General features: G+C 33.2%; 13 protein-coding genes across 40 annotated transcripts; 8 read left to right on the top strand and 5 right to left on the bottom strand.

Annotated features, from left to right (window-relative positions):
* Positions 1-13,152: 13,152 nt before the first annotated feature.
* On the bottom strand, positions 13,153-16,313 carry LOC18095062 (nuclear cap-binding protein subunit 1). Of its 3 annotated transcripts, none has more exons than XM_024594208.2 (5): positions 15,695-16,302; positions 15,158-15,283; positions 14,833-14,899; positions 13,936-14,135; positions 13,153-13,417 (listed from the first exon to the last, which is right to left on the bottom strand). In XM_024594208.2, the coding sequence occupies exons 1-4, from the start codon at positions 15,722-15,724 to the stop codon at positions 14,080-14,082; spliced, it is 279 nt and encodes a 92-aa protein (XP_024449976.1). In that variant the 5' UTR covers positions 15,725-16,302; the 3' UTR covers positions 13,153-13,417; positions 13,936-14,079. The 3 variants fall into 3 exon arrangements, with proteins under 3 accessions (XP_024449976.1, XP_024449969.1, XP_052303994.1); XM_024594201.2 differs by lacking the exon at positions 13,153-13,417 and adding an exon at positions 14,294-14,422 and having other exon boundaries at positions 13,441-14,135; positions 15,695-16,313; XM_052448034.1 differs by lacking the exon at positions 13,153-13,417 and having other exon boundaries at positions 13,442-14,135; positions 15,158-15,186; positions 15,695-16,310.
* A 3,536-nt stretch (positions 16,314-19,849) lies between these two features.
* Positions 19,850-20,865, top strand: LOC7478518 (protein GAST1). Its single transcript, XM_002298265.4, has 4 exons — positions 19,850-20,069; positions 20,164-20,220; positions 20,319-20,352; positions 20,460-20,865. The coding sequence occupies exons 1-4, from the start codon at positions 20,001-20,003 to the stop codon at positions 20,639-20,641; spliced, it is 342 nt and encodes a 113-aa protein (XP_002298301.3). The 5' UTR covers positions 19,850-20,000; the 3' UTR covers positions 20,642-20,865.
* A 2,015-nt stretch (positions 20,866-22,880) lies between these two features.
* Positions 22,881-27,909, bottom strand: LOC7467984 (pseudouridine-5'-phosphate glycosidase). 2 transcript variants are annotated; one of them, XM_052449996.1, is made up of 13 exons: positions 27,736-27,909; positions 27,572-27,668; positions 27,203-27,313; positions 26,316-26,386; positions 25,731-25,790; positions 25,564-25,624; positions 25,195-25,301; positions 25,038-25,115; positions 24,358-24,403; positions 24,134-24,254; positions 23,952-24,037; positions 23,715-23,798; positions 22,881-23,233 (listed from the first exon to the last, which is right to left on the bottom strand). In XM_052449996.1, the coding sequence occupies exons 1-13, from the start codon at positions 27,811-27,813 to the stop codon at positions 23,220-23,222; spliced, it is 1,014 nt and encodes a 337-aa protein (XP_052305956.1). In that variant the 5' UTR covers positions 27,814-27,909; the 3' UTR covers positions 22,881-23,219. The 2 variants fall into 2 exon arrangements, with proteins under 2 accessions (XP_052305956.1, XP_052305955.1); XM_052449995.1 differs by having other exon boundaries at positions 26,316-26,398; positions 27,736-27,907.
* A 4,351-nt stretch (positions 27,910-32,260) lies between these two features.
* Positions 32,261-39,154, top strand: LOC7478519 (sanguinarine reductase). Its single transcript, XM_002298266.4, has 9 exons — positions 32,261-32,689; positions 35,298-35,410; positions 35,569-35,622; positions 35,731-35,815; positions 35,953-36,058; positions 36,578-36,664; positions 36,781-36,878; positions 37,528-37,637; positions 38,879-39,154. Exons 1-9 carry the CDS (start codon positions 32,389-32,391, stop codon positions 38,942-38,944), a joined length of 1,020 nt encoding a protein of 339 aa, XP_002298302.3. The 5' UTR covers positions 32,261-32,388; the 3' UTR covers positions 38,945-39,154.
* Positions 39,155-39,341: 187 nt separating this feature from the next.
* On the bottom strand, positions 39,342-42,306 carry LOC7467985 (sugar transport protein 14). Its single transcript, XM_002299762.4, has 4 exons — positions 42,006-42,306; positions 40,810-41,132; positions 40,097-40,726; positions 39,342-40,006 (listed from the first exon to the last, which is right to left on the bottom strand). Exons 1-4 carry the CDS (start codon positions 42,145-42,147, stop codon positions 39,551-39,553), a joined length of 1,551 nt encoding a protein of 516 aa, XP_002299798.1. The 5' UTR covers positions 42,148-42,306; the 3' UTR covers positions 39,342-39,550.
* A 4,337-nt stretch (positions 42,307-46,643) lies between these two features.
* LOC7478520 (phytochromobilin:ferredoxin oxidoreductase, chloroplastic) lies at positions 46,644-51,290 on the top strand. 3 transcript variants are annotated; one of them, XM_052453736.1, is made up of 8 exons: positions 46,644-47,078; positions 48,044-48,160; positions 48,734-48,828; positions 49,286-49,379; positions 49,485-49,616; positions 49,791-49,895; positions 50,687-50,737; positions 50,822-51,290. In XM_052453736.1, the coding sequence occupies exons 1-8, from the start codon at positions 46,845-46,847 to the stop codon at positions 51,008-51,010; spliced, it is 1,017 nt and encodes a 338-aa protein (XP_052309696.1). In that variant the 5' UTR covers positions 46,644-46,844; the 3' UTR covers positions 51,011-51,290. The 3 variants fall into 3 exon arrangements, with proteins under 3 accessions (XP_052309696.1, XP_052309697.1, XP_052309699.1); XM_052453737.1 differs by having other exon boundaries at positions 46,941-47,078; positions 47,644-48,160; XM_052453739.1 differs by having other exon boundaries at positions 46,947-47,078; positions 47,749-48,160.
* Positions 51,291-52,256: 966 nt separating this feature from the next.
* Positions 52,257-56,723, bottom strand: LOC7467986 (signal recognition particle 54 kDa protein 2). Its single transcript, XM_002299763.4, has 9 exons — positions 56,302-56,723; positions 56,119-56,218; positions 55,862-56,015; positions 55,628-55,778; positions 55,393-55,541; positions 55,203-55,303; positions 54,932-55,089; positions 52,994-53,108; positions 52,257-52,863 (listed from the first exon to the last, which is right to left on the bottom strand). Exons 1-9 carry the CDS (start codon positions 56,530-56,532, stop codon positions 52,535-52,537), a joined length of 1,488 nt encoding a protein of 495 aa, XP_002299799.4. The 5' UTR covers positions 56,533-56,723; the 3' UTR covers positions 52,257-52,534.
* Positions 56,724-75,245: 18,522 nt separating this feature from the next.
* Positions 75,246-91,878, top strand: LOC7461648 (protein CHROMATIN REMODELING 5). 10 transcript variants are annotated; one of them, XR_002983642.2, is made up of 32 exons: positions 75,246-75,584; positions 76,423-77,245; positions 77,390-77,457; positions 77,798-78,241; positions 79,146-79,370; positions 79,577-79,660; positions 80,124-80,183; positions 80,296-80,399; positions 80,631-80,682; positions 80,787-80,850; positions 81,319-81,412; positions 81,506-81,593; positions 81,691-81,825; positions 82,984-83,175; positions 83,275-83,342; positions 83,922-84,015; positions 84,109-84,233; positions 84,325-84,388; positions 84,634-84,846; positions 85,568-85,810; positions 85,909-86,019; positions 86,198-86,284; positions 86,489-86,668; positions 87,366-87,446; positions 87,589-87,846; positions 88,433-88,588; positions 88,701-88,878; positions 88,967-89,148; positions 89,688-90,041; positions 90,128-90,221; positions 90,304-90,921; positions 91,639-91,878. XR_002983642.2 is itself a non-coding variant. In XM_052454664.1 (32 exons), exons 3-32 carry the CDS (start codon positions 76,627-76,629, stop codon positions 90,804-90,806), a joined length of 5,220 nt encoding a protein of 1,739 aa, XP_052310624.1. In that variant the 5' UTR covers positions 75,246-75,584; positions 76,001-76,054; positions 76,557-76,626; the 3' UTR covers positions 90,807-91,325. The 10 variants fall into 10 exon arrangements, 7 of the variants coding, with proteins under 7 accessions (XP_052310624.1, XP_052310609.1, XP_052310608.1 ...); XR_002983643.2 differs by having other exon boundaries at positions 91,567-91,878; XR_002983639.2 differs by having other exon boundaries at positions 91,518-91,878.
* A 1,439-nt stretch (positions 91,879-93,317) lies between these two features.
* LOC7467988 (serine--glyoxylate aminotransferase) lies at positions 93,318-97,949 on the top strand. Of its 2 annotated transcripts, XM_002298270.4 has the most exons (6): positions 93,318-93,486; positions 94,423-94,635; positions 94,887-95,171; positions 96,112-96,478; positions 96,588-96,798; positions 97,631-97,949. In XM_002298270.4, exons 2-6 carry the CDS (start codon positions 94,431-94,433, stop codon positions 97,766-97,768), a joined length of 1,206 nt encoding a protein of 401 aa, XP_002298306.1. In that variant the 5' UTR covers positions 93,318-93,486; positions 94,423-94,430; the 3' UTR covers positions 97,769-97,949. The 2 variants fall into 2 exon arrangements, with proteins under 2 accessions (XP_002298306.1, XP_006369570.1); XM_006369508.3 differs by lacking the exon at positions 93,318-93,486 and having other exon boundaries at positions 94,403-94,635.
* A 1,656-nt stretch (positions 97,950-99,605) lies between these two features.
* On the top strand, positions 99,606-106,668 carry LOC7467989 (exosome complex component RRP45B). Of its 10 annotated transcripts, none has more exons than XM_024604241.2 (11): positions 99,606-99,754; positions 99,948-100,118; positions 100,458-100,667; positions 100,960-101,055; positions 101,195-101,309; positions 102,583-102,663; positions 102,774-102,962; positions 103,172-103,464; positions 104,000-104,058; positions 104,903-105,148; positions 105,552-106,668. In XM_024604241.2, the coding sequence occupies exons 2-10, from the start codon at positions 99,982-99,984 to the stop codon at positions 105,112-105,114; spliced, it is 1,392 nt and encodes a 463-aa protein (XP_024460009.1). In that variant the 5' UTR covers positions 99,606-99,754; positions 99,948-99,981; the 3' UTR covers positions 105,115-105,148; positions 105,552-106,668. The 10 variants fall into 10 exon arrangements, 9 of the variants coding, with proteins under 9 accessions (XP_024460009.1, XP_024460019.1, XP_024460042.1 ...); XM_024604251.2 differs by having other exon boundaries at positions 99,619-99,750; XM_024604247.2 differs by having other exon boundaries at positions 99,676-99,801.
* A 1,754-nt stretch (positions 106,669-108,422) lies between these two features.
* On the top strand, positions 108,423-113,563 carry LOC7467990 (probable magnesium transporter NIPA6). Of its 4 annotated transcripts, none has more exons than XR_002982601.2 (9): positions 108,423-108,780; positions 108,865-108,921; positions 109,348-109,438; positions 109,549-109,709; positions 109,793-109,920; positions 110,409-110,546; positions 111,645-111,818; positions 111,971-112,063; positions 112,485-112,501. XR_002982601.2 is itself a non-coding variant. In XM_002298272.4 (9 exons), exons 1-9 carry the CDS (start codon positions 108,651-108,653, stop codon positions 112,855-112,857), a joined length of 1,047 nt encoding a protein of 348 aa, XP_002298308.2. In that variant the 5' UTR covers positions 108,428-108,650; the 3' UTR covers positions 112,858-113,563. The 4 variants fall into 4 exon arrangements, 2 of the variants coding, with proteins under 2 accessions (XP_024460058.1, XP_002298308.2); XM_002298272.4 differs by lacking the exon at positions 111,645-111,818 and adding an exon at positions 112,730-113,563 and having other exon boundaries at positions 108,428-108,780; positions 112,485-112,605; XR_008059724.1 differs by lacking the exon at positions 112,485-112,501 and having other exon boundaries at positions 111,645-111,847.
* A 3,647-nt stretch (positions 113,564-117,210) lies between these two features.
* Positions 117,211-119,122, bottom strand: LOC7467991 (selT-like protein). Its single transcript, XM_002299764.4, has 4 exons — positions 118,816-119,122; positions 118,652-118,722; positions 118,019-118,334; positions 117,211-117,563 (listed from the first exon to the last, which is right to left on the bottom strand). The coding sequence occupies exons 1-4, from the start codon at positions 119,023-119,025 to the stop codon at positions 117,459-117,461; spliced, it is 702 nt and encodes a 233-aa protein (XP_002299800.3). The 5' UTR covers positions 119,026-119,122; the 3' UTR covers positions 117,211-117,458.
* Positions 119,123-132,499: 13,377 nt separating this feature from the next.
* On the top strand, positions 132,500-134,917 carry LOC7478523 (acyl-lipid omega-3 desaturase (cytochrome b5), endoplasmic reticulum). Its single transcript, XM_002298273.4, has 8 exons — positions 132,500-132,992; positions 133,113-133,202; positions 133,299-133,365; positions 133,539-133,631; positions 133,809-133,994; positions 134,074-134,154; positions 134,263-134,400; positions 134,509-134,917. Exons 1-8 carry the CDS (start codon positions 132,679-132,681, stop codon positions 134,689-134,691), a joined length of 1,152 nt encoding a protein of 383 aa, XP_002298309.2. The 5' UTR covers positions 132,500-132,678; the 3' UTR covers positions 134,692-134,917.
* The last annotated feature ends 5,096 nt before the right edge of the window (positions 134,918-140,013 follow it).

The raw sequence follows: 140,013 nt of genomic DNA, 5'->3' as shown, positions 1-140,013 counted from the left end.
TTTGAGGTAATACTTGAAGGAATTTTGTTTTTTGAAATTAGTATTCTTTGTTTATTTACCTTTTTTTTTTCTATTGAGTTATCTTGGTATCGTGTCTTGAGTTATGGATTTAGCAGGTTCACTAGGTTTGGCTCGACCATTTTTTTCATTACTTTTTAATATTTTTAGATCTCGAGTCAATGATCATAATCTTGGATTTTGATTTTTTTTTTCTGATTTCATCCTTCTACATTTTTATTCTAGGGGATTGATGATCATTATTTTTTTAGCTCTCTTTCTATGGTGTCGAGTTATGGATTTTTTTATGTTCTTTAAAATCCAATAATAGCGTTTGGGTGTCGTTTTTTTACACTACAGAAAAAATTGGCTCGGCTATCTAGTGGCTTCCATAAATGCGCACATGCTTTATTTGATCCATTTTTCATTTAACATGGATCAGGTCGTGTGGTTAATTTGATCGCATGTGATGAAGTTTGTTTCTACCCCATGGATTTGAAGGTCAAGCTGAAGCCTGAAATAAGATTTGTTAATCTCCTGATTCTAGCAATTTGATATATCCTTCCTTGGAAGAGTGGCTAGTAGATCATGATTGTTACTTGTAAAAAATCTCTTTTTATATATTTGAAGACTCTTCGATGATTAAATTAATGCCAGTTCAGGTAGAGATCAATTATAATTTTGAGAAAATGGATTCTTAAGATAGATTTATCATTGTAAAAAAAAAATGAACCTGCCTGAAGGTTATCTTTTTCCTTTTTTATAGCCCCTAAGGTCCCTCCCTTCGTTCTAGGGAAAAGGGTAGCGTATTCACAAAAAATTTTCATCTTGTCAAGATAAAAAAAAGTCTCTTACATGTCAAGATAAGATATCTATGTCTTGTTAGGATAAAAATATCTCTGACTCGTCAAGATAAAATATCTCTGACCCATGGTCCCATCGGGAAGCTTAAGATCATTTTGGAGTTAGAGATAGAATATGCTTAGCGTCGGTGGGTCTGGTAGATTGTTTGACTCATAGATGTTAGATGATTATGGGTTTAACAGCTCATCAGACTCATACATGTTTAGGATTAGTGTTTGGCTGAGCCTAAATATATTTGGGTCATAACCCTCTCTTTGACCATACTTCTGAAAGACAGTCCCACAAAAAAAAAAAATTGTTGATCCGTCAAAAGTCCCCAAAATCTTTGGGTATCATACGCAAGGACTTTGAAAAGACCCTATCAGCAGCAAATGAGACCCTTTTTTATCTTCTCCATAATATTTTGTGTGCCTTTCATGATACTGTTAGGATCCTCAAGTTAATGTGTCTTCTTTTTTATGGGGAGAATGTTTGCCTCGGGGAATGAAAAGACGGCTAGCTTTCAATGTAATATTTGAGTAGTCTTCTCGAGATATGTGGTGATATGAAAAGTTATTCATCTGACGGTGGAGATGAAGGAATTTTTTCTTTATAAACCTAATTGTTCTTGCTTTTACCTTTATTTCAATTTTACTTCATATGATTTATGAAAGAAAAAAAAAATTTCACAAAAAAAAAAACCCTAAGTCACCTTTTATTTAATCAAAGAAAAACTCATATAGACATCCCTAAGACCTCTTTCCAAATCTTTCCTTTGAATCAGAACTAATGGAGCACAGAAACACTAGACCTATTTTAAAAACAGAAGTGCTTCATCCTCCAATGAGGAGTTCAGATTTCAACCAGAACTTGAAAAAAGTAATATGAGACATGGGTCAAATACCTCACCCTGATGAGCACATCATCCAATTGACCCTAGGCACCTCTTAGGGATCTTTCAAAATCACTACCCTCATCTGCATGTATGCAATGAAATACTGCTTTCCTCTCCAAATATTCGTAGGGGATGTGTTTAGCTACTATTAGCTGGGTCCAGGCCAACTGCATCCAAATGGGTGGACAATCGTGTCTTCCTTTAAAAAATTATGCAGAATGGTTGGGCTCAAGCCCATGGTAAATGTTTTAGAAGTTGCTACCAAATGGTCATCAACACTGATGGTGGCAAAGACATATGGTGGTTCTTTATCTTTGCTAATAGGAGCAATGACACTATGAAAAACATATTGGCTGGGAAGCCAACGCCTATTAAGATGTGGAGGGAGAGATGACTGGTCATAAGATATATTAGGATAACCAATCATTAAGAAGGATTGTAGTCAGTTTGAGGTTATTCCCATTACTAAAGTGTCCCTCCACGAATTAAACAGCAAAGCTCGTCTAAGCTTGGACAAAGAGAAGAACCATACTATGCTGGATTCGACCAGCACTAACTATGAAGTTGAAAAAATAGCCAGGGGATATTACTAGACCATATTTCAAGGTATAAGACCATCCTGCCATTTTTTTTTTCACCTCGTTTTAGAATCTAACCTTCATTTGTTCCTAAAAGGCTGATAGCTAAAAAAAAGATGCATCATAGAAACCTTCTATAAAGAGCTTTCTTAGAGGGTTTTTATCTTGTGCCACTGGTGGAGGAAGAGGTAAAACGGGGAAGAAAGACTCCCCCACTTTTATTAGGGAACTTTCTGCTCTTGAGGGCCCTGCCTCTATAAAGACAATAATGAAAGTTATAGCCCCTGTATAAGCTGGGGGTCATGATCTTTCCTTATTTAGGGAAGAAGTAAACTTGGCTCCTTGATTGCGAGTGCTACCACCCACTTCAAGAGAAAAAAAAATGTTTACTCCGGTGGCAACCCGCACTCTAGTCCTACTAATAGAGGCTCATGTAATGATATTTTCTTTGCCTCAACTTCCTACCTTACAGCTGAGGAAGCGACATTTAGGACCTTTACCAAGGCTGGCACCAAGGATTTTAAAGACATTTTCTTAGACTTGGCTCTAAGTTGTAATCCATTTAATTTCCCAACCCCAATGGACAAAGAGAGGCAACTTACAGAGGCTATATTTGGAAAGAGAATGGGCCCCGATGAGGCTAGCCTCGAGGTGGTGAGAACACTAGAAAGGGTCCTTACTATCCCATCAGATATCTTAGCAACGTCTAATGAAAGCTTTCATCTCCATCTAGCTTTAACTACCTAAATGGATTTTAATATAAGGAAAAAAATAAACTCATATTTCTTTTTGGCTTTAGTTTGATAATTACATCTTTTAACATTTACCATTGGTAAACTTTTATGATATACGCCCACTCCTGGAGGTGTTGGGCGATTAAAATGGGTTATGTAAGGGCGACTGCGAATAGGGATAATCAAACTACCTTCGTATGGATGTAAAATGATAAAACTGATATGAAGGCTAAACTATGGAGTATTGAGGTGGCCTATACCACGTTGAAAGACAAAACACAAGACATTTCCCTTGAGTTGCCTTTTAGAGAGAAAAAACGTTTGAGGCCTCCTGCTAATAGGTGGTTCCCCTGAGGCAAGAGCTCCTTGAAGATAGAGCCTCCCAAGTTAGTTTGCGGGTTAAGCTTGCTGTTACCAGGGAAGAAGCCTAGTGTTCCAAGGCAAAGTTAAAGGCCCTAAGAGACTCTTCTGAGGAATTTCAAGAATTTTTCAAGAGTTCGACAACTTTGACCGAGATAATGAGAAACAAGATTTTCTTGGCCATATCCAACTTATACTTCTTCAATCTCTTAAGGGGAATATAGATAGAACTTAGTGTGGCCTTCCATTTAGTCTATATCCCTGATTTTGCAGATGTATTCCCGGTCAGGATCGTTGCAGCCTAGTAAGGGAAGTATCTAGCTGAGAAGCCTAGAGTGGATTTTTAGATCCCTCTATACATGTATATATGTATTCATCTTTCATGTACATCATTTCTTTTATAATATAATTATTTTATCTTCATCTTTCTTTTCATAAGTTTAAAGTCCTTGTGTAGAGTTTTTGTTTGGGTCCAATGTCTTCATTTAGTTAAATATTTCTAGGTTCAATGCATATACTTAAAAGATCATTTTTAGGTCCAACGCTCATACTTAGGGGATCGTTTATGGGCCTAACGCCAATACTTAAGAGATTATTTCTAAGCCCAACACCTATACTTAAGAGATCATTTCTAGTGGTGGGCAGTGAATCATCTAACCTTAGCAGGGTTTAGGATGGTTCTACCTTTTAGGAACTGAGAAAGGATATCATTTGCAGGTGTTCACTTATTGATGATGTAGTGTTTATCTCATCCTTGTAGAAAGGTGTAATCACACTAGGGAGAACATATTGATCCATTTCAAGGTAAAATATGTGTAGCACTAAGGAGACATTCATTATTTTCAAAGTAAATATGTTATCATATTAGAAAGAGTAAATTCATCCTATCTTTGGAAGATTTGAGAGGCTTGCACCCTAGGAAGACCGTAGTAAATCCATCTCATCTTCGGAAGATTTAAGAGGCTTGCACCCTAGAAAAACCGTATCCATCCTTGTTTTTTATGCAATGTTTATCCCATCCTTAGAGAAAAGTGCAATCACACTAAGAAGAACATGTTGAGAACATGTTGATCTTTTATAAGGTAAAATATGGCGTATCACTAGGGAGACATTCATTACTTTCAAAGTAAATATGTTATTGCATAAGAAAGAGTAAATTCATCCTATTTTTAAAAGATTTGAAAGGTGTGCACCCTAAAAAGACTGTATCCATCCTTATTTCTGATGTAGTGTTTATCCTATCCTTGAAGAAAATTTGATCGTACTAAGAAGAACATGTTGATCCCTTCCAAGGTAAAATATGTTGTAGCATTAGGGAGATGTCCATTACTTCTAAAGTAAATATGTTATTGCACTAGGGAGAGTAAATCCATCCTATTTTTAGAAGATTTGAGACCTGGAAAGTAGAAAGCATTTGTTATTTTGAACAATATAATTCACATACAAAAAACTTATATTTCTAGTCATTGACCATAATATATTTCTATCCTGTTTTGGGGTGCAACCAATAAAAAAAAACATTTTTGTTACGATTATAGTCTTGGTCCTAAAGAAGAGAGGGAATGGCATTTCTTTGATGAAGGTTTTCTAGGTAGTCATCAAAATAACTCTTCCCAGATAAACATAGTTCCTTCAATTATTGTGAAAATATGATTGGCAAAAGAGAAGATAACCCCTCTATTTAGGGATCATTTACCATATCAGATCTGTAAACTTGGTAGGAGTCCTTGGTTAGTAATAACTCTTGAAGTTGCATGGATTGAACCAACATTCTATTGGTAACCATTAAAGACTTTCCAGAACCTTGAAGTTCTAGCTTCGATAGTAAATAGGGATTATAATGGAAATGAACCCTCTGGTTTGCAATAACTCCCAAAGTTACACGGATTGAACTAATATTTTGCAGGTACTTGTTGAAAATCTTCCAAAACCTCAAGGCTCCAAATCCAATGGTAATTAAGAATGATAATGGTCTGGCTTCTGAAAGAGCGATCAATGATTTTTAATTAGTTTCCTGCAGACGATGCCACTGATAAAATCTGTTTTTATCTCATGGGCTTGAAGGCCAAGCTAAGGCCTAGAATAAGATTGTTAATCTTTTGGTTCTGACAATTTGATCCATCATTCATTGGCAAAGTGGATAGTAAATTATACTTGTTACTTGCAAAAGGTCCTTTTTTATATACTTAAGTACTCTCTGATGATTAAATTAATGTTGGTTTAGAGGAAGATCAGTTATACTTTTGAGAAAATAGCTTTTAACGATATATCTGCCATTGTAAAATAGAGAGAAGAAAAAACTAAACATGTCTGAAGGTTATATTTTTCCTTTTTTATAGTCCTCGAGGTCCCTCCCTTTGTTCTAGGGAAAAGGGTTGTGTGTTCGTGAAATATCTCCATTTTATCAAGATAAAAAGTCTCTTATGTATCAGGACAAGAGATCTTTGTCTTGTCAGGATAAAAATATCTCTTACTCATTAGGGTAGAAATATCTCTAACTTATCACGATAAAATATCTTTGATCCACAGTCTCATCGATATTTGGCTCATAACCCTCTATTCGGCCATACTTCAGAAAGACAATCCCACACAAACAAAAACCAATAAATGTTAATCCATCAGAATATATATCCCAGATTCATGTAATGATTTTTGAATAATAAAGATGATATATATCCTAAATGATATAATATGTATTTTGTCACTCAAATGTGTGTTTAGTAATATGGTGAATGTTATTTTTGCAAAAGTATTTTTCAATTGAAAATACATATATTTCTTTAGATTTTAATATCAACATATTAAAATTATTGAAAAACACCTAAAATGACATCAATTAATGTTTTTTCAAAAAAAAAATAGTTGGAAAACATTAAAAAAAAACAGATTGAAGAAGAAAAAAGAACATTTTAAGAGGTGTATTGCATGTGTCGATAGTTAAGTCTTTGCAAGTTTAGAAATTTAAATGGTATGAGAGGGATGAGTCGGAAACACAGACACATCCAATACATACTTTTTCTTTTCTTTTCTTCTAAGATTGTAATCGAAAAAAATAAAATTGATGGAACTAGAAGAAGAAGAAGTTGCTGGATTGGGTTAGTTTAACGGATGCCTTTATGTTTTCACCTCATTTTTCTTAACAACCTCATTTTTTTTAACAACTTTGACAAATAGAAAAAGGGAACTTCCACCAACTGAGAGAACACACGTACATGCATTTGATGAGAACATGTCCTTTCAACATGTGTTCTATAATGAGTGGTTCGAAGTTCATCATTAATAGCACGCAACTTACAAAATTCAGAATGATGGAAGCTTTTACAGTATGTTATCACTTTAGACCTTTGTTTTCATGTAGTTCAAAACCATATAATATATATGACAAGTGTATTAATTATTTTATCCACGTGAGTTCAAAACTATAAAATAATATTGAATTCTAAGGTAAGTCATTCTTTTCCATACATGAAAACCTCCTTTCTTTTCTTTAACTCTAATATTGTTTACGATAAAATACTTACAATTTCATAAAGACTTTCTCCTAACCTAAAACTAATTGAAGTATAGATAGTCTCTAGAACCCATCAAATAAAACTTGTCTTGCTGGTATTACTGTAGTTTAAGTGTTTGTTTGGGATTGTGGCCCCAACGGAGGCTTGTCAAAATTCTTTATTTTTGCTTAAAATTAATTTTTTATATGTTTTCAGATCTTTTTGATATGTTGATATAAAAATAATTTTTTAAAAATAAAAAAATATATTATTTTGATGCATTTCTGAATAAAAAACATTTTGAAAAGAAACAGCTACCACACTTCCAAACAAATTCCAACATTCTTGATTTTCTAAATTCCTTTACTACAAAGGGTTTTCAGCAACCTCATCACTAGGACACTCAATAAAGCATGGTGTCATTACTCTTTCTTAGATAAAGCAATTCAAATGAATAACATATTTATCTTTAATTAAAATTTATATTATCATGTACTTTATATGGGAAATATACATAGTATAAATACACCCTTAACGAGTTTCCATGGGAGATTGTGAGGGTGATACAATTACTTAAAGAAAATGATCATAAATTTTATGACTCTTTCCCAAAAAAAACCAAATCGTTTGAGAACACAGTTCAACTCGCGTTTCTAAAAATTTGAATTTTTTATATTTAAAATTAATATTTTTTTAGTGTTTATGAATCGTTTTGATGCGTTGATATCAAAAATAATTTTTAAAAATTATAAAAATATATTATTTTAATGCATTTCTGAGTGAAAAGTACTTTAAAAAGCAACCACAACTATACTCTCAAATACCCTTTCTATCTAAAACCTAGTGTTGTGGCAATAAACAACCCAATTACATGGTAACAAAATTTCAAATACCTAACAACTCAGAGACAAAATTCATCAGTCATAAGTTTGTCCGTAAATAATTCTGCTAGAGTTGTATTATAACAAGATGGAGACATTCATCTAAAACTTTTAAAAACTCCTGAAACTAGTTCGAGAAACTTTTCTAGGTTCGAAGAAAAGACATTTATATGGTTTGAAGAGTTTAGGACTCCTCTAATGTTAAAAATTGTGGCCATAAAAAAGAAAAGACTATCGAGAGATGTAATGATAGTGGATGTCAAACTAGTTGTATTATATATATATATATATATATATATATATATATATAGGCATCGAAAGGAGATAATGATCTTTAAAAGGAGATTTTAGATTTTCTTTAAATTTAAGGATTGAACATTCGATATTCTCAAATTGAAACTATTAGACTACATGACTATGTTAGGGAGTGAAATTTGAATCCGAGAAATAATGTTTTCTTTTTTATATAGTCATGTTACTCTAGATAATGTTTAAGTTATGTATTTGTAAATTTTGATTTGCTTAAAATTAACAGTGATACTAATTGCAATTCTTTTTTTTTTTTTTTTTTAGCTTTAACCATTAAGGCATTTTTTAACTATCATATGTTAATGGAAATTAGTCCCCTAATTATCAATTAATGCATGTGAGCAATTAAATGGATATAGTATTAAGTTATATACACACATGCATGCATCTATGTATGTATATATTACATTGTCAGTTTCGATTGACAAGTACCATAATGGACAACACTTCGGTAGTATTTGGTATGCTGGATAATATTGATTAGACTGGATTGAATAGGACTGGATAAATAATTATCTTGTCCTGTATTTGGTGTGCTTTGAATCGGACTGTACAATTTATTTTATTTTATGTTTAGTAGATACTAGAAAAGCATCAATTGACCTGAGATTTAGACTAGTCTTGGTTTAAAAAAAAGTAGAGGAAGGATTAATCTGACCCAACCTGATCAAAAACTTAGATCAACCTACGACTCGGTTAATCTGAGATAAAACATAGGTAAAAAATCCATTATATATATTGGTCAAAACGAGGCTATTTTGATTTTTTTTAAAATTTAGGTTAATCTAGGTTGACCATCATGACCTATAACTTTGGCTTTGTCATAGGTCGATCTTTTAGCTGAGTTTTAAAATTATAATAATAATTATTTTTATTCTTATGTTGAATTGAGTCAATGGTTAACCCGAGTCTTGCCCTAGGTTGACCCCCAAGTAAGGCTTTAGAATTATGATAATAATTATTTTTATCATTATATTGACCCCAATCAATGGTCAATCAGGCACGTGACCAAGGTCTAGCCCTGGATAGACTCCCAAGTCGGGTTTTAAAACTATAATAATAATCATTTGTATCCTTATGTTGACTCGGGTTAATGGTCAACTTTACTCGTAACCCAGGTTTGGCACCGGGTTGATTCCCGAATTGAGTTTTAAAATTATGATAATAACCATTTTTATCTTTACGTTAACCCGAGTCAATGATCAACCCAACTCGTGACCCGAGACTGGCCTCAGGTCGACCCTTGAATAAAATTTTAAAACTATAATAATAACTATTTTTCTCTTTACATTGACTCGAGTCAATGGTCAACTCGACCCCTGAGTCGGGTTTTAAACTATGATAATAACCATTTTTATCGCTACATTAACTTGGGTCAATGATTAACTCGACTCGTGACCCAAGTTTGGCCCCGGGTTGATCCCCGGGTCGAGTTTTAAAACTATGATAATGATCTTTTTTATCCTTACATTGACCCAGTTCATTGATCAACTCGACCCGGGCCTGGTGTCGGGTCGACCTCAAATCAGATTTTAAAACTATGATAATAACCGTTTTTATCATTATGTTGACCTAGGTCAATGGTCAACCCGACCCGTGACTCAAGCCTTGCCCCGAGGCAGGCCCATTGTCAGGTTTTAAAATTATAATAATAATTATTTTTATTTTTATGTTGACCCGAATTAACTAGATTAACCTTTATATAGAGAATTTAACAAACTTATCCTACCTTTTATAGTGAGAAAAAATTTCTATATTATATCAACTTTGAACAGGACAAAAATTGGCGCAGCAAACAACTTCACAAAAAAATTATAATATATAATCTATCATTATCCAGCATAAAAAATACTACCATCATGTGCATCTTTCTTCCCCACCTTCCTTTCCCTTTCCCTAGCACACAATGTTTTGCTGAGGCACCGCCTTCACATTTGGTCTCGACTCTCAAGTGCTTTCTTTGAATCAAACGCACAACGACATTTTCGACCCGAATTCGATCAAATGTTAGGTGATTTACCACTGTCTAAGTGTAATAGAATATAATCATTATTGGCCACCATTCAGCTTGAACGAAAGCAAGGCTGAGAAGCCAATTTTGTTGTCCTTCGCATACAGCATGCGCGCAGCTCTCCCTGTTACTCGAAAGGATTTTATAGTATTTTTCCCTTGCAACTATGCGACCTGATACTGTACATCTCAAGACAAGAAAACGTAAAATCGTGATTGATTGTTTCACATTATTTGAAAACCTTTCATGCTTTCATTCAGTTGTAATGCACTACAAAAAATAATGTGGATAAAAAGGCTCATCATGCTTTCTGATACTACCACAGACCTGACACTTCACCCTTGACAACATGACAGAGGACACGTTAGTTAGGTAGGTTCCAAGAATTTGTCGTCACGGCAACTCATGATAAAATGACCCATAATGAATATATAACGAGGAGACATGTGAAATCAAACACAGAAACTGGCCTCAATCACGAAACCAGGCTGACAGCAATAAATTACAAGCAGTTAAACGACGAAAAGGCAGACAAGACGGCATCAGCTGAAAGTGAGCATTTCACTACAGTTTCAACAGGGTAAATACAGTAGAATGGATAACTGACCAAAACGAGAAGCGAGATGTTTGTTACCGGCGGAGATCGATTATCATAAGCATTAGAGTGCGAAAGGCCTTGGAGCAACCAACAATTGATAGATAGCATTCGCCGTGCAATAAGTTCATTGCGACCTGAGGGAGAGCTGTGCCAAAAACACAATGGAAGGAAACAAGCAACATGGACGATAAGACGATGTACGGATATAGGATACAATTTCAGAACGATAAAATTTTGCAATTCGAATCGATTTTTGCTTATTAAAAGCATGAAAAGACTCATTTGAATTCATGCAATACACTCCGTGTTTACCTCAATAAAATAATTATTAAACTCTTAAAGTTGCATATCAATTATGATATAGAATAACTCGGCTTAATAATAATATGCAAGTTTATTAGTCGTTTAGTATCACGCCTTGATCAACCATGAATAATAAATATATCATTTATTTTTAGAATATCAATGCTATGTCTTTCACAAAAGAAAAAAATCTCATCAACTATAGATTCTCATCTTTCATCCCTCGTTATTTGAAGTTGTTTCGAAACTTTAACCAAATCCATTACATTTATGATATTTTGATCTTTTCTTTACAATGTTTGAGATAATTCATATGTAATTCCTAGTATATTTTTCATCAAATGCAAATTAAAAAAAAAATCATAAGATTATATCGAGTCGAAGTGCACAAGCTTTGCCCCTTTACTCTAAATTTACACCTTCTTCAACAATGACCTTAAACACATCAATAACGGAAGCAAACAATACAATTAGATTTACCAAAAATCCATAATGTGAGTCCCAACATGTATCACGGCTCTTCAAAGCATAGTTTCTGATGTAAACCTCAACTATTTGAAATATCACCATTATTAAGTGCTTCAACTATCTTGTTATGTTGTTTCTCGCATAGAAGATCTCTTTTCTTGAATGAGACTCCCACAACATTTGTCAAACTAGAAATCACATTAAATAACAAAGCAATGTGAGCATGGTTTTTTGTCACACCATTAAGTGTTTGTTGCAATTGATAGGCAAAACAATGAATATAATATGCAAATGGATCCTCCTTCATTATCAAAGCTTTTAAGCCATTAAATTCACCTTGCATGTTACTAGCTCCATCATAACCTTCCTTTTCCATATAGATATGATATATTAAGCCCATGTATGGCAAACAATGTCTCAATTGCCTTCTTAAATGATAGAGCAATTGTGTTCTTAACATGCACAATATCAAAAAAGTATTTAATAACACATCCCTTTATATCTACATAGCATAGAATAACAATCATTTTCTTTTTAACTGATACATCACGAAACTTATCAATTAAAATAATGATGAACTCACAACCAAAATCATTCAAGATGATATTGGTGGTTTCTATTGCAACAACATGTACAATATCTTTTTGAATGCCATGAGCTATAATTTTTAGATTACCATGAGATTTTTCTAAAACAACATCTTTGATTCCTTGATTATGATTGACAAGAAACCATAGAAGCTTAAGAAAGTTTCCTTGATTCTTTGAATCCTTAAATTGAGCACAACCACGAAAAGCTAGTCCTTGACACAAAAGAAAATGAATACAATCAACAATTATATTCAATTGGATTCGATAATCTTTTCGAGCTTGATTTGAAATTCCAGCGTAAGCAACTTTAATGTGTTGCCTTTGATTAATCAAATCTTGGCATTTCCTCCTATCTTGGTTGTTAGTACTATTAGAACATCTAATATGAATCTCAAATCTTTTTTTACCCTTCAAATTCTTAAATCTCATGCCCACAAAATAATCTCCACTCACTTGATTTCTCATATTTGGCCTCTGAAGATAACAACATAAGCAAAATATCAAATCATTATCCTTATTATACTCTAATCAGATTGGAACAAATAGTCAAATATTTATTCTTGATCTTTCTTTAAGAAAAATTTATAATCATAAGATTGACAGAGATCTTTTTGCAAGTAGGCTCTTCAAGCTTTGTCTCTATCATGAGGATGATATTCAAAAAATTTCTTAATTAAGTTTCATATAACTTGTTTTTGATGAGGTGCCTCCCCTAACTCTTTTTTTACTTTTTTTAATGACAAACCTATTCGTGACTAAACAAATAATCTAATTAGAACATGATAAAAAAAAAATACACATCAATACAAAAAATAATTTGAACTATTAGATAATATTCATTTCCTAAAATATTTTTGATAAATCTCTACGGAAAAAAAAAACAGATTAACATAATATTCTTTTTTTTCTTTGTTGTTCAATGTCCATTCAATAAGGGAAGAGAATTTGAAAAGTAATTGGAAATTGTAAAGAGTAAATTCTAATTTTGAATTTTAAATAAAATAAATAAGAGATTATTAGAATATAAATTGAATTGACTCTTGATATTTTTATCCAATTTAAAATTCTACATCATTACCCAACATGATACCAAATGGGAGGAAGAAAGGATGATCATATTAATGAATTGTACACCATTATTCAATTTTGAATTCTACATCAAATAAATAAGGTAACTAGGGAAGAGAAATAAGAGATCAATTTGACATTAATTTAAGAAAGAAAATAAATAAATAGATTCACACATAATTTTCATTTTCTTTGTTGCTCAATATCCATTCAATAAACCATCCATTGAGGAACAAAAGCACATCCAGCAAGTGCTCTTCTACAATGAAGCGATCGAATTGGCTGCATATCCTGTTATCCAAATAAACAGGGAAATGCAGCTTAAATTGTTTTTACAAGAACAAGCAAAACTAAATGTAGCACAAAATAGACTACAATATTCTGGTTTCAATACATGCAGTCCCACTGTCAATTGTTATGTGATAATGGGAAAACCTCTGCTTGCATAACTCACATGAAATACAGGCAGGTTAAAAAGAAACTCATACAGTTTCCTTCCTCTTTTCTCTCCCATGTCCAAGACAGATTTGATGGAAAAGGTCAGGTGCAAAGTAAGGTACTGATGTAAAGCAGGGGTCAGATGCTAAAGGAAAACATTCAATTTGCGTCTGAAGGTCATCTTTATAATGCTTAAAAAAATCACAACAGTTATATATCCATCCCAGAAGAGAGTGTTTCTGTTGGTTGGAGGGGGGGGGGTGATTACCAGCTCCAGAACCAAAGCAAAACCGTACAGGATATATAGAGATCAAAGAATGAAAATGTTGATCTATCAAATACAAGCATCCACAATATGAATCATATGGTACCTCAGTTTTACTGGCAGGAAATATATTAAGCCTGCGTATCCTTTGAGGATACTTTAACTCTGCATTGTGCTTCTGTTTACCATAAAGTACCCCGGAAACTTCTGAAAGCGGCTCAGGTTGCTCTGGAGTGTTAATGGGCCCAAACTAACAAGTCTTCCCAGCAACCAGCTGAGCTTCAAACAAGAGATGAGGTCTGGGTACTGGAAAGTGTAATGTGGCTGGAGTTATAACCATGAAGAAAAATAAAGGACCGTATAGACACCTTTTGAATACAGAATACAAAATATTGCATTTAATGAAAGAAAATAGCCACATAATCTAATCGCAAATTTTCACAATACATTAAGAAGAAAATCACCATAAATGAAGTAGTCTTTCAATGTTATCAAGCTTTCAATGAAGGCCATCAGTTAGGAATTACTCCAATTCATTAACTGGTGTGAGAACATGAACCTGACAGTCATCCATTTTGAATCAAATTTTCTGTCTGCAATGAAATTTGTTATGAATAAAAATTCTCATAAATAAGCAAATTTCATAACAATAGGTTAAAACCAATTTCAACTGCATTGATCTTAACCGAAATTCTCTCAGGAGTTATTAAGCACCCTTTTTTCATATATTCTCAATGGCATAGAAAATGAGTAGAATTTAACCTCAACCACCCTCCCCTAGGTCCAGTAAAAAAGAACAAGAAACAAGGAAGCCATACTTTCCTTCCTATCTCATCATTTATACAGTTAAATATTCACCACCATCATGATCTGAAGAACAGTTATCTGAGGACAATAATAGCATTAACACAATAAAAAGAAAATATAGTTGCTGATATCAAAAAAGACAAATGCAAGAAAAGTTTGAGACACGAAATAAACCCAAAGAATACTGATAGCTTACCACTGTCAACTTTCCATCCATTGCCACATAGTACTTGAATCCGACCCCATAAATCTTCCAAGAAATCCTGAAGAAAACATAAACAATCAGTGTTGAGATAGGAAAGAAACAAGCACAATTCAAAGAATTAGAAAGAATATTGCATTAAATACATTGAAGAACATAAAGATCGATTCCTGCTTTTAATAAAAAAAAATCTGTAGAAAGGAGCCAATTTTTTCCATAAATGCATTTGTTATTTCTAAATGGTTAAGATGCACCTGTTTTTACTTTTGCAAATATGTGATAACAACATAAGAGAATACCAATAACAGAGAAACAATACCTTCTCGACAACATCACTCCCAGATTTATCTTCAAAAAAAGACAAACCGGTGTCAGAATTATGCCTTTTGATGCTCAAATATGCTTCTATACCAACCATGACACTCTCAATCTCTTCAGGAACTTGCTGCATGTAGATGTGGTGTTAGCAATTGGGAGAGAGAGGGAAGTATCACATGTGATATTGAGTGCCCTTAACCAAAGACTGGATGAGTATATACAAAATAGGGTAGGGAAATAAGTAAAATTACAACAGAGCACAGAGACATTCTGCAAACTAGTGCTGATATGCAGTGACACCAGAAAAAAAAAAAAAATTCCGTCTTCATAATATTTTGTGATAGTATCAGGCAACTGAAACTCTTATTTGAAGAAAGAACTGCACATGATGGACATTAATGGAACAATTAGTAAATGCATGCCAACAAACTTGCACAAACCCTAAAGAACATATAAGCATTTAGATCTGATCAGGTTACCAGGAGCACAACAAAATGAACTGGTATAATAACAGCCTATTCAGGCCAGGTATGCTCACCTGAAAATTATCTTGAGTTGTCTCCACCATTTTCTTCACGAAGTCCTCATTCTCAGAGTTCAGTAAGCCAACCTGTGAGAGAGAGAGAGAGAGAACAGAATAAGCAGGTGGATTCACTGTATTTGCAATAAAGCTTCACCTTAATAAGCATGTAAATCACAAGGGCACCCAATTCGACAAGGTACAAATCCAGACAGAATCAAAAGGAACTATGCAGAACAGAAAACAACGAGATCTATATTCTCTACAAGTAACATTGCATGTTGTGGATGTTCTTGACATTTATTGGGGCTTAGTGACCAAAGAGTCATCTCCACCACAGGGAAGAATAAGGACTTGGCATAGAAAACTCAGAAGACAATGAGTTTTATGCTAAACATGATCACAATACACCAAAATATCATTGTGGTACAAAGACAATGAGTTTTCTTCCCTTCACAGTTTTAAGTCTTGTTACAGTAGAATTTTGTGGTCTCTTTATCATCTTTTGATGTTATATCATGTTCGATTAATTAGGAAATATGGCTAATGTCACTAAGGTTACAGGAGACTAAATAGACCACTAAATGTTCTAAATAGAAATGGACTTCATGGTAGAAAAAGCATCAAGGTGATCTTTCAAAAAAAAAAAAAAGATGAGAAGATGATCTTTCTAAATAGAAATGGACTTCATGGTAGAAAAATGATTTACCCTTAACTCATTAATTATTTTTTTATTAAAAAAAAAACATTGTGTTTTGTTACAATTACCTTGTATTTATTTTTCCCTCGATTCTTTATCAGATCAGTTACCCAGGTTGTTCTAACAGGTGGCAACCACCATTCATGAGAAATTTATTGTTCGTTTTCCTTTTCTTTTTCCTAATCTGTGCACCTATATATTATGTTGATACCATTATAGCTAATTATTTTTAGATCAAACCACTACCGCCATGCATGGAGTTCTTACACGTTATATCTGTTTCTGGCATTTCTTTCCCTCATATAATATCCTCCTGCAATTGCCAAGATAGCAAGATTTGAGAAGTAAATTAATTTTCTTAAAATAAAATAGGACCACAAAACAAAGATTACATTGAAGCAATTGAGAGACAACAAACTGATAAAACAACCAAGCCAAGGAAGAATAACATCTAAAACCCTGAGAGGTGTATCTTAACTGATCAGATTCTAGATTTACTTTCTAGAGGTCACCAGTTCGAGTCCCACAAATTTCAGGGCCACTGAAAGCTTATATGATCGTTAACTTCAGGGCTTGTGAGATTAATTAGAGTAACATCCATATTAATAATAATAAAAAATAAAATAGCATCGATCTAAGTGGGAACTAGTTGCCGCCAGAACTTATGAACCAGTGTTTTAAATCTCAACTAGGAGTTTCCATTCGATTGTTGTATTATGTTCAACCCAGAAGAAAAGTCTACATGGAAACTTCTTTTTTATAATGAAAACAACCAAGAATCCATAGTTATTTCATCCAGGGTAAAGTTGAACTCGATCGGATGAGAATCATCGAATCAATAAGTTAGATATTAAGGTGGATATCAAATGCATGTTAATTAGCAAGAAGGAACATGAACTGCATGTACAATATTGCCACGGTATCCCATAAACAACAGTGAAGAAAGAGAGGTATTTTTGAAATAACATTTTTTATTTAGAGTTACTATAGCAAATCATAAAGTTTTTTGTTTTTTTCTCATTTGTTATTATTATCATTTGAATTCTATTTAGAATTGAAATCAATATCCTCAACTAGAAACCTCTTTTTTTCCAACAACTATCCAAGGTATTTGACATGTTAATTAACGTTTACGATTGAATTAAAATGCCATTAGAGCTTATGCACTGTCGTTAATTATGGATATTATATAGTGCTTCCCCTAAAAGACTAGGATCTCGTGCATCAATTTATCCAAGAGAACATGTGGGTTAATCATGTTAATGCGATTCTCGGGAGTTAATTAATCATATGAAAAGTTTGCAAGTTCAATTAAAAATATAGTATAAAAATCACTCAACCACACAAAGATAAACAAATTAAGTATATGATATACGACAATTTTAGAGAAAATTTCATAAAGTGAAAGATAAGTTTAACATAGTAGAAAGCTAACTCTAATTTGATTTAATGGACTCAAACTTGATAAATAGACCTTAACCCATTAAAAGTCTAAAATTATTAAAATATTAAAATAAAACATAACTCAAATAAACCCTTAAATAATGATACAGGCCTTAAAATAAACTAAAAGATATATAAATAATAGCTCAACTAATTAAAACAAGATCAAATTTGAATTACGTAATCTGCTGGCAAAATTGAAACCCAATTTCAAATAAATGGTTCTAACTTGTCTTGAAGAGTTAGAAGATCTACCATATATCACTAGAAAAATATGTATGTTTATTTTCTAATATAACTAGAATCGCATCAAAATTCATTTTGCAGCTTTAATTATGAACAAAACAATAATAAAAGGTAAAAATTAGCAGATTTAAATTTTTTTATTTTAATTTTTTTATAATATCTGGATGCTGTCCTACAAGTCTTTTTTTAAAATATATATGAATCAAAATAAGGAAGGTTTGTTTTATTCTTTGATATCTTCTTTTAAGTTCGCTTATGTATATTGAAGAAATTCATCTTTGAATCTTTGTCCTTTGTTTTAGGTCTTGTGATTTGACGTAATGAAACCTCAGTGAATGTGTCGGTGTTGAAGCTAGAATTGCATGATATACCTATCTACCTGTTTGACAAATCTTCTCTCCTATATATATATATATATATATAACTGCATTACTCATTGTCAGAGATCAGACAATGAACTCTTCAACTTGTGTTAATTCTTCTTCCGAGCTTTGGAAACAGAAATCAAAGTTTTTATACCATTCAGAGTATATGGTCTGCTATATTTGTCGTCTGTGACCAAAATGTATTCATGTGTTATATCAATTGATGTTCTTGATTGAGTCTTTCTTTGCTTGAAAATGATCATTTACAACTATCTTTTTTTTTTCTCCCTCTTTTACCTCGATCTGTTTATAAGATGTCATTATTTACCCCGCAGCGGAGTGCGGGTAACTGACAAGCATCAACTAAAACCAAAACTAAGTATATATTCTCTCCAGACAATCTTAAGGATCTAAAGGTGTTCGAAATCATTTAATTAAATTTTAATTTCAATATTATAACTCAAAAAAAAAATAAGAAAGAAAGACAAACGCCCTTAACCATCTAATCTATCCATAAGATTTCTGCAACAGACTGTTAAAACTGAATAAATTTGTCGGTAAAGGTTTTATTGAAACCAAATGAAGCGCAGGGTAAACTCTACAGTTCGTCGGCAGGAGTTTCAATTATTCTGTGTCTATAGCTCTACGTAAAAGAAGTTCTTTAACGTGGTGGAGCCAGCAACATGGCATTTAACGAGGGCGTGAGAGCTACCTCCGTACTAAGCCTTTAAATGCAGTTCTGGATGATGATGATGATGATAAATAAAGAGCCCTAAAACAACAGTAGCAGAAGAGAAGAGAAAGGATGACATCGATGACGATGAGTTCTGCGAGAGCAGCATTTTGTGGTTCATATAACTTTCTCATGGCGGGTCCCAAAGAAGAACAGGGGGCATGTTAAGGGCACATGCTTACCGGGCCTGTGGTGACCTAGTTGCTTGCAAATGCACATGGAATACGGATAACTATGACCCCACAGTGGCAACTGTGACTGGCCCATCTGTCTACCGTAAAGTTCATATATATCCTCTGCCCGCAATTTTTTTTTTTTCTTCTTTTTTCCGAAGTTCGGTTGGTTGTACATTGATTTTATTTTTATTTTTTGGCATATTCTTGGATGAAATTCTCGGATAGTAAGATTAAATTTCTTTCCAATGAAGGTCTGTGTGACTGCTGTGTAAATTGCAAGGGCGGCAAGTGATGAAGATAAGCTTCACGGTGGCAGCAAGATAAAGGTAAGAGAAAAATAGAAGCCCAACCACAATCCAACGTATCGCTCGGTGAACGAGAAGGGCTGTGTTTCTTTTTTATGAAGGGTACAGGTGTCATTTGCTAATAAAGGAAAGAAAACCATGGCAATGCTATCTTGCGATTCTCTCCTCTTCTGCTCCCACACAAAAAAAATCCTGAACGAGTTTATATATCCACTGAGCAATAAATTCAGCTAGCCAACAGGCCCGGCAGGCAACTGCCTATAAATGCCATTGCTTTCCATCATAGCTCGACACCAACACTCTCCCATCCCATCCCAACTCACTTGTTATACTGTTCATTTCTCCCCACCAAGAAAATGGGCAAATCAAGCATTGCCATTTTTTTATGCTCTCTGCTGGTGCTTGTTCTGCTAGGACAAAACCAGGTAAGGATCCACAACGCTATCTCTTTTGTCTTTCAAGAAATTCTTGCTTCAATTTGCGTTCATGCTAATGATCATATTGAACTGGATTGTCCAGGCTCTTAAAACACCAATCTCAGCTTCACAGACACAACGACAGGGCAACCATGCAATGGTGAGACTATATGTAGCACTTACAAAGTGCCCTTCTTCAATCCATGAAGTGCATGATATTGTATTATTTCAAAGCTAACTCCTTTCTGGGTATTGCAGTATGGGGCCACTCAAGGCAGTCTTCGTCCTCAGGGTGAGTTGCCTTTTCTCTTTGTTGCTTTCCAATTTTCTTGAGTTTAACCCAAGCGCGAGCTAGGTAGCTGGCAAAACTGCCGCTGATTCACGAATTGCTGTGGACAGAATGTGCACCAAGGTGCACCACCAGGTGCTCAGCCACAGCATACAAGAAGCCATGCTTGTTCTTCTGCCAAAAGTGCTGTGCAAAGTGCTTGTGTGTGCCTCCCGGCACGTATGGGAACAAACAGTCTTGCCCTTGCTACAACAACTGGAAGACCAAGAGAGGAGGGCCCAAATGCCCTTGAAAATTCATGTTTCTACTCGACCGTCCCCTTCCAGCAGCTACTTAATTTATTAGTAATCGCTATATATATATGTAACCAGTCAGCAAGTCAATATTTCCCTTTGTACCATATAACCTATTAACATGCACCTCTTATTATATGTCATTAGAATTAAAAATGTAGCCTGGTTGGAAATTTTATGAGGCCGGCATCGTCATATATATTTTTGTCCTTTTTTTTTTTAATCTATAGTAATTTATTGGGTTTTTTTTTAAGATAACAATATTAATTTCATAAGAAAAAAAAAATATAGATTGGATGTTCCTTGTGTTTGCAAGCTTGTTACACCAGAAGTGGAAAGGTTAGTTTATTATTATTTAGGGTAAATAAATCATTCAGCTCTTAAATAATTAGTGAGTTCTTCGATATATCAACTACGTCTTAATTTGTATAATATCAAGATTTTCATGATTTTCCTTAATAAAAAGAATTTCGTCTAAATTCCCAAAATTATATTTTCCACTTTCAAATCACCTCCCAGTTACATGAAGATATAATTAGAGAAAATTCAAAATTGATTATAATATTTTAAGAAATAAAAAAAATACTATAAATTAAATTATATTCTTCTATACTATAAAAAAATAAAATAAAAAAAAGCTTTAGAGTTTTGTATCGTATGCGTATGTCTTTACATAACTTAAAGAAGATGATCAAAGAGGAGATAATAACTTAGAATAAGATAAAAACGACGAAGACAAAGTTTTTACCTTCGAGTTTAATATTGTTTATATAAATCTTAAAGCTGTTTTTGTTCTGAGTTTTATGGACTGGATGTTATTTACAACAATAACATAACTAATCTTTAGAAAACATGTTGCCAAGGAATGCATTAATTACTAGGCTTTATGAACATCTCGCGTCTAATCTAGTGAGGTTTGTAGAGAACCAAATTTAATTTTCCTTGAAAATTAATCTCGAGCTGAAAACTGATAATCTTGAAAATCAATTTTGAGAAATTGAATTGCCATTTTCTACAATAATTATTGCGTCCAAAATAGAAAATACAACATAAAGCCCCGTTTATTTGCTGGAAAGTTGTTTCTTTTTGGAAAGTGAATTATTTTTAGATGTTTGGTAGTAAAATAAAAAATAAGTTGGAAAACATTTTCAAGTGTTTGGTTATGTCATGGAAAATGAGCTGGAAAATAACTTATTAATGTTTTATTTTTTTCAAGTTTATTAGAATAATGAGGAACAAATCTTACAAATTAAAAAGTTGAAAGATGAAGAAATTAAAATAATAATAATTAACATTTCATAAATTATTTCAAATAAAATAAGTAATAAAAAAAATAATGACCAAATTTAAAAGATAAAAAATTTCAATTAAAAAATAATAAGGGAAAAACAAATAACAATTATAAAAATGAGGACCAAAATTAATATAAAAATTAAATTCTAAGGGATGAAATTGAAAAACAAGTATTCAAAACAAAATATATATAGTAATCAAAGTTTAAGGACCAAATTTGATATAATCAGCAAATAACATGACATTTCTAAATTTTTCACAACTTCCGGAAAGTGTTTTCCGTCCAAAATAAAAGAAAAACACTTCCCTAAAAATCAAGCTAAATTTTTCTAATTAAAGGAGGTAATTAAGTTTACAATGGATAATATTTGGATTAGTTGAGTAATGAAAGCAAATTATAGTTTATATATATATATATAAAAGCACCCTCAGGGATTTGGAAAATTTTCTCTTTTAATATAGTTTGATGATGGGGAATTCGAATTCGCACAACGTAATGGTGAAACAAGTGGCATCCTGTCTATTAACTTCACATGTTTTATTAGTTTATGGGCTTCCCAAGAAAAAAAAGCTGCTAGTCCTCTGTTATTAAGGTTGCTGATAATGATGAAACCAACCTATTAGAGTTTAAAATTTATTTAATGTGGTTAAGGTTCCATGACAAGGGGCCTTGGTTTGATTTCTTAGCTGGATTCTCAGGGCATTTCTTTAGGGTCAGTCTCAAGGATCTGAGCTTTCAGGGGCAATTAAAAATAGATCTTCCCAAATATACATAAACAGATGATTAGGGTTCTAAATGAAACTGCCCTTTGAGTTGCAATCCTCAGCAACGTTAACTTTAGTCCGAAGTATGTGTGGTAGCGAAATCAATTAGACTTGAATTATATATATATATATATATATATATCAAGTAAAAATGTAAAAGAGAGAGAATGAGAGGGAAGGTAGAAAAGACAATAGATTCCTGCTTTCAGGAAAGCCCCAAGTAAATAATGCATTTTTCCTCAGGATTCCTATGAAAGGTACAAACCCCTCGTCCCTAAAAAACTTCCACCCCTCCCCCTCCAAGGTTAAATTTTAACCTCCTTAAACCCCCTACCAAAAGCATCCTGGGACTTAAATAGCAACTGACCTAAAAAGTCCTAGCTGTAAGTTCTCAATCAGCTTTCAACTTTGATCACCTGATGTGACACCATGTGCATGCGTTAGTGAAGGAGGAGTCCGACTTTCCAATTTGCAAAGATGATTGGTTGCCACATGAGGCCAATTTCGAGAGCATGGGGTTCACTCAGCATCTCCTGCAAAAAAATCAGACATCAATTAAAATTATCACAACTGGCAGCCAAACTAGGGTCTGGGCAAAGGGCCACCAAGGGAGATTGAGATTCCTACAAGTTCAGTAACGCATTGCAATTTTTTACTATGCCCCAGTCCTTGCCTCCAAAAGTTTTCAGCATTCTTTTTACTCGTAATCATTTCAAAATGGAACAGGTACTGTTGCCTATACCTACTGTTAGTCACTCTTTAGAGAATGTCTTGGCTAACAATCAGAATCAAGTAAAAGATTTGTGAACATTGCTCTACAAGCTCTGCTACTTGAAGAACTAAATGGCAATATGCAAGAAAAAAATGATAAAGGAAAGCACAAATAACAATGGCAACCTTACAGTCAAGCTGATCGAGAGAAAGACAAACAAGGTTATACAGACCCAGAAATGTTGGGTATTTCTTTCTTTTTTTGTACTTTTTACTAAGAAATCAACAAAACATCAAGATTACCTCTATTAGAATGTTCTTTTAGCTGAGCAAGGGCTACTGCAATCTTAGCACCAACAAGTGCATTATTCTTCACAAGTGCAATGTCTGAGCTTGAGTTAAGATCAACTTCACATCATCACAACAACAGTGAAATTATGAAAATGAGCAGAGCAAGATTATTTATATGTCAAGTTCGTGGCCACAAAATAAAACTTCCCAAATTTGAATATCAGGTGTTAAGAACAAGAGAAAGGATACTAGATGCCAGTGAGGCTCCTCCAGTGAGTTCGTTCACTTTTGCAAGCAAGAATGGAGTTTCAGCATTGCCAGTTATATTCTTGTCCCTAAGGATCCAATTCCATAAATGTAAAACTTAAAGCAAAATAGATAATAAATAGCAAAAAAAGTTGAAAACAAAATGGAGCCAAGAAGTTTCCAACCTAGCTTCTCTAAGGGCAATTTGTATAGAAGACTCGATTAAGCCTCCAGAAGCTGAGTGTTCCTTGGGGATTGGAACTGCAATTAGAATTCCAGATCCAAGCTTAAGTTTCAAGTTCGCATCTGCATTTAACAAAGAAAGGAAGCACAGTTACTCATGATTCTTCTCATTCTTACATGGGTTGAGGGTGGAATAAAGGTAAATTGACCAAACTTTTTCACTTGCCTATTAGCCGAGCACAGTCATCTGGGGTGTCAACACGACAATGTACCTGTATTATGTCATAAATCAACAAGAAAAATTCATTAGATCATATGCGATTGCATGTTAAAAAGAAAACTTGCACACACAATGTATTAATGCAGTGTAAAAGCAACATTTTTTATGGCCACAGGCTTTTTCACGAATGCAGTATTATTTTCAGATGCATGTGTCTTTTGTGTTTCTCTTGTATAAAGCCCATCACAAGACTTATCAATCTTTTTTGGGTTCATCTTGTGTATACCCCATGTCCTAGGTTCTGATCCTTGAAAATCTTGATAAACTTGGACTTAGGTAGACCAAAGTAGCCTAAAATACGGTAGACTGGACTCTGCTATTGTAACTGGTAGGTGCAGTGAGCACAACCAATATGGTTGATTTGGTCCACCTACACCAGTCTAGTACCTGTGTAAGCACACTTGAACCATTATTTGTATCTCAGATTGAAAGAAACAGTACAAATTCAAGGGACCATAACATGGTGGGGATTTTTTCCTCAGACAGATAATATTAGGGAAAGTCATCAGGGGGTGCAATCCTAGAAAGTGGGCATACATTGCAGCCAAACCTAACAGATTTAACGATACTTGCATTTTGCAAATTGCAGCTTCAAAAGAAGTATCAATTCATGAGAATGGGTGTACCTTGCAGCCACTTCTCTCTGTGAAAAATGCCGGAAACTCATTGGTCTTATAAGCAGCAACACAAACGCCCTGAGTCTCCTGTATTTTTAAAACTGATATGAGCATCTGAAATTGAATTGCTTCCAAAGTTATATGGGGTGAAAAAGGTGATGTGTACCAAATATTCTAGGGTTCTGGGAATATCTAATATAGATTTTACTCCAGCAGAGATTACTGCAACTGGAGTCCTGCCAAGCTCTGTAAGATCAGAAGATATATCCATTGCTGCCAAGAAAACATGAGAAAAATGTATGTCAATTCCAGCAATCAAATAAGGTTTCATGAAAATCACCCCTGTTCTTCCGGACCAGAAAGAAGTTCGCTTGTATGGTCAGCAATGGATTAGTAGTGGATGTGTGTTCCAAACATCACATGATCACAATGAACAAGTCATGAGCATTGGGTGCTCCCACTACACGACACGGCTACTAATGCTAGGCCAACCACATCACCAGGATATAGATGGAAGCTGAATTATGGAACTTACTTTGTTCACCATGTCTATGTACTCCCCCAATTCCCCCAGTTACGAAAACATGGATACCAACCTGTATGGGTTAATAAGTAAAACCCACATTAGGAACACATTTGAACCATACAACAATGCTGTTTATTTGCACCAAAAAGTATAAGAATTTGAAACAGAGAGATCACCATGGAAGCAAAAAACATGGTTGCGGAAACAGTAGTAGCACCATTCCCTCTGTTAGCCACCTAAAAAAAGTAAAAACAAGCATGTAAAGTTAGCTGCAACACTTAACAAGCAATCAAATATTACAGCGCTGGTTTAAGGATTCCATATGTCAAACATGTAAGGAATAACAGAGCAATGAGCACAGGAATTACCCAGGTTCCAAAATAATATTACTCCTACATGTGCTTAAAATCTCCGTAGGCAGTTGCTCCGAGATACATCTTTTTAGCTGACAAACTTATTACTGAACTAATTCTTAGCAATCAAAATTTACTATATAAAAATCAATGAGAAATTAATTTACACAACTGGTTGACTTCTTTGTCATGTCATGAGATCTACCTTGATCAACAAACAAGGTGCAACCAAAAGTTGCTTGCAGCATTATTGACCTAGCACATTGATACCAGATCAAAACACTCCCTCAAGTGCACAATAATAAAAAGAGAGAAACTACTCAAAGCTACATTGCAGTTCTTTTATAAACTCGTATTACAAGAGAAAAAACGCATTCACAAAAGTGAGTCATATTCAAAGCTACTCACAACATGTGCAATGTCTCTCCGAGCAGTCTTTTGTGCTTTAGTTCCAAGAGTAGCAAGTCTCTCTAGCTCTCCTGTACTCAAACCTAAAAACATAATGAGCTTAGAAACAAGAGAAAATCACATTAAAACATGAGTAATTATCTTATGGGCAAAGCAACTTCATATCTTCCACAATTGCAGCAGAAAGGCCAGTGGAGAGAAGAGCAAAAGGCAAATCCAACCCCCTTCAATCCCATCCCCAACCAATGCAAGCATAGCAAGGAGTCTAATACTGCTGGACAGAGTTCATTATATCTCCTTGTAAGTTAAACTAAATGAAGTGAATAAGCATGACGTGCAGTATTTAAAACATAGAGCAAGAAAGCATCAACATAACCACCAATTATCCTTTTCTTATTAATCCAGAAATTGAGAGTTCTTATTGATTCTGTGACAACAGTCTATTCATTTAAAGTCCAACCCTCTAACTTGCAAAGCCATTCTCTTATTTTACAGAATTGGTTAATATGCGCAGGCTCTAATTCCTAAAAGGTCTTAAATTTATTTAACATGCATCTTTAACAACTGGTCTGTAAGGATGTCTTCCTCAGGATCTAGCTAACATAATTGGCATGAAAAATACACAGAAAAAATGCCACTGGATTAATATAATTCCTAAATTATCTTCAGTCAATTTAATGATTTTACGTATTTGATGTATTGAATGAACATGTGGCGAGTTTGCCAAAGTATTAAAAAATATCAGGAGAGATCTCTCCATCAACCAATTCATATGCTGCGATCCATTTTACTTTTACCAAGTCAAGATCACTGCAGCACAGTGATGAAGGGAGCCTTCTCATTACCATGCACAGAAAATGAAAAGAGAGAATTTAGCATGAAAATACCTATGCAGGGTACACCATCCAAAATGGCAACGGTGGCAGGAACTGCTCCATTCTCCCTCACAATTGCCTCCACCTCCTTCGCTGTTTTCAAGTTTTTAGGATAAGGCATACCTGTCCATAACTTAAAACCATCAGAAGCCATAGCATGCAATAGCAATACCCAGAACGTATTTTACAAAATGTATGCGAAAAATTGAAAGAAAGCTGAGCACTTCTATATCTCATCTCACGCAATACTACTGCACTGTAAAACTATGGACTTGATACAGGAAAACGGGAAATCAAATGAAAATAAATTGCACACCCAGAATTAGAAAAAGGTTTAAAATTTAACAAAAATAATAAGTTGAGGAATATGAAAAGGGATACCGTGAGAAATAATAGTGGATTCTAAAGCAACAACAGGATGCCCAGATGAAAGAGCTTCAGCAACCTCTGGAGATAGCTTCAGCAACCCTTCTTGAATCTAATAATAATACCATTAAGTATATAAAACCAACTGATAAAAATAAAAAAGATTGTGAATATCTTGCCTTGGAGTTTGATTGTGGAGGGTGAAGGTGCCTATGTAAATTCGATAATCTTGACAGAGCTGATGACGAAGACTCCATTTTTTTTTTTTTTTTTTTTTTGTCCAAGAAAGTGAGCAGAAGGAAAGAAGAGGAGTTTGGTGCTGGTTGCGTCTACTGAAGGTCGGTCAAGATAATCCAAACGGCCAGATAGATAGGTCCTCTTTATGTTTGTTTTTTTCTTTTTTCGTCCTTTTTACCTCTCCATGTCCATGAATAAATAATTTTAATTTTTAGCTTTGTCTACTTTCAATTTTTTTTTCTTTTTGAAATATTTTTATCCTTCCTTTTTCTTTAATCTTATTTTATTTTTTAAATATTTCTATTCTATAAATTATAAAGGGAGTTTTTCTTTTTAATCAGAATCAAAGGAAGTGTTTTTTAATTTATTCTATCAAATATTTTTTTTATCATATTCTATCAAGTAATATAAAACAATTACTAATTAGATCGGAGCTCATGCTACGATGGAGTCCGTATTATTTTTAAGTTAAATATTTAGATATTGTTGGCGTGTTTTTTTTTTAATTTAATAACTTGAATTATAGTCCTAACCAACTAAATAAGCTGATTTTATTTTAATTATATAAGAAAGAAATAAAAAGACAATAATAGTAAAAAGAAAAACATATATGTATAAAATAACAAATCAATGAGGACAAAAATAAATAAAAAATAGCAAGCTATCAACTTGGATTGAATGATGAAATTAAAAACAATAAAACTTTTATAAAAGAGTTAAGGAAAAAAATAAAAAAATCATAAGAATAAGGATCAAATTAAAAACACCAATATATGATCATAAAAAATTGAACATGTAGATTTTTTTCAACTCGTTTTTTTACATAAAAATCATAAATGTAATTTGAAGAATTTATGCACAAATACAATTAATAAATCACAAACCATTGTGTAAATAAATAATAAAATAATAATTAATAATAAATAAAAACATGATTAGAAAATTAAGAGGCCAATATAAATCAAGATATTTAATATCATAACACAGGTCATTTATTTAGCTGTGCTTAATGAATTTGTTTATGAAAATCAATTTGTAATAAAGATTGACACATACACAAAATTTATTGAATAAAATAAAAGGAAAAAAAACATTATGCAAGGTTGCACATATTAAAAATATTATAAAAAAATATTTAATTTATATAAAATATATATAAAAAATTACAGATGAATCATATTAACCTATAAAAAAATTAAACTCATCCAATATAATTAAAAAATAATTGTTATTCAACAAAGGCTAAAAAACCCAAAAATATCATAGAGAAGAGATATTAATTAAAAAATTATTTTAAAAAACACATATAAAAAAGCCATTAATATAAAAAATAAAAAAAATTGAAAAAAAACAGCAATAAGGTTAGGCGTTACTGGGCATAGTAGGTCAGGCCTAGTGTGTGGGCTCATACGGCTTTTATTTTTTTTAGTTTAATGGGGCTGACAACATGTTGTCTAACATCCTAGAATCTGGCCACTGGTGTGCCTGGAAAAACATGGTTTTTTTTTACTAAAAAACACATTTTCAACCCATTTTTTACTTAAAACACCTAATAAATACCTTAAAAACCTCGATAAACTAATTCATTATCTCCAAAAAATGCAAAAAAAAAAAAAAAAACATCCCGAAACATGAAATCAACTCGAAACCAAAAATCTTCCCAAACTCATATATATTATTTTTTAAGTGTTTTCAATTAAAAAAAACTTAATATCAACCCCTCTTATCATTTGAAACATTTTGACACAAAAATCGACTGTTTTCGTGGTCAAATTTTTTCTCAATGATAACCTTTTCTCTCTAAGCTAGAATTCAATGACCCATTCTCTCTCCTCCATTCAAAATAGAAAAATAAAGTTTGGTGTCAAAATATATTTTTTAAAAAATATAGGGACTAATTAACCAAATAGCTTAAAAAATAGAGGATTAAAATGAATTTTTTAAATAAATTGTAAACTTACCACCTATTTTACTCGCTTTTATCACTTGAATTATATGATTTTCAATTCAACACTCTCCCTCGTAAAATATGCAATTTGGTTTTAATTCAAGTTCAAAATAGCTTAATTGTAAAAAAAAAAAAGATAAAATTGAGATTTTTTTTACATGCTTGGTGTTAATTCTTTAGGCTTACTCTCTTCTTCTTAAATTTTTTTTTTCCTTCTCACAATTGCTAAATTTTAGATATAAAAAGTTTCTTATTTTTTTCTCATTAAAAATATATTAAAACTGATCAGCCTTTCATTATAGCAATCCACAGTGAAAGGCTGAACTGTTTCTTTTTTTTATTTTTTAAGCTGTTTTTTAAGCTATTTTTCTTCATTTTTTTTTTCTTTTTTGATGCCTTTAGCTTTTTTTTTTTCTTTCTTTTTTTTTTCTTTTAATAAATTTTGTTTTGTTTAATTTAGTTTGTTAATGTTAATATTTTTTTAATTTAGTTATCAGACTTTTATGTCATTGATCCTGAATTTAACAGGTTAACTTGGTTTCACGAGTTAACCCGGATTTTTTTTAATTAATTTTTTTCGTTTACTTTAGTTTGTTAATGTTAAATTTCTTTTTATTTAGTTATTAGACTTTCATGACACATATCTCAAGTTTAACGGGTTAACTTGGTTTCACGGGTTAACCCAGTTAATTTTGGATTAACCCGTCTATTTTTTTTTGTTAATGTTAATTTTTTTTATTTAATTATCAGACTTTCATGATAAGGATCCTAGGTTTAACAGGTTAATCTGGTTTGACGAGTTAACCCGAAGTTTTTTTTTTTGTTTTTTTTCTTTTTAATTAATTTTTTTCGTTTACTTTAGTTTGTTAATGTTAAATTTCTTTCTATTTAGTTATCAGACTTTCATGACACATATCCCAGGTCTGACGGGTTAACCTGGTTTTACTGGTTAACCCAGTTAATTCTGGGTTAACCCGTCCATTTTTATTTGTTTTTTTTCTTTTGTTAATGTTAATTTTTTTTATTTAGTTATCAGACTTTTATGACATGGATCCCGGGTTTAACGGGTTAACCTGGTTCGACAAGGTAACCCAAAGTTTTTTTTTCTTTTTAATTAATTTTTTTTAATTTAGTTTGTTAATGTTAAATTTCTTTCTATTTAATTATCAGACTTTCATGACACATATCCCGGGTTTGACTGGTTAACCTGGTTTCACGAGTTAACTGAGTTAATTCTTGGTTAACCCATCAACTTTTTTTTTCTATTTAGTTATCAAACTTTCATGACATGAATCTCAAGTTTGATGGGTTAACCTGGTTTGAAGGGTTAACCCAGTTAATTCAGATTTTTTTTCTTTTTCTTCATTAATTTTTTTCTTCATGTTGGTTTTTTTTCTTTGTTTTTTTATTTTTAATTAATCTATTTAATTATCATACTTTTATGGCACGATCTTGCAGTCATACTCACATCCAAAGCTCTTGGATCTGGTGTTGCAGTCAGACTCACTTAAACTTGAGTCATGTAAGTTTAATATTGTTATTAATATTATAAATATTACTCTTAGGTCAAGCGTTGCAGTTAGACCCAAGGCTTTTGGGTATATATCTGCAGAAAGACTTAACACTCTTAGATCTTAGCATTTTTTATATTTTTTATGCAAGAAAAAAAAATTAACCCGTGGGTATGCCTTTGTTTTTTTCCCTTTTATTTTCCTTTTTAAGCCTTTTATTGTGGACTGCACAGTGCAGTCCATAGTGAAAAAGCTGATGCCTTTAGTTTTTTTTCTGGCTTTCTTGTTTTTTAATTATTTTTTTAATTTACTTTCTTAATATTAAATTTTTTCTATTTAATTATCAGATTTTTATGACACGGATCCCGGGTTTGACGGGTTAATTCTGGGGTAACTCGTCAATTTTTTTTTTCTATTTAGTTATCAAATTTTCACGACACAAATCCAATGTTTGATGGGTTAACCTGGTTTGAAGAGTTAACCCAGTTAATTCAGATTTTTTTTTCTTTTTCTTCATTAGTTATTTTCTTAATGTTGGTTTTTTTTTCTATATTTTTTTCTTTTTACTTAATCTATTTAATTATCACACTTTTATGATACGACCTTGCAGCCAAACCCACATCCAAGATTATTGGATCTGGTATTGCAGCCAAACCCACTTAAACTTGGATCATGCAAGTTTAATGTTATTATTAATATTATAAATATTACTCTTGGGTCAGACATTGCAGCAAAACCCAATACTCTTGGGTATAGTTTTGCAGAAAGACCTAACATTTTTAAATCTTAATTTTTTTTGATATTTTTTATGTAAAAAAAATTAACGGGTTATCTAACTAGTTAAAATCTAAAGAACATTAAGAAGAAAATTGAATAAATATTTGAAGAACTGAATTTATTGTTATCCAGACACCTACACGTGGCCTTTCGAGGTGAACAAGGAGCTTTTGTATTTCGGCCATTCAATATTTTTATACTGAAGAAAAGGAAAAGCTTTTTTTTATTGACATTTTAAAATTTAAACAACACAGAACACAGGAGGACATTCTTGTAAATGAAATCTCTGCTGGAAACTTAACCATCGCAAAATCCAACCGTTTTCAGTTTTTCCTGCGAGCTCTGCCACTTCGTTCTTCATGGCTTCCAACCTCTCCTTCACCGCCATCACTGACTTTCCACTTACACTTGGAAAATTCCCAAACCACCCTCAAAGAATCCATCCATTTCCTCTTCTACCTCTCAATACCTCTTCCGAGTATGGCTCTTTTAAGTGCTTTGCTAGCTCTAGAAGAAGGATGACATCACCATTAGTTGCTCATGCGGTGAAAGAAGAAGTGATTGATCAGTCACCAAATTCAGAGGCTACCCTTGGCTCTGAAACCACCCCTCCTTCTTCCTCCAAGCTTGTTCTCGTCGTTGGTGGCTCTGGTGGTGTTGGTACGCGCTTATAATACCCTGCCACTGATAATAATGCGTTCACGTGTAAACAATTTGTGGTCTAATGGTACTGTTATTTATGAATTAACAATTTGTGGTATTGTCTTTAGATAGTGGGGTGTGAGTAAACCTAGCTGTTATAGTACACTAATAATGATGTTCTAAAATCTCAATAATGAAGATATTTGTTGTTGATTAATTACACGTTCATGTGAATTTTAATCATATTTTCATGTCATTTTTTTCTTATCTAAAGCTTGGAAAGCATATGATTAACGATAGAAAGCTCAAAGCCTGCAAAAACAGTTTTTTCTTTTTATTTAGAGACTTTAAGATAATAAAAGTTAATCTTATCTTTAGATCGTGGGGTGTGAGTAAACCTAGTTGTTATAGTAGTTCTAAAATCTCAATAATGAAAATATTTGATGTTGATTAATCACATGTTTATGTCAATTTTAATCACATTTTCATTTCAATTTTCTCTTCATTAAAGCTTGGGAAGCATATGATTGGTGATAGAAAACTCAAAACCTACAAAACAGTTTTTTTATGAGATTTAGAGACTTTAAATGATAAAGTTAGTGATTTTTTAGTAAGAGATTGCATAGATAATAGAATGAGCTTTAAATTTAAAAAACAAGAGTGTTGTTTATGTTTTTGTAAGATAAATGCTATGAGAATTAAAGTATGAATACTTAGAAGAGAAAAATTGTGAACACTTTAATTGGTTGATTTAAGGAGTATTTATAACCCCTTAAACTTGTCATGTTATTTGAATAGAAAGATTTAAAATGTCATTTCTTCCTGATAGTATTAATAGATGATAAATATCTGTTACACAACATTAATGATGAATAAATACATTTACACAATATTAACGAGGAACAAACATCTCTTACACAATATTAATATTGATAGGAATACAGTAGGGCAGTAGGCTCTTAGAAGACTTTTATACACATAGAAGTGTTGAGATATAAGTATTCTTGATTTTAATATTTTACGTTAAAAGTTATAAAAATAAACAAATGAAGTCTTGTGACCCAACATGAGGCTTCTAATGATCGTCATGTTCATAGCTACTTGGACTTGGTATGATGCTAAGTCCATAGGCAATGGGTCTGGCAGCTTGTCAGGCCCATGTTCACTTGGACTAGGCGCGTAGCTAAATCCAATGATACTGGGTCCAGCAGCTCGTCAGACCCATGTCCACTTGGGCTCAACGCATAGTTGAATCCAAAAACGTTGGGTCAGCAGCTCGCCAAACCTATATTCATTTGGGCTCAACACATAGCTGAATCCAAGAATGTTGAGCCTGGAAGCAAGTTAGACCCATGTTATCTGGCCTAATATTTTGTCAAGTCTAAATATATTGAGTTATCACTCTATCTTTCACATTTTTAGATATGGTCTTAGGCTAAAATATTAAAATTAAAAATAAAAATACATCAACTAGTATTTTGTAATTTCATGAAATGATTGATACTTGTGGTTGATTGAATAGTTGCTGCTAGCTATTAGTGATAATGCTTGTGCTAAAAAGATATCAATCAGTCATAGAATTGGGAGGAAAAGAAAAGGAAGTGAAACTGAACTTCCTCATTAATTAAATTTCTCTTGTTTTGTTGCATGAATTGAAAAGAAAGGGCAAAGTTATAAATTGTATCTTTTACCGTATATTATTAATTTATTATACGGCTTTGTTATATCTGTTGACTTATGTTACAGATTTTGAAGCAAGATTTTGCATTTCTGTATTTTGATTTCCTCCAGCAAGTGAGAGGAAATTTTTGGTGACACAAAAGGAAATCTGGAACCTGACCTACTCCCATTTTCCTCCACTTCCTCCTTTCCCCTCCTCATTTTAGCTCCCAAACTAAAAATTAAACTTCCTTTATTTTGTATCCTATACTTTCCTTCCACTTGCGTTGATAAAAAAATCATGTTTTCCATGAAGGGTATCTGTTGTCTGCAGGACACTATTTTAACATGCAAGTTTTAGCACAGGTATTGAATTTGTGAGGGATTTTGTTGTGCATTTTTCGGAGGAATTTAACCTACTAGTTAACTGGTGCTATTGCAAATGCATGGTTGTGGCCAAGCCTTCGAACATTATATGATGAAATAAACGGGTAAAACATGCGTCACATTTGGAACTTATGAAGCTACATTGCGGGGCGTAAGTAACTATAAAGCTAGGGGAGGGGGAATGGTTGGATTTCAAGTCCCCTTACTACTTTAAGAACAGGGAACAACATAACTGTCACGCATTTCCCTATCTTTTATCAAGGCAGGATGATTTTAGTTCCTGTTAAACTCCGAATTATCAATAATGCAGTTCTTGTGACCGATTCTTTGTTTACATTTTACTGTTAGATAGTTTATTAAGTTAGTGTTTGGTTACTGTTTCAGAACAGAATAGACAGAGATAATGAGACATGTTTCATGTACTTCATGTTTTGAAAATATATAAATTTACTAAAAAATTATCCGAGAGACATTTATGTCTCTGTCTCTTCTATGTTTGTTTTTAATGACCCACAGTAACTAAATGCTACCTAAAGTTTTCTCTACTACATTAAATATTAGCATTTTGCTCCCTTTTCAGGGCAGCTTGTAGTGGCAGCATTGCTAAACCGGAATATTAAATCACGTTTGTTAATGCGAGATCCGGAGAAAGCAGTAGCACTGTTTGGCAAGCAAGATGAGGAGAAAATGCAGGTGCCTATTTTATCTGCTGATTGATCCTTCTTTCCTGATCATTATCACCTTATACCATTTTCCTTAGCATTCTGGTGCATACAAATTCCTCGCTTCAAACTTGTTTTCTTTCCTCAGGATGTAAAACTTGATCATAAAGAGCTGTTAAAACTTTCTAGGTATATAAAGGAGACACTCGGAACCCAGAGGATCTAGATCCATCTTTGTTTGAGGTTTGTGTTCATCTACCTATATATTTTTTCTCATATTTCTGGAGGATGCCAAAAATACTTGGCTAGTTTACAATCTAGTTATTAAAGTTTTGTAAATTTATATTGCAGGGAGTCACACATGTGATCTGCTGCACTGGGACAACAGCTTTTCCTTCAAGGCGATGGGATGGAGATAATACACCAGAAAGAACAGGTCAGAAGTTTACCAGCTGCATATTATGTTGAAAGTGTTTAACTTTCTTATCTCTTCAACACATGAAAATACATACACAAACACACTCCACCTGACAGAAGTTTATGCCTACATTGACTGTGTTGTTTTTTCTGAAGATTGGGAGGGTGTCAGGAATCTTGTTTCTGCATTGCCCTCAACACTTAAAAGAATTGTTCTTGTTTCATCAGTTGGTGTAACCAAATTCAACGAACTACCATGGAGGTGAGAATGAGTTGTATTTGCAGCGGGCCTATAGCTTGACTGTGTTTGAAATCAATAAATCAAAGAGTTGATTACATTAAGCAACAAATGAAGTAGTAACGTCCTTTCTGATTATCCATCTAGAAATACTTAGTTGTAGCAGGAACAGTTTAACAATAGTTTCAAGGTATTTGGCTAATTGAAGCTTACTCCATATAAAGTCAAACCTATCTGGGTGGTTGGGTTGGCACACGTTCATTAGAGTGAGAGATTTTGCACTTTAATTTGGCTTCCAGACTTCTACTTGACTAAATGCAGCCCTTTGTTTCTAACCTTGCAATGTCTTGGGTGCCTGTATAGGCTAGCATATTTGAATAAATGTAAGGATTCATCTATTCTTTAGTCTCTGGAAATATTTGAAATCCTGCTTAAAGCGGATATCAATCCCTGAGCTTCTTTTTTCTAACAGAACAAATGAAACATCTGCTACCATGTTTTGTCTTGGATTAGATTCATTTGTTTCATATGGTCTCCTTGCAGCATTATGAATCTTTTTGGCGTTCTCAAGTATAAGAAAATGGGGGAAGATTTTGTTCTCAAATCTGGTCTTCCATTTACTATAATCAGGTTTGGAAATACTTTACCCCCGCTTGATGTTGGAAACTTCGATATTTATTTTAGGAACTGCAGAAGAGTTTTAATTTTCAGCGCACGCCTATATGTTCTTACATGTATGTTTTCAGACCTGCTAGATTAACAGATGGGCCTTACACATCATATGATCTAAATACCTTGCTCAAAGCTACTGCTGGGAAAAGGCGTGCAGTTGTCATTGGTCAAGGTACACATTCTTGTTGTATTTTTAAGATGGTGATTCTATAATCCATTGGTCATTGACGCACATGTTTTACTTTCTGGTGAATAAGGTACTATCAGGAGGGGGATTGTGGTGTTCAGTGTTATTGCTATCTTGGGATTTTCTTTTCATTTTTCATTTGGGATCTGAAGTGTGCAGCTTGGAATTTAATACTACATCTTTTTGAGACAACGACTCTATCATGAACCTACATTCCTTAGGGTCAACTGAACATAATAAAATAATTTTTTATACGAGTTTAATGCATGATAATGATACTGGCTGATATGCATCAAAACTATCTTGTTGGGTTATTTCTCTACTGTTTTTTCTTGACCATTGCCCAATGATAAAATCCATTCTTTTCTCATCATACCATTTTGGTACTTTTTGAAAAAGGTTGGTGCCTTGGTTTTCTCAAGCTTCGTCATGAATTAGATAATAACATAATCCTTTTCTAATAAGGAATCCTTTTGTAATAAGATCTTTTGGGATACAATTACGTCAATCTTTCCATTGCTGAAAGTGGCAATACCTCTTATGTTTTGTATGCCTTGTTTGCATCCAACAGTTCTGATATCCCTTCTCTTTCACATGATTCTTCTTTTTATTGAATTTTTATCTGGGTTTGCAGGAGATAAGCTTGTTGGAGAAGTTAGCAGAATTGTGGTAGCTGAAGCTTGCATTCAGGCATTGGACATAGAATTTACCGAAGGTGAAATTTATGAAATCAACTCAGTTGAGGTATGTTTGTAATGAAAATTACTCCTTCACTTCTATGGAACAATAGAGTAATAGGTTGAAAAAAGTTTCAGTCCAAATTGTTTTCCCTTTTAGGTGCCCATAGAACTTGCTGTCGATTTATGATGTTGATAAGATGCATACCGGGTTGTTTTATTGCTACACGTTATGACTTCAAGGACCTATTTTTTTATATTTTTTCTCGCAACTGATGTGACCTTACTCCTGTGTGGTGAATGTATGAAGGTACATTCACCACTTTGACAACTAAATTACTAGCGTGTTTGTCTACGTTGTTGTATCTATATTTTGCTTAAAACGCAGATATAATAACATTTGGTTAAAAAAAACGTAAATTTCTATTCATGGATTCCACCAAGTTATGCGTTTGAAACGCATGGAAATCGAAAACAGGTCCTACCTGCTTCTCGCGGCTGCACCATGCAGCATCCCTCCAACAGTGCGAGTGAATTTTAATTCACTCGCACTGTTCACTTAAACAGTTTTTTTTTTTGAAAAATCAGTGCATATAATTGATTTCACTCGCATTGTTTGATAGTAATTTTTATTTTTAAATAAAAAAATTAGTTTAAGTTGAATTAAATTTATTCGTACTGTCATCTCAATTTTATTCCTGATAATATTTTATCTAATTTTATTGCACGCTCTAAAAATCATCGAAACTGTAGTTCTTGTCGGATGAATTTTGTATGTAATAAAATTGTAGATAGTTTAATGGAACAATAAATTTTTTTTATATAAAGTATAATTTATTTCACGATGTAATAGCAATAGTTAAATCTACAATATTTAAATTAAAAACCATTAATATATATATATATATATATGAAATTATTTTATAACCTCAATTTAAAAAGCATTTTTTTAACCAAACACATTAAAACTATTTTTTCTTCAACCTCAATTTCAACCACAGTTTTAACCAAACACCTATTTTTTCAAACCAACCTCAACTAAAAGTATTTTTTATAAAACAATTTTTTTCAAACCACAATCACAACAGCTACCGCAATACCAAACACACTCTTAGTCTATGATATGATTCAATCACTAAATTTAGACAAGGTATAATTTGTTTCCGCTCCATATGTGTGTATTCCTGCAGTCCTTTCCAAATCATCCGTGTTGCCATATTGTTGTCTGGTTATCTTTAGAACCATCTCTTGTGGACATATGATTTGAGGAATTGCTTCATTATTGAACCGAAGTTATTACTTGTGCAGGGAGAAGGTCCTGGATGTGATCCGCGAAAGTGGAAAGAGCTATTCAAAAATCCTCAATCACAATGATGTCCTACGATGAGAAATGTGGAGAGAAGTATACAAACTATATACACTGTCCAGTTGAATCTGATGACTTTCAGAGCTTGTATAGTATTCTTCTTTGTTTTAACAATTAAAGACAGGCATATGCACAATCCTGTGAACACAGAAGATTGCATCACTACTTTGTTGTTAATGTTAATGAAAAGCTAAAAGGGGGGGTCATTTTTTTTACAACTGGGGAAATATCTATGGTGTCGTATGCAAGAGTCATGGTCTAAGAAAGAGGAATCTCTATGGATACAAGAGACAAGTTCGAGAGGTCTCTTCTTTTCTTCCTTTCTCTGGTGTGGTTCTTTTTGAGTGTTGGATTTCGATTCAAAAGTAATGGAAACAACCCTTCCTTGGATATTAGTCATAGGAATATTCAATTTTAAAAATAACTTGATTCCACCAAAAAAATAAACAGAGAGAGGAAATGCTTGGCTAAAAAAGTACTGCCAGGATTTAATGTATATTTATCCATAGAAATGCCTAACCAAAGACAAACATTATCTACAGAAATGTAATCTAAAGGAAAATTAAACAATGAACTTGAAAAGGAGAAGTTTTCCCCGAATCTGGAGATTTGTTCTAATTTGGTTGTCCCTTCTCTCCATCCAATCCATCATCATTAGTGCCATCCCCTACTATTTTCTTCCAGAACCAATGGTTTTGGAAGAGAAGATATATCTCCTCTATTGGAACTTGCTTTGTTTCTGGAAGGAGAAAGAAGATGAAGGTGCCCATGAAAGCGACCAAGCCAGCAAATATCAAAAAAATCCCATAACGAATATGGCAGAGAGACACGAGAAAGCATTGTGCTATCAAAGCTGTAAAGATCATGTTGACACAGACAACAATGCTTTGGCCAGCTGACCTTGTCTCCAGTGGAAAGAGCTCGCTTGGAACTAACCACCCTAGAGGACCCCAAGACCTTCCATAAGCAAAGCAAAACAAGCAAATGATAATGACTAGGAATACGCTGATTGCTTTCGGGAGAGTTACTCCTTGTCCAAACTTCAGGGCCAAAGTTATAGCCAAAGCCACCTGCAGATCAAACAATTGAGTTAGTATTCAAGCCGTAGAGAAATGCTAAAGAATTGATTGAGGCTTGGCTTGTTCGGTTACTCTAATTACCATGTAGCAGAACATTTCAATACTAGCTTCAATAAAGAAAGTTCTTCTGCCAAATTTGTCTACTAATGCCATTGACGTGAGGGCGCCGACAACAAGTGCACCACTAGTAATGACAGATGAATAAAGAGAAGTTCCTGACCCAAAACCCAAGCTTTGGAAGAAGACAGGAGCATAGAAGAGTATAGAATTCATTCCAGTGAGCTGCTGAAACATTGGGATTCCCAAAGCGCCTATTATCAATTGTGGGCGATTCTTCCGTGTAAGAAGATTCCTGAAAGGGTGCTTTATGGCTTTTGCTTCGTTACTTGCATCAATAAGATCAGCAAACTCAGCATCGACGTTAGTTGTACCTCTAACTTTCTCCAATACTTTTCTGCCTTCTTCTAATTTTCCTTGTTCTACAAGGCTGTTGGGGGTCTCAGGAAGGAAAAGAGCACCTACACCCATTAAAATTGCAGGGATTGTAGCTGAACCAAGAGATAGCCTCCAACCCCATGGATGGATTTTTTCAGTTCCGTAATTTACAAGGTTTGCCACAAGGATCCCCAGGCAGGTTGTTAATTGAAACAGCTGATTATATCGGCCACGGGATTTTGCAGGAGCCATTTCTGACAGATACAAGGGAACTGCCTGTACCAATAGAACAAAAATGCTGTAAGAAAATTAAGAGGCATGCTATATTACTTTTTTGGCTTAGGGAGCATTAAGCATACCTGGTTGCTGAATCCAATGCCTACCCCAAGAAGCAATCGTCCTATTATCAGCATTGCAATATTCATTGCAAATGCATTGATAATAGCTCCAAAAAAGAAGCTTAATGCTCCACAAATTATGCTTGCTTTCCGGCCTTTACTTCTGGTCAAGTGGGATGCTGCAAATGTGAAAATAAGGGCCCCAAAGTACAATGAAGATGTAAATAGTGTAAGTATCTGGTTGTCATATTTGCAGTAATCGGTCTCATGGAGATGCTGCTGCTTCCTTCTATACACTTGTGGAAAGAATTTCTTTAAGAAATCATCCATGGAAGTCACTCCACCTGAAACAACCATTTCCATGTTAAGCTATCGTCTTCTTTTGCAACGAGTGTAAAGTGGGTTTTGCTTGAACATGAACCGATGTGCAATGCAAACATTCTATATCAGCATATTAAATCTACTTTGAACTGTGAACGGTTTGTTAAAAGTTACCTCCAAAAGAAACCTGTTCTTAGTTTTTTTTATACAACAAAACAGAGTGAAGCTGGGGTCCTACCTATATTCTGATCTCTAGATATTAATTTCTATGATCTTGAGAGAGGATATCGTGCAAATATTCTAATCAAAATGAAAAATACATGTACTAATAACATCAATAAAGTTTCTGTTTCATCAGTCTGCATGCACAATTTCGTTTAACCAGAAAAGTCTTAACACCATACATGTACATGTATGTATAATCTGCCATAACAGTTTTCTCCAGAAAACATTTTGCCTATTTCAATTCCCTTGCAATTATCAGATTGAAAAGAGAAGCAAAGAAAAGAAAGATCAAATGATGGGGCTCATTTGTGGTGCTCTTCACAAAAGTCGCAAGTGATTGGCACTGGTAAGCGATGTAGAGTGTGCCGTGCCTATAAACCAACTTGTCTCCAAATTGTTTGACTTTTTGGTTCTTCATTGCTCTTAGTAATTACTATACAGAAGATGATAAATCCATAAGCCAAGACCACTACCAATTTCGTTATATTCTATAGTGAAGTTGCTCATGTTTTAATAAGAGAAAGGCATCTAATTAACTAATGTTTGGACAGAAACTTAATGACCTGATAAGTGAAGACAGATATTTTGTACCCACGATCCATATACATAAAAGAGAAGGCTAAAGCTTTAAAGACTGATCAAGAAACACAAGAAGTGAAAGAGATACTAACCGGATACACCAAGATCATACCCAAAAAGGGATCCTCCCATTGCTGCAACAAGGCAAGAAAAGATAAAATAACCAGTGGTTTTATACTCGTAGAGATGAGCCCTCTTTAGGGTTGCTCCATCAGCAAACGCCCCTCCTGCCATCGCGTTCTCTCTACTGTTCTCCCTCTCCCTCTCTTCAAAAGTTTGCTATCAGAACATGAGAGGACACTAACTGGAATTGGAAGGAGAGTAGAGTTATAAAGAGAAAATCTGTTGTCTGTTTTTGAAAGTCAACCGCTGAGGTGCTTGCATTAATATTCAATATTCTATAAATAATCAAATTCAAATATATCTAATAAGCTTTGTTTAATTCTTAAAAAAAAATCTTTGGTTTTTTACGTCTATGGAACAAGGACAAAAACTTTCATGGACTGTTGATAACTTGGATTATTATTTTATTATTATTGATATGCACATCTAACAATGTATATATACAAATACCAAGAGGGGATGTATTTTTTAATATAATTCTGTTGCTGGGATTGTAAACTTTTCCCAGACGATTGCAAAAGATTAGTGACAGTGAAGTGGAATAGAACTTTAAACCATGGGAACTCCTAGGCATGGATAAGGAGGGATTGCCAATTTGTTCCTTAGATGACGGGATTTTCTTTTTCTGGGGCAAGGGATTCATAACTTTTTCTTTTCTTTTCTTTGACTAGGATTACTGGTTCTTGAAGTCATCACATCAATCTTATCCATGTTATTTTAGTGGTTTAGAATTGAGGTTTACTCACCTGTCATGTCGGAGTTTGTAGCAGATTTAAATTATACAGCATCCACTTGCAAATATATTTTGCTAAGTTGTTGTTTATTACAATACAGAGTCCATTTTTCTTCACAGATGCCAACTATGTCTAGCTGCATTTTCCATGTCCGTATTCGTTATTTGATGGCGATAATGACAGGCAGGGTGGGCAATAGTGTGGTGGACAGGGAACAGTGGAGCAGGCCAGATAAAACAATTCCGAGTATTAGGCTATCACTCATTAACAAAAGCTTATCGTGGATTGAAAAACGCGGCAGATGTAGATGCGGACTCTATTTATTTGTACAGTATAACGATGTTTTTGTCTTCCTCGTGGAAAAAAAAAACAACTTGAAACCAGTTGTTATCAAATTGGTTAGGAGTGAGTATATTTTTTTCTATTTTAAAATTATACAGAATAGACTGAAATACTTATAAAAGCAAAAAATTCAATCCCGGATTTTTTTAGGGCAATTTAGTATTTTCAAAACAGATTTTTTTTTTTTGTTATTATCATGTAAAATAATGAATAATTTTATATTTGACTAAATATAAAACACACTAAAAAATATTGTGAAATAACTAAAATGTCATTGAAAGTTAATAAATTAAAACGGGCTTTTAATGGTTTTTTTTGTCTTTTCACGAAGGTTTTTACATTATTATCATGTCAGTTCATGGATAATTTAGTATTTGGAAAAATAAAAGAACGACGCCAGAGGCACATGGAAGGCGACCACATTATTTTATTATTTATATCAATTTTGATTTTTATTTTTTTGATTTTTTGAGTCCTTCTACTAATTTGTTCTTTCTTTTCAATTTCACCTTTCAGTCAAATATAAATTTTATTTTGTATTTCGGTTTTGATCCTTGTTTTTTTAATTATATTGTTTGTAAGTCTTCTGTATAATTAAAATTCTTTTTTTAATATTTGATTGATTGGGAATTGAACTTCATGATTATTTCAATTACAGTGTTTCGAGTCTAATAACCCAAGTTACTAGTTTAAAAATCTAACAAGGTTTTTTTTTTAAAAAAAGAGCTTTATAATGCTTTTTATTTTTTTATCGGGTTATTCTAATCTCAAGAAACGGGTTGTGGGTTAGCAAAATATCCCAGGTTGGCCCAACCCTGATTATCAAGGTTACATGATTATCATACTAACTCTAGTCGATCATAATTAGTTTTTTATATTCTTTTTTTATCCAGTTTTATTGTTTTATATTTAATGGGTTGTGAATTAAGATACATTGTTTATATTCTTTTGAAAAAAAAAATTCTTAAGGTTATCCTAATTGCTTTTTTAAAATTGAATTAATATATTATTGTTTTTTTATTTAATTAAAATAAAATCAATTTATTTGATTTAATCGCTCAAAGTCAAACATATTTTTTTTTCTTAAACAGGCATCTAAACAATATTTTTCATATAAAAAGTAATCCCACCCCACAGCAAATTGCATGAGTGCTGAGGCTAGTCTTTATCCAACAAAATTAGTGACGAGGAAAGGATTCAAAGATTTCAGCCAAGTCAAACTTCTGCATATTTTAAATATGCAGTTCGTTGAAATGCAAGCTTTCAGCCGTAATCTTGGCCTTCTTAGTTCAAATTTTCAACACAGGATCATGTTTACTGGACTGGAGCTTATCTAGTGAATATGAAAATAAGATAGATAATTTAGACTATTCCTAAAGAGGCCCACTGCTAGTCAGCTTACAACTTGGAGGGGCGATGTTATTTCGACCGTCGGCGAAGCAGGGAACCTGCCATGGCCCCGATCTAACAGTCTCAAATTGAAGTGCGAAACTTTCCAGGACAATAACAGCTAGTTAAGCCTTGATCTAAGGAGAGGCAGCAAGAAATAAGCCCTGAAAGCAGGACATCAAGCAATGTTTAAACAATGGTGCTGGCTGAGAATGGTTCTTGGAACTAACATTATGTAAAGCGATTAGACAGACTAAAAGGAAGAGAGGCGGCGGGGACACTGAACGTTAGATATAAACATTTATGTGCTTGTATAATCATAGATAATAGAAGGTATTTTAAACCGTTGAGAGATTAAATTTTAAAATATGTTTTAGTTTAATTTATATAAATTTTTAGTTGGAATTTATTAATTAGATTTTATTTGTTGGATTTAATTTAATTATTATTGGGTATTTTATTTAGTTGGTCATAAACCCAATCGCTTATTCTAGTTAATATTTTAGTATTTATATCCTAATTTTCTAAATTTTAAGGGATTTTTAATGAATTGAATAAAAATTACAAAAGAAACATATTTTTCCAATCTCTATTCTTCTCTTTTTTTATAGCTTTTTTCTTTTTCTTTTTCTTTTAATTCTTAACTTCTTTCTCTAAAAGTTTTTTTTCCTGCTTTAATTTTTTGGATTCATTATTCCGCGTCAAGAGGATTTCTGAAATCAGACAAAAAGACAGGAAGCTCCAGTAATATATCCATTTAACTGAGATCGGTGGAATCCAGATTAGAAAACAAATACCTTCCTAAGCATAAACAGAAAAATGTGTACAGCAGTTGGTTTATGTTTTGGTTGGATAATCATCTTTACCAGCAGTCTTCATCCTCATGCCAGAGGATTTGATCCTGGTGGAATTAGGTTTGAAGTCTTTACCAGCAGTCCTTCAGGCCCAACGCATTAATGATTGTATGTTTATCATGAAAGGGTTCTAAATATAATGAAAGTTGTGTTCTTCCCTTCTTCTCTCAATTCTAACAATTTCTTTTATGCCTGCTTACCACCTGACATGGCTTGGCTGAGCAACAGCAGCAGCAGGAGATGAACATAGATACTAAAATATTCCTAACAAGGTCTAACAGCCAGAGTTTGAATCTGGTGAAGAGATCAAGGCCAATCCTTACGCTGATTCAACCGAAGTTATTAAATATAACCTGCTCCATCACCTGCTCAAAACTCGAGTCATGAATTAAACAATAAACTTAGTTTATTTTTATAATTTATTATGGTTTATTTTCTATGTAGTTATTTTAGTTTTATAACTCATGTTATGAATTTGATAGATTAACTTAGTTGATTCTAGTTTATTTTTTTATTTTTTTTAGTTTTATTCTTCAACATCTTCAACATTGAGGTGATTAGAAATTAAGTTTTGTCATTTATTTCGGTTTGTTTTTTACAAAGTTATCATAGTCTCATAACCTGAGTCACAAGTTTTGCAAGTTATTTCAAGTAAGCTCATGTTGTTTTATTGTGTTTTGTTTTTAAATTAATTTTTTTTCAATTGATTTATTTTTTATAAGATTATCTCAGTCACGGGCTTGACATGTTAACCCGGGTTGACTCGGATCATTTTTTGATTTACTTTTTATGAGGTTATCTCAGTCTCATGACTCGATTCATGAGTTTAATGTGTTAACTCGGGTTGAATCCGGTTATTTTTTATGTTTTTTTTTTAAATTGAGTAATTTTTTTTCAATTTCATCATTAAACATTGGGTTGATTCAGAATTTATAATTTATTTTAATTTGTTTTATATATGATTATTATGGTCTCATAATCTATGTCGTGAATTTATAAAATTAACTCGGGTTAACCTGAGTCAATTCAATATATTATTATCTCAATATTTAATTTAAAACATATTGTCTTGAATGATTTTTTAATTAAATTATATTTTTACCGGTTTTTCATACTGCTTTTAAAATCATTAAATCAACCATGTTAAATTTTCATACCATTTAATTTTTTATTAAAAAAATATTAATTTAACCAAAATGTTTTTTCTTACATTAAAAAATAATAATCAGATGCATACCATATCACCGGCCAACGAGCTAGTCATGCCTATTTATTCAGAACCTGGTAGATAGATTTGAAAAATATGACCACACATAAGAGAATGGAACCATCGATTTCAATGCCTGAAAAATGTGCAGGAAGAAAGGCAGTAAAGTACTTGAACGGACATGTCATGTAAGAATAAAAGAAACAGCAGATATCAAGTACTTTTTTTTTTTTTAGAAAACGGTGAGGTAATGTTGAGAGTTTCACTGAAAGCTTCACTTCAATGGACTTGTGTTCTTCTTTACTAGCCTCTTGCTTATCTTCTTCACTAATAAAACCTCAGTTTCTAACCAGCAGCTTAATCACTAACAGCATCATCCCTAATTGCACAAGCAAGAAGTGTAAATCTCGTCATGTCTTGAAAGCCTCTGCAGGTCCCTTTTCTTACCAGAAGTTCATTCATTTCGCCCTCGACGAAACCAAACGGCGAACCCTTTTGGTCCCTTCTCCTCTCCAGGTATTATTTTATTTCTCGCTTCCCTTTTTTCTTGTATTGTTTGTGGGAAGCAGAAATGGGTTGGTTTTGTTTGAATCGAGCTCTTCTCTTCAGTTTGTATTGAGATTCTTTATTGAGTTTTGTTTGAGGGTTGGAAATGAAGTTGGGCTTTGGTGTTTGAATTATATAGGAGTTTATGGTGGCTTTTTTGGTCTGTAACTTGGGAAATTGAGGGGATAATACCATAGAAATATTTCTGTGATTTGTCATACTTCGGCCATTGATTATTAAAAATTTAAAAGTCTGGCTTAATCTCTCATATATTCTATCGGCCATTGATTACAGAGAAACTGCATTTTCGTTGTTTCATTTGTTTGGTTTCCAAGGGCTTAGAGACTCTTTTCTCCCTTTCCTTTTAAACTTAATTTCTTTCATGTTTTACGCATCTTCCAATTTTGTTTAAGAATGCGAGTTAAGAGTTGAGCAAGGGATGCGATGCCTTTCTTTAGCTGCTTGTAACAGAGTGGGTGCTTAGTATCTAAGCCAAAAGATTCCGTTTTGATTTGCCTGCATGTTTTGGCTCTAGTAATTGTACTCAACGTTGGTCATTGCACAAATATGGACCTTGATGGTCATACAGTTGAAGATAGTTTCTCATTCCCTCCCCAATTTACTGACGTGGATTACACAGCATTAGGACACTAGTATCAGACACAATGACCTCTAGAGTCTACAATTCTCAGTTCTTTCAGCACTCTGTTTCAGATGGCTGTGCCTTCTGGTTTCTGCAGAAGGAAAAACTTGTGGTTAGTCAGTTTATTGATTTCTTGCTACGTAATCAGCCAAATTCAAAGAAATTCTTTTACTGATTGCTGCACACTGAATTTCAATAAACAAACAAAACTCTTTGGAAGCTGAAAACAATCGATTATTTTAGTTGTATATTATGATTACATATATCACAAGAAGAACTTTTTTGAGACCAGGAGAAATATAGTTCCATGACTGCAATGGATGGAACAACAGAACTTCAAATGCTTTCATTCCAAGCCCCCAAGATGAGACTCCTACGTAGTTTGAGCATTGAAAATGAAGCAATCCAGGTATGATTCTGTAGCGAGCTCGTTTCTTTTTATGTGTTCTTGCACCCTCAGGTGTTTGAGGGGGGAAAAATCATGAGTGCGTAATGTTAATTTGAGTTTTTTCTTATGATATTTACATTTTACAGCTAAGTTACTCATTTTCGTTATCGGGCTTTGTGTGCGTTCATTTACCTGCCAGCGTAAAAACTATCTCTTGTACTTGGCCTTAATTATCACTGGCATATGTGTTATGATTATAACATAACCTTCTAAAGGAAATAATTAAACTTCTTCAGAATTCCATTCATTCTTATTTAGGTTTTTTCATCACAAGGCTCATGGCAGCGCTTGTGCTACATGCGCTTGTCCTATTCATGTTAAATTCTTTTTCTCATTCCCTCCATTTTAGTTTCTCCCAACTTTTCCTATGACTTATGATCTCGTCAAAAAGGAATTTGTGCTTCCATGAGCTTCCAGGTTTGCAAACACAGTTACAGGCACATTTTCTAGCACTACAAAAATTCTTTGGCCGCATGGAGACATTGAGCATTTTTGTTTTCATCTGTAATAACTGACTTCTGAAAATTTGTGCAGATTTTGGATTTTGCTGTTTTTTCCAGACCTGAATTTGATGTACCCATATTTTGTGCCAACTTTTTCACCACTGCTACCATGAACATCATTGTGTTGTAAGCTCTCTTCTCTTCCTTTCTCTGTGCTTTTCTAATCCTGTTTTAATATTCTATATATATATATATATATATATATATATATATATATATATGGAAGCTTTTTCTGCTTCTGTTTGGGTTTTTAGTTTCTTGTTCAGCTTTGTATTTTCATTCTATTGCACAGAGTTTCTCTTGATAATTTATTTATGCAAATCTGATGTGGAGCAAGGAAAAGAAATGAAGCTCATCATTTGGAGATTCAGTTCTCTCTACTGTTTCACTGGCACCATAGGATGTTCCCACTTTCTGTTTTGATCTGCATGCATGCCTTTTTTTGCTGCTTGTTTCAGCTATCAACCACCATCCCCCCAACCATCCCAGCTCGTTTTGTGGCATCCAACATAAAATCTTATTTCTTTAAGCTGGAACTTATTACCAAAGCACTAAGGTTTCTGGAACTGCTAACCCATTGTAGGGACCTCAACCCCTTGCACAATGTCATTGACCAAAGAAACTACAAGGAAAAGTACTTTAAGAGATTAATTCCTTTAGGTCTCAGGTATAGCGAGGTAACTTAAATGCTTTCTCATGGAACATCAAATAGACATGACTTGTTTGTTTCCTGATCCAATCTAAAATCAATGGTATAGTGACTGAACACAGATTTCATGCAGCTTTTTCCTTGGGGAGGAAAGCTCACAAGCGAGTCCTTGAAGTTTTTCTCGCCGATCGTGATATGGACCAAGTTTCCTCCGAGTCAGGATAGATATGAATGTTTATATTCTGCTTTCAAAGAGTACTACAAGGTTGCTTAATGGTTTTAGCTGCTTGTTTATGTTACATTTAAGCTAATATGCTAATGATGAGATATAAACTGGAGTTGGAATGAGAATCGGCATGGATTTGGTAGTTCATATTTGAAATAAAATGTAAAACTCCAATTTGAGCTGGTCAATTATTATTATCCTGTTCTCATTTAGGCATGGCTTGAATTGATTGCCCAAGCACCAGAGGAGATAGATGCATCTTATATTAAATGCAATCGTGAAGCGCAGCATAAGTATCTAACATGGAGAGCAGAAAAGGTGATTATTTGATGTCTTTTTCCCCTTTTGATCTCCTCTTACCTTATTTCATGTGAACCATCATATCTGTCAGTCTCTCATGATCGGCTATTGGACTTCTAAAAGCACAGATGCTTGAAGTGATCATAGCATGTCTTCATTTCTCTACTTTTCTTCCTTTGAAATGTTTCAAGTATGTTATGTAACTATAATTTGAGTGCCAATCAACTGGGCAGTAATAAGCTTTTGAAGCCCTTGAATTGAACTTCAGAGATTAGAAATGATCATTTGATGCTAGAAAATAGAAGGGTAGAAATTGAGCCAAATTACCTTTTAGATTAACTATATAAGAAATTTGGTTCCTTGAGGTGAAAGAAAGAAAGAAAAATACTTGTTTTCTATGTTATTTTAATTAGCCTCGCGATTCATTTGGAATAAAATGAATAGATGCTCTCAACTGCAAAACGTTGTTCGAACAACTAGCATCTTGAAGAGGGATTTTAGATTTCAGGCAGGATAAACTTCTGGTTACCCAGTTTTTGAAAATAAAAGGGCTGAAAAGAATCAACCTGGTAGCTAGAATTGCTATCATTAGGGTCCTATCCAAACTCATACTTTGTCCTGGACTCTCACCTGACAAGGCATATTGGTGCCTTCAGGTAGATATCTATAGTGAAATTCTTTAATTACAGTATCATTTATGCAGTGCAATTGCATAATTACAATGTTTGAGCAGATAAATATTTGGCACCTTTTCAAACTTCTCTCATTTCTGGCCCAGCATATTTGGCTAATGTAAATTCTGGAAGCAGGATCCCGGCCATGGAATTCTTAAAAGGTTGATTGGAGAAAGGCATGCACAGGTATCACTCTCAACTTACTGGATCTGTTATCCATTATTTGCAACTAATTGCTGACGCAGTTCTTAATTCACATCTGCTCTATAGGACTTGGTTAGAGACTTCCTCTTCAATGGACTTGATGAACTAGGAAGTAAAGGGTTTTTGGATTACTTTCCAGAATATCGCTGTGAAGATGGGTCTGTAAATGAGAAGCGCAGCATCCTTGGAAAGTCTTTTGAAAATCGTCCTTGGGATGCAAGAGGAGAATTCATCGGTGATGATATTAAAATCTAGGTTAGTATACCGTCTTCCCGATGAGTTCTCTGGTTTTTCTCATCCTGTGTCTTTATGATTCACCTTTTCTCTAAATTTAGGGAATTTTGCTCGTCTGTAATCTCCCTAAGAAGAATAGAGACATCCCCTTGCATCATATACTGAATTTGTGTAGTGAATTTACCAAGTTTGATACTGTATTTGTGTATTTACCAAGTTTACATTTTGTCAGGAATATATCATTAGGAACACCCCTATATCACATTTTGTACTCCATTTACTATATTTGTGTATTTAATTACGAAGTTTGCCTTTTGTCAGAAATAGATCACAGGGCAATTTGCCTGCTGATATGTGTTTCGGGATGCATTGAGAAATAAGGAATCTGGAGCGTAGAAAATATTTGAAGATACATGGATTATTCTACCTTTTCTGCTTTCATGTTTTCCCTATTTGATCATTTATAACAAGCTAAAATATGCCCTGTTGTTGCCTCCTGTCCTTCGATCATCCTCATGACTACGCCGGCATCGTCAGAACACTCACTTTTAAGTCAAACAAGGGCATAACCGCATAAGACTTGTGCATGAAGATGATAACAGATCTTCTAGCATGAGGGCTTTTTCACTGTCCATTAAATTTTCAGAAATCATTATGAAACTAGTCGAAACAAGTTCAAATTTTTGGGCCCAAAGTTCTTTGATTTCGACGAGTATAGTTGTAGGTACATTCGACTGATTGAAGCCATTCGTTAAGAAAGCCAGACCACTTTCCAAGAACAATCAAACTACACCTAACTAGGGGACACCGACTCGGAGGGCTTGCTCATAGGTCATTGCCGACCCAAGAAACATTAATAGATTATACTTTTCCGTACAGGAGCTTTTTTACTGCAAAGTGTCGATAACCTGCTTGAGAATTGACCGTGAATATAACAGAGCCGCCATTGTAACAATTCTTTTGGGCAGCCGCTTGCGCGATACATATAAGGTCTCGAGCAATCCGGAGGTACATGGCGTCCATTACTTTTAGTCACTGCTTCTCAGTCTTGGCAGATTGCATTCGACCATGTTCACAGGACAGGAAAGATGCCCTAGTCACCCATTAGTGATTAAACCAACATATAATGTGCGAAGAAGTCGTGCATAGATCGCAGGCAAATTTTAAGTGTCAAATGCAATATTCTCAGCAACATTTCTGCTATAACGGTGAATTACGTAATTTTTGTACTTAATGACGTAAAACCAACTTTTTTTTCACAGCTTCATGACCTCAAACCCTTTTTTTCCACATTTTTTGGTGCCCAAAGAAAAAAGATAAATCCAGTTATTGCTACAAGACGGCCTCTGTAGTCTGTACCAGCAGGGGAGGGGGGATCTGAGAATTGAATCAAATGCATTGATCCTTTAAGAACAAGTATCCACAAAGTTTTGTTGAAGCATCGACTTGCATATATTAAACACTCCACGCAGCTTACCATCCTCCTGACAGACCTAGGTTATTGTCATGGGAATTCATTTCATGTAGTTGTTGGCAATCACACGTTTACTTGTCCCCGCCTCCAAACATGCCCATCATGTCTTTAGCTGATCCCATTTGCTTCATTAAGTTTTGCAAACCACCCATGCCACCAATCTGCTTCAGCATCTGTGGAGGGAGGACTTTGCTCATGTGCTGTGCATTCATGTTTCTAGACAGGGAACTCATCTCACCCTTCTTCGGAATCTTAAGCCCCTTCATTTTGCTCCAGACTTTAGCAAGTCGCTTGTACTCTTCCAACATTTCCATTACATCTCTAATTGGACGGCCAGCACCCCGTGCTATCCTCATCATTCGTGAGTCATTCAAGAGCTTTGGATTTGAACTATCCAACTCTGCATCACATCCGTGACAAATAGATATCAGCAAAAGTACCAGATAACTTCATTCAAGAAAGTATGTTTTGTATATCCATGAGGCAATGCAATGCTCTAAATGTCAATTTGTCAAGTAGCACTCACTCACCTTCATTAGTCATTGAATCCATCATGGTCATGTATCGCTTAATCTTAGCCTGGCTTTCCTTTTCATGACCTTTTGGCATTAATTCAGCACTAAACCCAGGAAGCATTGAAAATACCTACAGAAGGTGACCCGAATAGTATTAAAGTGAAAGTCACAACCCAAAATAGGGAAGGGGGAGAAAGGTGATGGGACAATAAATAAATAAAAAATTCAGTCAAGATGGAAACAGTAAAATCAATACTCTTGAGATTTCATTACCTAGGTCGAGGCCATAGTTTACTACTTCCTTTGCCAAATTCATAAACATTTCAGCAAATAGAAAATTAACAAAAAAACTATAAAATGTTAATCGGTGACAGATTGTAAGCTATCTTAGTCTACCATACTTTCTCAGTTATCTTATCCTTGTCTGCCATACTTCCTCACTCATCTTCTCCTTTCTCTCTCATAGGCATTATTGTCCTCCCTCATAATGTCATTTTTCATCTTGTTCACTTTCCGAGGTATTCTTGACGAAAGGTATTCTTGTTAAACAAGATGTTAAAATATGCTGACAACAAATTAATTGGACCTGTATCTAAGCTAGGCAAAATATTTGAAATGACCATATGAATCGCTATGATATTAAAATATGTGTTAGATTCTGGTACAACTCGTATCATCTTGAGAACCATCTGTTATGAAATACGAGGGTGTTGATGTGCATCATGATGACCAGAGACAAACGAAGGGAAAAACTCGCTTATTAATGGTGGGTTCATCTTATTGACTTCTGATAGATCTCTTTTCAGTCTACTCCAATTCTCATATTCTAAACGCAGGAGATTGTAACGCAAAAAAGTCAAAAATGATAAAAGTATCTGATCACAATCCATATTTTACAGCTGCATGAACCTTTTATTAAAAGTGTCTTCCAATTTTTATTTAAGTTAAATTGACAAAGGTGGGACTCAAACTTGAGACCTCACCCTACCTGCTTGTGCAGGAATACCACTAAGCTACAAGCTCACAGGTTAACCTTTTATTTTATTTCATTCATTCTTATAAGTCATTAGTGATCCACAAAATTTGAATTTTCCGGTGCAATGAATTAGTTGACCTGGTAACCCTTAGGACCATCCTAGGCAAGGAAATATTCATGTCACTTCTCGCTTTTCATTTGAAATTTAAGAGCCAATTAACAGCCAATACTATTGACTATGAGTTTCTCTAACGGCACCAGTTCCTTCAAAATTAAATGAATTAAGCATCCATAATTATTCCGGTTGAAATTGTTGTGTGAGGTAAAATCCTAACAAGCTCTGATAAGCAATCACGAGTATCCAACTTACAAATTCCTTAAATTAATACATATATAAATTCAGAAGGTATTTGCAGATTCACTCAGGAGAAACTTCAAGGTTTAATTTGACATAGGAAAAATGATCCACATTCCCAGGAAACTTATCATCTCTCTTCCTCATTTGAATGGTAAGCAGATGAAATTAGGGAGGTTAAACAGTTTTTCCACCTAAGCCTATCACTAAATAAACAAATTAAATGCCTTGTACTTCCATTCTGTATCAACTGCCAATGCCATCAATTCCTCATCAAGAGGAAAGAAAAAAACTGATGTTTTACTAAAGCTTTGGATGATAATTAGCAACTATCTGCATGCTGAAACAAGAAAAAGCTAAGAAGAAGAAGATAGAAAATCCATGTTTAGGAATTAACAAAAGATCACCGAAACTCTCTCCAAAGATGTTGATTTTCTCTAAACACATGCAGTGCCAATAGGTATGCAACTGTCTATAAACGAGCACACTTATTATCAGTCACAAGGAAGTTCTGATCAAAATTATTGGTTTTTTCCCTACCATACACACACATTTGAGATGAATACTTGAAGTAGAACACTCTCTAACAGAGATTCAATAAACAAAATAGTGAGTAGAGAACCTGGCCAATGGGACCCATTTTTAGTAGATTCTGGAATTGCTCATACATAATCCTTAAGGTAAAGTTCCCTTCTGACAGCTTTTGTAGAAGCTCGGGCTGTTGATCCATGGGAACAACCTCATGAATTTTGTCCATGAATCCAGACCAGTCACCCATGCCTAATTGGAAGATCATAATAATGTGAACACTACGGGCATCAAAAACAATCATAGAAATTTCAGAGGCAAGTAGAACATCAAAGCAAAGGTGTCAAACTGAAAGAAGTGGATACCTAAAAGGCGACTAACAAAAGGTTTAACATCAAAGACTTCGAACTCATCCATATGCTCTCCAGTACCAATAAAAATGACAGGACTCTTAGTTGCTGCAACTCTGCACATGGTTTGTAAACCAGAAATCAATATAAATGCCTTAAGCAAGAGGAAGTTTTGGTACACTAGAACAACTGCCAGATTACTCACGCACTAAGCGCACCACCACCCTTTGCATGACCATCCATTTTAGTAATAATCACAGCTCCAACTGCAACCATTTGCTTAAAAGCTTGAGCTTGATCAAATGCAGCTTGACCAATACTGCTATCCATAACAAATATAATAAGATCCGGTTTCTGGAAGACACGGAATGAAACGGGATCAAATTTCAGTGCAATAACAATCAATAACATGCAAAACAACTAATAAGAGAATAACAGACAGTTGCTTCTGAAACTTGACGCATTTCTTCCAAAAGTGCAGCTTCCTGTTTATGCCGTCCACTTGTATCAACAATTATAAGATCACAATTTTCCTTCTTAAATGTTTCTACACCTTCCTCAGCTATTTTTACAGGATCCGATTCCGTATAGCTGTATCAACAACAAGAAGTCAATAATTGATCGCATTACAGAAAACCCATTTTTTTATTCTCCTCCACTTAAAAATCACTTACCTTCCATAAAATGGAATTTTAGCTTTAGTTGCATTCTGCTTTAACTGATCAAATGCACCAGCTCTAAACGTATCAGCGCAAACGAGGGCGGGTTTCCATCCTTTTTTCTGATGATAATAAGCGTATTTTGTACACGTCGTCGTTTTTCCAGACCCTAAACAATTAAATTCCATTAGATGTTTTCTCTAAATAAATATCATAAATCCAAGAGCACAGAAATTGAAATGAAAGTTTTATTATTATCTAAAATAAATTACCTTGTAAACCTACAAACATAACAACACTAGTTTTCCCCTTCTTTGGGGTAAATGAGGACTTCCCTGGGTCCAAAATCTTGCAGAGCTCGTTAAATATCGCCTAAAAATATTGAACTCGTTAAATTTAAAGTTAAATAAAATTGTGTTTATTTTTTGAAAAATAATAAAATAAAAGATAATTACTTGTTGGATGATTCTGCGCTTGTTGTGACCGGCAGCGAGATCGTCGAGATTGACGATTTTCTTGATATTAGTTTGCATGTCGCGAACAAGCTTGAATTGGACATCGGATTGAAGAAGCGCGCGAGTGATCTCGTTCAAGCAGTCGTTTAATGCTTTCTCGTCGATGATTGTTGCATTGCTCATTTGCTGGATTGCTCGGGATATGCTCCCTCCTAACTGCGCCAACACCATTTTTGCTTTCTTTTTTCAGTTCCACAGGTTCAATTTTTTTTATTGGAGGAGACGGATGGGATGATTTTGGAGATTAGGGTTTCTCTTTGGTGAATTTCAGAGGAAGCAAGAGGGATGGATGGAAAGAGTGAATTTGTTTGGGTTTTTTTTTCTGTCTTAATGAAAAGACGAGTTTTTACAGTAATATATTAATGAATTGATTTGAAGAAAAAACAAGATGAAAAATACGGTATCACCGTCAACACTTCAACTTACTTTTCATGAAAATTTAAATATATTTTTTTATTTTTTTAAATTATTTTAATTTGTTAATATTAAAAATATATTTTAAAAAATAAAAATATATATTATTTTGATACATTTTCAAATAAAAAATATTTTTATAAACAATTAATATTACACTCTCAAACATCCTAGATGAGCAATACAATAACTCATAACCCCCTTAAAATTCTAAAAAAATTGATATTATTTTAAATTTATTTGGATTAATTTATTTAGAGTGTGTTTGTTTTTTTATTTAAAAGTTATTTTTAAGATTTTTATGATTTTGTATTATATTGATGTGAAAAATTAATTTTAAAAAGTAAAAATTATATATTATTTAATATATTTTTAAGTAAAAATATATATTAAAAAATAATTACTATTATAATATAGAATATAGCTTGATATTTTGTAGCTGACAAGGTCTTGTAAGGAGTAATGCATAGACTCTGTTTTTATAGCAATATAAAGTTAAGTTTAGTAACATGGTGTAAATTGTTTTTTTTTTAATTTAAAAAAAAATTGTTAAAAATTATTTTTTATATATATTTTTAGATTATTTTAACATGTTAATCTTAAAAAATAATTTTAAAAAAATAAAAATTATATTATTTTAATATATTTATAAATTAAAAATATATTCAACTATAATTACTATTACAATCCCAAATAAATTATTCTCATCTGACTTTCCTTTAGAAAGATCGACGAAGTGTTTATTGAATCGGACGGTGATTGGCATTTGGCATTGAAAAATGAGTGCGATCGCGTCAAGACTCCTCGGGGATTATTGAAAAATTTTGAAAGTTTTAATTATTGAGTAATTTTGAAAGTTTTTATTTCTTCAAGATATTTTCAGCGTGAGAGATTTTTATATTATACCCTTGTAGAATCAAGGACGGTTTTAGTATTGAAAATATAATTTTATTAATCTGGATATAAAAACATGATTAAATGGTATATTAGAGAATTTGATATTGTATAAGGATACAATAGACACCATAGTTTTTAAACCCGGTTTGGTGGTTAGCCCTGTTCAAAGCCTGGATTCCGGGTTTTGATCGGGTCGACCGGGTCAATCGGGTCAATTTCTATTTTTAAAAAAAATTCAAAACGGCATCGTTTTAGTAAAAAAAAAAAAACAAAAGTCAACGGGTTGCAACCGGGTTTTGCCGGGTCAACCTGTCGGGTCAGCTGGGTCACACCGGGTCATGATTTTTTCTATTTTTTCATCAACCCGACCCAGTTCCAGTTCCGGGTTGGTCGGATCCCGAGTTAACCCGCTAGACCGGACCGAATTTTAAAATTATAACAGACACGATTATTAGAAATATAAAGACATGCGGGGACTTGCCCGATTGTATGAGTATAAATTGAGGTATATGTCTATGGCGCGGCATCTTTTTTTTTTTTTTTTTACAAGTGTTTTTACTGATGGAAAGTGTTATCGTGCTCAAAGCCTCAAACCATGGAGTGAATGTAATTTGCCCAAATAATAACAAAGGCTGGCTTGTTAAAATTTAAAAAAAAAAGAAAAAAAAATGATGAGAGATAAAAACTCATGTAAACTCAGATTTATCGACTCTAAGCCTTTAAGCCGGTTAGAGTATTTGTGATTATTTTTTAAAGTGTTTTTTACTTAGAAATTTATTAAAATAATTTTTTTTATTTTTTAAAAATTATTTTTAATATCATCCCATCAAAATGATCTAAAAACACTAAAAATATATTAATTTGAAGTAAAGAAAAAAATAAATTCAATTCAATTTTTTTTCAAAAACGTTTTTGAACACAAAAATAAATAGAACTGTAAGCCAGACAAATCTGCACCTCTAATTTTAAAATGTGAGAAAATAATTATTTTTACAAAATTGATAATTTTAAATACAAAAAAGCTGGATTTTTTTTGTATAGTTTTATAGATGTGTACCGATTTCTCAATAAAATCTTTTATCTCATCTGTCAAAAAAATCCATACATGAATTCATAGCAATCTATTTCGAAACCTTATATTTTTTTTATCATCTTCTTTTCATGCATTTTAATATTATTTTCATTTCATGTTATTAATTTTACCAAACTTGGTCATATATGACCTACATAGGATTACAAATTGGATATTTGTTAGATTTTAAAATCAAAAGCACTATTGATAAATATTTGAAAACATAAACACTTGAACATAAAGGATGGAGGCACGAATATCTAAACAAAAAAAAATCATTAACCCGTATTGCACCGCGAAGCGGGTCAAATTTTTTTAAAATATAAAAAATATATTCAAGTATTGCTAATATTTTTTTAGTGAAAAAAATTAAATCATATAGGGGTTGATTTTATGTGACGTAGTTGACTTTATGTGTCCCAAAGTAACTCGGATGACTCGTAAAAACATAGTTTGACTCCAAAAAAAATCAAATATGATATCTTTTTTTAAAACTAAAATAAAAACATATTGGATTGACTTTAGTTAACCCGGGTTAACATGTCAAATTCATGACCCGGGTTATAAGACTATAAAAAACAATAGAAAACAAGTACAAACAAATTATAAAATCTAATTTCAAATCAACCAAATGTTGAAGGATGAAATTGAAAAAAAAAATCAATTGAAAAAATGATCTTAAAAATTGACTTGAGTTAGCATGTCAAACTCGTAACTCGGGTCATAAGACTATAATAACACCGTAGAAAAAAAATTAAAACAAATTATGAAATTCAATTCTCAACCAGTTCGGTGTTGAAGGACAAGGCTGAAAAAATCAATTAAAAAAATATAAAAAAGACCTCGATAAATCCGTTAGATCCATGACCTGGGTTATGGAACTGAGATAATCTCATGGAAAGAAAATAAAAAAAACCACTTGATTTAACTCGGAATAACTTGTCAAATCTATGACTCTTGGTCTGAGACTGAGATGACCCTATAAAGAGTAAATCAAAATAAATTATGAAACTCAATTCCCGATTGATCTTGTCGGACCTAATGTTGAACTATGAAATTTGTAGAAATTTTAATTAAAAAATGACATAAAAAATTAGCCAAGTTAATATGGGTTAACCCGTTAAGCATTATTCCTGTGTAATGAGATCGAGATAAACTCATAAAAATCAAATTGAAATAAATCATGAAGCCTATTTCTCAATCAAACATAATATTAAATAATGAAATTGGGAAAAACGTTAATTAAGAAAAAGAAAAAAATTGTGTCAACTAGATTATCTTGCCAAGCCCACAACCCAAGTCATAAGATAGAGACACCCCAATGAAAAGTAAATCAAATGTTGAAGGACATAAAACCAAGATAACCTCCTAGAAAAAAATGTCTGATTTTACCGGGATTAAAATACCAAAGCCCGCGACCTTGATTACGAGACCAAGATATCTCCATAAAAAATAAATCAAAACAAATTATGAAACTTAATTTACAACCGACTTAATATTAAATGATAAAATTGGAGAAAAAAACAATTAAAAAAACACAAAAAATGAACCAAGTCAACTATGGTTAGCTCATTAAACAATATTCTCGGGTCATGAGACTAAAATAACATAATAAAAAGCAAATAAAATAAATCATGAAATCTAATTCCCAATTAACCCAATATTAAATGATGAAATTGGAAAAAAATTAAATAAAAAAAATCTGGCCAACACATTATATGTGTCATGAAAGTGAGATAACCGAATAAAATACAAACCTAATATTAAAAGATAAAATTAAAAAAATCAAAGAAGAAAAAAAAGGTAGATGTTTTATTAAAGCCACAACAAAACACATGGAGGAAGTACTTCCCCTGCATGTTTTCGTGTATTATTAATAACTAGATAGGTGGCCCGCACTATGCCGCGGACCGAACCAAATTTTTTCCAAAGTTAAAATAAGATATTCAAGCGAAGATAATCTGAGACAAACCAAGTTAAATATACTCAAACATGACCCGAGATATGAGATCGAAACAACCTACATAGAGGAAAGCAAGAGAAAATTGTAAAACTCAAAGTCTAATAACCTAGTGTCAAAGATGAAAACAAAAGAAAAAAACAAAAAATATAACATTGGATAAGAAAACTCGGGCTAACTTGACAAACCCAATACCTGCGATATGAGATCTAGATTAAAAAAAATAAGAATTTCAAAAGAAGAACCTAGTAAAAAGATCAAAGTTCAATAAAAAAAACCCAAGCTAACCCGGGTTAAATTTACTAACCCGCCCTCAAAACAACAAAACAAAATGTGAAAAAATGACAAAGCTCAAGGGTGAATAATATAATGCAAAATGATGAAATTGAAAAAAAATAAAAATCATGGAAAAATCATGGAAATTTTTTTTTGTTCAATATGGGTTAACTCGACTAATTTGCCAGTTGCGACACGGGATCAGGATAAAAAGAAATTAGATTTTCAACAGAAGGACCTAGCAAAAATAAAAATTCAAATAAAAAAACATTGAAAAAAAATGCAAGCTAACCCTCGGATTAACCTAACCAACCTGCCCTCGGAATAACCAAACATAAAGAAAAGTGAAAAAATGATAAAGTTCAAGGACAAATAATTTAATGCAAAATGATGAAATTGAAAGAAAAAAAAAAGTCCTATAAAAATCAAGGAATTTGTTTTTATTCAACTTGGGTTAATTCAACTAACCCACCACTCGCGATATGAGATCAGGATAAAAAGAAATTAGACTTGTAAAAGAAGGACCTAGCAAAAAAAAAAAAACCAAAGTCAAATAAAAAAATATCGAGAAAGAAAATGGAAGCTAACCCCCGGGTTAACCTAACCAGCCGCCCTCTGAATAACCAAACATAAAGAAAAGTGAAAAAATAACAAATCTCAAGGGCAAATAATTTAATCCAAAATGATGAAATTGAAAAAAGAAGTCATAAAAAAACCGAGGAAAAAAAATCAAAGTAAAAAAAAACATTGAAAAATAAAATGCAAGCAAACTTGACTAACTCGCGCTTGGGATAACCTAAAAAGGGCGAAAAAATCACATAACTCAAGAGCCAATAATTTAACGCTAGAGGATGAAATTGTTAATAAAATGAATTTTATAAAAAAAAAATGGAGGAGAAAGAATCTGAGTCAACTATAGTTAACTTAACTAATCTATAAATAACATATGAGATCGGGATAACTTAACAAAAAGGAAAGTGTTGGAACAAACAATGAAGCTAAGAGCCTAGTAATCAAAAGTCAAATGATGGATTTGAAAAAAAAATCAATTTTCAATAAAGGACCCTAAAAAAAGCCGAACTTAAATTGGGCCTAGTTATGAGGCCAAGATTGCCCTGTTGGAAGGCAATCACGAAAAAATAACAAAGTAAAATATCCAACCAAAAAACAATTTAAAATCTAAACAATGCAGATAAAATGTAGTATAAAAACAAAATGAAAGGAAATAATTAGGGGTTAAATTGAAAAAAAAAATAAACTAAGAAAAAGATTAAAAAGGTAATTAAAAGAATGAAGACCAAAATTAGATAAAAAAACCACATGAAATTAAATGTTAAGGGATAAAATCAAGAATAAGATAAAAATATAGCAATCAAAAGAATAAGACCAAAATTGAAATAAAAAAAATAAACACAATAAAATGGTAAGTGATGAAATTGCAAAAATATAATAATCAAGAAAATATATAAAACACAAAAAATAAAGCAATCAAAAGTAGAGGGACCAAATTGGATTAAAAAAAATCAAATGGAATAAAATGCCTAGGGACAAAATTGAAAAAAAGGTAAACTTCAAAAATCATCAAAAGCAAGATAAATATTAATCAAAAGAAAGATGGTCAAAATCGATAAAATTATAAACTGGAGGACACAATTGTTTTTTGGAAGAGCTGGCGTGAATTTCAAGAGCATGAGACAAAAAAGAGAGAGGAGAGAAAAAAACTTCATTGCAACCCAACCAAACTTCCTATGTGAGCACGCGCCATACCACCAAAAAGAGGATGACTCATCACTTTCAACGCCACCATGGATGAAGGATTTTGGTAATCGCACAAGCCCGCACACATCACCCGAATGATGTGGGGGTTGTCACGCGCTGACGCGTGCGCAATTTTGTTTAATATATTTATTACTAAAAATTACCAAAAACCCCTAACCTTATTTTTTTCGGATTCTAAGGGTAATTCCGCCATTTAATTGTTTAAAATAATTCAAAAGACTAAGAAGCCCCTTGTGCATGTTCACTTTTATTTTCTCCTAAAGATATGATTGTAACTTAATTGTGCATTTTTTTCAAAGACCAAAGAGCATTTTTTTTCTTTTAAAGGCAAAATAGTCATTTTACTATAATAAAAAGGTGTCCCGGCCATTTTATCTTTAGTTAATTTTACAACAACCAATGTATCATCTGAAAAAAAATAATTTTACCCTTAACTGCAAGCTTTATTGATTTTTTTTTTGTTAAAGATAAAAGCATAATTTCATTATTCCGGTGAATGGTGAGATGTATCTATGGCTATAGTACTTTACTAATGCCTTATAGTTTTTTTTCTATAATAATAAAACCACACACCCTCAATTGAAAATAAGATGAAATATTGGTGCACACTTGGCATATATGTTAGCATGATGGTGTTTTAATTTAACAACCACCTCATCATGTACTTGGTAAAACACAATACAAACACTAAACTGGAGAAAAAATTAAAGCTTACACACTCTAATAGAAAAAAATAAAAAAATACATTTAAATAGAATAAAATAAAAAAAATTGCATACCAAATGTATAATAATATCAAAATAAAATTCCAATGGATAAAAAAAAAGTTTTGTTGTCTAACAAATAAGAATTGTGAGGCTAATGCATAAAGTTTATTTTTGTTTAGCAAAAACTATTTTTTTGGAAATTATGTTAATTTTTATGTTTATAAAATTAAAAACAAAACATTTAAATGGAGTAAATTTGATTTTCCATTAGTGGTTTTTGGATGGCTGTAATAAAATGAGAAATTGTTGTGACATTCATGATAAAGGTGATAGCGATGGTTATGGTGGTAGCTGGAATGATGGTTGTAGTGGTGGTATTTATAATAGTGGTTACTGTCGCAGCGTGTGTGGCGTCGAACGGAGAGTCTGCCTCCTGAGAGTGTGTTGAAAATAGGGTTTGAGTATAATAATAAAATTATGATTATGAATTCAGGAGTTACCACTTAGTAGTATAGTTACTAGAAAACCTATTGTATGCTGGATAAGGAACTAGTTGTGAAAGGGAAATATGCATCACCTCTAGTGCACTCTACCTATGGTAAGCTGTATTATTTTTTGATTGTTTTTCTAGGTCGTGTTTCTATTCGTTGTTTTTTTTTTCTAAGGTTCAAAATAGATTTTCCTTCGTAAGGAAGTCTCTACCTTATTAAGTTAAATCTTGATCTTTCTAAGGTTCATATTTTAGCATCGTATTTATTTTCTAAATATAATTAATTCCTAATGTTCCGAACAAAATAATTGTTATGAGGTTTTTGTATATTGGTCAAACCCTAATGGATAATCTTAAACTGGTTACGATATCTATTTTGCATTTTAAAATAAAAGAAGAATGACTTTATTTGTTTTTAGAAAATATACATGAAACAACTTTTAAGATTTGACCATATGCGTGAAAACAAAAATATTTTTTTATATGTTTTTTGAAAAACAATTTTGATTTTTTAAAAAAGTTTCGGAAAAAACCAGCTATTTTTAATACCAGATATGTATCTTACATTGTAAGTCTACAGTCCGATATTATGAAAAATTGTTAGAAAAACATGTGGGGACCCACAAATATTTTTAAAATGCCCTTTGAAAAATTTGGAGTTTTTTTATTGAAATATTATTTTATTATTAAATATAGTGGGTAGACCCAGCCCGCCATTTGGGCTGAGCTAAAACGGGTCCAGCCGACTCAGTCGAGTTGGGCTAATTGGCAACCCAACAACCTTTCTCTCTTTTTTTTTGGGCTGAACCCAGCCCAGCCATTTAGGCAGGGCTAGGATGGGCCAGCCCGACTTAGTCAAGATGGGCTAACTTTTGGCCCAACATATCCTTTCTTTTTTTGTTTTTTTTCTAACTGGGTTAATACATGTTCACCGGGCTCACATGGTCACTGGCCCAACCCAGCGACCATGTGAATTAATTATGCTGCATGTAGGATGAATTATCATGTTGCATGCAGCAACCGTGATTGTTGCGGTGAAGAGGGAAGAGGAGAGAAGAAGACTACCTAGTGTGGAGGGTGTGGTTGTCCTCACTAGTCTAGCGTGAGGATGGTGGAGGTGTTGGTGGCTCATAGTGGGGCTAGAGTTGCTGCCGACGAGGAGGGCTGGTTTTTATTGCTAGAAGAAAAAACTTGTGGCGAAGAGGGAGAAGCTCACGGTGGCTGCTTTTGTTGCCTGCAGAGGGTGTGGCTGTCGTCAATTGTCTGGCATGAGGATGGTAAAGGCATTGGTGGCTCACAGTGAGGCTGGAGTCGCTGCCGGCGAGGAGGGCTGGTTTTTATTGCTAGAAGAAAAAACTTGTGGTGGAGAGGGACAAGCTCACGGTGGCTGCTTTTGTTGCCGATGAGATTATTAGTTGGTGAAGGAGGTTGGGTTGTTGTTGTTCATGATGGTGCTGAGATGGTAATGGCTGAAGAAGCGACAGAGAGAGGAGGAAGAGACTGGTGAAGAGAAGAAGAAAAGACCGGGGAAAAAACTTATTTTTTCAAACTTTGGCCTCTTATTTCTTGATCATCTATGCATGGAAGCTACCCCTATTTATAGGGGATAGAAGAGGGACATTTAGTCTTTATTAGACACTAATTTTGACCCTTGATTCAGTCCGGTAGGATCCCAATCGTAAGTTCAGAGTGACCATTATGAATTGTCAAATATTGACAGTTAAAGGCTGTTTGAGTTGGCCTTTTTAGGGTAGCATTGCAGTGGTTGTGGTGTCAATCAGCCAAAAAGAATCATACCGAGTGTAGTCCAATGTCAGGCCATTAGGGTGATGTATGTTTTGTCAATTTTGGAGAAGAGACAAAGTATTTAATGCACCTAAAAAGTAGCCACCTAAGCAGCTTTTTCGGATAAAATGAAGAGGATGATGAATAATAACCAGACGACATGTCATCTAGTCCCTTTTGTTTTCAAAACAACGTTATTTTTTGCTTTAAGGTTTTAATTTAGGAATTTGGTCCTCCGGCTTTTAAATCATTTTAATTGCACCCCTGATTGGCATGAAACTTATAATTTGATGCATTTTTGCCTTGCGGAACTTTAACATCAGCCTCGAACTTCAACACACTAAATTAGAATTTACTAGATTATTGGCTCACATTGTGCTTCGGGTCATATCAGTTTTTTTTAACATAAAAAAATGTTCAAGCATTGCTAAAGTGTTTTATAAAATAAAAATAAAAATAAAATCAAAATATGATGCATGTTAGACATTGTTTTTTTTTAAAATATTGATACAACAATATATTGGATGACACTTGTTTTTAGATACTAAGACGATATATTTGATCAACCCAAGTTAACATGTCATATATTTGACCTCGGTCATGATATCGTGATAACTTTATAGAAGCGAATCAAAATATAATTGTGAAGGTTAATTCCTAATCAACCTAATGTTAAAATGATGAAATTATATAAAAAAAGATATTAAATTATAAAAAAAGACAAAAAACCTACTTGAGACATGAGATTAAAATAACCATATGGAAAGCAAATAAAGAAAATATTATGAAACCCAATTTCCAACCAACCAATGTTAAAGGATGAAATCGAAAAAAAAGAACAAAAACACCCAAGTCAACACGGTCTAGCCTGTTAAACCCAAAACCTGGGTCTTAAGGCCAAGATTACTTTATAAAAAGCATATAAAAAAATTATGATGCTCCATTTTTAACAGATTTAGTGTTGAAAGTTGAAATCAAGGAAAAAAAGAAATTAAATCTATGAGACTAGGATAACTCCACGTACTTTTTTAAAAAAAACTACGAAGTCTAATTCACAAACAACCTAATATTGAAGATTGAGATTAAAAAAAAAATCAATTGAAAAAGAACCTAAAAAAATAATCATAGTCAACCTGGTTCTACATGCCAAACTCACGACTTAGGTTATGAGATCAGGATAAATCTATATAACATAAATCGAAAAAAAATATTTAATTAAGGAAATAAATATAGTCAATTTGTCAAACCTGCGACCAGATTCATGACATCGTGATAACCCCATTGAAAAAAAAACTACGAAACTAATTTTCCAACTAACCCAATGTTGAATGAAAAAATTAAAAAGAAAATTAATTAGAAATAACGGCAAATAAAAAAGATTTGTGTCAACCCAAGTTAATATGTTAAAATTATGACCTGAGTCATAAGACACGGTAAATTCATAGAAAGCAATAACAAAAAATATGAAATCTCACTTCCAATAGATCTAATATTAAAAGTTGAAATCAAGAAAAAATCCATGAGACTAGTACATGACCCAACATAAATGAAATAAAAAATAATTACAAAGCACAATTCCCTAAACAACTTAATATTAAGTAATGAAATTAAAAAAAAAAAAGAAAAAATTGAGTTGATGAGGGGTGAAATAAAAAAAACACAGAACATTATTTCAATAAATAATGTTTTATAGTTGTGGCTATCGTGATTTAACCACGCCTTTTAGTGTTTTGTTAGTTGAAGGGGAAAATTAGAAAATATTTTCCGTTAACTAATCATGTAATGTTTGTTTTGGACTGAAAATGAGATTAATATTTTATTAGAAAATGTTTTCCTCATAACAAACAGGTTTTGAATTGAAGTAAAGAGAGTGTGTTAGCCAATGAAATAATGATTTTTCCAAGGAACATAGATCATGTTTCTTTGTTTTTATTTTTTTCCTTACAAAGCTAGCATCCCCTCGAATAAGTGGTTTTGGACTTATGATAACTTGGTTGGTGTCATGGAAGATTTTTCTTTGCCTTTCAATAAGTTGGGTGTGAACTAGTTTGCCTAGTTTGTTAAAACAAACTAATCAAAACTTGTGGTACGAGTAACAATTTAATAATCCCTCATAATTATATTAATTTTTATGGTGATACTTACAATATCTATTCACAATACCTTTTATCTTAAAAACAAGAAAAATCATTTCTTTATTTCTATCTTTTTTTTATTCAATTTCATCCAAAAATCCACATGGAGCAAAGATGCAAGGATAAAATCAAGGAATCCATGATTTCAATAGAGTACAATTATTTTTTCATCACTGGGTTTTCAAAGCATTGACCTGATTTAGAAGAAAAAAATCACATGGGACTTGTGTTTGGTACCCACATCTTAAAAATTATGCATGTTGTTACAAAATGTATGTTTTAAACCCTTAAACTTCCAATTATTCCCAAGTTAAAGAAGTTGGAATTCCTTTGGAGGGTTGCAACTTGCAAGTTGCTTTTGACACTGATACAAAAGATGAAACATGTATAATCTCTTTCTCAACGTTTTGAAAAGTGCCAAATCTATATCAAATTAGAATGAACATTAATGACAGTTTTACTATTTCTTTAAAGAGAGCTGGAGTGGGTGGCTTACTTGAGGACCATAATGGAAAATGACTATTTGGATCATATGACTGTTGTCCATGCTTGATACGAACCAAGTTAAGTTCAAATTTTGTTTTACGAGATCAAACATATTTTTCAAACCGTATATCAGATCGATCTGGAATTTTACAAGGAGATTCTAGACACATGAAACTATATTGCAGTAAAGGAAATTCTAGCAATCAAAACAAATTTTCTTGGTTGAATTCCTACATTAGAAGTTTTGGCAAAAACACCACTTAAGAGAGCTTAGAGATTTCGACTACATGTAAAAATTATAGCATGAAAACTTTGTTTTGATTATCTTATTTTATTTATTTGAAGTTGAACAATTATTTTTAATTTTGGTTTTTTTTCTGTTAGACATTACTTAGAAGTTTATTTCATTATTAGATTTATGTTAGTTGATTCCTAATTTTGACTTTTGGGCTTACAATCCAAAAATGATCCATTAAGGATTACCTAGAGGAGACTATGTAATGTTTTTGGAACTTCAAATTTCAGGAGCTCGGTGATAATAAACATGAGTTTCTTTATTTTTATTGTTTAGGGTAAAATATTCTTTTTTTGCAGGTATAAAGATTGTACATTCAATTTATCAAAGATTAACTGAATTCGTGGCGTCATTAACATACTTCATGTTCTTAGGTACATGGTTATGTATGGATCCAAATTTTTTCCAATACCTTTGATTCTTGGATACAAGATTACCTTTGGGTTAGTGTTCTATAAAACCTGATTTTTAACTTCCCGAGTTGTATTTCAATTTTGTTAGGGGTTGCTTAACCATGTGATTAAGAGGTCCTCATCAGTGGTATTAAAGTTAGGCTTTGAAATCATGTTATATCCTTTTATTTTCCTTTTTTTTTTTTTGTTTCGGTTCTTTATAGAACTTGAGTTTTTTTGTTTTTGTTTTCGTTGTTGATTTTCATAGCGTTTAGCACTAAGGTTTGTGTTAACTAGGGTTTCTTGATAAAAAAAATACTTATTGTTCATAAAAATTTTGTTGTTGCATCGAGATTGAAAAAAATATTCCAATCAGTTTAGTCCAAACAAATTTGGGTAATTTCAAAATTTCCTACTTGTTTCTAGTTTTGTTCATATTATTTTTGTAGTTTAAGCATAATTTTTGTGTTAATTTTGAGTTTAAGAAAAAATTGAAGAATGATTGACTCAGTCTGACTCTGTCAAAAACCAATTAACTTTTTTAAAAAAATAAATTTGGCTCAAAACAAGATTGCTTTGATTATTTTTTTAAAAAAAGCTCAACTTGTTTGACCTTTTTGACTTATGACCGGAATCTTGTATCGGGTTGACTTTTAAGTTGAGTTTCTAAACTATGATAATAATCGTTTTTATCCATTCATTGACTCGGGTCAACTCATGTTGACCCTCTTGACCCATGACACGGGCTTGACCCTAGTTAACTTCCGACTCGGGTTTTAAAACTATGATAATAATAATTTTTATCCTTACATTTACCTGGGTTGACCTTCATGATCTATGACCCGAGTCTTGCATAGGTTGACCCCTGAATTAAATTTTAAAACTATGATAATAACTATTTTTATTCTTATGTTGACACGGGTTTTGCCTAAGGTAATCCCCCGAGTCAGGTTTTAAAACTTTAGTAATAACTGTTTTTATCCTTATATGGATTCGGGTTAACGGTCAACTCTACATGTGACCCGGGCCTTGTCCTAGGTCAACCCTCGAATTGAATTTTAAAACTATGATAATAACCACTTTTTATTATTATGTTGCTTTGCCCTGATTTGACTCTCGAGTTGGGTTTTAAAATTATTATAATAACCATTTTTACCATTACATGTCTTTATTGAACAATTTTAGAATTGACGGTTTTTTATAAAGATATTTTAGGAATAAGGAATAATAAATATTATATTTGGAAATATATCCACTATGTACGTTTTATTTTGGAAGTATAGAAACTCATTCAAAAATCTTCTCAATGACAAATTTATTTTTATGTCTTAGTCATTGTCTCTTCAACCAAACACAATTTATTTTCATTATCTCCGTCCCTTCTATCTCAAGACAATAACCAAATGCTACATTAGTTCTTGGCAAAGTCGGGAGTTAATGCTCCAGCTTCGTATTGGCAATGCACTTAAAAAAAAAAAAAGAAACTTTCAGAGCCATTTGGGTTTAGGCCTGATCAATGCTCCATATACTAATTGGGTCTCGACCTAAACGATGGCCTAAACATTAAAGCGACAAATCTGCATAAAAATATCTTGGTGAATGAGAAGTACATCCCAGGACACCACACAAGTATAGTTATAGGTTTCTTAAAATATAGTGTTAACGTTTACTGGTAACATGCAACACATGTTAACGAAACCTTTTATTTGCTCACACTTTGAGCACCGCCCTATGCACGCAAACTTATGCTTTATTGACAAGTCCTCTTATCGAGTACAAACTTTTATGCAACAAGCAAGAGTCTCATTATATGTTTTATCTGCAAGTACAAACACAATCATAGAAGCCTATTTGTTTGTCAATATTTTTCCCCAACACGACACTTTCATTCATCAACCTTCTTGCCAATAACAAGGTCATTTAATGAGCGTCAACATTTCTACTAAAATGAGTTGCAGCATCAAGACCTATAAATACTTTGTTCACCAAGTAAAAGAGAGAGGAATATTTTTTTAACTTGCATTTTCTACCAATTATCTTACAAGTTGTTTTTCTCGTACTTGACCAGCTTAAGTATCAAAGGGTTCCCCAACCAAGGTTGTCAAAATTGCATTTTTAACACGACACGGAATATACAATATAAACTCGAATCGTAAAATCATAAGTAAAATATTTTAACTAATTATATATTGACAATTTCAGTCAAGTAACAAATAATAATATAACACAATTAAAATAAAAGTGAAATAAACAATACAGAAGTCCAAATACCTTAAAATACACAGTTCAAATAAAAATTCATATATAATTTAACTAACTTAAAAATATAATACAATTATATTCATAGAATTTCATTAACTAAAAATTAACAAACCTAAAACATGTAAAAATAACTAATCTAAGGAATATCTCTCTTTTAGATGAGATTTTAAATCCCAATGCAATCGCATCACAATCCAAGTAAAGAACCTCACCTTAACTCCCCTACTCTTTTTAATATACTCTAACATAATGACAATTCCTTTGGCTGTTGCTTGTGCTTCAACAAAGATGACTTCAACTTCACCTGGAATATTAATGATATGATTGTAAGGTAAACAAAAACTATATAAAGATAAGTCATAATATTGCTTGATCAAGTCTCAGTTAATGGATTTGGAAAATGAATTTCGAGGATTACATTAAACTTAACAATCCAAGATAGTCAGAGGAGCCCAAATGCCTAGTTTATTTTATGTGCAACTTGGTATTAGCACTGTCATATAAAAGCTTCAACAGATTAGAAAGTCTGATTCTAACAAAAATGTTCTCACGTCATGTGGTTTGTTTAAAAAATAATATTAGCGATGTTACAACCATCCCTAATGAAACCCAATCATAATCAATGGAGTAATTCACTAATATAGAAGGACATAAAAAAAACAAGGATTGAAAGAGAATGAGATTAACTACCTATACGATAACTGTATAAAGTAAATCATAATATTGCCTCATGAAATCTGTTTGCTTATCTGATATTTTATAATGGCTTGTGGGTCTAGAAAATGAAATATAGAGGAGCATCAATGGATTATTGCACGAACATAGACATAAGAAAACTAACCTTGTGCTTTGTTAATGATAGCCTGTTAATCTCTCATGTAGAAGGATGGAGTTTCCATAAAGAAATAATGGTAATTAGATGATGAACATTAGAGAAGTAAAGTGTGCTTTATTTCAAAACAATACTAGAGAAGTTACAACTGTCTCTAATGAAACTTGTAATCGATGAAATTCTTACAGCACGTAAGAAAACTAACCTTGTCAAAACTCTTATGACCATCAACAATTTAAATTAGTCTTGTCCTGGAATTTCAAGTTCTCTCACAAGCTAGTAAATGTTGCAAAAGAATAAAGTTAAAATATACATGGATCCCACTAAATAAACAAACTAAACCCTGTATAGTGTATTCCATGCAGTTAAGAAAATAAAATACTATACGGATCACATATTTTAAAAGAGAAAGAATCAATTACTTTTGACTGAACAAGTCAACAAACACAAATTTCATATTACTGATAATAAAGCAAAATTTTTAAATTTTAAGCTAGAGAGTTGAGAAAACCTTAATAGAAAACTGCAGATCATTAGTAGCAACCAAAGCAGGCCTAAATTCCACCTGTAGATTTCCATTAAATTAAGTTAAATTTAATAGAGAAAAAGGGAAGAAAAGAAGAACTTAAATGGAACATAAGGATTAAGGTGCACAGATTGTTCAGTTTGACTTTTACAGCAAACCTATCTCCAGAAACAAGTCTTCAAGAATCAAGTATGCCAAGAAAAAAAACTAACCTGTTACGGAGAGGTGAGACACGAGAACACAGAAGATGGAGAGTGGAAAGTCTGGACTCTGAAGACTTGAGGAATAACAAAGGCAAAAAGGAAAAAAAATGGGTGTTTTGAGAAAGAGAGGGTGAAAGTTATGGAACCAATTAGGGGAACTTAAGATTTGAGAAAGGGGAAAGGGGAGACTAGGGATCGGAGTCTGGAGAGTGAATGAGTGATGGCCTGACGGGGAGGAGAGTGAATTAATTTGTTTACTTCTGTTAAACTCGTAAACTCAGTCCGAGTTCACCTAGTTTACCGAGTTTGCTGGTTTTCGAGTTTTTAACCCGATTTTGCACGTTATATACATGTTGACTCGTAAAATCGTACGATTTTACGAGTCAACTCGCGATTTTAACAACCTTGGCCCCAACAATAAAAAAGCTTGTATTGCATGGGAAGAACAACACAAACTATCCAGTCCATCTTTAAAAATTATTTTTTCCTATGTTATCTAATCGTTATGATGTGCTGATCTCAAAAATAATTTTTTAAAAATGAAAAAAACATCATTTTGATGCAATTTTAAGCAAAAAGCACTTTGAACCGCAATCACTATCACAATCCAAACATGTCCTTAATCTAGCCCATGGAAAGCACAAATTTCTCATTGAAGTTTTTTAGTTTCATCACATATGTTTTAAGTTCTCATTTTCCTTGTTGTCCCAGCAAAGGTGCTAGGAGTTTATTTTGTATTTCTAAGTGTGTATTTGCAAATGCAAAATGCAATTGATAATGCCTTTTATATATATATATATATATATATATATATATATATTGTTTTTCATCTAAAAAACTAAGTGCTTTTTGATGGTTTCAAATCATAATAATAATATATTTTCAAAGTGTTTTTCATTCAAAAAAATTATTAAATTAATGTTTTTTTTTAAAAGAAAATCTAAAAACCACTTGAACTACAATACCAAATAGTCAATGGTTTGATTTTTTTTTAAAAAAATTTGATGTTTTTTAAGTGTTCATGATAGTTTTATTGTGCTAATATTAAAAATAAAAAAAATTTAAAAAATAATATTTTAATATATTTTTTTTAAAAAAATACTTCTAAAAAGCATAAAAAATAAAAATTACTACAGTCTCAAACATCACTAATAATTACATGATGAATCAATAATATTATAACCCAATAACTTGAATAGATGATTGTTTACATCAGGTTTGCTAGCATTGATTGTGCGATTTTTTTCTTAAAAATAGCAAATTTTTGGTGGTGAATATCATACACAGTGTTTCATGTTAGTCATTTGCAGAAAAAGAACAGAACCATAATTTTAGAACTCAGATTAGTCTAGAAAGTTGATTTGAGACCCGACAAATTTAGAGCTGGAACAAGGATGAATTTAAGAAAAATTAAGGAAAGGTAAAAGCCCGAGTGACCTTATCAAAAATTTAGGTGATTTGGTAAAAAACTTAGACTGATCCAATGACTCGATAAAATCTAGTTGCAACTTATTAATTATTTTTTTTAATAAAATTAATATTATTTTAATTTATAAAAAAATATTAAGGTCAACTAAAAATAACCTGATGAACTAAGAATATGTTTGGGAACGCGGTGCAAACCGCGTTCCCAAAAAATTAAATTTTTTTTTGCTAAAATTTAATATAGTTTGTATGTTTTGGATCGTTTTGATGTGCTGATGTTAAAAATAATTTTTAAAAAATAAAAATATCATTGGCATGCATTTCGGTACAAAAAATTATTTGAAAAGCAACCGCTACCACACTGCCGAACACCCTCTAAGAGCTTGTTTGACAGTGTGGTTGCGGGTGCTTTTCAAATAACTTTTTGTGCCAAAATGCATGCCAATGATGTTTTTTTATTTTTTAAAAATTATTTTTAATATTTGCACATCAAAACGATCGAAAACGTACAAACCATATTAAATTTTAGTAAAAAAAAAATTTCAATTTTTTAAAAAACACAGGTTAAAATACGTTCCCAAACGTGCTCAATCAATCACGGGCGGTTTAAAATTTTTGCACAAAACATCTGCTCCACCCAACAGCCGATTCACAGGGATCTTCACCACAGGATGGCTGTCTTTTGTTAAAATACGCTATTGGAAGGTAAGAAAACTCCCCAAGGGCATTTCCGTCACTCAACTCAACCCTCAAATTGAAAGCAGCGTGCACCACCCCAAAAACTCGTCTCACACTTACCGTCCGATTAATCGTCTGGTGGGCCCATGCCAAGGGCTCCCCCTCTCTCTTAAATGCACAAAATTAAGAGAGATTTATCTTTAACATTTTTTTATAAATATAAACACCTTTTTTTCCCAAAATAAATAAAACCCCCCAAAACCCAAATCAATGTTTTATTTTTCTCCTCTCTGTCTCTCTGTGAAAATTGAAAAACACAAGAAACAAATCTTTTATTTTCTCTCTCTAAAAAACCGACGCATTGTGTGCGCGTCTCTCTCTCTCTCACGGACACCAATCGACGATTAATCCCAAAATCGACTCGTCGTCTTCCTTTCAAACGTGACCGTTCTTAACCTTACCCTCGGCGCGTCTAAGCAAAAACCGCCGCCAATACTCAAAAACCCATACCCGTTAACATTTAAACCGAAACATCCAAAACGACACCGTTGCTCTTTTCTTTTTTCAAATTCATTACCCGCCGGCGATTCGGTTCCGGCAATTTTTAAGGTGCGCCGTACATCTCTCTCCTTTTTTTTCTTAAAATTATCGTGACCTGATTAGCTAGATAAATCAGTCGTGTTATTCATTTATTGAAGGTTAGCTTCTTGTTAAATAGCCGGCTTCGATTTTCGGCACGATTTTCGCATTCCGATGTTTACTTTCGTCAATTAAACACTCTCGATTCCGAATTTAGGGTTTCCTGATCATTTAAGGTTTATAAATTGGAGTTTTAAGTGTGCAGTTATTTGATTTGTGGCTTCACTCATGGATCTATAGTTTGCTTTATTTTTATCTTCTGTTTTGTTTGTTAGTGGGCTTAGTGATTATTATGATTGGTTTCGTTTCGGTTTCTGATTATTGTTGATTGAATTGAGCCTGTTTTAATGTTTCTTTCATCTCTACTATCATTTGAACTCTTTTAGGCACTTGTTTCTGCTCCTGTTTAGTCTTTGACGGTTGGTTTCGATTCCGGCGAGGTGGGTTTTGTTCGATTTAAGTTTTTTAGGTTTTGAATACCATCATCTGGCAGTTTCAATTGTGATCAGAGTGTTCTCTAGTCTTAGTTATTAAATGTATTACTGAACGAATGAGGTTTATTGTTAGAGATTCCATTATTCTGTTATCTGCTACCTTAACTATAATCTTCACTTAATAAAGATATTTCTTCTTTTTTCAAATTCGGGTTTTATTTCTTACTTAATAGTAATACAGTGAAGAATATGGGGTTAAAGTTGAACTCTTCTCTTTGAAGACAAAAAATATCTTCTTCTTATAGTGTGGTTTTTACCAAGAACTTTGTGAAGCTTAATTTTAGTTTTTCTTCTTTGTTGTTTATTTTAATTAGTTGGTGGTTTCTAGGCGTTGTGGGGAATTGTAGGAGACAACAGAAGAAGTTACCTCCTGCATTGCATTCATAGCAAGCATTTCTGATAGGGAAAGGCGGTAAATAATTCCATGTGAGATGATGGCATTTTTCAGGAACTATACAAACGAAGCAGTTTCACAGAGTGTCCTAGAAGGAAAGAGGCAAGGTCGGGGTGTAGGTAGAATGTTGGGCAATGAGGATGTAGATATGACTTCTAGTGAAAGAGAATTGGATATGAACACAGATGTGCAATATGAAAGTGAACCGGATGATGTGGTTAGGTTGCAAAGTAATGTAGCTGCCGACCATGATGCTGGTGTGAATAATTCAGAGCTGCAGCCTTCTGGAAGGAAAAATGTGGCTGGAAAATGGGGTTCCAGTTTTTGGAAGGACTGCCAACCCATGGGTAATCCTGGGGCATCCGATTCTGGACAGGATTCCAAATCAGAGGGTAGAAATGCAGTAGGGTCAGACGATAATGTATCAAATGGAAGGGATGATAGATTAGATTCAGAAGATGAAGAGGGGCAAAAAGAAGCGGGTAAGGGGGGGAAAGGCCATTCTGATGTCCCTGCAGATGAGATGTTGTCTGATGAATACTATGAGCAGGATGGGGAGGATCAAAGTGACTCGGTGCATTATAGGGGGTTTAGCCAGTCTGTTGATTTGAGTTCTAGGCTGCAAAAAAAGCCGGTTCCTATCAAGAATAATGTCTCCAGGAGGTCAAGAGGTTTGCACAATAGTGAAGGTTATGATGACAATAATAATGATGGCGATGCTGATTATGAGGAAGAAGAAGTTGGTAATTTCTTTGTTATTGTTGCACTTTCTGATTTGTTTTAATACCATTTCCACTAGAATAAGTGGTGAGAAGCATGAATATCTTGTAGTAATTGGCAATTTCTTTTGCTGTTTGATGTTGGATCTATTTTCTTTTTGCTTGCAGAAGATGATCCTGATGACGCGGACTTTGACCCTGATTATGGCATCGCTAGTGGGCACGCAGGGGACAAGGTTATTACCTTTGCACTTACATATCTGTTATTTGAAGCATGGTTCACTGCCTTTGTATTTTGCACAGCATGTGGATTTATCACAAAGCTTTTTGGCCGATTGTCATGATTTTATAGTGCAATCTACTGCTTTAAGTCCAATGTATCATTCCTTGACTTGTTTTGTCTTTACATTCTTCCATTAGTTTATTGCCTAATTTATATAATATGGCACACTTACATTTTTGTGCATGTTGCTAGACATGACAAGAAAACGCTGTAGATTCAGATTATATTGTTTGCATACCAATATTTTATACCAATGCTTTTTATCATGATAAAGTGCTTTTTACTGAAATCAGGATAAAGACTGGGAGGGTAAAGATTCAGATGAAGATAATAACAGTGATGATTTGGTCATCTCAGATGGTGATGACGATGACGATTCTTATTACACAAAGAAACCTAAGAGTAGGCAACATGGTAAAAGTGGGCGGAATACAAAATCTGCCAAAGAGAACAAGTCATTGCATGCTTCTGGACGACAAAAGAGAGGGAAACCATCGTTTGAAGAAGATGAGTATTCAGCAGAGGATTCTGACAGTGATAGTGATGCTGTTTCAAAGAACATGACCAAGAGAGGTGCACATTTTCGTAAATCTAATGCCCGGTCGGCTATGTCAACAAACATTGGTGGAAGAAACAATGAGGTTCGAACTTCTAGCAGGTCGGTTCGTAAGGTGTCATATGTTGAAAGTGATGAAAGCGAAGAAATTGATGAAGGGAAAAAGAAGAAGGCCCAAAAGGTGCAGTCTACCGTACTATATTTTACCACAAACCTAACTTTCTTTATTGTTTTATCTGCATGAAAAAATGTTATGATCTAGCTGGTTTGGTTAGAAATTATCATCTTACAGATCAGGGCATGTTTGTATGATGTTCTTTTTTAAATTTGCCTTTTATCTTTCTTTTCTTCAAGTTTTTAAAACTGAAGGTGCATGAGTTTTTGCAATGAAAGTGAAAGTAAATTGGTCTTGTGCCCAAAATAATCAGGGTCGTTGGTCTCAACTCCATTTTTTTTTTGCATGCGCATGTTTGTTTGTTTAACTATGTCAGGCCTCTCTTTTTCCCCAGCCTAGCTGGTAAGCCGGGTTTTGCAACGTGTATGATTTATGCTCTCTAGGGGAAATTTACACTGGGATATTCTTGTAGAATCCATGCATTTCTATGTTTAGCCAAATTTTTGATATTTTAATTTTTTTGTCCAAAATCCTATCAATGAGGTCAGATCAGTCCTTGTGGTGTATGGTTGGAGGATTCTAGGTAGGTCTCAATTTTTTTTTTTTTTTGTGGTAGAGGTGAATGATGACTGGAAATCATTTGGAATTCCTAATCTTCTTGTTCTTATTTTATATGTAATTGTACTTAAAGATTATTATATCCTAACATTGTTCTTGTTTCTGCAATTGTGGTTGTACTTTGGATTGGATTATACTAGACTTCACAGGCTTCAGTAGTTTAATGGATCCTCTCATTACTATGTCTGCTCTTAAAGATTATTTTATCTTAACTTTGTTCTTGTTTTTGCAATTGTGGTAGTGCTTTGGATTTTATTATACTAGTCTTCACAGGCTTCAGTGCTTTAATGGATCCTCTCATTACTATGTCTGCTCTTATTACATTTCCTTATTTTTGTCTTCCCCAAAATAGGAAGAAGTTGAAGAAGAAGATGGTGACTCCATTGAAAGGGTACTGTGGCATCAGCCAAGGGGCATGGCTGAAGATGCAGTGAGGAACAATAGATCAACAGCACCTATTCTCTTAAGCCACCTGTTTGATTCTGCTCTTGATTGGAAAGAAATGGAGTTCTTGATAAAGTGGAAAGGCCAGTCACATTTGCACTGCCAATGGAAATCATTCTCTGAATTACAAAATGTATGATTGCTGTATTTCTGTTGCTTATGCATGCAATTTAAGCTCTATTTTTTAGATGCATTTTTGATTGCTATAATTCTGTTCCTTATGCATGCAATTTAAGCTCTAATTTTAGATGCATTTTTTGGTTTTGATTTACTCTGCTTTGATTTTTTTTATCTGCTATTTACGTTGCCTGATTTTCTGCCTGTTTTTTGTGTCACCAGCTGAGTGGTTTTAAGAAGGTACTGAACTACACTAAAAAAGTGATGGAAGATGTGAGGTACAGGAGAAAATTTACACGCGAGGAGGTATAACTTTTCTTTTCATAATAGTATGTGAGAAGAAGAGGGAGAAATGCTGGGATGTGCATGGTTAGATATGATAAAAAAACTCTTGATATGAGTTTACTTTGTTACCTGCTGTGGATGTGAGATATTTGTATAGAAATACACAAACATTGTTTCTACAACAATGAAATAGCTTCATATGTTGTACTAGTATATTATTTACAAGGACCCAGAATGAATAGGTGATATAATTGGAATTTAGTTGTCTTGCAAGTCAGATGTTTATTTTTCCAAGATTGTAGTCCAACTTGGCATGTTGATACTTAGATACTTGTAATTATAGAAATGCACAAATGCTTGTCTTTTCAACATTATATTCCCCGATCCAAATTATCTTTCTGGTTTTACATAGTTTACTTAAATACAAATTAAAGTTGCCTGACAAATTGGTTATTTGGGATAACGTTTGGTTTTCATCTATCAGATCGAGGTGAATGATGTGAGCAAGGAAATGGATTTGGATCTAATCAAGCAAAATAGTCAGGTTTATCTTTTTAGCATTACTTTATTGTGGTCTTTTTTCCTTTTCTTTTTTATAATCTTACACTGTTTTTAAAATCTCTTTCACTCCAATTCTTGTTTATATGTTTTTGTAGGTGGAGAGAATTATTGCTGATCGAATCAATAAAGATAGCTCTGGAAATGTTGTGCCGGAGTATTTAGTCAAGTGGCAAGGACTCTCTTATGCTGAAGCTACTTGGTATTCTAAACTATACTAGTCTTATTATTTTGAGTGGTACTTCTGAAAATCTTATATACCTTTTTTATGCATAATTACATCATAGATGTGGTCTTTTTTGCCTGGGTTATGGGGTTCAACACCATGCTTATGAAATTAGCTTCTTGACTATCCACTGATGAAGTAGTGATGTATGAGTAGGTGTTTGTGATAGTTGCTCTGACATTTAATAGTTAATGATGTGTGGTACAGGGAAAAGGATGTAGACATTTCTTTTGCACAAGATGCTATTGATGAGTACAAGGTTTGGTGCAAACAAATTGTGTTTTTGGTCTTGATTTTTACAAGAAATTTTTGCCCTGGCAATTTACATGCAGAGATTTTTTGTATTCATCATTTCTTTTGCAGGCACGTGAGGCTGCAATTGCTGTACAGGGGAAAATGGTGGATCTACAGCGTAAGAAAGGAAAAGGTCTGTTACTTGGTTTTGCTGCAATTTTTTTGGGCCTTTGTTTCGGTTGAAAAGCTGGATAATTATGACATGGAATATGTGTGGTATTATAATCTAAAATGTTAAAGTTTTCTGTTCAGAAAACTGAGGGTTGTTTTCACTTTGCTGCTTCATGTCACTGTCCTACTAGCAATTTGTACTCAGTTTTTTTTTTCATGGTTGCATCATCTATTTTCTAATTTTTTTTTTGCCTTTTCTAATAGTCAAATATCCTTTTGTTTTCTTTCAATTTCTGATTCCTATTTTTGCTAGGATAGCTCCTTATTCGATTAAAAAACTTGCACATCTTTTCTATTTTTTTCTTTATTGTATCACGAGTGAAACCAGCTGTACTCGTCATTACTCATGTTCCCTGCATGTTATTTTAGTGTGGCACATTGCAAATATAGAAGTTAAATGAGTGAGCATTTTGTTTTCCCTTTTTCTTAGCAAGTTTAAGGAAGCTTGAAGAACAGCCTGAATGGCTGAGAGGAGGAAAGCTTCGTGATTACCAGCTCGAGGGTTTGAATTTTCTAGTTAACAGGTGTGGTTATCATTTGCTTGAAGGGAAAATTGTTGATTAACTTGAAACATAATGTTATTATTAAATTTCCTAATTAGTCTCTTGCGTTCGCAGTTGGAGAAACGATACAAATGTTATTTTAGCTGATGAAATGGGTCTTGGAAAAACAGTCCAGTCAGTTTCCATGCTCGGTTTTTTGCAGGTAAAGCTTTTTGCTTTTCTTTTTTCAGTCAACCTTGTAGTTTTATATCATGTTCATCTGTCATGTTACGGAAATTTCATATTTTTTCCATTTGCAGAATGGGCAGCAGATCTCTGGGCCTTTTCTTGTTGTTGTACCTTTATCCACTTTGTCTAACTGGGCTAAAGAATTTAGAAAGTGGCTTCCCAATATGAATGTTATAGTATATGTTGGTACACGTGCTAGTCGAGAGGTTAGTCATATTTTCTTGTCTTTGAGGTAAATGTATTTAGTTTAATTGGATGTTAATGTTGGCATTCAATCTTTAATTTCTTTCTGCAATATAAATTATATTTTTGGATCTTAAAATCATAAGATTTGTTCAAGTTATTGTTATATCACTATCACTATTATTTGTTATTTATCATGTGACATTCTATCAATTATAAGCCACTTGGAAGGTGCAAAGATTGTACAAACTGCTGGTTTTATCTTATCAGTGCTGGTAAATGAGAACCATAATAGTTCGACCATAGAGTTCCAGAAGTCATAAAAAAAATTAATCTAAAAGTTACTTTAATTTCTTGGTTTCTTGTCAGTGTCATGCCCAGGCACTTTTAGTGTCACTTATCTAGGAATCACTCAAGGATATTGGGATGCTATATCATTTTGATCCAGATCATCTTCCTTTTTGTTTTTTAGAAATATTTCATATTCTCGAGCTCTGTTCTGTGTAATTTCTTTGTTCTAATGGTGTGTTCTTCTTTTATCCAAAAATAAAAAAGAAATTGTTGCTTATCAAGTGGTCCATGTTATTAAAGCTCAAGTTTCCAAAATCTCTCGATACGGGGAAGGTGTGGGATAGCTGAAAGCTCAAAAGCCCTGATTTAGTTGTCATTGTGACAACTGTATATGCGTGCCCCTAGCCTTTTTTTTCTCCCTTGAGAAGCGCTGATGGTTGACCATACTCAGTCAACTGCGGGGTGGGGGGAAGTTTTGATGTCTTTGTTAATAGAAGTGTAATCCATGCTGGAAGCCATGGTCTCATGATCTGGTTCATCACCATGATGCAAACATTGTCTTCCATGACCTAAGAAAATCTTGCACCAGTAGCATTCTCCGGCACCAGTGCATGATGCCTCAATAGTTGATTAGTTTGGGTCTGTGCAACTCTTGTACTGTCATGTGACAGGGCTTTTGGATTTCTCTCCTTTGTTTCCTTCTGAGACTTGGGGTTTGTTATCCACTGGTATGGTCAAAACTCCAACCTGGAGTCTTAATGGCCTCATTCTTTTAACAAACGGGATGGTAGGGATAAAGACCCAGATAGAAAAGGATTTTGGTTTCTACTCCACCAATAATTGTTATGCTCTTTTATCTGATCCCAAGATGTTTTGTGGCTTGGTTCCAGGTTTGTCAGCAGCATGAATTTTACAATGATAAGAAAGTTGGGCGGCCTATAAAATTCGGCACTCTGCTGACCACATATGAAGTTGTTTTGAAGGATAAGGCAGTGCTTTCTAAGATCAAGTGGAATTATTTAATGGTCGATGAAGCTCATAGGTTAAAGAACAGTGAAGCGCAGTTGTACACAACTCTTTTGGTAGTGGCATTTCCCAAATAATTTTGTTCTGCATTTGTATGCATGCTGTGATTGATTCTTTTGGTTGTTATTAGGATAAGTCATTTTTTTCCTCTACAGGAATTTAGCACCAAGAACAAGTTGCTAATTACTGGCACTCCATTACAGAACAGTGTGGAAGAGCTATGGTATTTATTTATTTTCTCAATTCCACTACTATAATTTCTGATAGTCAAACTTAAATTATTGTGTGCCAAATTCATGCCCAGATGTGATAACTATGAAGGCCTGTGAAGTTTAGGAAACTGTTTATAGCATAGATTTTTTTCATATAATCTTTATTTTACCACCTTTTGAGATAAGAGCTGCTCATGCATTCACATGTTCTATTCACTTTTTTTTTGTATTTTCTTTCATTTAACTCTCATTTTGGCACATTATTAAACATGCCCGAACCAAGCACCTTTTGTCTGGGGAGAACTGATGATACTAATCATGATATTTTAATGTTGGTCAGATCTATTTTTGTGCATATTTTGCATTTGGAAATCTTTAGGAGGTGATTGATCTGTTGGTTCTGCTGATAGCTTGCAAACCAGCATTACATGAGAGCCGTCTTCATTGCTTTGTTTTGTTCAATGAAAGTTCATTGTTGATTATTATTTTTTGTGACCTTTTCCTCTGAAGTGTTTCCTCCCTCAGTTGCTGCATATCTCTCTTGTTTGCTTGCACCAATTGATTTTTTGTTTTTTCTCATAATATGCTAGGGCTTTGCTTCATTTCCTTGATCCTGACAAGTTTAGGAGCAAGGATGATTTTATTCAAAATTATAAGAATCTTAGCTCTTTTAATGAAATTGAGGTACAGTACGCTGTCATTTTTGCTCATCACCGTTGGCATACACACACATATTGTTCTTCGCATAAATGATTTTTCTTTTGTTTTTCTATTTAGCTCGCTAATCTTCACATGGAATTGAGGCCTCACATTCTCAGAAGAGTCATCAAGGATGTGGAGAAATCCTTGCCTCCAAAAATAGAGCGCATTCTGAGGGTTGAAATGTCTCCTCTACAGAAACAGTGAGTGATGTTTTCAATTTGTGATAAAAGGACATTCTTCTGGATTGTTGGTTCACAACTTTTGTAATTTGTTGGGTTTGCATATGTTCAGATACTATAAATGGATTTTGGAACGTAACTTCCAGGACCTGAACAAAGGAGTTCGTGGGAATCAGGTTAGTATCTATGATGAAGTTATGGATATTATCCCTTAACTCTAGGCTTGGAAAGTAATTTTTACAGCTATTTGTGACATCACTAGAATTACAAGTCAAAACATTCTTGATGAAGCTCTATCTGTTGGGATTGAAAAGATGGCAGAGGCACTGCTTTCATGGATCAGAACTGACTGAAGATATATGTCCCTTTGTATTGTGTTGAAAACTGACAGTATCAGTTTTATGTTTTCTTATGTTTTCAGGTCTCACTTCTGAATATTGTGGTAGAGTTGAAGAAATGCTGCAATCATCCCTTCCTATTTGAAAGTGCAGATCATGGTTATGGCGGGGACATCAGTACCAATGATAGCAGTAAACTGGAGAGGATTATCTTAAGCAGTGGAAAGCTAGTTATACTTGACAAACTACTTGTCAGATTGCACAAGACAAAACATCGTGTCCTGATTTTTTCCCAGGTTTTTTTCAAAAGCATTTTTGTTGTTATGCCCCTTGGACAGACATTTTCTGACTGTATGTTATTTAGGTATGCTACTAACTATAAATGATATTATGATCTCTTTCATTTTGGGTCAGCCTCTCAGTTAAATGTGGATAAGCTGATTAATTATCCGGAGGGTAAACATTGGTCGCTTCAACATTTTCTTATTTTATTGGTATACAATTTACAATTTTAAAATTTAATGAAACTTATTTTCTTGACAAACAGCATGTTCAATATCAGGCATTTTCTTGATATTCGTGATTTATTGTCTTTAGTTAAATTTGGATAAATTGGTATAGCAGGGAACAAATATTGCATATGGACGTCAGCCTTTGTTTAGTAGATAAATTGTTTGGGCATTTGCCAGGTACCAGGGCTGTCTACTTGGGAACTGCTTATAGTCACCTTCCTTGACACATCTTCTTTTCCACTCTTAAAATTCCATTCTATCTCACAAATCAAGACAAGTACCAAGTTCTAGCCTGAAATGACACGTAGCTGAAGTTTTTACAGTGGGCTGTGATGATAATTTTATGTGTGTTACGATGATTCTTGTGTCAAATTGAGTTTAATCATGTAAATATCCATTATAGAAACATTGTCTTGGATGCATTATTTGAACTAATTTATTTCAACTTAATTGGCACATAGACATGAAGTGACTAATGAATTGTGGTATTAACCAACTGCTGCAGATGGTCAGAATGTTGGATATACTGTCTCAGTACATGTCACTCAGAGGGTTCCAGTTTCAAAGGCTTGATGGTAGCACGAAGGCTGAGTTGCGTCAGCAGGCAATGGACCATTTCAATGCACCTGGCAGTGATGATTTCTGCTTCCTTCTTTCAACTCGGGCTGGTGGGTTAGGCATCAATCTTGCAACTGCTGACACAGTTATAATATTTGATTCAGACTGGAATCCTCAAAATGACCTGCAGGTTTGAGCACAACGAAAACCTTTTTCCTTCATGTCTTCCTGTTGAATTCTTTAGAGGAAACATACGTTGCTTAACTTAATCGTTTGATGATGTATCAGGCAATGAGTAGAGCTCATAGGATTGGGCAGCAAGAAGTTGTTAACATCTATAGATTTGTGACAAGCAAAAGCGTTGAGGAAGATATCCTAGAGAGAGCTAAGAAAAAGATGGTAGTTTTGTGAAGCTGATGTCTATTAGTGCTTTTCATTTCTTTCATCCCAACAGTCGTTATTTGCAGAGACACACAAAAACAATAGTCATTTAAAATTTTGACATTCTGTGATGCTGTCTAAAAATATTTAACTCGGTTAGTTTACTTGTCTTTTGTGCTGCATGTGTTCTTTACAGGTTCTTGACCATTTGGTGATCCAAAAACTGAACGCAGAGGGTAGATTGGAAAAGAAAGAAGCAAAAAAAGGGAGTTATTTCGACAAAGTAAGAACACAATCAAACCATAGTTGTGTCCATGTTTTTTTGGTACTAGCCTATATTTCTAAGCATAAATATGGGTATTGAATTGTAGGTTGAGTTCTTCTTTTTATGATTTTTGTGACATTCTAAAATTCTGCTATTTGCTGCTGCATTATCGTCCCTTAGAACTATTGCACATAAATTTTTTTCCGCCTTTTTTGATTGCAGAATGAGCTCTCAGCAATTTTAAGATTTGGGGCCGAGGAACTTTTTAAAGAGGACAATGATGAAGAAAGTAAGAAAAGACTCTTGAGTATGGATATTGATGAAATTCTTGAACGAGCGGAGAAAGTTGAAGAGAAGGAAGCTGGAGGAGAGGACGGGAATGAATTGTTGGGTGCTTTTAAGGTAAGTAAATAACTTGTTCACTGTTAGAATGCTGCCGCCTGCCTATTTATGTACTTTCTCTATTTTGATTATATCCAGGCTGCTGCCACATTTACTTTGGGGTAGTTTTAAGAGTGTAAAAAGTGGGTAAAATGATAGTTTAAAAATTGTATCATGCACCCCAACATCAAATTGATTTTGAATTAAATTGAACTAAACTAAGTATTGTGCATCACGGGTCCAATACCTGGATGTATGGGAGAGAAATATTGGTTATAAGTTCGATGAAGAGAGAGAGTGCTGAAGAGGACAAATTTCCTCGCTTGAATTGTTGGGTGCTTTTAAGGTAAGAAAAATTTTTGTTGCCCATTCATCCTTTTTGTGAGTGTGGTAACTTCTGCTTTTAGGTGTTTTTTAAAAGTGCATTTGCTTTGAAAAATATCAAATTGATGTTTTTTTAGTGTTTTTTGATGATATGTGCTGATATAAAAAAAAAATATCTGAAAAAAAATCATTTTGATGCTTTTTTAAGTGAAAAACACTTTAAAAAAAACACCCCGCACCACAATACCAAACATGCACCAAAGCAAGCACAACCTCAATTGTGTATGGAGAGATTTTTTTTGGTGGATGTGGGGGTGCTGGTTTGCATTGTCATATTTATTGATGCCCTTACAATTAAGTTTGCTGATTGATTTAATTTTTGGATTTTATTCAGGTTGCAAATTTTTGTAGTGCTGAAGATGATGGGAGTTTCTGGAGTCGTTGGATAAAACCAGATGCTGTAACTGAGGCTGAAGTATGCATCTCTTTTGCTGAATTTGATTTAAGATTTTATAGATTTGACCACTTAACATTTTTTTTTTTAATATGACTATTGAATTTCAGCTCAATTCTTTTGCAATTATCACAGCTTTTATTTGAGTAATATATTTTTTCAGGAAGCTTTAGCTCCTCGGGCTGCAAGAAATATTAAGAGTTACAAGGAGGATAATCAACCTGAGAGAAGTAATGAGAGAAGTAACAAACGGAAAAAGAAAGGTTTGGAAGCATCAGAACCACAGGAGAGAGTGCAGAAGCGTCGCAAAGCAGATTATTCTACCCCCCTAGCTTCAATGATTGAAGGAGCATCTGCTCAAGTACGAGAATGGTCTCATGGGAATCTGCCTAAGAGAGATGCTTTACGTTTTTCTCGTGCGGTATGGCTCTAATTTATCTTTTGAATTTCTGAGATAGTTAAAAGTGGAAACAAATCCTTGTTTTAGACAGTCTAGAGCCTCGTATACCTACATTTTCTGTTATTGGATTTGTCAAGTAATAACCAATGTTTTCAGATTCCTTAACTTAACTAGTTTTTCAATTTAATTTATACTATAATCAGCAAATTCATCCTCTGTAGAAAGTTTCAGCCTTCTTACTTTCTTAATGTTGGGATTAGTTTTTAACCCTCATTTCTTTCTTATGTTGTGAATTTGTTGGTAGAATATTGATTTTCTTTTCTCCCCCCCCCCCCCCCTACTTTCTGTTATTTTTTCGAACTCACTAGACAAATTTAGCCAGTCAGAATCAGTTTTCTTATTTTTCTGACCTGCCATTGTCATCCTAATGGAAAACTTGCTGAAATGCGAGAACTGGGCAAGCTTGGAGTGCTTCTGCCATCTTGGAAGTTTATGAGACAGCTCTTTTTTCTTGCCTTTTTTTTTTCATTTTAATTAACAGTTGTAGCTGCTGGCCTTTCCTTCTTAAAGCTTGGATTCTCTCTCTTTTCTTATTGTTTTGAATTAGGTGATGAAGTTTGGGAACTTGAACCAAATAGACTTGATAGTTGAGGAGGTTGGTGGAACAGTGGCAGCAGCCCCCCCTGAAGAACAGATAGAGCTTTTTGATGCTTTGGTTGAAGGTTGTAGAGAAGCAGTTGAAGTTGGAAATCTGGACCCAAAGGTTGGTTTTCTGACAATGCACACTGTTTGTTGGGGCTGCATCTTGTCTGTGTGTGGTTGAATACCATAATAAGTGTCTCTGATACAACAATTTCAAATGGGATTCACTTTAGGGTCCTTTGTTGGATTTTTTTGGTGCCGCTGTGAAGGCAAATGATCTATTGAGCCGTGTGCAAGTACTTCAGCTGCTAGCAAAGCGAATTAGCCGTTATGAAAATCCCATTGCACAATTTCGAGTTTTGACGGACCTGAAGCCTTCAAACTGGTCTAAGGGATGTGGCTGGAATCAGAGTACGGGTTTCCTGTTTTTTGTATTATTATCTTAGAGGATAATGATAGATTTGTTTCCTTTAGCTGATTGATTATGGTATTTCCTTAGTTGATGATGCGAGGTTGCTTCTGGGAATACACTTTCATGGATTTGGCAATTGGGAGAAGATACGGTTAGATGAAAGGCTTGGCCTTTCGAAGAAGATTGCTCCAGCAGAACTCCAGCATCATGAGACCTTTCTACCACGTGCTCCAAATTTGAAGGAACGTGCTAATGCACTCCTGGAGATGGTAAGCTATGATTCAGAAAGCAGGAAAACCCAAAATTGTAATTCAGGGCTTTCTTTATGCCCTCATCCAGTTTCTTGCAGTCAGCCTTGCAAAGCTATGTTTCCATTATGCTTTTATGCTATGTTCTATTGTGAAACTTGAGGTTACCATTCAAACAATTGCCACAGCAGACACGAGTATATTCATCTAGCTAGCTTCATAGTTCCACGGACAATTGTGCAAGCTCAAGTCTTGAAATTCGCAGCCAACCTAACAATACTTGTATACTATGTTTATTGTTAAACTTCTGGTTACCATTTAAAAATTGCCAGAGCATACATGAGTAAATTAATTGAGCAAGCTACCCAGTTTGACAGACAAAAGTGTGCAGGCTCAAGACTTGAAGTTTCATCATCCGTTGCTTATAATGTGCTTGTCAAAATATGGAAGTAATTCCATAAGTGCTTCCCTGTTTTTTAATTGTTCATTACAGTTCTATCGCGCATCTAATTACAAAGTGCAGTGGATTTTATGTTCTGATACCTTTCTTTTTCAATCAGGAACTTGCAGCTGTTGGTGGAAAGAATGCAAATGCTAAGGGTGGTCGGAAGGCCTCCAAGAAGGAGAGAGAGAATGTTTTGAACTTCTCTGCAGCTCGGGGCAGGGACAAGAAAGTGAAGCCTGGGTCTGTAATGGTGAGTGTACAAACAAACAAGAACAGGCCTCAGAGACCCCATAGAGTTGAACAGTTAGCAAAAGAGGAGGGTGAGATGTCAGACAATGAGGAATTATGTGAGCAGTTCAAGGAAGTAAAATGGATGGAATGGTGTGAAGAAGTCATGTTTGATGAAATTAAAACCCTGAAACGTCTTAACAAGTTGCAGACTACCAGTGCTGACCTTCCAAAGGAAAAGGTACAACATCTTTTGTTCTGACAGTCCATTGTCTAGCAATTTTTATTTTTGTATGCTAGAAGTTTATGTTCAACCTTATCTTGCAGGTGCTTTCAAAAATAAGGAATTATTTACAGCTTATTGGACGGAGAATAGACCAAATTGTCTTCGAATACGAGGCAGAGCTTTATAAACAAGATAGTATGTGTTTCTCCATCCTGCACATATTCAATCACTTTAGGTGCTCTGCCACTTATTTTCTTTTAAATCAATGTCTTCTCAGGAATGACTATGCGATTATGGAAGTACGTTTCAACCTTTTCGAATTTATCCGGTGAGAGACTTCGTCAGATTTATTCGAAACTTAAACAAGAGCAAGAGGAAGATGCAGGGGTTGGACCATCTCATGCCAATGGTGCTGCATATGGTTCTGTTGACAAAGACGGTGATTCCAACAATTTTCCACCCCTTTCTCGTAATTTTGAGAGGCAAAGAGGGTATAAAAATGCATCAGCCTATCCAATGTCAGAACCAATAAACAGAGGTCATGATGCTGGGAAATTTGAAGCGTGGAAACGACGCAGAAGAGCTGAAGCTGATATTCAACCCCAATTTCAGCCCCCCTTACAAAGACCTATTAGTAATGGTACCCGTTTATCTGACCCTAACTCATTGGGGATTCTTGGGGCTGGACCAGCTGATAATAGGCCTTTTATTGAGAGACCTTTTCGAGCACGTCAAACTGGTTTTACTCCAAAACAAAATTTCACTTCAGGTATAAAGTAGGCTTAGTGGAAGGAGAGCAACTGGTTAAAAAGGCTTCAGCCTGCGGGTTTCCCCAAGTCGGTCGGTTACTTCTTGAGTCATTGGCTATACTGTGGAATTCTTTTCAAACATCACGGTAAGAAGGTGCCAATTCCTATTTGGTTTCTTTCTGGCTTAACCGAAATATCCTTTGGATGAGGAATCTGCATAATTGTACAAAAGGCAAGCCGAGGGAATGGCCAAAATCAATTGACATGAGCAAGATGTATGTGGTCGTGCTACAATTTTTTGTTTGTTAGGAAATGAGTCAAGTAATTTGTTTTACGAATATAGTGAAAGAGTTAGGGAAAGAAATATTAAAATCTCATTCAATTTGAAATATACATAAATGAGCGGAACATCTTCACGCCCCTTTAGAGAAGTGTACATTATCATTTTTGCATAATTTTCTCTCCGTTATACCTTTAATAATTTCAGTTTTTCAATATTCTGAACCTTGTGTTAGTCTTGTCTGACACTAATAAAACTTGTAATTGTGTTGATAGTTCTGTTCTGTTTTCTGGCATTTTGTTAGATTTTAGCTTTGCTTCTGATGTGGTATTATTATTGTCTGTTTTTAAACTGATTCAGCTCTACTATACACATGACAGTAGTGTTAGATGATGCCTCTCTTTTTTTCCCTTTCCCTTTCATTTTGCTTTCTGCTATATGACGCTGCAAGTTATTTTTCAGTCTATATGAAGTGCTGGGATGTATACGTGCCCTCACCTTTATAATGCAGAAAAATGAAATTGCCTTGGCCATGGATCAGAGGTGAAAACTGAAAAGCTGCTGTTATCACCCATGAATGTAGGTGGAGTCAAGAGAGACTACCCAAAAGCTGTAGACAAATATGTGAGGTGCTGTTATGACCTCGCTTTCCCTGTTTTCCTTGCGGAGTTCTGTGTTGACCGATGCTATTTGTTATCAACTAGGCTAATTTTAACAGCTGGGAGTGCTTTGCACTAGAATTGTGGAATGTTGATATTCCTCTGTGTGACTGTCTGTGGTAGCTACTACGTCTTGATAATGCAAATAGCTATTTGTCGATTAAGTGGTCTGCTCTTCCATATCGTTGATGCTACTTTTTCCAAGGATTTCAGATGTTGAAAGGTTATGAGTTCTCGTGCTCCTGTATATTAAACCCTAGTCTGGGTCTAAATTTTTCAGAAGCTGTGCTGCATGTCCATCAATTGCTTGTAGAGTTTGTCCAGCGCACATGGTCTTTTGACCCTCTTCTTCTTCCCGCATGCACGCGGGCAAACCTTTTAATTGAAAGTATGGATGCTAGCTTGTTCACAGAGGTCCATTAATCTCCCATCAGAACGAAAATTTTTGGTAATCTAATATCATTAATCATCTAGCCATTAATTGTTTGTACCAGATAATTTGCTTCCTGCGGCTGCTAGGATATTTTTGTTTTCCTGAAGTGTGCAGGGTCATTATTATTATTTTTGTCAATTCAAGTAACTTAATCTCACTTGTATGGTTAGAAATTTGTGAAAGACATGAGGGCAAAATAACACCACCGTATCATATCGTATCATATCGTTCACGAGAGGCCAGATAAGGGAAGTAATCTCCAGAAAAAAGCAGAAAGCCCCACGAAGGCCAACCCGCCAAAAAACTCTAGGCAGAAACAAAAGGGATGAAAAGGAAGTAAAAAGGAACAAGATTGAAAGGTGCTGTGTGGTCATAAACACCACAGGGGAGGTGTGGTTGATGGCCCTTTATCACATTATCTTTCACATTGCTTTTTCAACCTCATACCACCTTCTTCCAAAAACCATGCATATAGTGCCAAAATAAGGTTATCATTCCGAATCTTTGAAAAAAATAGATGAACAATTAGTTTTGCTTGGCAAAATAGATAGGTAAGTATTATTCTTCTAACAGCCCTGATATTTTACAATCTGTTTTGTGTCCACCAATTGAAGAAATAATTTTCCCTTATGCCCTAATCACGATAACACAGCACAAAGCTAGAGTAAATGACAAGAAGATGATGATGATTGGATATGATTTCTAGTATTTCATGTTTGAAAGAGAAGACGAGGACACGCTTGAATGGAAATTAGTCCATCTCGATTTTCTTTTTCCAAAGCTTTTATGATTCAATGGTGACAATATTAAGGCTCTCTAACTTGAAGCTTTGCTTTCTCTATTGAAATTAAGAACGAGAGTATTGAAACTATGACTATAAGTGATATTCTGGTTCTTGTATGAACTTGAAAAGGGTTCTTAAATATAGAACATTGTTGAATTTCATCTAACATTTAATGCTAAGTATTTCACTTGGCCAAATACTTCAAAGGCAGAAGAAAAGGATAGTAAAATAGAGGGATAGCGATGCAAATAAGAGAAAGATAAACCCTAAACTATAAAATATGCAGTGTTCGTGGAGATTCAATGCAGGCCAACATGTCAAGTCATTCTTAGCCGCGGGATTCCAATGGGTTCACTCTTATCTGCCAACTCAGTGAAAAGAGGAGCCCGCATGGGACAATGATTGGCTCTCCCGCCCTCTTATTAAACTGAACTCTTCCTTGGCATCTTACTACAGGCACTAGTCCCCTCCACACTCTGCCAAGGAAAAAGAAAAAAGAAAAGAGGCAAAGACACGTTTCTCTACTAACTTTTGATCAAAAGTCACCACAATCAGGCATGTAATCCCTGAAAGCAGTGCTCTCTCCTGTTATTCCCATCCTTTTGTGCCTATGTTTTTGTGTATATCTGTTGTATATATCATCATATCTTTTATGTTTCTGTTCTTAGCTTAGCAGAGGTATGGTTTTGTTTTGATTGCTCGTGAGTTGCACTAAATTTAGACACTGACGCAAGCCACACAACCACACAAATACACCCACTATGTTACTGCTTTTAATCTTGTTTTGGTTCCTCTACTTCCACTGCAAAAAAGAAAAAAAAAGATTGTTTTCTTTAAGAAGTTGAAAGCTGATTGAGTAAAATATTGGCATGATATGTTTTCATTAATTGTTATAATATGTGATAGCATGAACGTGTTGATAGAAATTATCTGTATTTCTTGATCATTAAGCACGCAGCATGCTTTACATTTCCATGTGCAATCGAACTTCTTAGAAAAAAGAAACGCTTGATTAAGACATGATGTGCTGATGCACTCTCTATTTGAAGAAAAACTCAATTTGTATTGGAAGTAGAAGAACTAGAGGTAGATACAAGATGTAGTTAAGATCATGTTGTGTTTCAAATTTAATGTAGTGTCTATTTTTTAATGATTTTTTTTGTTTTTTTTATATAAGCAACCTATAAGAAGTAGACAATGATATGCCAAGGAGTCATGCGTGTGGTTTAACTTGAAAAATCTACTTAATCGTCTCAAATTTAAATTGTTGGATGGCTGGCTGGAAATTTAGGGAATTAGAATACGGTTATTTTCCTATTATTTGTCTAGATATATTTAATGTCTTGGAGTTAAAATCAGACCATTATGAATGAACTTGCCTATTTTGAAGTCAACAGCACTGCATGAATTGTCCAAATGAAACTGCCTAGAATGAAATTCTAAAATTTTAGCTCGTTGACACAAAAATAGTTTGTTGGTGATTTTCCATAGGGGGGAAGATGGACTACTTTTATGGACCAGGAAGGAATCATCTGTTTGTTCCAGGGCCGGTTAATATTCCTGAATCAGTCCTGAGGGCAATGAACAGGAACAATGAGGATTACCGTTCTCCAGCAGTTCCAGCAATGACTAAAACTCTTCTTGAGGATGTGAAGAAGATTTTCAAGACTACCTCAGGAACTCCATTTATCATCCCAACCACAGGTACTTTCATCACGACCAAGACTTAAAGTTCTAAAATGTTTGTAGTTAATCTGCTGCACAAATCTAGCAAAATGCTTCAGAATCCCTGGATACTACTATGTCTTAATTTTACCTGGTTACAGTAAAATTTGTTTTTGGAAGTATTTGCTAACTTATGCCATCTTATTGAAGGAACAAAATAACTGGCGATTATTTCTATGTTATTTAGCTAATCGTAGTTTGTGTTAGTTGACATTGCTATTTTGGTTCAGGCACTGGTGCATGGGAGAGTGCACTTACCAACACATTGTCTCCTGGAGATCGAACTGTATCTTTCATGATAGGCCAATTCAGTTTGCTCTGGATTGATCAGCAAAAACGCCTTGGTTTCAATGTTGATGTTGTAGAGAGCGACTGGGGTCAAGGTGCCAACCTTGACATCCTGGCCTCAAAACTTGCGGAAGATACTGCGCATACCATTAAGGCTGTTTGCATTGTTCACAATGAGACAGCAACTGGAGTTACCAACAACTTGGCTAAAGTTAGAAAAATACTTGGTAAGTGTGTATGATTAACGCCTATCAGTGGCAAACCTTAGCTGCAATAATAAAGTGCCTCCTCGTATGAATCCCTATGTATGTTAATATCCTTGATTGTTATATTGCTTGCTTAGATTTTTCTCAGGAGAAATCAAGGATCTTTTCCAACATAGACTAGCTAGAATATGCGTTGATATCAATATATAATCCTATAACTGTCGTTGGCATATTGTGTTTTTCTAAGTTCTGGATCATGAAAGCTACACCTGCATCAGATTCAGTTGCAAGGGGACCGACTGAGGCACCTATATATATAGAGAAAAATCCCCAACTACTCGAGAGTTTTGGGTTGATACTCGAAAGTGCTGTCCCACTTGTATTCTGATCTTCAAGCATGATGTAGGTTCCCCCGAAGCAAAATAGCACTTCTTACGGTGGGTATATTCTAATGCGTATTACGTTTGCTCCAGTGATGTTGCGCTTCTTCTACCTATCCCCTAATAAATGCATTAATAGAATTAGATAATGCATTGTACTTGGATGATAAGTTCGACTACATATAGATCAAAACTGAATTGTGATCCTTGCTTAATATTGTCCATCTAGCTAGGGATGAGAAGCTTTTCATAGCACTTATAAATCAATAGAGTTCAAAATGCTCGAGTGAGGCATACTCCAGCGTGCTTTGTGCTGGAATTTTATGGGGTAGAGCTTATGAAGTGCCAAGATACATGGAAAATATCGTGTTCCTCACCCATATATTGAAAACGATCAATTCTAAACTTACTACTTATTTTGATTGTTATGCTTTATTTGACAAACAACATAAAGTTGTGTGTCAGCATTCAGCTTAATTTTTCCCGATTCTGTGGCTTTGGGACATGATAATTCAGTTCTTTCATCGTTTAATTTTAATCTCCATCACTTAAAATCGATCACATGTTTTTTTATGATTCAGATGACTACAGGCATCCAGCTCTCTTCCTTGTTGATGGAGTGTCCTCCATTTGTGCTCTTGATTTCCGTATGGATGAATGGGGAGTAGATGTGGCTTTAACCGGCTCTCAAAAGGCTCTCTCTCTTCCTACCGGGATGGGTATCGTGTGTGCAAGCCCCAAAGCTCTTGAGGCATCTAAAACTGCCAAGTCGTTTAGAGTATTCTTTGACTGGAAGGACTATTTGAAGTTCTACAAGCTTGGAACATTTTGGCCATATACACCTTCCATCCAATTGTTGTATGGACTAAGAGAAGCACTGGACCTCCTTTTCGCGGAAGGACTCGACAATGTGATTGCAAGGCATGCTCGTCTAGGAAAAGCAACAAGGTTACTCCTTTTCTTTTCCTTTTTAATGTTTTCCTTTCAATTAAGTTATCTAAATTATTGTTTCGTCGGACAGATGCTAAGTCATGACTCTTTGAATCTTAAAATGTAGGCTTGCTGTGGAGGCATGGGGTTTGAAGAACTGTACTCAAAAGGAGGAATGGTTCAGTGACACAGTGACTGCAGTTCTTGTTCCCCCATACATTGATAGTGCAGAAATTGTTAGGAGGGGATGGAAAAGATACAACTTAAGCTTAGGTTTGGGTCTCAACAAAGTAGCTGGCAAGGTTTTCAGAATAGGGCATCTTGGCAACCTGAACGAGGTAACCTTCATTTTTCCATATCCATTGACATGTGCATTTAGTGATTCATTAAACATCATCCAGACAACCATTTTATGAATAAATCCAAGAAGGATATTTGAGTACATGAAGACACTGCCGGCAGTAGCAACAAATAATGCACAAAAAATAAATAATAAAACAAAAACTGTCCTTCAAATTGTATTAGAGAATCATGAAACAATTTGCCTGTCATGAATGGATTCATCAGTCATGCATCAAGGGAAAAAAGAATATGATCAACAGTAAGAGGTCAATGTATCTTGTTGCCAGTGGGAGCTTCAATTTGTTTCCTATCAGCCTTTTGAACTGGTAATTGTGGGCAGGGAGACTGCTTTGGAATGTTTAAAGACTCAGATTCTTAAGAGTCATAATAGCATCTGAATGGTCTCATGGGGTTCAGAGCTAAACTAAAGATATAAAAATCCTATTACTGTTTAAACTTCAATGCTTGTCTGAATATCTTTTAAGTTCTGATAACAATATACTCGATTAAGTAGCTGTAGTTCAATAAAAAATGCAACCTTTTGCTTTTATAACTGTGACGTAGTAGCGCATAAACTGAATCTTAATTATCAGTCATGATAAATTGTTAGTGTCAAGACAGTCATAACTCTGCCAAATGGATCCTGATTCCTGAATTAGGCCCTTATTCTCTTCTTATGCAACATGATCTGTCAAGCATTTTAATTAATATTTCCTTGCCTTAGCATTTCCTTTTAAAGATAATGACTTGGAAAATATAACCCACCAAAAAGTCATTTTTATGGTTGCTCTGCTTCATTCCTTCTCTGCATTTAATTTCTTTTCTCAGTTGCAATTGTTGGGCTGCCTTGCCGGAGTGGAGATGATACTCAAGGATGTTGGTTACCCTGTAAAGTTGGGAAGTGGAGTAGCAGCTGCTTGTGCTTATCTGCAGAACAGTACCCCTCTGATCGCTTCCAGGATTTGATTCACATGCCATCAATGTAATTATTCTTTTTCTGCTATTCGCTTCCAGAAACTCTAAAATATGAATGTTTTCCTTCCCGTGCTTGTACTAATTGAGACTCCCAAGGTCTCGTTATGTAAATCTGTGCTTCTTACAGTATCATGTATCTGAAACATCAAATCAAAGTCTATTTTTCAGAGAATATTTGAACATTTAATGTATTATCTAGCAATTCATCAACAAGACAGGTACTTCTGATGCAGATAATAATTATACAAGTACTCATTGGAACTAAATGGTTCTATATATTTTGGTTATAAGAGCAATCACTGTATGTCAAATCATACCGATGAGACCTAGGACTTGGTGGTAGCAATAGTTGGAGTTCATGGATGCTGAGGAAACTATATGGAGAGATACTTGTTTCACATGGCTGTAGTTTCTTGATTGACTTGTGCCTTTTAATTTTCCAAGTTAGTGTCGTGTTGTATTCTTCTTGGCTTGTGCCTCTCAATCTGTTTTTCTTTACAAAACATAGCTTCAAATCCTAATGCTTATTGCTAGATGAGAGTAAGAGGGTCATTTAATTTGATGTTTCTGAAATGCCTCTCACGTTTCTTAGAATCTCTGTAGCTCATCATTCTGTGGATCTTACATAAACGATTTTAGCTTAGGTTTCCCCAGGAATCAGTGATAAGAGATTTACTAATTTCGTGGCTTCTTGGAAGGACAGCAGGAATAAAAGACTTTTTTTTTTTTTAATTTACCGGTGGAGTATGTCATCTGCAGCAGAAAAGGATATGGAAGTTTTTTCGTATTTTTTTTGCATTTTATAATGTTTTTAAAAAAAATTAAAATTTTTTTAACTATTTTTTACTTCAAATTAATATTTTTTTATGTTTGTAAATTATTTTGATGCGCTGATGTCAAAAATAATTTTTAAAAAATAAAAAAAATATTATTTTGATATATTTTTGAGTGAAAACACTTTAAAAAACAATCATAACCACACTTCTAAATACGCCCACCAGAAAACAGTAGTTAATTATCTCTCGTGATTAAAACCACATTTGTTAAATCAGTTTAATCTGTTAACTCGATAAAGTTATGATATGATCTGATAAAGTTTTAATTTGAATTGGTTTTGTTTAATTAAAAAGGGTCAAATAAAAAAAATTATTATTTTTTAAAAAATTAAGATTATTTTGAATAAAAATAATATATATGGATTGATCTAATGATCTATGAATTGATTCTACAACTTAATTATCCAAATGTTTGTTTAGAGTAAACCTTGAAGGGTTGTTAAACAACCATGATTAAAACTTGAAAAGTTTAAGATAATATTTTATTTCTCACAAAGTTAGAAAATTTTTATTTTTTTTGTTTTATAAAACATTTCAAAAATCTAATTGGTGGATCATCTTCCAATTTAATGCATTTTAATCAAATTATGCTAAATTCACTTAAAATTTTCAAATATAAAATTAAATTTAACCAAATCTTTTTTCAGGAGGGTTTATTTGCAAGGATATTTGATAGTGTTGTAATGATTATTTTTTAAAGTTCTTTTCATTTAAAAATACATTAAAATAATATTTTTTTTATTTTTTAAAATTTATTTAATATTAAAATAATCTAAAAATATATATAAAAATAATTTTAATTCTTTTTTGAAACATTCATTTGATTTGTAAAATCCCAAACGGGGCATAGAACTGAGTCGGACACAACAACCATTTTGGGAGTTTTTTTTTCTAATTTGTTTTGAGTTTTTAATAAACCATGTTGAAGGTAACCGAAGATAATACACTCAAGGATGTATTTTGACCTAGTTATTCGGACTGAGCGGCCCACTGGACCATTAGCCAAGCCCGCTTATCTGTGACTGGAGAGTAGAAGTAAAAAATAAACGTTAGGGTTGTGGCTTTTAAGGTGGTCGAAACTTAGAAAATTCTGAGCTCATTCATCTGAAGCCTGAGCTCTCGACAGCTAACAAAACAGCAAGTAACTTGGTGCAATCACTCCTGTTTGTCCTTCTGCTTCAACTTTCTGTCTGCACTTGCAAAACCCACCTCTCTTGCCTTGCAATTTCTTGTTTTTCCTATGCTTTAGCTTCGTTAGTTTTTGCTTGTAAACTGTTTGTTCTGGTACTTGAGAGAGAACCTATAGTGTTTTTTCTTTTTTCTTTTGGGTTTAGTTTGATAGTAGAATTTGAGAAAGCATAGAATACAATGGATGGAAGATTAGCGAATACATGGAGATTAACAGTGAACGAGAAGAAATTCATAGAGACTGCTTTGGCTTCAAACCTTAGAATTGATGGTCGCAATCCTCTTGAGTATCGTAAAATTACCATCAAGTTTGGCAGGCGAGTTGCTTGTTAGTACATTTTTTTTCTATGCTTCTTTTGTTCTTGAGTTTATGTTTCATCTTTCAAGCTCTCGTTTTGGTTTTACACATATTACTGTATTGTTATGCCTGTTTTTAATTATAAAAAAGTTGATGTAGTTTTGTTTCAATGACGCATAGGAGCTGCAAGAGGAAAAGAATACTGGGGTCTCTTTGACGAGTTGTTATCGTGTCATAATTACTAGTATCTTGCCATAGTTTGGTTTTATTTCCGAAGATTGCAAAGTTCATGGCTGAAAATTATTGTATTGGGTTTTGATTTTTATTGAATGGTATGTTGTTTATGGTGAATTTGCAGAGAAGATGGGTCATCAGAGGTGCAGCTAGGACAGACTCATGTAATGGGTTTTGTGACAGGTCAATTAGTTCAACCTTATCAAGACCGACGGAATGAAGGGATGCTTTTGATTTTCACAGAATTCTCTCCAATGGCTGATCCTTCATTTGAGCCAGGCCGCCCTGGGGAATCTGCAGTGGAGTTGGGTCGAATAGTAGATCGTGGTCTAAGGTGATTAATCTCTTCACTTGTATTTGTTTGAGCAGAATTTCTCTTGTTTACTGGCTTGATGTTATTCTTTGTTGGCGGTTTTATCAAGAAATGTTTCCCTAAGAATATCATATCTGTACAAGCTAGGTGTATATGTGTTCATAATCATACATTTCTCATAAGGGAGTACCATGGTGGGGCCTTCATAGCAAGTGTCAGCGCTGCACATGAAACATATGTTAATCCTTCAGAAGAATACAAATGTTTTTATAAGATAGTTTAACTTCATTTGAATATTTAATTGACCTTTCAGGGAGAGCAGGGCTGTGGATACAGAATCTCTTTGTGTTCTTTCAGGAAAATTAGTGTGGGCCATTCGTATTGACCTTCATATCTTAGATAATGGGGGGTAAGCTATTATTTTTTTGATGTTAAATTTTTTATTTTTCATATCTTAGAAATTTCTCTCATTAAGTTCTTCTGCAGATCTGTGCTTTATTTCTTCTTTTACTAATACCTAAAAGTTATCTCATCTATCCTGCAAACAGAAATCTTGTTGATGCTGCCAATATTGCTGCTTTGGCCGCTCTCTTAACATTTCGAAGACCAGAATGCACTTTAGGTGGTGATGATGGTCAAGAAGTAACAGTACATCCACCAGAGGTTGGCTCATTAAATGCTTTTAAATATTCACTTGTAATGGAAGCTTGAATTTTTACCAAGGAAGCATTTTCTTAGTTTTGAGTTTTTACCTTTAAGGACCAACTTGGCCTGTAAAATGTACCCCTTACTGTAGTTGTACTGTATCTGTCTCTGAAATTTTGGATAACTCTCTGAATCGATACTTCGGAAAATAGTAAAAAAAATACCTGTTGAACTGATTTTGTTTATCATTTCACACTCAAGAACTTTTAAGTTGACTACCGTACTTTGCCTAGCTATCATTCCGGTTGCCTTTATACACAAATACAGATGATCAGAGTGCCTTCCAACCCCATACGTATTCATGTATCAGATTGATCACATAAGTGTGGACTTGGAGTGAAAAATGGTTTCATCATAATGCATGAGATAGACTTCGTGAAGAATTTTTGTTTCTTCTCATAAGGTCATTTGATAATTATATAGATTAGCAATGTGCATAAATCTGCCATGATTGTTAGAAAGCTTCGTGCCTTCTTGGTTATTGTGTCATCCCTTGGGTTTACAAGCAATAATTCATTTTGTTCAAGTCATTTTGTTCCACGCAGGGTATCTAAGAGGTCTTAACAGAATGATAATCCTAGAAACTGCGATTCTTCATGCTGTGCTGAACTAAAATTATTCTCTTAAAGTTTGGAGCTTAATGTCCACGAAGCTTCCTATAATAGGGACTTGGAAGTACACAATGAAGATTGGAATGTGTCTTGTTTAGAATAAGGGTAATACCAGGGAATGCTTGCCAGAACTGTGTTCACCATCCTCAGGCATTGCAGCTGTGTGTATTTCCTTCCATAGAAATAACCATTTCATTGGCTCAGTAGAAGTAATTGAAAGCTTTCATCTCTGATGTTGAGTGCAATTGTTCTCTTGAAAGTCATGCTCAGGCATTGTATTTTAAATCAACTGTTTTCCTTCAGAATAAGAGTCTAATACAACACTCTTTAATAGGGTCTCTAGAAAGTCACAGAGAGAGGAACGCTTCATATCTCATAAGTGGCCATGTTTCCATGATCTGCATCTTGAACTGTCCACATAACAAATGGACCAGTTACTCTGATCTGGATATTAAGAAGTCCTTGTTAGAAAGTCTGCGCCTTCCTTTTTTCTTCTCCCAGTTAATGTTGTAGGCTTTAATGATATTGTTGTGGCAGCAACATTTCAGATGTTTTATTAACTTTCATCATTTGCATTTTTCATATTGTTAAGTTGATTGTTATTCATTGCATTGTGACAGGAAAGAGAACCGCTTCCTTTGATAGTCCACCATCTCCCTATAGCAATAACTTTTGCATTTTTAGGCAGTGAGGGCAAAATGGTGAGCAGATTTATCCTTTAGATTCTTTTGTGTTCACTCCCTATGCATATTGATGTTGAGTTCGAGAAGCTCACCAGCCAGTTCTTTTAATCTGAATGAGTGCTATGTAGGTGGTGGATCCTACCCACAGTGAGGAGGCTGTTATGGGTGGAAGAATGACTGTAACAGTTAATGCAATTGGTGATATTTGTTCAATTCAGAAAGCTGGAGGGGAGGGTGTGCCACAGAGTGTTATTATGCATTGTTTGCAACTTGCTTCTATGAGTGCTGAATCCATAACAAAGAAGATAAATAATGCAGTGAGTTTATTCTCTTAATAATGCAGTGAGTTTATTCTCTTAAAAAGATTTCAAAAGTTGAGGTGCCATTTCTTTTTTGATACCAAATATTCATGCACTTTTAATGCAATCTACTCTTTTTCTCTGTCAATTTGCTACTTTTTCAAGGATGTAGCCATGGGACTATGTCTTTTGATCCAAATCTAATTTTATCATGTGAATTGATGGAGGTTGAAGCATACAGCACAGAGAGAGCATTGCGCAAGATCAAGCGCCACCCTACTTCTGCTGCTGGCAATGTTAGTGTAGCTGGTAGTGATGTAAAAGAGCAAAATAAAACTGTTGAGCAGGTGGGAGGTAGTGAGTTGTCGAGGCATCATATGGAGAGATTGAGGCTGGTATCTGAGGAAACCTGCAGCAGTAGAAGTAATGACAATGATGGTGATATCAAATCATCTGAACAAGGTGGAACAAGTGGAGGAGAGAGCAATGCTGTGAGTTTTCTTGGGGGTCCATCAAGCTGGTATGGTGCTAGCACCTTCTGATATTTTTTTTAAAGTACAAACTATCTCTGCCAGAAGAAGATTTTACATCCATCTTTAAAATCATAATCATGAGCTTAGCATAACAAGTGGCATTTCATTGGAAATAGAAGAAAAGTTGACTGAATCATTAATTTGATTACTGGGTAAGGATCTCTTGGCCCTAACATAGTTTAATAACATTAGTTTCCAGACCTTTTCTCAGTTATGTACTTTAATATTAGTTTATGGCTCCGTGTAATGGATTCAAGTCTGTATGATCACAACTTATGGAAAGAGAGAGTGAAGAGATGTGGAAATGGGTTCTAAGTAACCACTTCATAAGTTGGTTAGTTATCAAGCTGTCCTGGTTTTGTGGTAATTAGAAATCCTATAGGATTATAATAGACCTTTCTTCTTGTTCTTGAGCTTTTTGAAACTCTATTCTATATGGTTTAAGGAATTTTCAACTTCATTTGTTTCCTATCTTTGAATAATTACTTATTATTAGTGACACAGATCTTCTTCTCGCCTCAGGGATCCTTATTTGAAGGGTGTTGATGATGATTCCCTGAAACCTAATGTAGCCTCACGCGGTAAGCAACTTGTACAATTTTCTTAGAAGTATGAAAATTACCTTCGCTTCTATCCTGCTTGTAAATGGTTTTGCTCTTTTTCCCTACAAGCTTCATTCATATTTCACTCATTTGTAATACTGTATAAAAGTGTGAAGCAAAACTTCCCCATCATAGGCAATTCAAAGCAGACTTAGACTAGTTCTTTTTGGATGGGAAGACAACTCTCGAATACATTTCACAAAGCAACAAGGAGACTGCAGATCTCCTGCCATTCCATTATTTATTTTTTCGATAGGATACAGAATGGCTAGTTGGTGCTGCATGAATTAGCTGACAAGGAGACAGCAGATCTCCTGCCATTCCATTGTTCTATGGCTAGAGTTATAGCCTTCATTATTTTGAGGCATAGCATTTTCTGTGAATTAATGATACATTTTTAATGCCTGGGCATTTAGGTGTAGGGGAGTAGAGTAATAGCCTTATTCCATAGAACAGGGTGCAGTTATCATAGATTAATCTAATACATTGACGACCTTACAGTGGCTGCAAACCTTCCACCTGTGCACAGCTGCTTTGATCATTAATTAAATAGTGGATAATGAACCCATACATGCAATGTGAATGCTTATATTTTTTTAAAATAGGCAACCTGGTGAACTTTTTTTTTTTTTTTATTCTGTTTGTGTGCCAAAGCAACATATAGCTTATTAGTGGTCGTGGAATCATATGTTGCAGCTTTGAAATGCATTGGAAGGGTTACATTCCAATCCTTTCTAATTCCTGCATGTATGCAGTCTACTTCGATGATTCTGTGATGGGATACAGAGAGTATGCATCACTGACTTGCGTGTGAAACATGCAGGAATATCAACGCAGCATATGGAACAAAAAGAAAGTAAGGAAAATAGTCCCAAAATGGACACAGAGAAACCAACAGAAGATATTAAACAAGCCACTTTAGCTACAGATACATCTGGAACTGCACTGGAAACGAATGGAGAGAAAACTTTGAAGGATGCTGTGAAGCCCAAGAACAAGAGGAGAAAGAGGGCTTCCAGCATGAATGCAAGTTAGATGAACTTCTGAGCAGAAAACATCTACCTTGCAGGTATATCAGCGAAAGCTTTTATTTTTATTTGTATGGAAGCTCCGTGTATCACCACTCTGTATAACACTCGGACTGTTTGGTAGTATTTGAAACATTTATTTCTTGTATTGTGCTTCCTGCTGGAAGGAGAAGGGTTGGGAGGTGCAAGGAGAGGCTAACATCAAGTCTTTCCTAAAGCAAATTGCTGTTGAATTTTTTGTTTTGTTTTTGTGGACGGTAGTTATCAGAGAGAGAGAGAGAAAGAGAAACCTGCCCTCGTTCTTTTCTAAAACCATCTTAAATGAGTGGAATATCAGTGCCATATCATGTGTTGGTTCCTCCTGACAAATCCGGTGCATTCTTCTTTTAATGAAGTGAATTACCACCTTGGATATTCATTGTACTGATGGTTGATCCTTTTCAGATTCTTGAAACATGCTTCCTTCAATCCATTTGTTATGGTGGAGGGTCACTGGTGTTGAAATCTTTTACTTCATATTCAACAGTAGAAGACAATGAATCAGCAGCGGCCAGGATATACAGAAGTGAAGACCTGAAAGAGGCTTTTCTAAACTCTCTGAATGTTTCTCTTGCTAATGCTAATGCTAATGCTAATGGAGTATTGCATGTTGTGTTGGCTGCATGAGTGTTGTCACCAACTTTGCTTGTGCTGCTTAAGTTGCCCGTTGTTCGGCCATTTATTGCTTTGGAATTTTGGATAGGAGGTTAACTTTTTAGAGATGCTGTTTCAGTGGCAATGGCGCTTTGCTTTGACGCCATATGCCACTTCTTACCGTGTTCAAGTATTTTTGTTTCTTTAATACATATAGCTAGGTAGAGGAATGAATTCAAATTGTCATTCGCCTCTGTAGAGAAGAAGTGTGATTTAATCAGGTATCTCTTGGCTGCCGATCTCTTCTCGAGGGGTCGGGCGGTTTGTTTCGCCGTATTCATCATTGAATAGGAGGCATTCTCTGTTTCAAGCAATACAGGAATAGGAAACATCCATTCAACCAAGCCTGGTGCAAAACCTGATATGCAAGTCTCTCTGCTGATTATCTATCATTCCATTTCTTTACATATCTTCTTCTCATGCGATTGATTAAATTTTTCAAAATGCATTACATCCTTAATATTTTCTTCTGTTACTTTTGTTATTCTCCTCATGCCATGCACCGGGAAATGCTGTGCTGTTTCAAGTGGATGAGACTCCTGGCTCCCCTGCCTGAATGCAAACATGCTTTGTTTTCCACCGCTAAACTGATGATACATGGTCCTTTGGAATTGGCATCCTCTCTGCCCGCCATTATTGATGAATGGGAAGCTAAAACACGTAATTGCAGTGTCGGCACTGTAGAAGGTAGATTACAAGCAAGGTGGTTTCATGTGTTCTTCAAATGGGTCGCTAGTCACTACCTCAATCATGGATGATCATGGTGTGTGGATAAACGTGGAAAATGTAATATGGGCAACTGCCGTTAAATTGTTTTTTCGAGAAAAAGATCCCAATTGTAAGCAAGGGATAAAACCCTCCATTTTCATGTCCTTGCTTTCACTTGTATGTATATGTTCTTGTGTCTGCAAAAATTAAACCTGACTACTGATAAAAATATATATTTTTAAATGTATTAATTTAGATATCGATTATCTGTTTAAAATTTAATAAAAAAGAATTTAGTTTTAGCATATAAAAAGTGATCTGAAAATGCACTTGTCATGAATAATAGTAGTAAAAAAAAAAAAAACATAAGCATCATAGAAGTGTTTTAGAACTAAAGGGTTAAACTGAATCCTTTAATTAATATAGTTTTTTAGAATTAGAAAGTATAATTTACATGTAAGAAGAAAGATGCTAAGAACACAGCCAAATGTAGTGAGTATTAATTGTACTCTCTACTAGAATTTGGAATGGAAAAGTTAATGTAGCTGCATGGTTCAAGGGTTTTTTTTCTATTTTTTTAAACTTTATTTATTTTTTAATTCTACCTTTTAAATTTTTTTCACTCAATTTCATTCTTTAATATTTTATTGATTTTAAATCATAATTTCATCTTTCAACTTTTTATTAATTTTGAATTGGTCATAATAATTTATTTTGGTTTGTTGTTTATAAAGTTATCGTAGTCTTATATAAACGTCTCGACATGGAGTTGGTGCTTAATTTTTACAAGCGTTTATTTTATTTATCATATTATGAAACAAAAAATAGTACAAAAAAATAAAGTTTTATGATCCGGGTCGTGAGTTTTACGAGTTAAATCATGAAATCTAGGTCGATTTAATATGTCACCGTTTTAATATTAAAAAAAAACAATATCATCTTTATTTTTTTAAAACCAAACCAAGCTTTTACTTGTTATCGTGTTGTCTTTAAACTAGCTAAGTCAAGTAGAGTACAATCTCATATAGAATAATTTTAAACTCGGGTTAGATAAAGAATCATATTGAAAGGTTTTAAGATTAATTTGCTGGATTAAGTTTATCAACAAAGCTAAATAGTTTCTTTGCTTCATATTTAATTTCATCTTTCAAGTTTTTTTCATAAACTTTTTTAGTCTTTTTTATACCAATTTCATATTCTTTAACATTTGATTCATTTTGAATTTATTTTTATAATTTGTTTAAGTTTGTTTTTTTATGAAATCATCATGGTTTTAGATAAACATCTTTGATATTTAATTAATGTGTTAATTTTACGAGTATTTATTTTTGTTATCATATAATTAAATAAAAAATTATTTAAAAAAACAAAGTTGTTAAATCAAACCATGTTTTTATATCATTAAGTAAAATGTAGTCATGATTTAATATATTGATGTCTCAATATTTTTTTAAAATATTATTTTTTTAAAATCAAATCATATTTTTCATAAATTATCCGAGTTATTTTTGAAATCATAAAATTAATTGAATCATATTAAAATAATTTTTATATAATTTAAAATTTATTACTCAAGTTAAGCAAGAAATTGAGTTGAGATTTTTTAAAATTAAATGATTAGATTTAATAATCATTCCAAAAAATTATCCAACATATGAGATTTTCTTAGGTTAAAAAAAGTTTTTTCATACTATTGTATAACAAATGCTATTAATAACATTAAAAGACTCGCGTGTAATAAAAATATTAATAACCTATTGTGATAATTATTTTTTAAAAAAATTATTAAAAAATTATTTTAAAAAAATTATTTTTAACCTATCATCTGAAAATATTAAAAAATATATTTTTTAAAAAATCAGCATTTCTACGTTAAAAACAAAGAAGGTCTAAATTTAAGACCTCCGTGGATTAAAACTGAAAGAAAGAAACAAAAAAGATATTGTCTTTCTTCTTCATTTTTATAAAAAAGACAAGAGAGCAGCGTATTTCTTGTTCTTTTATTATTAACAAATCGGAAAGTGAACGCAGTCAATGATTGATTGGCAGATGAAGAGAAGGAAACGAGCATCAGCATCATAATAATAAACGAACAAATACAAAGAAGAGAAGGGAAGGGAAGAGAAGAGAAGAGCCCTTCAAATGGGTTTCTCTCAAGACAATTTGAAAGGGTTTGTTTTGGCTTTGTCGTCAAGTGCGTTTATTGGTGCTAGCTTCATTATTAAAAAGAAAGGCCTTAGAAGAGCTGCTGCAGCTTCTGGTGTTAGAGCTGGTAAAAAAAATTATTTTTCTTCCTTTTCTGGTTTTTTGAAATGGGTTTTTGGTTTTGTGAAATGGGTTTGGTTTGGATTTTTAGGTGTTGGTGGGTTCTCATATCTCTTAGAGCCACTATGGTGGTTGGGCATGATCACAAGTAAGTTGGCCTTTTCTTTGTTAACGACTTCTCTTTTGGTTTCGGGAAAACTTTATGTATTTCTTGTGCGGGGACTGCAAATTGTTATGATCTTGTTGTCTTATTCTTTGGAAATGAATAGGTGTTTTGTTTTTGTTTTTAATAAGTTGGTTGTATCTTGTGATTCTTTTGATGTAATTGTGAAATTTAATGATTCGTAATGTCATTGAATTCAGGTTCTTACATTGGTCAGCTTAATGTTACTAAGAATTTTTTTAAGTCGATTTCTTTTTCATATGGTAGCTTATGAATTGATTGAGTTTTCTTGTTCTAGTCAAATTGAGGAGTGGTAGTTGGTTACGGGTACGGGAATTGTGATTTGAAATTACCATCTGATAATCGCTGATTGTTCGTAGAATATCTCCTTTTGTATGGTTTCTCATATAGTGATTGTCGGAGAGGTTGCAAACTTTGTTGCATATGCGTTTGCTCCAGCAGTTCTTGTAACCCCCCTCGGCGCGTTGAGTATTATTGTCAGGTTTATCTTTTGTTAAGTTAGTATTGCATACTGAAACTTTTGGAATTTTTATATTAAATCTCTTCTTAACCACATTTCTTGTGTTTTATTTTTATTTTTTAATGGTATAGTGCTGTGTTGGCTCACTTTATCTTGAATGAGAAGTTACACCAACTAGGGATCTTGGGTTGTGTGATGTGCATTGCTGGTTCTATTGTAATTGTGATCCATGCACCACAGGAGAGCCCTATAACTTCTGTGCAGGAAATATGGAGTATGGCTACTCAACCAGGTTAGTTTGCAACTTCACATGCTTGTCTTTCTTTTATTTAAATTCTTCTTTTTGTTAACTTACCTTGTTATCATCTGTTGCAGCTTTTTTGCTTTATGTGGGTTCAGTGATTGTGTTGGTTTTCATTATGATCTTCCATTTTGCTCCACAATGTGGTCACTCAAATGTGTTAGTGTTCACCGGCATCTGTTCATTTATGGGTTCTCTTTCGGTAAATCATCTGAACCAGCAATGGTACTTTTATTTTCAATTATAAGACCAAATTTATGGATGTAGATACAGTTTTCTTTCATTTCAATCTGCATTGAAAAATAAAATAACTCAATAAATTAACAAACCATTCTGCATTGATGGGGATGGAGTTTCATTCATTTTGAAGTTAAAAGGTCTGCAATCATTGAATTGCTGCGGAAATTCACTGCTCAATGAACAAAAATTTAATTATGTGCAAAAAGAACTTTCCTATGATAATTTTAAACCAGGTGATTGATAAAAATGTTATCAGTTCTGTTTCTTGGCCAACATAAGGTGGGAAATAATTCCCTGAGTGCAATGATGTTACATGTTTATGTAATGGGGCTTTGGCCAATACAATTGCTTGAATATTTATCCTCTTTGACTAGGATGGAAGAATTGAGTAAACCTCACTTCCTTTTGTTTAATTTTCTTTAATTCATTTTGTCTCCATATCACGTGTAGGTGATGAGTGTTAAGGCTGTTGGAACTGCACTGAAATTAACGTTTGAAGGAAACAACCAATTACTCTATCCAGAGACTTGGTTCTTTGTGTTTATTGTGGCCACATGTGTCATCACGCAAATGAATTATCTAAACAAGGTTAGAAATGTGGAGATTTTGCTTTTTGTTTGCATGAATAAACTTATTGTGCTTAATCTCCAGAATCTTGCTGCTGCCTAAATCTTCCTCCTTTTTCTCCTTGATCTTCTATTTTCTGCATTGCTTCCTTTTAGATGTCTTTTCTCTATGTTCAGGATTGCTTGCTTTCCTGATCTTTTACTTAAATCATTCATATCTTTAAGCAGTCGTGTCCAATGAATTTGACTTGCTGTTGGACATATGGCATGACCTGGTGCACTTTTTGCCATTGTTTTACTCGGCAGCTAGTTGCTATCCAGAATATTTGACATTCTTCCAATTCTACACATATTATTGAGTTAATTACAGAAAAGCTCTCTGTTGCCTGTGTAGTTTTCATATCCCTACTGTTTTTCCAAAAAACAATTTACACGTTTTCCTTTCCAAAATTTAAATTGGAATTCAAATTGATGGCATCAACATGACCATTAATTTTTTTTATGGAAATCCCTATACTCCCCTGTCTTTTAATGGTTTCTTTAAAAATGCTACCGTGATTATTTTCTCACTATTCCATTGTGATTTTCTCTCATTTTTATGATTGGTGATGGATCGACAAAGTGGAGACTTGAGCTCTAGATCTCACCCCTCTTGCTTGCAAGAGCATCATTGAATTATGAGCCCATTTGTTGCGTTGCCATTTTTTCTCTATCTTGATTCTCACTCTATCATGTCTTTCTCCAAAGAAATTCCAATCCAATCAATTTTAGCCTATCCTAATCTCCAAGTGGAATGCACGAGTTTGTAGGCTAATCCTGCCTTCATTACCTCCTTAACCTTTACTTTCAACCAGGATACCATGTTAAAGTTAAAGATAGTTAAGTAGTAGTCATAATTTCACTAAAACTTCACAAACAGAAATGAGTGGAGGGAGCAACCACTTCCAAATGTAGATTCTGTATAATAGGATTGCTAGAAAATGAGTTGTAAAGCTGATCCGTGCATTTAATATGATGATTGGCGATGATATTAAATGCAACAAGCATCAAGTTATAAAAAAAACCTTCCCAAATTGATCAATTGTTCCCCAGTACAGTTGACTGATTAATTTTGTCTCAGGAGGCTGTCACTATCAACATCCCATTAACCTACAAAAAACTTCTTAGGTGAAGTGCTGGATCGCTTCATAGGCCATAGCTATAAGCGCACCTTTCATTCATGGATAATTCACTCAGAGATATGGTGGCTGGGAACAAATGATACTTATGAAGCCAGAAAAGAAACTATCAAATTGTGTTTATCCCAAAACTGCAACTTTTCTGGTTTTTACATACATCCGTGCTGCATCATATTTTCTGTGAATCTTTAGACCCTAAAGATGGTTATAATGTATCTTGTATTTGAAATTCTTTTTTGCTTAAAAACTGCAATCTTTGGTGTTTCAGGCACTTGATACGTTCAATACTGCAGTTGTCTCCCCCATTTATTATGTCATGTTCACGTCACTTACAATTCTTGCCAGTGTAATCATGTTCAAGGTAAGAACTCTTGTAAGGAAGCTTACACTGTGTTATTGCATTTATATCATTACTTCTACATTTTTGCTAGTGCTTTTTCATTTTAATTGGATTTCACTGGAAGAACGCTAATGTAGCTTCATCTTGTTGAAGCATGGATTTGTAAATCGATGCAAGATGGGATAAATAAAATTTCTTGACTGAATTCTAAGATACAATTATTTAATGATGTCTTTCTAGCAAATCTGTTTCTTTGTGTGATATTTTTGGCCACACTTCCTTATGACAAGCCTAGTCATCTGGTTGAGGATGCTGCCATTAGGCTTAGTTTGGGATCTGTCCGATTTTTCTTCTCCAGACCTGGATTTCAAACAGTAAAATGTATCATTTCTGATCCTGTTTCTGATTTGACTTTATCTATTGATAAAATACATTATATCAGGATTGGGATGGCCAGAATGTGGGAAGCATCATATCAGAAATATGTGGCTTCATTGTTGTTCTCTCAGGGACCATCGTATTACACACAACCAGAGAGTTCGAAAGAAGTTCATCCTTTAGAGGTGCTTTGTTCAGACCCTTTCTCTTTGATTTCCACCAGATCATTTTAATCAACTTTGAATTACGAGCAATATTCTCTAGCTTTTTTACAAATTTTTTGTGGCTGTGAATGTTCAAATAAATCAGGTAGTTATGCATCTTTATCCCCTACATTATCTGCCCGACTTTGCAATGGTAATGGAGAATTTATGAAGCATGAGGAAAATTTGTTACCTGATGAAGCAGTTTTCTTTCAGAGACAAGAAATGCACTAGATGTGTACCTCAAAAAGAATCCCTCCTTCATGTAAGTTCATGCAAGGCATAATCCGTATCTCAGACTCTTTGACAGCATTCCTGTGCGATGGTTTTGTTACCACAGAATGTCTGGTTACAACAGAAAGCGAACGAACTTACATTGAGGAGGTTGTTTTGTGTCCCTCAGAAATCCTTGAAATCTCGTTTTCTTAATTTTCTTTTTTTCTGGAAGTTATGGGAGAAATTATTCAATAACCCTGGTGGAGTAGCATGTCTTCATTTCACTTGTGATCTACAAGTGAATTGCACTTGAATCTGAGACGAGGAAACTCTGAATCTAGTGATACTTGTACAGTGTGTTTGGGATTGCCGATGTAAAGGATGGTTTATTCAGCTTCTTTAATTGTCAATGGCGGAGTAAAGAGAGTGATCAGAAGACCCAGAAACCTATTTTAGTGAAGAAGGGTTTGGATGGTGTCTATGCCCTGCAACTGGTATATTGGAAACTTGAGCTCTGAGGTAGTTTCTGTTGTTAGTTAACCTTGTCCCATAGGTTCCTTTCTTTGAGAACAGGCAAAACCAGAGATTCTTGTAGTATTATATTTGTTTGTAGATTGTTTGATTTCTTATAATAATTGAGCAAAGAATGAGGCGTGTATCTTTGTCATTTTAGCAAGACAGGATTTTGTGAAAATGAAATATTATTCTTCATTCCACAGGCCTACCAACGGTGTTATTTATTTATTTTAACTTCAATTCCAGTATGCTGATGCAGATACGTCTAGAGAGAGAGACAAAGAAGCAGCTGTTAACATTAACCTGATGTTTTTTTAATTGTTGGAACTAAGTGGATTTACATGTTCAGAAAACCAAAATAAGTAGATGAATTTATATAATCTTTAAAAAACATTATAACAAGGCAATTCAAAGTTATAAAAGAAGAACTCAATAATTAAACTTGTGATCTCTAATTATAAGAACTTATGTTCTAATCCAACAATTGAAAGATTCAATTTGCAAGTTTTATTGGCAGGTAATTCAATTTAAAAGAGGTCAATTTGATTAACATTTTAATAAACCAATACCCTTAAAATAGATGCGTTTCACTATTCACTAATTATTATTTTGTCATTCCTAAAAAAAATCAATTGCTTTTTTTTTTTTTAGGGGTTTTTTTCAAGACCCATTAATTATTATCAAATTAGACGAGGATAAATTAGAAACTTTTTAGTTTTTTCACTTTCTTTAACACAATAAAAACTATATTATCTTTAAAGTAATTTTTAAAACTAACATTCAAGGGTTTTCCCCTCTTTTCCTTTTGGTTTTTTTTTATATATATATAATAAAGTAAAATAAGGGGAATTTAGTTTTTTATTAAATATAAAATATTATTTAAAAGAAAAATAGTTGGTAGATACGACACACTTGCAAGTGTGTGGGAGGTATCCGCACATGTATGCAGTGTCTCCTGACAGCTAGCATAGGCCTGGCTTCCACGGTAGGGTTTGCTTAGGCTTAACATCCCTTTCATGTTAGAGAATTGATTTTTGACTCAATTTACATCTTCAAGTACAGTATATGGGTATTCTGTGTTTATCTTCTACTATTAATTGGTTTACTTCTGTTCTGTCAAGTCCAAATATTGTGCACCTTTTATGTTCTGCTTGCTTAAACATCTGCTTCTGGGCAAGTTCATATTTCTATGTTTGCTATATCTGTGCATCCGTGAAGAATTGTAGTGTGCAAATTTGAAAAATAGTTTTGAAAGTTAGGAATCGCCCACTTATCGCGGGGATGTTTATTAAATAGCGAGCACATTTATTAAATTTCTTGTCCTTGCACGATTGGCATGTCTTTACTACAGAGAAACTTGCTCTGTTTACTACAAGCCTGGACACCACATGAAGGACAATTGTCATAGGAAAAGGAATAATACACCAAGGAACATGATTCAAAATGTTGACCAGAGAGCTATTAAGCTTATTGTAGTTATGTAAGAAGTAAATTTGATAAACAATCCTAAAAAGTGATGGATTGATATGGGAACCATCTATTATGTATGTTTTGATAGAATAAATTTTGAGGACACAACAATTGTTGATGAAGAACAATTATTCCTGAATAGCTCTTAATGTGCAAAATCCTAGGCCAAAAAAGATGATGCCAAGGATGACATCTCAAAAAAAAAAAAACTCTGAATAATGTGGTTAACACTTTTGATATTCAAAAGAATTTGATTTTCTTTTTGCTACCGACTAAGAACGGGTTTAGTTTGATTCATGAGTCCAATGAGTTTGTCCTCACAAACAGTGAGATGTATATGAGTAAGGGATATTTATGTGATGAGTTATTAAACTCAATGTTAATGTTATGACTATTGTAGTAAAAGGCCAATAAAATTAATAAAGATTATTTATTTGTTTAGCTGGTTAGAGTCTTCTGATCTATTCTAGAGACAAAAGTAGAGAGCCTTCAGAATTAATTCACATTAATATTTATAATTTAAAATTTATGCAAACTAAAGATAGTATAAAATATTTTATTATTTTTTTAATGATTGCACAAGATACTATATATGTCTATTTACTAAGAAGTAAAGTCGAGGCCTTGAAAATGATTAAACATTTTATAAAAGAGGTTGAAAATCAACCTAGCATGAAAAATCAAGATGATAAGAAGGGATTGAGAATGGTGCTGAATGCGAGAACTAAACATTGAAAAAAATGATAATGTTATGTTGATAAGTTTGAAATTACCTAGGAATTGCAGGAGGGAATGATATTTTATTAGCAAATTATAGTATGAATAAAGTACCTTATAAGAAATTGAACAAGACACGGTACGAGTTATTTAATGGTTAAACATCATCCTATAAATACAAGAAAGTGTGAGGGTGTCTAAAAAAAAGTTATGGTTCCTCAAAAAAAAAATCAAAATATGGATTGTATTATATGAGATATCTAGCTATATTTAAAGGGTATAATGATGTTAATTGAATATCTAATACAAAAAATTTAAATTTCATAAATAGGTTTATCTTTACTATTAGAGGAGCTATAGCCTCTTGGAAATCCTCCAAAAATACATGTATATTCAATTCATAAAGGAGTCTAAGTTTATAGCTTTAGACAAAGATGGAAAAGAAGTAGAGTAGTTTATAAAACTTTTTTAAGGATATTCCAAGATGGCCAAAATTTTATGCCAGCAATCTGAATGTTAGAGAATAATATAAATAATAATTTGGGACCTCACCTAACAGCTTAAGCTTTTTAGTTGAATTGGTTCTTTGATATGGTATTAGAGCCTTGATAACCAAGCGATCACGAGTTCGAATCTCACCATCCCTATTTAGATAAAAATTAAGCACAAGGTAATGTGAGTCTGTGCAAGTTCCAAGTCCAAAGGGTTTTCACTTGAGGGGATGTGTTAGAGAATAATATAAATTATATATTGGGACCTAACAGCTTAAACTTAAGCTTTTGGGTTGAATTAATTTTTTGACATTGTATACATTGTAATAGCCAACTTGTAATTGGTAAGGCACAAAATATTATATATAACGGTAAGTCTTGACACAATTGTCAAAGAAACAATAACGTAAGATAATTCTCAAATAGGATTATCTTTATTGACTATATAAAATTAAAGGATAATATCTTAGATCCGCTAATAAAATGCTTAACAAGAAAGTAAGTCGATAAATCATCAAGAGGGATGAGATTAAAGCCTATATTCAAATAATTTTCATGATGGCAATCCAACTTAGTTGATTGAATATCTCAAGATCTAGGTTTAAAAGGACAATCAAATCATGTGTCAATTAGTAATAACACTTTTATTCATTCTTATAATGAAAAGTACTACCTGCAGCTAAAACATGATAAATTAAGCTTTTAATAATTGTTATAGCTTGAGAAATTCAAATGAGGTATTGCAGGATACAATTAATTAAAATCACCTATATGAAAGTGAAACGAGGTCACTTCTATGAAAATTGAAAAGGATAAATTCTTTAAATCACTTTTTAAAACTAGAACATGTTTAGCGCCAAAATAAACATAAATGTGAGAACCAAAATTGTAAAAAGAAAACTGAACAATTCAAAACATTATGTGTTCACTGACTTCCCGGGGGGGGGGGGGGTTATCTAAAACTTGCCATCAAAACTTCTAACCATAGGTATAGAAGTGTAATTTTGAAAAGTTCGTCAAATTTAGGCGCTTACCGGTCCACAAGCCATTTCAATCATGCTATGGGTTTTTGGAGCTATAAAATTGGGCTCCTGAATGTCAAAAAACAAGAAGAGAAGAGAATCGAGCTTGTTACAAACAGGAAACCACCCGCTCCAGCGTGCTATGTTCTTGGTGCTTGGAGAAAAACAAGCAAAGCATTGGCTTCTCACTTTTAGTTTCATGCATTTTGTAAGTAATACAACTAGGATTAGCTGATCTGACTGAATAGCAATTCAAGGCATCAGCTTGGTTTATATTCCCTGAAAAATCCATACAGGTCCCAATTTACATGCATCATGCCCTGCTTTCCAGACAGTATAATATTACGCGTACAACCACCTTAACCACTTGTTTCGAATTCAACCCCACATGGGTGGCAGCGAACTAGGACAACATATTAGAAATGTCAGCGTTAGCCAACCTTCTGCCAACAATATCTTTTAGTTCGATCTCTCCTGGAAATCTGCCCTCCCTCAGTTTGGAGAAAACCTGCATTTCACAAAGACAGAATCTGGTTAAGAAAGTAAATTCCCGTTTATTTGTCTTAACAAAATTGAAATCAAGGTTCAAATTTGTCAAGCAACTAAGTAGAACAGTTGAATTAAGATTCTCATATGCTCAGCACATTAAGAAATTGCAAATATAATACCAACTCCTACAGGCATTGGTGGCCCTGGTAAACTAATGGAATCTTCTACTTGGTTAAAAATGTATCTGATTAAATATTATAGACCTTCCAGCCATATTTCAATTATAAACATTGATTAGCAGAGCATATAATATTATAATCCAATTAGTGAATAGTGAGAAGAGTAGCCAGTGCATACAATTCCTCTTACATTACCCGATCATCAAACAGATGCTTTCAGATAATCCAAAGGCAAAAGAGAAATGCATTGAAAAGCTAAAAGTTCAAACTCAGGCTCAAGCGATAGGCTACTAACCAATTCATCATCGCAGTAAACTTCAAACGCCCCAGAGCTTTGCAGGAAGGACTGCAATGCATTGCCAAGAAGCCAAGTAGATGCAATGGTCCCAAATTTATTGGCACGTAAAGAATAATACCAAGGAGGAGTCCTGACTCCTAGCATCGGAAAAATCTGCTCACCACCCAACACAATTCCCACAACTCCTATCTGAAAAACTGGTACTAATTTGGCTACCGCCCGCTTCGGAAGGGATGGGGGGTAATTTGCAAGTACAACATCAATCCCTGGAAACTGCGTTTCCAACATCCTTTTCATCGTCACCGCATTCCCTCTGCAGAGAGCAACACAAATTAGTAATCCGCGCTTCAATAGCAGCCCAAACCAAATCAATCCAATCAAAATCAAAACCTAAATTACTGCCTAATGAAATTACATGAGCATGAATAAAGGGCCACGTAGAGTTCAACAAATTTGAACATAAATCACCAACAACCACTAACAAAAACCATGAAAATCAAGGCACTTTTTAAATAATCGTGACAGGGAAAAATCCTTTGTGCTGATCATGTTACTTCATCAATAATCAAAGAGCACTCAAAAAAAAAAAACTAAAAAAATAATTAGAAAGAATCAAGGAATCAAGGATACCTGTAAGAGCAAGAAGAGCAAAAGTCAATTTTGACCGTGCTTCCAAGACCAATCCCTCCAACAACTGGTTTCTGCAAATAGAAACACAAACCCCACAAAATTAATTAGCATTACAATTCTTTTGCGAGTTTACAAAGAATAAAAACGATCATGAGACAATTCACCTGCGTTGGAGCTTCTAGGGTTTCATGGGCAACCACTGGTGGTTGTTTGTGGTGATGGTGCTGGGGGTGGGGGTGGGGCTGGGGCTGGGGCTGGTGGTGGGGGTGGGGGTGGTGGGGGTGCTTGGGAGGTGGTGGGGTGAAGAGGTGGATAAGGTCAGTGCATAAAAGAAATAGAGGTAATCCTACCAGCAAAATCTGTGCTCGATCCATGGCAGTATAAGTGCGTGGAAAGGAAAGCAAGAACGTAGAGGAGAGTTTCTTCTATACTTGCCTAAGAAGAGTCATCATGACTCTGGTCATCCTTCTTCTTTGGCTACTGAGATAACTGCATTTTATTTAGTCCCTGGAGTTTTACATTTTTTTATATTTGAGTACCTCTTTTTTTTTATCTTGAATACTTGTACTTTTGATATACTGCAAATTTGATGACATGACCGTTCTATGTTGACATGAGCGATAAGTTATTTTTTAAAATATTTTTTATTTAAAAATATATTAAAATAATTTTTTAAATTTTATTTTTAGTATTAACTTATAAAAAAATTTAAAAATACTAAAGAAATACATAATTTAAAAAAAATAAAAAATTTAATAAAAAACTAGTTCAACCATGACCCCAAACAAACTTTAAAATCAAAATGTGGACTTGAAGTTTTCTCTGCACCTACCTCTCATTTTTCACTCTTCGTTCAATATTTCTTATTTTATCTTGATTTATGTTCATGTTTTTACTTCGAAATCAAAATAATTTTAATTTGATAATGTGTTCGTCTATGAGCATATTTATCCCTTTTTTTTTATAAAAAAAAAAATTACTGTTTTACTTTAAACAAAACACCATAAAATATTTGAATTTTTTTTTAGATCCAGTGGCTTAATTTTTAAGAGTGAAAAATTTATCTTTTTAAAGTAATTCAAAAATATATTAATTTTCAATTCAAACAATATTGGAGACCAAAACAACCTTAAATATTTTTAAAATAATTTCAAACATTTTTGTTTTACACATAATAATTAACCTCAATAGTATCATATTGACCGGTAGCCACAATGTTTGTAAACATAATATCATATTTACAATATAATGCATGATCGATACTAAAATACCTAAACTTTCAAGCTCCTCGTATCTCCTACAACAAGGAAAGTAAAGATATGAAAGAATTATAATAATTATAAGATCAAACAATAAAACAGTTTATAGTAATTGTACACATACTGAAACAAAAACAGACCTTGATTTTAGATTTCCACCACTCGTCAGTTGTTGAAATTGTTCCAAGTACTTTTTTCATATTCTTCAATCCTTTTTTATTCCGTCTCACTTATTCTTTAATTGTACTTTCGTTAATGCATAACCGGTCTGCTCCTTAAAGCCGTTCATAACATATTTTCATCCAGCTTTGTCGAAATATGTGTTCAGTCACATACCTTTCTCAATTGCTTTGATATAAATGCACAAAATATGTTCAACACCTTTCTAGTCCAACAAGTTTTATCTTGTGATTGAGAATCTTCCATGTTCTCCGTTAAAATGTTTTCTCTAACATACAATTAATAGGTTAAATTTCTTAGATGCAATGTAACAAAAGACGATGACAACACAAAAGTTTGTTGTGATAATGAGTTGCAGTTTTGGTATGTGAAAGCAACAATGACTAATGGTTACTTGACAAGATAAGGTATTTGATACAATTGATAATACAAATTTAACATTAATAACAAATAAATTGATATTATAACACTCAATGCAACAAAGAAATAACACACATGGATTGAACCAAGTTTCTGAAAACAACAATTAAAAGAAACCCATGCAAGTTTACAAAAGAGAGTTAAAGAAGAAAAAAACCAAATCATAAAGCATATAATTAAGTCCAATAATTCATAAGATGTTGATTGATCCCATATAAATCAGCATACCCACACATTAACCATAATATTACAAACAAACAAAATCTACATCTTAAGTGTCATTAATAAGTTACAAGAAATCTGGTAGCATCAGTAACATTTTTTGGAAAGTTTTTTTTTTCTACATATAGGTTAATTTAATATGTCTATGGGTTGAGATATAAGAGTATCAAGCATTAGTAAATTGCATAATTACAGACAACATTGTTAAAATATCCTAATCATGAACGACATCTAATATTTATTTTGCAATGAGGTGAGATAAAGGATTGATGTTGTACTGGAATTGAAATGCTTATGCATACAGGGATAATCTAATTTGTTGGTTTATAACATGAAGACAATACAAATATTGACATATATAGTGGTCGTGCATTAAGAACATACATAAAAACATGGCTTTAATTTTGGCCCCGTTACATCTAAACTTTAAAACATATAACTTAAAAAAAAAGATAGCAAAGATAATGAGTGTAACAATCCTGACTATACGATTTGAACAACGCTGAATGATCCCAACATATGCTCTTAATTTAAGGGTATTTTTTTTTTTTTGAAATCTACCAAAATTTCGGCAGAGTTTCGTTTGTATAAAAATAAATTCAATATGAACATAGCCCACATATCATGTTATACAATTTAAAAGAAAAAGGGATACTCATATGCAAAGAGAGCATTTAAAACATAATAAGTGTTCTTGAACATTTCAAAAGGGTTAAGCTAGACTTTTATAATTACATCAAGGTTTACACAAAAACATACTGCATAAACGCGTTAATTCCATAATGCTTAAATTAAATATTTACATAGGCTTGACAAAGTGAAGTCCTAAACTAATGATCTCCCTGGATATTGGATGGACTCCATAGAACAATCAACTTGTATTTTGTTTGTAAATCATCTAAACCCAATTAACACTCATTTGCATATCCTTAATTTGAATACTCTTATTTACTTGCATGCACCGGGTGACTTTACAAAGTCCAACCTGGACATTTTTAGGCAATTATATTTATCAATTTCTCAGGTCATTCAAACATTGATATCCTTTACAAATCAAGTCTTATCAATCGTTCCCGGGCGTCCCAACGCAGACATCATTAGCCCAAGCTACTCTTGTAATTCATTTCCCGGCATTCCTATCATGGATGCAATTAGCCGTAGCTAATCTTGTAATTCATCTCCCGGCAATCATATCACGGATACCATTAGCCGAAGCTAATCTTATAAATACGCTGGACTTTATTTACATTGAACATGATATTTATTGTAATTGCATTCACCAGAAGAACTTTAAATTGCATAAGTGCAAATAGGAGGGAAAATCACGCATCTGCTCCGCCTGTCTCGTGACCTCCCCTAACAGAAGATCCAATCCTGGTCACTCCTCCTAATCACAAGGAAGTTTTTGGTTATAATTCCTTCAAGCCGATTATTATAAAGAATACATATTCATTCATTACACATATGTTATTTTCTATGCATGTTCATTTCCTCATAATAACATACATACATATATCATGTATATTTTCAGAGCTAGTATCTCAACGTGCAAGTGTTCGCATGACTTAGTTCTTTTATATTCTTACATATAGTATTCACATGAAAGTCTAACTGTTACTGTCTAACTTTGAATTGTTATTGTCCAACTATTACTATCTAGACATTGAATTGTTACTGTCCAACTGTTAATTTCCAATCGTTATTGTCTAGACATTGAACTGTTACTTTCCAACTGTTATTGTCTAGGTCCAACTGTTACTGTCTAACCGTTACTGTCTAGACATTGAACTGTTACTGTCTGAACATTCATCAGATTTTTAACTATATCTAGAGTTCTAGAACTCCATTTTAAGTAAGATTGATCTCGTTGGAAAGCTAAGACACGAGGCTACAAGTTCTCTGAAGGAAAGAGAACCCAGTTCTACCTCCAAGATAGTCAAAATTGCTCATCAACTAATCAGTCCTACTGCCTTACAGAATCAGTCACGACTCAGTATCGGTTGGTAACCCATAACTGGAGTGCTGCAGCTCCAAATTGAGCAAGACTAGTTTCCTTGGTTAGCTAACATCCAAAACTACAATTTCTATGAAGGAACCCGATCCTAATTCCCTCATCCTCCTACCTAAAATCTCACCGAAAGTCAGGTGACAAGTCTGTCCAGATTCGTCACCCCCTTTCCTTCGCACAATACTTTCACAAACTACATTTTCTAGGTAAATTATTTTGGTTTCACGCCCCCCATCACATACCACACATGAATTAACTTAATTTTAACAACAAATATTTTTTCTCCAATTCATGTCTAAGAACCATAACCTATAATTCAATATCAAGGCATCAATTCATTATCGAATTTGAAATTAATTTTAAGATCATGTTTAGAACACCTTACCCGGTACGAATTAAGATTTTGATCTTCAACCAGTTGGAGATTTTCAACTCTCTCCTTTCTTTTCTAATAACAGTCGGCCCTTCTTCTTCTTTTCTTGTTCAATTTTCTTGTTAATCCCTTGCTCACAAGTGTTTATTCCATCTATAAACCCTTAATCTTGGATGGGTTCTTGAAATTTTAGTGTTTCTCTCTTGATTTTGCAAGAATAGATACAAAACTCCCTATTTTCTTTCCTTATGGTTGCTGCCGATTTTTGGTGAGGAGAAGAGTATTTATACTCTATAATTTCCCTTATTTGCATTTAAACTCCATTTCCTTTAAGTGTATTATTCTCTTCAAGTAAATCCAACCCTCAACATTATCGGGTTTATTTATAATGTCTCGAATTATTTCACCTGGAAATTTATATTCAAAAATTTATGAATTCCTGTTTTTATTTAACCATATGCATGAATTTCTTCACTTTTATTTCTCATGTAGTTAGTTTGCAATTTAAGCAACTTTAATTATATTTTTTTTTCCGGGGTTTACAATGAGTCCTATAGTGTAGGATGTACCAAAACAGAGATCGGGAGTTTGTTGTGCTTTCCAGGAGACAAAGATGGTAGATCTTTGGTTCCTGAAACAAAACAGAACGCATAAATTTAGAAAAAAAAAAAGAAGGAAATGATTATTGCTTATATTGGGAATTTGAGTTACATTAAGTTTTTTAAATATATTCTCAAGAAAATTACCTTGAACATCATCATCAATTTCAGTGTGTCTTCAACCATTTTCGGGTTATGAAGAAGCATCATCACCGCGGAAAGAATTGAAGACAACAACAGATCTGGTGTATGGTTTAAGTTTAGGACGAGGATTGGGGTTGGAGATAGGTAATCTTTACCCTGAATGATTTGTTGACAGACAACAGTACATTCCCTAAGATTTTAACAATTGGATCTCCAATCGGCTACAAATTAAAAGTGTGAAGTCTATAAGATTGGAATGAGAGGCAAGAACAGTAAAGAGAGAAGGGAAAGACACCCTGGATAGAAGAGCAAGAAGAACGATGAGAGAAGAGACACATGAATAGCAAAATAGGGTTATTTTCGATAATAAAAAAATAAACAGTTTATTAATTGTGTCAGTGCAAATGTGTGTTCAGCAAAAGGCAAGTCATGCTTGCTTTTGCTTAACTCGTGGTTGCAACACAGGTTATTGTAGGTCCTAAAAATTGAAAAGTGTGGTTTATGGCTACCGAAACAGCTTTAAATTGTGGTTTCATCTCAACGTGGAAGTTACCACGTAAACAAACACTCTCTAAGCAGGGCTATTCTTCCATGTCTTCGCAAGTTTGCTTATGTTTTCCCCATAGAAAATAGGAGACCCAATCAAATAATGAGAAACTTACGTTTTGATCATAGACTTATAAATGTTCCACTTCTATCCTTATATTTTAATATTATTTTTTTAAGTTATCCTTCTTGTTTTCTAAAATTTCTAATGTTAACTTAACCATTAAATAACCTACTATTTAAACTTGGTTTATGAGTTTTTTTTCTAGGATTCTAAATTGTTTTTGCTAGTTAATATAGCATATATGTGTACATAAAAGGAAAAAAGAGAGAAAAATTAAGAAAAAACAAATAAAAAAAATATGAAAAGTTAACTTTTTGCTAGTTAGTAATTAGAGGTAGAAGTATAATGTTGATAAATCTAGAAGGGCAAATAAATAGTTTACCTTTAACATGTTTAATGGGGGCTTTGCACTATTATAAATCTTGAGTTAATTTTTCATGATGATTTTATGCATGCACGTTGATTTTGCATTTCTTGTACGAAAGAGATTAATTAAAACAAGGATAGTAATTAAATCCGTGTGGACGGTTGAAATTATATTTTTTAAAAAATTAAAATTTTTTAATTTATTTCTTTTATATTATTTTGATGTCTTATGTTAAAAATAATTTTTTTAAAAAAAATTATTTTATTTTTTTAAAAAAAATATTTTGAACCACAATTACTACTGCATTTCCAAACACAATTTGTTAACACAATCGACAAAGATTAATTAATTAATTATGAGATTTAATTAGGTACAATGTTGAAGAGTTTTGCTGACAATTATTTTAATGTATTTTTAAAGAAAAAATATTTTGAATCACAATTACTATTACATTTTCCAACACAATTTGTTAACACAATTAACAAAGATTAATTAATTAATTATGAGATTTAATTAGGTATAATGTTGAAGAATTTTATAGTTAATTCTTCAAACTCGTTACAATTAAGAATTGAGGGCCTCTAAAAGTTGTAATTTGCAAGTAAAGGAGGTTAAAATTTTATGCGTGAGAGGTAAAATTTTCAAGAGTTACTTTAGTTATAACTGGACTGCTATCCTAATTTTTTCTTAACATCAAAATTATCTGGACCATGACAAAATTAATCCAGTTTAACTTGATGAGACATATGATTTGAAATATGAAATTAAGATAATTTATATATATATAAATAAAAAATCACAAAACTCAACATACAATAACTTAATATCAAGGAATTAAAGTAAAAAAATCAATTTTTTTAAAAAAGAAACCCAAAAGAAAAGTCAATCCAAGTTAACTTTACTCACCCGCCAAACACAATATGAAATAAAGATTAAAAAAAATATATTTTTGAAAAAGGATCTAGAAAAATAAAATCAAAGTTAAATCAATAAAAAAAAAATGATGAAAAAAATCTTAGGTCAACACATGTTAACTTGACTAGCTCATACCCAGGATAACCCTGCAGGAAAAAAAATATGAAAAAAAGCACAAAGCTCAAGAGCCAATAATTTAATGCCAATGAATAAAATTAAAAAAAAATCAATTTCATAAAAAAAAAAAAAAAGAGTTGAAAAAAGAGTCAACACATGTTAACTAAACTAACCTGCGACCCGGTATGTGAGATAGAGATAACCCCATAAAAAATAACGAAACAAATCACGAAACTCAAGGCCCAATAGCTTACTATCGAACAATAAAATTAAAAAAACAATTATTTTTTTAAAAAGACTTAAAAAATACCGAACTTAAACCGGGCTAATCTTCAAAACCACCTGCATGAGTTTTAAGACCAGGATTACCTCGTAAAATGCAAACATGAAAAAATAACAAACCAAAATTCTCAATTATAGAAAATTAAAAATTAAAAATCAAAACAATGAATATCAAATCTTGTATAAAAAATAAATGAAAGAAAATAATTAAGGATTAAATTGAAAATCAAAATAAATGGATAAAAAAATAAGAATAAAAAAATGAGAACCAAAATTAGATACAAAATTAAATAAAATGTTAAAGAATAAAATTGGAAAAAAAATTAAAAAAGGTAAAAAAAATAGCAATAAAAAATAATAACCAAATTGGATTAAAAAAATTAAATGAAATCAAATATTCAAGAATAAAATTGAAAAAATAATAAATTTCAAAAACCATTAAAATCAAAACAAATACGTGATAGTGTTTGATGTGATGAATAAGTAAACAAGTTATTATTATTTTTTATCTTTTAACAATTTTGTATGTATAAATTAATGACACGTTCTAATTTTCTAAGTTCTCTAATTTATGTTTTTCCTTCTATAGGCAGGCTGCTATGACTGCCATGCATTTTCGAAACTCCATTTTTCATAAACCAGCCATTGGAGACCAGCAATTGATAGTGGTAAAGAGGTAGAATCCAGTCAATTCAAGTTACATGAATTCTAGAACAGTATAAATTTATATAATTGTTAATTTAAAAGCCTGTAATATTAGTTGAGATATGTACAAGATGACCTGAATACCCATATTAATAATATATATATATAAAAAAAAGATGGAAGCCCTCTTCTCATGAGCGAAAGTGAAGCTTCAATGATTTTTTTATATATATTTAACCATATAAAAAAACCAAGGATATCTCCCTAGATCAAGGGCCATTAAACATGTTAAAGGTAAACCATATAATAATCAGAGGAAAGAATCCACCTTTACGTACATAAACCAGCCATTGACAGTGGCAAAGAGGTAAAAGTATAATGTTGATAAATCTAGAAGGGCAAATAAATAGTTTACCTTTAACATGTTTAATGGGGGCTTTGCACTATTATAAATCTTGAGTTAATGGTATGTTTGGCACATCTAATTAGGTGGTGCGTATTCGAGTAATTCGGGTAAAAATTATTATTCTACATTATAAAAAAATCATTTATTTTTTTGTCAAATTTCCCAACTCATATTCATTTTTTTATTCTCCAAATTATATTTTGAGTTTCTGAAGTTTGAACCCGTGCTTAATTTTCTCCAAAATCATTTTGAAGAATTATCCAAATTTTCTATTTTCTAAATTACTTCAAAAACTCTTACTACAATTAGTAAAAAAAATAAAATAATATTCATCTTTTTATTAAGAAACCATTTGGGAACGTGGTCAATTTTTGTTTTTGCTAAAATTTAATATGATTTGTATGTTTTGGATTGTTTTGATGTGCTGATATTAAAAATAATTTTAAAAAAAAAAAAAAAAACATTTGCATGCATTTCAGCACGAAAAATTATTTGAAAAGCTACTACACTGTCAAACATACTCTAAGTAATCAATTATGTTTGAGAGTGTTCTATGATATTTGAGGGTATGATGTGGCAGTTTTTTTTTTTGTAAATGCACAAAAAAACCACATCAAAAACAAATTTTGCATGCTCCTCTCCCTTGGTTGCTTATTTTTTATATTCCCAAAACAAAAACAAAAAAGCAACGGCTCTCTCAGAGCATATTTGAAAGTGTTGTTGCGGTTATTTTTTAAAGTGTTTTTAATTTAAAAATACATTAAAATAATTTTTTTATTTTTAAAAAATTATTTTTAATCTCAGCACGATCCAAAAATACTAAAATATATTAATAAAAAATAAAATATTTAATTTTTTTTAAAATATTTTTAAAATATAAAAACGAACAAAGATAATTATTCCATACACACCTTCCCTGTCGGTCCCCTTCCCGATTCTGTCTTCTTTTGGTGGTTGATGACACCCTGGCGTGGCTACAAGTCTACGACCCCCCCCCCCCCCCACTTTTTTATTTTTATTTTTTTCTTATTTCACATTTTTCATGGACGTGGATGTTGTGTTTCGGCGCATTCGGTTACGTTTCACTACGTAAAATATACTTTTGAAAAATATTTTATTTATTTTTCATGTTTGATATACCAAGAAAACTTAATCAATATAAAATATTTGATAGTAGAAAAAAAATAACCATAAAAAATAAAAAGCAACCCATGGTTCTCAAGATATTTGTGTTTTACAATACTATATTTGCATTCGGGGCGGAGACAAGATGGGGATTGGCAGGGTCCCGGTCCCTTTAAGAAAATTGTTTTTCTTGTCTCTTCTTTAACATATTTATAATTTTTACTAAAATAATAAAACAATTGAAATCTTGACCCCTTATAATTTATTTTCTGGATCCATCCTGTTTGTATTAATAAATTATAAGTTTCATCACACATCAATCAATTAATTATTGTCATTTCTTTTTTAACACATTCTTTTCACACATAATAAACATCAAATCATTATTTTTAAGTATTAGCCAAACAATGAGGAATACAAATATTTTTTATACTCAAATTATTTTTCAAAACAAGTTGTTTTATATGAAACAAGGAGAGTCCACGCTTAATATCATTATGGCTCTCCATTTCCATCTTGATTTTTGTTTTTTTTTTCTTATAAATCTAGAATATGACAAAGGTTAAAATAAAATATAATAAAAAATATTTAATAATTAAATACAAACAAAATAATATTATTATTATTATTGAAATACCGATCGAGTGGAAGTATGAAAGATGCTGAGACGTCAATAAGTAAATTATTAATAATCAGTACACTCTCTGCGCAATTAAAGTCAAGTCGTTAAGCATCACAAATGCATGCTTCTACGATTTCCTGCGGAGGTAATTTTTCATGATGCATGCACGTTGATTTCTTGTACGAAAGAGATTAATTAAAACAAGCATCACTAATTATAAGGTTGTCAATTATATTTTGTTTTACTAGGAATGATCAAAATATTCTATACTAATTCAAAAAACAAAATAAATTTCATCTTATTATAAATCTCGATCCGTTCCGGATTTTTCAACAAAATTCCGCCCGGAACGTTCCGATTTCATTACACATGTTCCGTTCCGCTCTTGAAAAGTCATTTAATCAAATTGAACCTTGTTCAATTTAATTAATTAAACCACCCAATTATAAAAAGCTCTTTTTCATTACTATTTTCAATAACAATGATATTGATAATATTAAAAATTATTATTACTATTTTCATTAACAATGATATTAATTTTTTAAAATTAGATTTATCACTAATATATATGGTTTATATTCATGTTGTTTTTTTCATGTTTATACTTTGTAGGAATTTGAGCAAAACAAGGGATGCTTTAGATTCCATTAGCCTTGATAACATTGACATAACTTTATATTTAAAATATTTATGTTAAAACATTTTACTTTCATAATATTTTGATATTTTGTTTAAGTTGAATTACTTTAAGTTAAAAATCTATTTAATCTTGACTATTTAGAAATATTTTAAATTTTAAAATTATATTTGTTTGGCATTATGTTTGTATTGCATAATTTATAATTAATTTATCTTGAATTTGAATTATGTTTGTTATATATATATATATATATGAACAGTACAACCCCGAAACGGCACGCCGAAACACTCCGAAACTGAAACATTCCATTTCAATTGAAAAAAACGAAACACCTATCGAAACGGAATTGACAACCTTGCTAATTACAGCCGTGTCTATGGGTGGGAATGCAGTGTTTTTTTTTAAAAAAATTATTTTATTTAAAATTAATATTTTTTTATTCAAATTATTTTAATGTGTTATGTCAAAAATAATTTAATATATATATATATATATATATATATATATATATATATTTCTTAAAAAAAATAATGCATGAAATAAATAAATTGAGATTATTTTAAATTAGAAGCATGTTTATTAAAAATGACTCATAAAAACTCTAGATGTAGCATAAGCTAGAATATGTACGTTAAAAGTTAAGAATTTTTAACTTAGATTTTAACTTTCATGTAATTTATTTTTACCTGAGTTAAAAAACTGTCTCCAATTAACCATTACATAATCATGACTTCTCTATGATATAAAGTTAAAAAAAAATAACTTAAATCAATCAATAAAAAATCATATCAAAAAACATAAACTTGAAAAGAAAATATATGTAATATTCACTGGCTATGTGTAAATTAGCATTACAAAAAAAAAAATAGCCTATATTATTCTTTTATACATAGTTGTAGACTTGAATCGAGGTTTGATCCGATTTAAAATCTAGATCACACATACTAGTTTTGAATATAATTTTTTTTAAATAGGGATTTACTGACATAGTCTTATGAAGTTATTGAAATTAATTGCATTAATATATATATTAAAAAAAAGGAGTCCTGGTGAGATTCCAAGTTAGAGGCCGGGTCGAGTTTAACGGAAGTGTTTGCTGTGAGGATCAAGATTTGTCAGAGAAAGCCAAAGCGCCAAACGACAGAATACTGAGTCCGACGGAATAAGCAGCAACTCCGAGACGACACAAGGTATCACCATCACGCGTTCGCACTAAACATGGTTATAATTAATTTGCATTCGAGCATGTAAATGTTAATGTTACTTTAGGAGTGGGGAGGGGCTAGTTAACTTAGATTATGTCTAATCTCGCGTATCTCGATGACACCGTTAAGATCCTGCTGGTCCTCCGTTACATGCACAAGGACCCCGGTGGCCCAAGTGCCTGCCATGTTGGGGTCCAGGCCGTGCAATAACTTTCAAAACTACATTAATGGCATACACGTGTTTTTCCAAAACAAAGATCCTCCTCATTTCAAAGTGTAAAGCGTGATTCAAACCCTAGCTCCTGATCAACGGTAGGGATTCTAAAAAACCCTACTATAGGCATATAGCCTACGAGCGAACGACATGTTTTCATTAATGTTTGCCGACCACGGGGTGGATGACAGACGGCGTGTTTAGGAGACATTAATCTCTCCTTGGGCTTTTGCTAATTTCAATTGTTGCGGAAAAAGGAAGATGCTGCTGGTGGCTCTTAAATGATGAAAATGCTTTATATATATATATATATATATATATATTCATGATGTGTTTATTAGGAGAATAGTGGCGGATTTCTCAACATCTTCCCCTCAAAACATGGAGCTTTTGTATCAAAAGTTGTGGCTTTTTGTTAACCTGGATATTAAGATTAAAAACCAACTAAACATGTAATTAACAATAAGAGTTTTTTTATTTTTAATTGAGAAATAAAAACTGCAAAAAAGAAAAGAAAATGGAAAGTGGAAAAGAAAAGATATTTTCCATTTTTCATCTCTATTTGTCTATCTCTTTTCGTTCCCCACCACGAAAACTAGAAAACATATCCATTCCTTACCGTTTAAAATATTTTTCTATATTAGAAAAGAGAAAAGATGTTCAAATTAATTAATAATTCCACTAAGTTTCTAAACCATGCGAAGACTTTTTTTTTTTAATTTTCAAAAGAAAGAGAGATTTTGGAAAACACGCTTTTCCAGTTTTCCAAATATTAAATTAGACAACAAAGAACTTAGTTTTCTGATTTATTTTCCTTAAATTTCTGAAAAATTGGAGTTTATCTCTTCTTCTAGCATCCTTGGTGTCTGACAAAGGCTTCTCACAACCAAGTATTATACGTGGTTTAAAATTGTGTTTCAAAATGATGTTTTATAAAAATTTATTTTTAATATTTTTAGATCATTTTAATATGCTGATATTAAAAATAATTTTTTAAAAATAAAAAATAATTTTAATATTTTTTTAATTAAAAAAAATTTAAAAATTATTGTTATTATATTTTTAAATATTTTTTTAATTAAATGTGTTATGTGTGGTTGGAAAATGAGGCGATGAAAACTAAGTAGGAACATATAACAAAATAAATAAATAAATATCGACAACCACATGTGAAATCAGGAGCACGATGTGCTTAATTAGCTTTGTAAAGGAAAAATAAAAAATATAAAAAATGATAATGTTAATTTTAGCTCGAAATTAAAATAAAAATTGATATAAAAAATTGTTTCTTGAAAAAATTGGTGTGGATTGGGATTATTTGTGTAGTTGAAATGTAACTCTGTGTGTCAAATTCGATTGAGAGTACGAAAGCTCCGACCTTTTTTTTTTTGTAAATCTCAGTTAATAATAAACTACAGTTTATAAATTTTGTTTTCAAATCATAACTGTAAAAGTTAAAAACAAAAAAACAAAACAGGTGTAAGCTTATGGCGTGAACAAAACTACTTGTGTCAGAATGATGCGGCAGTGTTCCATGTGCTTCAGTTTCGCCCTTTTATTTATAAATCTGCTAGCTAGCTAGTCCCATTTCCCATCGAAAGACAGCAGCAGCGCTCGAGAAATTAAACTTGGTCCCAAGATAGATATTGGGATTCCAAGTTGAGTCCCAACATAATGAAGCAATCTTGTCTTGAGAGATCGAACAAGAAAGATGCTAGTAATGATACCGTTGATGGGATCGACGGTGAAGGCGATTTTGATCCAAGTGCACCTCCTCCATTCAAGATTGCTGAGATCCGAGCTGCCATTCCTAAGCATTGCTGGGTCAAGAATCCATGGAGGTCACTGAGCTATGTTTTAAGAGATGTCACTGTCGTCTTTGCCTTGGCAGCAGCTGTTCTGCGCTTGGATAGTTGGGTATTTTGGCCACTTTACTGGGCTGCCCAGGGCACAATGTTCTGGGCCATCTTTGTTCTTGGACACGACTGGTAATAACATCTCTATATTTGGTTTTACATTGTGAGATTCTATCTCTTTCTTGAATAATATTGAAGTTTGTACGCATCTACACCAGTAATGAAAAAACCCATTTTGTTTTTCTTGTACAGTGGCCATGGAAGCTTTTCCAACAATCACTTGCTAAATAATGTGGTGGGGCATGTCTTGCATTCTTCAATTCTCGTACCTTACCACGGATGGTGAGTTTTTCCAGCACAGTCATGTTAGTTTCTTTAACATCTTCATCATACATTTTTTACCTGGCCTTCAAGGTTTACATGAATAATATTGTACAGGAGAATTAGCCACAGGACACACCATCAGAATCATGGCAATGTAGAAAATGATGAATCATGGGTTCCGGTACATATCCCCTCTTCCTTTAACTTCACCGAGCTCTTCTTATTTTAATTTCAAGTGAACAAATGAATGTCCTTGTTCTTTTTAAATTCTGCTGCTCGTTTAAATTTCTGTTCATCTCTTTAATTTTTTAGCTAAATGTCCTTAATCCCTTACCCTCTCTTAATCTCTTTCAGTTGCCTGAGAAGATTTACAAGAATTTAGACTTGCCTACTCGGATTATGAGATACACTGTGCCTCTCCCCATGTTAGCATACCCCATATATCTGGTGAGAGCTTACATCTTGACTTTATCAAGGATAAGTATTTGCCAGAAAAACAAAGAAGAAAAGATATTGTAAGAAACAAAAGAATGTAGGCAGGCATAGATCTCGATAATATGAACAGAAAATGGGAATTTCTTTCACAGTCTTGATTTTGATTTTCTGCTGCCTTTTGAGTTTCAGTGGAGAAGAAGCCCAGGTAAAGAGGGTTCTCACTTCAATCCCTACAGTAAATTGTTCGCTCACAGTGAAAGGAAAGCTGTGTTAACCTCAACTGTCTGTTGGTCTATAATGGTTCTTCTGCTCATCTATTCATCCTATGTTTTTGACCCTGTCCAAGTGCTTAAGATCCATGGTGTTCCGTACTTGGTGAGTCACTTTACCCCATAAATCTTGGATTTCCTACTTGTCACTGCTGAAATCACTTAAGTTTTAATACAATTTGCAGATATTTGTTATGTGGCTGGACTTTGTTACATACCTGCACCACCATGGCCATGAGCAGAAACTTCCCTGGTACCGCGGCAAGGTACACTGATGTTATTATATATATATATATATATATCCTCTCAAAATACCCGACACTTGCAAGGGATTTATTTTACCAAGAAGTAACTTAAGGCCTGTGTTTCGACAGGAATGGAGTTATTTGCGTGGAGGGCTTACAACAGTGGATCGGGATTATGGATGGATCAACGGCATCCACCATGACATTGGCACACACGTTATACACCATCTGTTTCCTCAGATTCCACACTACCACTTGGTAGAAGCGGTACTCCATCTTCATTGCTCAAAGAAATACTTTTCAGATTGCAAATTAATTAAGTGAAGATTGGTTCATTATGAACGAATATTGATAGCTTGATTCTTGCCTTTGCAGACAAGGGCAGCTAAGCCGGTGCTCGGAAAGTACTATCGCGAACCTAAGAAATCTGGGCCATTTCCACTCCACTTATTCAGCAATCTAGTGAGAAGCATCAGAGAAGATCATTATGTGAGCGACACAGGAGACGTTGTCTACTACCAGACCGACCCTCAACTGTGCACAATCAAGTCCAACTGATATTCTTAAGAGCTCAGACAAAAAGGGGAATATTATAATAGTTACAAGTCTTAAAAAGCACCACTCATAGGAGTATTTGATTTCCTAAAGCAACCGCATTCTTTCCTTTAGCTGAAAAGACAGATGCTCTTAGCAGGATAATAAATTATGTAGAATCTTCTTCAAGAATTATGTGTTGAGTTAGAAAGTTATGGTGGGTGATCATAATATTCTTTTTCTCTCCAAAGATTTAGATCTATTTCAGGTATTCTAGCAAGTAGCAAGATGCAGACGTGTACGACTTTCAGGAGCAAGCTACCAGAAAATCTTGCTCCAATGTTGCTTTCCAACACATCATTTCTCCTGTTTTTAGGTCTCAACAATAAGCTCCTCCTGTGTAAAACTTACTGGGCAACCAAGGGGTTGGTTCAGATGGCTTCTATTTCGACTAGTAACTAAATGGTAAGATTGTTTTTTATTTTAAAAGTGTTTTTCAAAAAATTGAATTTTTTATTATTTTTTTTTGAATTTAAATTAATATTTTTTTAGTGTTTTTAGATTATTTTATTGCATTGATGTGAAAAATATTTTTTAAAAAATAAAAAAATTATTATTTAGATATAATTATTAAAAAAAAAACACTTTAAAAAACCAACTATATTCTCAAACACATACGCATGTCTATAGCAGATCAACCGACAACACATTTCTGGTATAATAATAAATCTTGGCTTTACATAATTACAATAAATTATTTTAAATTATATATATATATATATATGCTTGGTTGATGTTATAATCTTAGTAGAGTTAATTTCTGTCGAAAAAAACAAAGCGATTTCATTATTGTTTAATTTATACACCATGTAAAACCATAAATAACATGAAGTAAGCGTTTAAATCACTCGTAATGATACTAATTAATATTGACTATTAAAAATCTAATAATGCTTCAAAAAATAGTATTAATTATATTTATTTTAATCATATTATCAAACTAGTTTGTTTTAACTTTGTTTATTGATGTAATTTTTTGGTACAGCTGAAAACTAAACAGAAGAACTAAACTCTAAGAAACACAAAGCACATAGAATTAGCTAGGAAGAGAACTAAACTCTAAGAATATTTAGGCATGTTCGTTTTTTTATTTTAAAAAGTATTTAAAAAAATAATTTAATTTTTATTTTATTTATTTTAAATTAATGTTTTTGTATTTTTAGATTATTTTGATATACTAATGTTAAAAATAATTTTTTAAAAATAAAAAAAATATTGTTTTAATACATTTCTAAACAAAAAAAAATTCTTCTAATGACCTACCCTACCGTATTTTTATTTTATTAATATTGTGTAATAAATATTTATCCTTCATTAATATTATTAGGAGAAGATGATTCTCTAATTTCTCCACTTTAGCATAAAGAACAAGGTTTAAAGACTGTAAATACCTCATGAATCACTTAGATAAAGGGTTTATAATTTCTATTATTTAAGTATTAATATTTTTAAATCTCAGAACATTTATCATACAAAAAATAAGAACAAACACTTTTGTTCTTGGAATGTAAGGCTTGTTTTCTTATTTATTACAATTATTTATTTAAAATTACTGATTTTATCATCTAAGGATTTCTAAGCCCTACAAAAAGAATTGTTTTGTATGCGTGGAATCTTTTACTAATAATTAATTTCTTCCTCAGCTCTATATAATGAAATATTGACATAAATATAAGATTATTTACTGTACAAACAAAAAAAAACTTTATTATTGAGCATATTATATTTTGTAATTATAAAGTTTTACTATTTTTACATCTCAAAGCACATTAGTAAAGCAAGTCTTCTACGTGATTGATTAGAGACTTAAATCACCAAACTTTGAAAATCGAATTGATTAGAGACTTAAATCACCAAACTTTGAAAATCGAATCGATTAGAGTATTCAATTAGAAGTATTTATAAGATAAGATGTTTTCCTAGTTGAATTATAGATTGTTTAAGTGTTTATGTATAAATTTATCTTAAATCATGTTTAAGTGTTTTACTAGTATTTTTGAAGTATTTATAAGATAAGATGTTTTACTAGTTGAATTATAAGAAAAGAATATAAGATTTTTAAATATTAAGATAAATTTTCTTGATGAAGGTCTTTAGATATATGTAAAAAGTTTTTTTTATGGTATTTAAGCACTCTCTAATTGTAAAATTAGCAACTTAATAAAAAAAAATGATAAATACATTTAAAAAGATTTAATTTTTAAGATTTTGGTTGTTTTTATGTTGAATCTGTATCTTTTTAATATTAAAAAACTTGTATTTTACATGGTAGTTAATAAATATTTATAACCTTATTCCTTATTTTTTTCTTAGATGAAGAGATTGAATAATAATTCATCATAATAATATTTACAAAGAATAAAATATCTCTTACGTGAATATTCCCTTTCACCAGTGAACTTGAAAATTATATAAAGTAAATAAAAAAAAATAAGAAATCACGCAAATGCGGGTTTCTGTCTACTCGGCCTCATAATTGCAGGCCCTAGGTGCATTGAAACAAGTTGAAAGTCGGGCTCACGGGAATTCAGGTCTCCAGAGCGATGCACGCAAGGAATCGCGAGGCTGGGATTTTAGACAGATCATTTCAAATCAAGTATCTGTTTTTTTTTTTCTATTTATGAGAAAAGGACTTCCATTGTTATCTTCATTATTATAGTTCGAGATTTTAATCTTCGCCCACCTAAGTTCTAAGAAATTTGGAAGCATGCAGAGCCCACATCAACTAAATGCTAAGGGGACATGGGCATCCTGATGCATTCGGTTTATAAGTTTCAGACTTTGAAGGAGGTGTGAGCAGGGAAATAATTGATTAAACTGTTTATTTGGTAAATAGTTTCTTAATTATTTTCTCATCTTTAATTTCTCTAATTTACTTATGTTTATTGATCTTGATATCTAAAAGTTTTGTAAGGAGCGAGGAAGTATTTGGAAACATGGTTGTACCTGTATTTTTAAAAGAATTAATTTTTTTTATTAAAAATTATTTTTTTTGTGTCTTGAATAGTTTTGATGAACTGATTTTAAAAATAATTTTTAAAAAATAAAAAATATATCATTTTAATGTATTTCGGCACAAAAATCATTTTAAAAAACAACTATAACCACACTCCTCGTATAGACCAGAGCTTTCACAATCTAATGCCGACCTCTTAGCCGTCAAATCCATTCTAACTTTCAAGCTTTTCTTCAGTGATGTAACGATAAATCATGCCCAAATTTCACCTATTTTATGATTTCTTGTTGACTAGTTTACCTTTAATCTAATGGTGACCTCTTACCGTCAAAATTCCAGACTTGTTGTGTAATTATCCTTGCAGCTTCACCTTTTCTTTCTTTAAGGTGGAGAGCAAATATTTTATTTTTAAATAGGCTTTATACATAACTATTATGAAAAACTCAAAAATTCAAAAACTAAAACTAATTTTTTTTAAAAAAATCCTTGCAGTAGATCCGCACCTGCCTATACCCTATATCTTAACAGTTAAGGAGTGGACTCTCGTCGTCGTCGTCGTCGTACATAGAAAGAACACCACATCGGATTGAGCACCGACTAAACAGTGAAGTTATGGCGGTGAGTTTTGAAAAGGAATCTTCTCTGCGTGGATTCCCAAAAAGAATTTAAAGTAATGCAATCGAACCGATCTTCTCTGCAAGGATTCTCTGCCCATTTCCTTTTCTTAAGGCAGCAGAACCCAAAAAGAATCTTCTCTGCATGGATTCCCTGACTTCCTGGACACATTTACCAGACAATATCTCTCGCAATGCAATCTAACAAATCTCTCTTGGACGTGCATGATGATGATCGAGATTTTATTTCATAGTTTAAGTTCTCAAGTTGCTGTGGTTTTTTTAATATAAGATCGGCCATGTTTGTACAAATTTTAAGCTCGAGAAGCTTTATTACAAAGCACATACAGAATAAGAACACGATCTAAAGCCTCTCCCTTTTTTCCCTGCCATAGAGAAAGAGAGATGATTCGGACTTCTTATCTATACATGCGCGAGGCAGTCCTTTTCCTTTAAAGAAAAGGGATATGTTTGGTATTGAAAAAGAAAGAACTACTTGAATTCTCTATGGATATGTCGGTAAATTGCACTAAATTGTACAAACAAAAATATTTTCTGGAAAAAAAAATTAAAATAAAGTCAAAAAATACGATAACGTGTCATTTATACCAAAGGTATTAATACCGTCGATAATTCCGTCGGTATTTTTCAGAGAACTCTGGAACTGTTCATTTCTTAATTGCACTGTTAATTGCTGTTCTTTATAGATGAAATCACCGACGGATTAAAAAGTCGTCGGTGTTATTTGGCGGGTTTCTGAAAATTTTTGATTAAATTAAAAATTTAAATTAAATATTACAGATGGAATCACCGACGGAATGGTTAAAAATATTAATATTTAAGTAAAATGCTCCAATAAAAAGACTAGAATATATTATTTCACAACATACATGCCTCTTTTTCTTCTTCTTCTTCTTGCCCTTCTGTCAAAAACATCAACATCCTTTTCTTTCTTTCTCTTCTCTTCTCTCCTCAACTCTTTTTCTTCTCCTCCACGCTCAGGTATGTCTTCTCATCTTTTTTTTTTTCTCTTCTCAATTTTTTTTAATTAACATAATTTATGAATTTGTTTTTTTTTCTCTTCTCAACATCACTCGTAACTACATTAAGGTAAGATTTTTTTTTTTCTTCTTTTATTTGTGTTTTTTTCGCATTATATTTGTTTTTTTTTTAAAAAAATTTTCTATTCTTAATAATTGTATGAATGTTGTTGTAGGATTTTATTTTCATATGAGATCAATTTTTAGTTGATTTATTTATAGGATTTTTAAATTTTTAGCAATCGCAACTTCATTTTTTTCATATGAAATTATTTTTAGCTGATTTATTTATTTGTTGTTGTTGTTTTTTTTTTGTGTTATTTATTTGTTGCAAATTTATTTGTGTTGATTTTCTTCTCTTTTTTTCCAAGCAACTCAGTTCTGAGTATTATGGAGTGTTGATTTATATTAATTTAATTATTTTCTCGTTTTATTAAATGAATTTTTTAAAAAAATATTTTTAAATAATCACCGACGAAATTGCATACGGTATTTTTGTCGGTTATATGACAAGCTTTCCGAGGGAAATACCGACAGAATAAAGCAGATAATTTTTTTAGCGCACTTTTCCCGTCAGTAAATTCATCTGTAATAATATTTTTTTATTACCGACGAAGCATTTCCGTCTGTGATCTTATCAGTAAATTAATCGTCAGTGGAATGATAGTACAAATAC

The sequence above is a fragment of the Populus trichocarpa genome, chromosome 1 (genome assembly GCF_000002775.5).
Source record: "Populus trichocarpa isolate Nisqually-1 chromosome 1, P.trichocarpa_v4.1, whole genome shotgun sequence".
Lineage (NCBI taxonomy): Eukaryota > Viridiplantae > Streptophyta > Magnoliopsida > Malpighiales > Salicaceae > Populus > Populus trichocarpa.
The sequence above is the reverse complement of the archived record's forward strand: the minus strand, read 5'-3'. Positions and strand labels throughout refer to the sequence as shown.

What these genes read in the sequence shown, in the direction of transcription:
- LOC7467988 (XM_002298270.4), top strand. Translation starts at nt 94,431, where the DNA reads ATGGACTACTTTTATGGACCAGGAAGGAATCATCTGTTTGTTCCAGGG. An exon ending in ATTTATCATCCCAACCACAG is followed by an intron (nt 94,636 to 94,886) that starts GTACTTTCATCA and finishes ATTTTGGTTCAG; the next exon opens with GCACTGGTGCATGGGAGAGT. An exon ending in CGTCTAGGAAAAGCAACAAG is followed by an intron (nt 96,479 to 96,587) that starts GTTACTCCTTTT and finishes CTTAAAATGTAG; the next exon opens with GCTTGCTGTGGAGGCATGGG.
- LOC7467991 (XM_002299764.4), bottom strand. Translation starts at nt 119,025, where the DNA reads ATGGATCGAGCACAGATTTTGCTGGTAGGATTACCTCTATTTCTTTTA. An exon ending in TGCTCTTCTTGCTCTTACAG is followed by an intron (nt 118,335 to 118,651) that starts GTATCCTTGATT and finishes TGCTCTCTGCAG; the next exon opens with AGGGAATGCGGTGACGATGA. An exon ending in TTTACTGCGATGATGAATTG is followed by an intron (nt 117,564 to 118,018) that starts GTTAGTAGCCTA and finishes TGTGAAATGCAG; the next exon opens with GTTTTCTCCAAACTGAGGGA.
- LOC18095062 (XM_024594201.2), bottom strand. Translation starts at nt 15,724, where the DNA reads ATGGTGGAGACAACTCAAGATAATTTTCAG. An exon ending in GGAGTGATGTTGTCGAGAAG is followed by an intron (nt 14,900 to 15,157) that starts GTATTGTTTCTC and finishes TGTTTTCTTCAG; the next exon opens with GATTTCTTGGAAGATTTATG. An exon ending in TGGATGGAAAGTTGACAGTG is followed by an intron (nt 14,423 to 14,832) that starts GTAAGCTATCAG and finishes ATTTCATTGCAG; the next exon opens with ACAGAAAATTTGATTCAAAA.
- LOC7478523 (XM_002298273.4), top strand. Translation starts at nt 132,679, where the DNA reads ATGAAGCAATCTTGTCTTGAGAGATCGAACAAGAAAGATGCTAGTAAT. An exon ending in CTCGTACCTTACCACGGATG is followed by an intron (nt 133,203 to 133,298) that starts GTGAGTTTTTCC and finishes AATATTGTACAG; the next exon opens with GAGAATTAGCCACAGGACAC. An exon ending in TAGCATACCCCATATATCTG is followed by an intron (nt 133,632 to 133,808) that starts GTGAGAGCTTAC and finishes TTTGAGTTTCAG; the next exon opens with TGGAGAAGAAGCCCAGGTAA.
- LOC7467986 (XM_002299763.4), bottom strand. Translation starts at nt 56,532, where the DNA reads ATGGTGTTGGCGCAGTTAGGAGGGAGCATATCCCGAGCAATCCAGCAA. An exon ending in AAAATTCCATTTTATGGAAG is followed by an intron (nt 55,779 to 55,861) that starts GTAAGTGATTTT and finishes TTGTTGATACAG; the next exon opens with CTATACGGAATCGGATCCTG. An exon ending in TTTTGTTAGTCGCCTTTTAG is followed by an intron (nt 55,090 to 55,202) that starts GTATCCACTTCT and finishes TCTTCCAATTAG; the next exon opens with GCATGGGTGACTGGTCTGGA.
- LOC7467984 (XM_052449995.1), bottom strand. Translation starts at nt 27,813, where the DNA reads ATGGAGTCTTCGTCATCAGCTCTGTCAAGATTATCGAATTTACATAGG. An exon ending in CTCCACAATCAAACTCCAAG is followed by an intron (nt 27,669 to 27,735) that starts GCAAGATATTCA and finishes TATTATTATTAG; the next exon opens with ATTCAAGAAGGGTTGCTGAA. An exon ending in GGAGAGACATTGCACATGTT is followed by an intron (nt 25,791 to 26,315) that starts GTGAGTAGCTTT and finishes TACTTTTTTTAG; the next exon opens with GTGGCTAACAGAGGGAATGG.
- LOC7461648 (XM_052454647.1), top strand. Translation starts at nt 76,540, where the DNA reads ATGATGGCATTTTTCAGGAACTATACAAACGAAGCAGTTTCACAGAGT. An exon ending in AAAAGAAGAAGGCCCAAAAG is followed by an intron (nt 78,242 to 79,145) that starts GTGCAGTCTACC and finishes TCCCCAAAATAG; the next exon opens with GAAGAAGTTGAAGAAGAAGA. An exon ending in AGTTGTACACAACTCTTTTG is followed by an intron (nt 83,176 to 83,274) that starts GTAGTGGCATTT and finishes TTTCCTCTACAG; the next exon opens with GAATTTAGCACCAAGAACAA.
- LOC7467990 (XM_002298272.4), top strand. Translation starts at nt 108,651, where the DNA reads ATGGGTTTCTCTCAAGACAATTTGAAAGGGTTTGTTTTGGCTTTGTCG. An exon ending in GTGGTTGGGCATGATCACAA is followed by an intron (nt 108,922 to 109,347) that starts GTAAGTTGGCCT and finishes TTTCTCATATAG; the next exon opens with TGATTGTCGGAGAGGTTGCA. An exon ending in CCAGTGTAATCATGTTCAAG is followed by an intron (nt 112,064 to 112,484) that starts GTAAGAACTCTT and finishes ACATTATATCAG; the next exon opens with GATTGGGATGGCCAGAATGT.
- LOC7478518 (XM_002298265.4), top strand. Translation starts at nt 20,001, where the DNA reads ATGGGCAAATCAAGCATTGCCATTTTTTTATGCTCTCTGCTGGTGCTT. An exon ending in TTCTGCTAGGACAAAACCAG is followed by an intron (nt 20,070 to 20,163) that starts GTAAGGATCCAC and finishes TGGATTGTCCAG; the next exon opens with GCTCTTAAAACACCAATCTC. An exon ending in AGGCAGTCTTCGTCCTCAGG is followed by an intron (nt 20,353 to 20,459) that starts GTGAGTTGCCTT and finishes TGCTGTGGACAG; the next exon opens with AATGTGCACCAAGGTGCACC.
- LOC7478519 (XM_002298266.4), top strand. Translation starts at nt 32,389, where the DNA reads ATGGCTTCCAACCTCTCCTTCACCGCCATCACTGACTTTCCACTTACA. An exon ending in AAGATGAGGAGAAAATGCAG is followed by an intron (nt 35,411 to 35,568) that starts GTGCCTATTTTA and finishes AAAACTTTCTAG; the next exon opens with GTATATAAAGGAGACACTCG. An exon ending in TGCAGTTGTCATTGGTCAAG is followed by an intron (nt 36,879 to 37,527) that starts GTACACATTCTT and finishes CTGGGTTTGCAG; the next exon opens with GAGATAAGCTTGTTGGAGAA.
- LOC7478520 (XM_052453736.1), top strand. Translation starts at nt 46,845, where the DNA reads ATGGACTTGTGTTCTTCTTTACTAGCCTCTTGCTTATCTTCTTCACTA. An exon ending in ACCATGAACATCATTGTGTT is followed by an intron (nt 48,829 to 49,285) that starts GTAAGCTCTCTT and finishes AACCCATTGTAG; the next exon opens with GGACCTCAACCCCTTGCACA. An exon ending in TAGGTCTCAGGTATAGCGAG is followed by an intron (nt 49,380 to 49,484) that starts GTAACTTAAATG and finishes GATTTCATGCAG; the next exon opens with CTTTTTCCTTGGGGAGGAAA.
- LOC7467989 (XM_024604241.2), top strand. Translation starts at nt 99,982, where the DNA reads ATGGATGGAAGATTAGCGAATACATGGAGATTAACAGTGAACGAGAAG. An exon ending in ATAGTAGATCGTGGTCTAAG is followed by an intron (nt 100,668 to 100,959) that starts GTGATTAATCTC and finishes TTGACCTTTCAG; the next exon opens with GGAGAGCAGGGCTGTGGATA. An exon ending in CATATCTTAGATAATGGGGG is followed by an intron (nt 101,056 to 101,194) that starts GTAAGCTATTAT and finishes TCCTGCAAACAG; the next exon opens with AAATCTTGTTGATGCTGCCA.
- LOC7467985 (XM_002299762.4), bottom strand. Translation starts at nt 42,147, where the DNA reads ATGGCAGGAGGGGCGTTTGCTGATGGAGCAACCCTAAAGAGGGCTCAT. An exon ending in GTATGATCTTGGTGTATCCG is followed by an intron (nt 41,133 to 42,005) that starts GTTAGTATCTCT and finishes TGGTTGTTTCAG; the next exon opens with GTGGAGTGACTTCCATGGAT. An exon ending in TTGAAATGTTCTGCTACATG is followed by an intron (nt 40,007 to 40,096) that starts GTAATTAGAGTA and finishes TTTGATCTGCAG; the next exon opens with GTGGCTTTGGCTATAACTTT.